Below are 144,179 nucleotides of genomic sequence, written 5' to 3' on the forward strand. Positions count from 1 at the left end.
AAAGACCCCAAAAGTATCTTGGAATGTCTTGAAATTGTACTCAGTCATAGTCAACGACGATCTGAACAAGAATCAATTGAAAATATTTGTATATCTCTTAAGGAATATTTTTAATGAATTTTTGAAAATGAGGAAAGTCTGTGCACTTAGGCAGTGACTTAACTTTTTATTCAAAAAAGACCCCAAAAGTATCTTGGAATGTCTTGAAATTGTACACAGTCATAGTCAAGCATGCCCTGAACAAGAATCCGTTGAATATATTTGCATATCTCTTGAAGAATATTTTTAATGAACTTTTGAAAATCAGGAAAGCGATCCATGTACTTGGACATTCAAAGTATGTTGGAATGTCTTGAAATTGTACTCGGTCATAGTCAACGACGCCCTGAACAAGAATCCGTTGAAAATATTTGCATATCGCTTAAGGAATATTTTAAATGAATTTTTGAAAATCAGGAAAGCGATCCATGCACTTGGACATTCCAAGTATGTTGGAATGTCTTGAAATTGTACTCGGTCATAGTCAACGACGCCCTGAACAAGAATCCATTGAAAATATTTGCATATCTCTTAAGGAATATTTTTAATGAATTTTTGAAAATGATGAAAGTCTGTGCACTTAGGCAGTGACTTAACTTTTTATTCAAAAAAGACCCCAAAGGTATCTTGGAATGTCTTGAAATTGTACACAGTCATAGTCAAGCATGCCCTGAACAAGAATCCGTTGAATATATTTGCATATCTCTTGAAGAATATTTTTAATGAACTTTTGAAAATCAGGAAAGCGATCCATGCACTTGGACATTCCAAGTATGTTGGAATGTCTTGAAATTGTACTCAGTCATAGTCAACGACGCCCTGAACAAGAATCCGTTGAAAATATTTGCATATCGCTTCAGGAATATTTTAAATGAATTTTTGAAAATCAGGAAAGCGATCCATGCACTTAGGCAGTGACTTAACTTTTTTGTCAAAAAAGACCCCAAAAGTATCTTGGAATGTCTTGAAATTGTACACAGTCATAGTCAAGCATGCCCTGAACAAGAATCCGTTGAATATATTTGCATATCTCTTGAAGAATATTTTTAATGAACTTTTGAAAATCAGGAAAGCGATCCATGCACTTGGACATTCTAAGTATGTTGGAATGTCTTGAAATTGTACTCAGTCATAGTCAACGACGCCCTGAACAAGAATCCGTTGAAAATATTTGCATATCGCTTAAGGAATATTTTTAATGAATTTTTGAAAATCAGGAAAGCGATCCATGCACTTAGGCAGTGACTTAACTTTTTCGTCAAAAAAGACCCCAAAAGTATCTTGGAATGTCTTGAAATTGTACACAGTCATAGTCAAGCATGCCCTGAACAAGAATCCGTTGAATATATTTGCATATCTCTTGAAGAATATTTTTAATGAATTTTTGAAAATCCGAAAAGTGATCCATGCACTTGGACATTCCAAGTATGTTGGAATGTCTTGAAATTGTACTCAGTCATAGTCAACGACGCCCTGAACAAGAATCAATTGAAAATATTTGCATATCTCTTAAGGAATATTTTTAATGAATTTTTGAAAATGAGGAAAGTCTGTGCACTTAGGCAGTGACTTAACTTTTTATTCAAAAAAGACCCCAAAAGTATCTTGGAATGTCTTGAAATTGTACACAGTCATAGTCAAGCATGCCCTGAACAAGAATCCGTTGAATATATTTGCATATCTCTTGAAGAATATTTTTAATGAACTTTTGAAAATCAGGAAAGCGATCCATGCACTTGGACATTCCAAGTATGTTGGAATGTCTTGAAATTGTACTCAGTCATAGTCAACGACGCCCTGAACAAGAATCCGTTGAAAATATTTGCATATCGCTTAAGGAATATTTTTAATGAATTTTTGAAAATCAGGAAAGCGATCCATGCACTTAGGCAGTGACTTAACTTTTTATTCAAAAAAGACCCCAAAAGTATCTTGGAATGTCTTGAAATTGTACACAGTCATAGTCAAGCATGCCCTGAACAAGAATCCGTTGAATATATTTGCATATCTCTTGAAGAATATTTTTAATGAATTTTTGAAAATCCGAAAAGCGATCCATGCACTTGGACATTCCAAGTATGTTGGAATGTCTTGAAATTGTACTCAGTCATAGTCAACGACGCCCTGAACAAGAATCAATTGAAAATATTTGCATATCTCTTAAGGAATATTTTTAATGAATTTTTGAAAATGAGGAAAGTCTGTGCACTTCGGCAGTGACTTAACTTTTTATTCAAAAAAGACCCCAAAAGTATCTTGGAATATCTTGAAATTGTACACAGTCATAGTCAAGCATGCCCTGAACAAGAATCCGTTGAATATATTTGCATATCTCTTGAAGAATATTTTTAATGAACTTTTGAAAATCAGGAAAGCGATCCATGCACTTGGACATTCCAAGTATGTTGGAATGTCTTGAAATTGTACTCAGTCATAGTCAATGACGCCCTGAACAAGAATCCGTTGAAAATATTTGCATATCGCTTAAGGAATATTTTAAATGAATTTTTGAAAATCAGGAAAGCGATCCATGCACTTGGACATTCCAAGTATGTTGGAATGTCTTGAAATTGTACTCAGTCATAGTCAACGACGCCCTGAACAAGAATCCGTTGAAAATATTTGCATATCGCTTAAGGAATATTTTTAATGAATTTTTGAAAATCAGGAAAGCGATCCATGCACTTAGGCAGTGACTTAACTTTTTATTCAAAAAAGACCCCAAAAGTATCTTGGAATGTCTTGAAATTGTACACAGTCATAGTCAAGCATGCCCTGAACAAGAATCCGTTGAATATATTTGCATATCTCTTGAAGAATATTTCTAAAGAATTTTTGAAAATCCGGAAAGCGATCCATGCACTTGGACATTCCAAGTATGTTGGAATGTCTTGAAATTGTACTCAGTCATAGTCAACGACGCCCTGAACAAGAATCCGTTGAAAATATTTGCATATCGCTTAAGGAATATTTTTAATGAATTTTTGAAAATCAGGAAAGCGATCCATGCACTTGGACATTCCAAGTATGTTGGAATGTCTTGAAATTGTACTCAGTCATAGTCAACGACGCCCTGAACAAGAATCCGTTGAAAATATTTGCATATCGCTTAAGGAATATTTTAAATGAATTTTTGAAAATCAGGAAAGCGATCCATGCACTTAGGCAGTGACTTAACTTTTTCGTCAAAAACGACCCCAAAAGTATCTTGGAATGTCTTGAAATTGTACACAGTCATAGTCAAGCATGCCCTGAACAAGAATCCGTTGAATATATTTGCATATCTCTTGAAGAATATTTTAAATGAATTTTTGAAAATCCGAAAAGCGATCCATGCACTTGGACATTCCAAGTATGTTGGAATGTCTTGAAATTGTACTCAGTCATAGTCAACGACGCCCTGAACAAGAATCAATTGAAAATATTTGCATATCTCTTAAGGAATATTTTTAATGAATTTTTGAAAATGAGGAAAGTCTGTGCACTCAGGCAGTGACTTAACTTTTTATTAAAAAAAGACCCCAAAAGTATCTTGGAATGTCTTGAAATTGTACACAGTCATAGTCAAGCATGCCCTGAACAAGAATCCGTTGAATATATTTGCATATCTCTTGAAGAATATTTTTAATGAACTTTTGAAAATCAGGAAAGCGATCCATGCACTTGGACATTCCAAGTATGTTGGAATGTCTTGAAATTGTACTCAGTCATAGTCAACGACGCCCTGAACAAGAATCCGTTGAAAATATTTGCATATCGTTTAAGGAATATTTTTAAAGAATTTCTGAAAATCAGGAAAGCGATCCATGCACTTAGGCAGTGACTTAACTTTTTCGTCAAAAAAGACCCCAAAAGTATCTTGGAATGTCTTGAAATTGTACACAGTCATAGTCAAGCATGCCCTGAACAAGAATCCGTTGAATATATTTGCATATCTCTTGAAGAATATTTTTAATGAATTTTTGAAAATCCGAAAAGCGATCCATGCACTTGGACATTCCAAGTATGTTGGAATGTCTTTAAATTGTACTCAGTCATAGTCAACGACGCCCTGAACAAGAATCAATTGAAAATATTTGCATATCTCTTAAGGAATATTTTTAATGAATTTTTGAAAATGAGGAAAGTCTGTGCACTTAGGCAGTGACTTAACTTTTTATTCAAAAAAGACCCCAAAAGTATCTTGGAATGTCTTGAAATTGTACACAGTCATAGTCAAGCATGCCCTGAACAAGAATCCGTTGAATATATTTGCATATCTCTTGAAGAATATTTTAATGAACTTTTGAAAATCAGGAAAGCGATCCATGCACTTGGACATTCCAAGTATGTTGGAATGTTTTGAAATTGTACTCAGTCATAGTCAACGACGCCCTGAACAAGAATCCGTTGAAAATATTTGCATATCGCTTAAGGAATATTTTTAATGAATTTTTGAAAATCAGGAAAGCGATCCATGCACTTAGGCAGTGACTTAACTTTTTATTCAAAAAAGACCCCAAAAGTATCTTGGAATGTCTTGAAATTGTACACAGTCATAGTCAAGCATGCCCTGAACAAGAATCCGTTGAATATATTTGCATATCTCTTGAAGAATATTTTTAATGAATTTTTGAAAATCCGAAAAGTGATCCATGCACTTGGACATTCCAAGTATGTTGGAATGTCTTGAAATTGTACTCAGTCATAGTCAACGATGCCCTGAACAAGAATCAATTGAAAATATTTGCATATCTCTTAAGGAATATTTTTAATGAATTTTTGAAAATTAGGAAAGCGATCCATGCACTGAGGCAGTGACTTAACTTTTGATGTTTTTGGTTTGTTTTTAAAGCATTAAAGCTGCAGGAGTTCATCCATGTCGCCCAGTCGCTGGAAACAAACGTTTGGACACCATGGATCACACAGCAGGAAATAAGGTGAGACGGAGGAAACGATCCATTTGCCCTGATGCACTTAGTGACTTGACTTTTTTTTCAAAAAAGACCCCAAAAGTATCTTGGAATGTCTTGAAATTGTACACAGTCATAGTCAAGCATGCCCTGAACAAGAATCCGTTGAATATATTTGCATATCTCTTGAGGAATATTTTTAATGAATTTTTGAAAATCAGGAAAGCGATCCATGCACTTAGGCAGTGACTTAACTTTTGATGTTTTTGGGTTGTTTTTAAAGAATTAAAGCTGCAGGAGTTCATCCATGTCATCCAGTCGCTGGAAACAAACGTTTGGACACCGTGGATCACACAGCAGGATATCAGGTGAGACGAAGGAAACGATCCATTTGCCCTGATGCACTTAGTGACTTGACTTTTTTTTCAAAAAAACCCCCAAAAGTAAATTGGAATGTCTTGAAATTGTACACAGTCATAGTCAAGCATGCCCTGAACAAGAATCCGTTGAATATATTTGCATATCTCTTGAAGAATATTTTTAATGAATTTTTGAAAATCCGGAAAGCGATCCATGCACTTGGACATTCCAAGTATGTTGGAATGTCTTGAAATTGTACTCAGTCATAGTCAACGACGCCCTGAACGAGAATCCGTTGAAAATATTTGCATATCGCTTAAGGAATATTTTTAATGAATTTTTGAAAATCAGGAAAGCGATCCATGCACTTAGGCAGTGACTTAACTTTTTCGTCAAAAAAGACCCCAAAAGTATCTTGGAATGTCTTGAAATTGTACACAGTCATAGTCAAGCATGCCCTGAACAAGAATCCGTTGAATATATTTGCATATCTCTTGAAGAATATTTTTAATGAATTTTTGAAAATCCGGAAAGCGATCCATGCACTTGGACATTCCAAGTATGTTGGAATGTCTTGAAATTGTACTCAGTCATAGTCAACGACGCCCTGAACAAGAATCCGTTGAAAATATTTGCATATCGCTTAAGGAATATTTTTAATGAATTTTTGAAAATCAGGAAAGCAATCCATGCACTTAGGCAGTGACTTAACTTTTTTGTCAAAAAAGACCCCAAAAGTATCTTGGAATGTCTTGAAATTGTACACAGTAATAGTCAAGCATGCCCTGAACAAGAAACCGTTGAATATATTTGCATATCTCTTGAAGAATATTTTTAATGAATTTTTGAAAATCCGAAAAGCGATCCATGCACTTGGACATTCCAAGTATGTTGGAATGTCTTGAAATTGTACTCAGTCATAGTCAACGACGCCCTGAACAAGAATCAATTGAAAATATTTGCATATCTCTTAAGGAATATTTTTAATGAATTTTTGAAAATGAGGAAAGTCTGTGCACTTAGGCAGTGACTTAACTTTTTATTCAAAAAAGATCCCAAAAGTATCTTGGAATGTCTTGAAATTGTACACAGTCATAGTCAAGCATGCCCTGAACAAGAATCCGTTGAATATATTTGCATATCTCTTGAAGAATATTTTTAATGAACTTTTGAAAATCAGGAAAGCGATCCATGCACTTGGACATTCCAAGTATGTTGGAATGTCTTGAAATTGTACTCAGTCATAGTCAACGACGCCCTGAACAAGAATCCGTTGAAAATATTTGCATATCGTTTAAGGAATATTTTTAAAGAATTTCTGAAAATCAGGAAAGCGATCCATGCACTTAGGCAGTGACTTAACTTTTTCGTCAAAAAAGACCCCAAAAGTATCTTGGAATGTCTTGAAATTGTACACAGTCATAGTCAAGCATGCCCTGAACAAGAATCCGTTGAATATATTTGCATATCTCTTGAAGAATATTTTTAATGAACTTTTGAAAATCAGGAAAGCGATCCATGCACTTGGACATTCAAAGTATGTTGGAATGTCTTGAAATTGTACTCAGTCATAGTCAACGACGCCCTGAACAAGAATCCGTTGAAAATATTTGCATATCGCTTAAGGAATATTTTTAATGAATTTTTGAAAATCAGGAAAGCGATCCATGCACTAAGGCAGTGACTTAACTTTTTCGTCAAAAAAGACCCCAAAAGTATCTTGGAATGTCTTGAAATTGTACACAGTCATAGTCAAGAATGCCCTGAACAAGAATCCGTTGAATATATTTCCATATCTCTTGAAGAATATTTTTAATGAATTTTTGAAAATCCTGAAAGCGATCCATGCACTTGGACATTCCAAGTATGTTGGAATGTCTTGAAATTGTACTCGGTCATAGTCAACGACGCCCTGAACAAGAATCCATTGAAAATATTTGCATATCTCTTAAGGAATATTTTTAATGAATTTTTGAAAATGATGAAAGTCTGTGCACTTAGGCAGGGACTTAACTTTTTATTCAAAAAAGACCCCAAGGGTATCTTGGAATGTCTTGAAATTGTACACAGTCATAGTCAAGCATGCCCTGAACAAGAATCCGTTGAATATATTTGCATATCTCTTGAAGAATATTTTTAATGAACTTTTGAAAATCAGGAAAGCGATCCATGCACTTGGACATTCCAAGTATGTTGGAATGTCTTGAAATTGTACTCAGTCATAGTCAACGACGCCCTGAACAAGAATCCGTTGAAAATATTTGCATATCGCTTAAGGAATATTTCTAATGAATTTTTGAAAATCAGGAAAGCGATCCATGCACTTAGGCAGTGACTTAACTTTTTCGTCAAAAAAGACCCCAAAAGTATCTTGGAATGTCTTGAAATTGTACACAGTCATAGTCAAGCATGCCCTGAACAAGAATCCGTTGAATATATTTGCATATCTCTTGAAGAATATTTTTAATGAATTTTTGAAAATCCGGAAAGCGATCCATGCACTTGGACATTCCAAGTATGTTGGAATGTCTTGAAATTGTACTCGGTCATAGTCAACGACGCCCTGAACAAGAATCCATTGAAAATATTTGCATATCTCTTAAGGAATATTTTTAATGAATTTTTGAAAATGATGAAAGTCTGTGCACTTCGGCAGTGACTTAACTTTTTATCCAAAAAAGACCCCAAAGGTATCTTGGAATGTCTTGAAATTGTACACAGTCATAGTCAAGCATGCCCTGAACAAGAATCCGTTGAATATATTTGCATATCTCTTGAAGAATATTTTTAATGAACTTTTGAAAATCAGGAAAGCGATCCATGCACTTGGACATTCCAAGTATGTTGGAATGTCTTGAAATTGTACTCAGTCATAGTCAACGACGCCCTGAACAAGAATCCGTTGAAAATATTTGCATATCGCTTAAGGAATATTTTTAATGAATTTTTTAAAATCAGGAAAGCGATCCATGCACTTAGGCAGTGACTTAACTTTTTATTCAAAAAAGACCCCAAAAGTATCTTGGAATGTCTTGAAATTGTACACAGTCATAGTCAAGCATGCCCTGAACAAGAATCCGTTGAATATATTTGCATATCTCTTTAAGAATATTTTTAATGCACTTTTGAAAATCAGGAAAGCGATCCATGTACTTGGACATTCAAAGTATGTTGGAATGTCTTGAAATTGTACTCGGTCATAGTCAACGACGCCCTGAACAAGAATCCGTTGAAAATATTTGCATATCGCTTAAGTATTATTTTTAATGAATTTTTGAAAATCAGGAAAGCGATCCATGCACTTAGGCAGTGACTTAACTTTTTCGTCAAAAAAGACCCCAAAAGTATCTTGGAATGTCTTGAAATTGTACACAGTCATAGTCAAGCATGCCCTGAACAAGAATCCGTTGAATATATTTGCATATCTCTTTAAGAATATTTTTAATGCACTTTTGAAAATCAGGAAAGCGATCCATGTACTTGGACATTCAAAGTATGTTGGAATGTCTTGAAATTGTACTCGGTCATAGTCAACGACGCCCTGAACAAGAATCCGTTGAAAATATTTGCATATCGCTTAAGTATTATTTTTAATGAATTTTTGAAAATCAGGAAAGCGATCCATGCACTTAGGCAGTGACTTAACTTTTTCGTCAAAAAAGACCCCAAAAGTATCTTGGAATGTCTTGAAATTGTACACAGTCATAGTCAAGCATGCGCTGAACAAGAATCCGTTGAATATATTTGCATATCTCTTGAAGAATATTTTTAATGAATTTTTGAAAATCCGGAAAGCGATCCATGCACTTGGACATTCCAAGTATGTTGGAATGTCTTGAAATTGTACTCGGTCATAGTCAACGACGCCCTGAACAAGAATCCATTGAAAATATTTGCATATCTCTTAAGGAATATTTTAAATGAATTTTTGGAAATGAGGAAAGTCTGTGCACTTAGGCAGTGACTTAACTTTTTATTCAAAAAAGACCCCAAAAGTATCTTGGAATGTCTTGAAATTGTACACAGTCATAGTCAAGCATGCCCTGAACAAGAATCCGTTGAATATATTTGCATATCTCTTGAAGAATATTTTTAATGAATTTTTGAAAATCCGGAAAGCGATCCATGCACTTGGACATTCCAAGTATGTTGGAATGTCTTGAAATTGTACTCAGTCATAGTCAACGACGCCCTGAACGAGAATCCGTTGAAAATATTTGCATATCGCTTAAGGAATATTTTTAATGAATTTTTGAAAATCAGGAAAGCGATCCATGCACTTAGGCAGTGACTTAACTTTTTCGTCAAAAAAGACCCCAAAAGTATCTTGGAATGTCTTGAAATTGTACACAGTCATAGTCAAGCATGCCCTGAACAAGAATCCGTTGAATATATTTGCATATCTCTTGAAGAATATTTTTAATGAATTTTTGAAAATCCGGAAAGCGATCCATGCACTTGGACATTCCAAGTATGTTGGAATGTCTTGAAATTGTACTCAGTCATAGTCAACGACGCCCTGAACAAGAATCCGTTGAAAATATTTGCATATCGCTTAAGGAATATTTTTAATGAATTTTTGAAAATCAGGAAAGCAATCCATGCACTTAGGCAGTGACTTAACTTTTTTGTCAAAAAAGACCCCAAAAGTATCTTGGAATGTCTTGAAATTGTACACAGTCATAGTCAAGCATGCCCTGAACAAGAAACCGTTGAATATATTTGCATATCTCTTGAAGAATATTTTTAATGAATTTTTGAAAATCCGAAAAGCGATCCATGCACTTGGACATTCCAAGTATGTTGGAATGTCTTGAAATTGTACTCAGTCATAGTCAACGACGCCCTGAACAAGAATCAATTGAAAATATTTGCATATCTCTTAAGGAATATTTTTAATGAATTTTTGAAAATGAGGAAAGTCTGTGCACTTAGGCAGTGACTTAACTTTTTATTCAAAAAAGACCCCAAAAGTATCTTGGAATGTCTTGAAATTGTACACAGTCATAGTCAAGCATGCCCTGAACAAGAATCCGTTGAATATATTTGCATATCTCTTGAAGAATATTTTTAATGAACTTTTGAAAATCAGGAAAGCGATCCATGCACTTGGACATTCCAAGTATGTTGGAATGTCTTGAAATTGTACTCAGTCATAGTCAACGACGCCCTGAACAAGAATCCGTTGAAAATATTTGCATATCGTTTAAGGAATATTTTTAAAGAATTTCTGAAAATCAGGAAAGCGATCCATGCACTTAGGCAGTGACTTAACTTTTTCGTCAAAAAAGACCCCAAAAGTATCTTGGAATGTCTTGAAATTGTACACAGTCATAGTCAAGCATGCCCTGAACAAGAATCCGTTGAATATATTTGCATATCTCTTGAAGAATATTTTTAATGAACTTTTGAAAATCAGGAAAGCGATCCATGCACTTGGACATTCAAAGTATGTTGGAATGTCTTGAAATTGTACTCAGTCATAGTCAACGACGCCCTGAACAAGAATCCGTTGAAAATATTTGCATATCGCTTAAGGAATATTTTTAATGAATTTTTGAAAATCAGGAAAGCGATCCATGCACTTAGGCAGTGACTTAACTTTTTCGTCAAAAAAGACCCCAAAAGTATCTTGGAATGTCTTGAAATTGTACACAGTCATAGTCAAGCATGCCCTGAACAAGAATCCGTTGAATATATTTGCATATCTCTTGAAGAATATTTTTAATGAATTTTTGAAAATCAGGAAAGCGATCCATGCACTTGGACATTCCAAGTATGTTGGAATGTCTTGAAATTGTACTCAGTCATAGTCAACGACGCCCTGAACAAGAATCCGTTGAAAATATTTGCATATCGTTTAAGGAATATTTTTAAAGAATTTCTGAAAATCAGGAAAGCGATCCATGCACTTAGGCAGTGACTTAACTTTTTCGTCAAAAAAGACCCCAAAAGTATCTTGGAATGTCTTGAAATTGTACACAGTCATAGTCAAGCATGCCCTGAACAAGAATCCGTTGAATATATTTGCATATCTCTTGAAGAATATTTTTAATGAACTTTTGAAAATCAGGAAAGCGATCCATGCACTTGGACATTCAAAGTATGTTGGAATGTCTTGAAATTGTACTCAGTCATAGTCAACGACGCCCTGAACAAGAATCCGTTGAAAATATTTGCATATCGCTTAAGGAATATTTTTAATGAATTTTTGAAAATCAGGAAAGCGATCCATGCACTAAGGCAGTGACTTAACTTTTTCGTCAAAAAAGACCCCAAAAGTATCTTGGAATGTCTTGAAATTGTACACAGTCATAGTCAAGAATGCCCTGAACAAGAATCCGTTGAATATATTTCCATATCTCTTGAAGAATATTTTAAATGAATTTTTGAAAATCCGGAAAGCGATCCATGCACTTGGACATTCCAAGTATGTTGGAATGTCTTGAAATTGTACTCGGTCATAGTCAACGACGCCCTGAACAAGAATCCATTGAAAATATTTGCATATCTCTTAAGGAATATTTTTAATGAATTTTTGAAAATGATGAAAGTCTGTGCACTTAGGCAGGGACTTAACTTTTTATTCAAAAAAGACCCCAAGGGTATCTTGGAATGTCTTGAAATTGTACACAGTCATAGTCAAGCATGCCCTGAACAAGAATCCGTTGAATATATTTGCATATCTCTTGAAGAATATTTTTAATGAACTTTTGAAAATCAGGAAAGCGATCCATGCACTTGGACATTCCAAGTATGTTGGAATGTCTTGAAATTGTACTCAGTCATAGTCAACGACGCCCTGAACAAGAATCCGTTGAAAATATTTGCATATCACTTAAGGAATATTTCTAATGAATTTTTGAAAATCAGGAAAGCGATCCATGCACTTAGGCAGTGACTTAACTTTTTCGTCAAAAAAGACCCCAAAAGTATCTTGGAATGTCTTGAAATTGTACACAGTCATAGTCAAGCATGCCCTGAACAAGAATCCGTTGAATATATTTGCATATCTCTTGAAGAATATTTTTAATGAATTTTTGAAAATCCGGAAAGCGATCCATGCACTTGGACATTCCAAGTATGTTGGAATGTCTTGAAATTGTACTCGGTCATAGTCAACGACGCCCTGAACAAGAATCCATTGAAAATATTTGCATATCTCTTAAGGAATATTTTTAATGAATTTTTGAAAATGATGAAAGTCTGTGCACTTCGGCAGTGACTTAACTTTTTATCCAAAAAAGACCCCAAAGGTATCTTGGAATGTCTTGAAATTGTACACAGTCATAGTCAAGCATGCCCTGAACAAGAATCCGTTGAATATATTTGCATATCTCTTGAAGAATATTTTTAATGAACTTTTGAAAATCAGGAAAGCGATCCATGCACTTGGACATTCCAAGTATGTTGGAATGTCTTGAAATTGTACTCAGTCATAGTCAACGACGCCCTGAACAAGAATCCGTTGAAAATATTTGCATATCGCTTAAGGAATATTTTTAATGAATTTTTTAAAATCAGGAAAGCGATCCATGCACTTAGGCAGTGACTTAACTTTTTATTCAAAAAAGACCCCAAAAGTATCTTGGAATGTCTTGAAATTGTACACAGTCATAGTCAAGCATGCCCTGAACAAGAATCCGTTGAATATATTTGCATATCTCTTGAAGAATATTTCTAATGAATTTTTGAAAATCCGAAAAGCGATCCATGCACTTGGACATTCCAAGTATGTTGGAATGTCTTGAAATTGTACTCAGTCATAGTCAACGACGCCCTGAACAAGAATCAATTGAAAATATTTGCATATCTCTTAAGGAATATTTTTAATGAATTTTTGAAAATCAGGAAAGCAATCCATCCACTTAGGCAGTGACTTAACTTTTTTGTCAAAAAAGACCCCAAAAGTATCTTGGAATGTCTTGAAATTGTACACAGTCATAGTCAAGCATGCCCTGAACAAGAATCCGTTGAATATATTTGCATATCTCTTGAAGAATATTTTTAATGAACTTTTGAAAATCAGGAAAGCGATCCATGTACTTGGACATTCAAAGTATGTTGGAATGTCTTGAAATTGTACTCGGTCATAGTCAACGACGCCCTGAACAAGAATCAATTGAAAATATTCGCATATCTCTTAAGGAATATTTTTAATGAATTTTTGAAAATCAGGAAAGCAATCCATCCACTTAGGCAGTGACTTAACTTTTTTGTCAAAAAAGACCCCAAAAGTATCTTGGAATGTCTTGAAATTGTACACAGTCATAGTCAAGCATGCCCTGAACAAGAATCCGTTGAATATATTTGCATATCTCTTTAAGAATATTTTTAATGCACTTTTGAAAATCAGGAAAGCGATCCATGTACTTGGACATTCAAAGTATGTTGGAATGTCTTGAAATTGTACTCGGTCATAGTCAACGACGCCCTGAACAAGAATCCGTTGAAAATATTTGCATATCGCTTAAGTATTATTTTTAATGAATTTTTGAAAATCAGGAAAGCGATCCATGCACTTAGGCAGTGACTTAACTTTTTCGTCAAAAAAGACCCCAAAAGTATCTTGGAATGTCTTGAAATTGTACACAGTCATAGTCAAGCATGCCCTGAACAAGAATCCGTTGAATATATTTGCATATCTCTTGAAGAATATTTTTAATGAATTTTTGAAAATCCGGAAAGCGATCCATGCACTTGGACATTCCAAGTATGTTGGAATGTCTTGAAATTGTACTCGGTCATAGTCAACGACGCCCTGAACAAGAATCCATTGAAAATATTTGCATATCTCTTAAGGAATATTTTAAATGAATTTTTGGAAATGAGGAAAGTCTGTGCACTTAGGCAGTGACTTAACTTTTTATTCAAAAAAGACCCCAAAAGTATCTTGGAATGTCTTGAAATTGTACACAGTCATAGTCAAGCATGCCCTGAACAAGAATCCGTTGAATATATTTGCATATCTCTTGAAGAATATTTTTAATGAATTTTTGAAAATCCGGAAAGCGATCCATGCACTTGGACATTCCAAGTATGTTGGAATGTCTTGAAATTGTACTCAGTCATAGTCAACGACGCCCTGAACGAGAATCCGTTGAAAATATTTGCATATCGCTTAAGGAATATTTTTAATGAATTTTTGAAAATCAGGAAAGCGATCCATGCACTTAGGCAGTGACTTAACTTTTTCGTCAAAAAAGACCCCAAAAGTATCTTGGAATGTCTTGAAATTGTACACAGTCATAGTCAAGCATGCCCTGAACAAGAATCCGTTGAATATATTTGCATATCTCTTGAAGAATATTTTTAATGAATTTTTGAAAATCAGGAAAGCGATCCATGCACTTGGACATTCCAAGTATGTTGGAATGTCTTGAAATTGTACTCAGTCATAGTCAACGACGCCCTGAACAAGAATCCGTTGAAAATATTTGCATATCGCTTAAGGAATATTTTTAATGAATTTTTGAAAATCAGGAAAGCAATCCATGCACTTAGGCAGTGACTTAACTTTTTTGTCAAAAAAGACCCCAAAAGTATCTTGGAATGTCTTGAAATTGTACACAGTCATAGTCAAGCATGCCCTGAACAAGAAACCGTTGAATATATTTGCATATCTCTTGAAGAATATTTTTAATGAATTTTTGAAAATCCGAAAAGCGATCCATGCACTTGGACATTCCAAGTATGTTGGAATGTCTTGAAATTGTACTCAGTCATAGTCAACGACGCCCTGAACAAGAATCAATTGAAAATATTTGCATATCTCTTAAGGAATATTTTTAATGAATTTTTGAAAATGAGGAAAGTCTGTGCACTTAGGCAGTGACTTAACTTTTTATTCAAAAAAGACCCCAAAAGTATCTTGGAATGTCTTGAAATTGTACACAGTCATAGTCAAGCATGCCCTGAACAAGAATCCGTTGAATATATTTGCATATCTCTTGAAGAATATTTTTAATGAACTTTTGAAAATCAGGAAAGCGATCCATGCACTTGGACATTCCAAGTATGTTGGAATGTCTTGAAATTGTACTCAGTCATAGTCAACGACGCCCTGAACAAGAATCCGTTGAAAATATTTGCATATCGTTTAAGGAATATTTTTAAAGAATTTCTGAAAATCAGGAAAGCGATCCATGCACTTAGGCAGTGACTTAACTTTTTCGTCAAAAAAGACCCCAAAAGTATCTTGGAATGTCTTGAAATTGTACACAGTCATAGTCAAGCATGCCCTGAACAAGAATCCGTTGAATATATTTGCATATCTCTTGAAGAATATTTTTAATGAACTTTTGAAAATCAGGAAAGCGATCCATGCACTTGGACATTCAAAGTATGTTGGAATGTCTTGAAATTGTACTCAGTCATAGTCAACGACGCCCTGAACAAGAATCCGTTGAAAATATTTGCATATCGCTTAAGGAATATTTTTAATGAATTTTTGAAAATCAGGAAAGTGATCCATGCACTTAGGCAGTGACTTAACTTTTTCGTCAAAAAAGACCCCAAAAGTATCTTGGAATGTCTTGAAATTGTACACAGTCATAGTCAAGCATGCCCTGAACAAGAATCCGTTGAATATATTTGCATATCTCTTGAAGAATATTTTTAATGAATTTTTGAAAATCCGGAAAGCTATCCATGCACTTGGACATTCCAAGTAAGTTGGAATGTCTTGAAATTGTACTCAGTCATAGTCAACGACGCCCTGAACAAGAATCTATTGAAAATATTTGCATATCTCTTAAGGAATATTTTTAATGAATTTTTGAAAATGAGGAATTTCTGTGCACTTAGGCAGTGACTTAACTTTTTATTCAAAAAAGACCCCAAAAGTATCTTGGAATGTCTTGAAATTGTACACAGTCATAGTCAAGCATGCCCTGAACAAGAATCCGTTGAATATATTTGCATATCTCTTGAAGAATATTTTTAATGAACTTTTGAAAATCCGAAAAGCGATCCATGCACTTGGACATTCCAAGTATGTTGGAATGTCTTGAAATTGTACTCAGTCATAGTCAACGACGCCCTGAACAAGAATCCGTTGAAAATATTTGCATATCGTTTAAGGAATATTTTTAAAGAATTTCTGAAAATCAGGAAAGCGATCCATGCACTTAGGCAGTGACTAAACTTTTTTGTCAAAAAAGACCCCAAAAGTATCTTGGAATGTCTTGAAATTGTACACAGTCATAGTCAAGCATGCCCTGAACAAGAATATGTTGAATATATTTGCATATCTCTTGAAGAATATTTTTAATGAATTTTTGAAAATCCGAAAAGCGATCCATGCACTTGGACATTCCAAGTATGTTGGAATGTCTTGAAATTGTACTCAGTCATAGTCAACGACGCCCTGAACAAGAATCCATTGAAAATATTTGCATATCTCTTAAGGAATATTTTTAATGAATTTTTAAAAATGATGAAAGTCTGTGCACTTAGGCAGTGACTTAACTTTTTATTCAAAAAAGACCCCAAAGGTATCTTGGAATGTCTTGAAATTGTACACAGTCATAGTCAAGCATGCCCTGAACAAGAATCCGTTGAATATATTTGCATATCTCTTGAAGAATATTTTTAATGAACTTTTGAAAATCAGGAAAGCGATCCATGCACTTGGACATTCCAAGTATGTTGGAATGTCTTGAAATTGTACTCGGTCATAGTCAACGACGCCCTGAACAAGAATCCATTGAAAATATTTGCATATATCTTAAGGAATATTTTTAATGAATTTTTGAAAATGATGAAAATCTGTGCACTTAGGCAGTGACTTAACTTTTTATTCAAAAAAGACCCCAAAGGTATCTTGGAATGTCTTGAAATTGTACACAGTCATAGTCAAGCATGCCCTGAACAAGAATCCGTTGAATATATTTGCATATCTCTTGAAGAATATTTTTAATGAACTTTTGAAAATCAGGAAAGCGATCCATGCACTTGGACATTCCAAGTATGTTGGAATGTCTTGAAATTGTACTCAGTCATAGTCAACGACGCCCTGAACAAGAATCCGTTGAAAATATTTGCATATCGTTTAAGGAATATTTTTAAAGAATTTCTGAAAATCAGGAAAGCGATCCATGCACTTAGGCAGTGACTTAACTTTTTCGTCAAAAAAGACCCCAAAAGTATCTTGGAATGTCTTGAAATTGTACACAGTCATAGTCAAGAATGCCCTGAACAAGAATCCGTTGAATATATTTGCATATCTCTTGAAGAATATTTTTAATGAATTTTTGAAAATCCGGAAAGCGATCCATGCACTTGGACATTCCAAGTATGTTGGAATGTCTTGAAATTGTACTCGGTCATAGTCAACGACGCCCTGAACAAGAATCCATTGAAAATATTTGCATATCTCTTAAGGAATATTTTTAATGAATTTTTGAAAATGATGAAAGTCTGTGCACTTAGGCAGTGACTTAACTTTTTATTCAAAAAAGACCCCAAAGGTATCTTGGAATGTCTTGAAATTGTACACAGTCATAGTCAAGCATGCCCTGAACAAGAATCCGTTGAATATATTTGCATATCTCTTAAAGAATATTTTTAATGAACTTTTGAAAATCAGGAAAGCGATCCATGCACTTGGACATTCCAAGTATGTTGGAATGTCTTGAAATTGTACTCAGTCATAGTCAACGACGCCCTGAACAAGAATCTGTTGAAAATATTTGCATATCGCTTAAGGAATATTTCTAATGAATTTTTGAAAATCAGGAAAGCGATCCATGCACTTAGGCAGTGACTTAACTTTTTTGTCAAAAAAGACCCCAAAAGTATCTTGGAATGTCTTGAAATTGTACACAGTCATAGTCAAGCATGCCCTGAACAAGAAACCGTTGAATATATTTGCATATCTCTTGAAGAATATTTTTAATGAATTTTTGAAAATCCGAAAAGCGATCCATGCACTTGGACATTCCAAGTATGTTGGAATGTCTTGAAATTGTACTCAGTCATAGTCAACGACGCCCTGAACAAGAATCAATTGAAAATATTTGCATATCTCTTAAGGAATATTTTTAATGAATTTTTGAAAATGAGGAAAGTCTGTGCACTTAGGCAGTGACTTAACTTTTTATTCAAAAAAGACCCCAAAAGTATCTTGGAATGTCTTGAAATTGTACACAGTCATAGTCAAGCATGCCCTGAACAAGAATCCGTTGAATATATTTGCATATCTCTTGAAGAATATTTTTAATGAACTTTTGAAAATCAGGAAAGCGATCCATGCACTTGGACATTCCAAGTATGTTGGAATGTCTTGAAATTGTACTCAGTCATAGTCAACGACGCCCTGAACAAGAATCCGTTGAAAATATTTGCATATCGTTTAAGGAATATTTTTAAAGAATTTCTGAAAATCAGGAAAGCGATCCATGCACTTAGGCAGTGACTTAACTTTTTCGTCAAAAAAGACCCCAAAAGTATCTTGGAATGTCTTGAAATTGTACACAGTCATAGTCAAGCATGCCCTGAACAAGAATCCGTTGAATATATTTGCATATCTCTTGAAGAATATTTTTAATGAACTTTTGAAAATCAGGAAAGCGATCCATGCACTTGGACATTCAAAGTATGTTGGAATGTCTTGAAATTGTACTCAGTCATAGTCAACGACGCCCTGAACAAGAATCCGTTGAAAATATTTGCATATCGCTTAAGGAATATTTTTAATGAATTTTTGAAAATCAGGAAAGCGATCCATGCACTTAGGCAGTGACTTAACTTTTTCGTCAAAAAAGACCCCAAAAGTATCTTGGAATGTCTTGAAATTGTACACAGTCATAGTCAAGCATGCCCTGAACAAGAATCCGTTGAATATATTTGCATATCTCTTGAAGAATATTTTTAATGAATTTTTGAAAATCCGGAAAGCTATCCATGCACTTGGACATTCCAAGTAAGTTGGAATGTCTTGAAATTGTACTCAGTCATAGTCAACGACGCCCTGAACAAGAATCTATTGAAAATATTTGCATATCTCTTAAGGAATATTTTTAATGAATTTTTGAAAATGAGGAATTTCTGTGCACTTAGGCAGTGACTTAACTTTTTATTCAAAAAAGACCCCAAAAGTATCTTGGAATGTCTTGAAATTGTACACAGTCATAGTCAAGCATGCCCTGAACAAGAATCCGTTGAATATATTTGCATATCTCTTGAAGAATATTTTTAATGAACTTTTGAAAATCAGGAAAGCGATCCATGCACTTGGACATTCCAAGTATGTTGGAATGTCTTGAAATTGTACTCAGTCATAGTCAACGACGCCCTGAACAAGAATCCGTTGAAAATATTTGCATATCGTTTAAGGAATATTTTTAATGAATTTCTGAAAATCAGGAAAGCGATCCATGCACTTAGGCAGTGACTAAACTTTTTTGTCAAAAAAGACCCCAAAAGTATCTTGGAATGTCTTGAAATTGTACACAGTCATAGTCAAGCATGCCCTGAACAAGAATATGTTGAATATATTTGCATATCTCTTGAAGAATATTTTTAATGAATTTTTGAAAATCCGAAAAGCGATCCATGCACTTGGACATTCCAAGTATGTTGGAATGTCTTGAAATTGTACTCAGTCATAGTCAACGACGCCCTGAACAAGAATCCATTGAAAATATTTGCATATCTCTTAAGGAATATTTTTAATGAATTTTTAAAAATGATGAAAGTCTGTGCACTTAGGCAGTGACTTAACTTTTTATTCAAAAAAGACCCCAAAGGTATCTTGGAATGTCTTGAAATTGTACACAGTCATAGTCAAGCATGCCCTGAACAAGAATCCGTTGAATATATTTGCATATCTCTTGAAGAATATTTTTAATTAACTTTTGAAAATCCGGAAAGCGATCCATGCACTTGGACATTCCAAGTATGTTGGAATGTCTTGAAATTGTACTCAGTCATAGTCAACGACGCCCTGAACAAGAATCCGTTGAAAATATTTGCATATCGCTTAAGGAATATTTTTAATGAATTTTTGAAAATCAGGAAAGCGATCCATGCACTTAGGCAGTGACTTAACTTTTTTGTCAAAAAAGACCCCAAAAGTATCTTGGAATGTCTTGAAATTGTACACAGTCATAGTCAAGCATGCCCTGAACAAGAATCCGTTGAATATATTTGCATATCTCTTGAAGAATATTTTTAATGAACTTTTGAAAATCGGGAAAGCGATCCATGCACTTGGACATTCCAAGTATGTTGGAATGTCTTGAAATTGTACTCAGTCATAGTCAACGACGCCCTGAACAAGAATCCGTTGAAAATATTTGCATATCGCTTAAGGAATATTTTTAATGAATTTTTGAAAATCAGGAAAGCGATCCATGCACTTAGGCAGTGACTTAACTTTTTCGTCAAAAAAGACCCCAAAAGTATCTTGGAATGTCTTGAAATTGTACACAGTCATAGTCAAGCATGCCCTGAACAAGAATCCGTTGAATATATTTGCATATCTCTTGAAGAATATTTTTAATGAATTTTTGAAAATCCGAAAAGCGATCCATGCACTTGGACATTCCAAGTATGTTGGAATGTCTTGAAATTGTACTCAGTCATAGTCAACGACGCCCTGAACAAGAATCAATTGAAAATATTTGCATATCTCTTAAGGAATATTTTTAATGAATTTTTGAAAATGAGGAAAGTCTGTGCACTTAGGCAGTGACTTAACTTTTTATTCAAAAAAGACCCCAAAAGTATCTTGGAATGTCTTGAAATTGTACACAGTCATAGTCAAGCATGCCCTGAACAAGAATCCGTTGAATATATTTGCATATCTCTTGAAGAATATTTTTAATGAACTTTTGAAAATCAGGAAAGCGATCCATGCACTTGGACATTCCAAGTATGTTGGAATGTCTTGAAATTGTACTCAGTCATAGTCAACGACGCCCTGAACAAGAATCCGTTGAAAATATTTGCATATCGTTTAAGGAATATTTTTAAAGAATTTCTGAAAATCAGGAAAGCGATCCATGCACTTAGGCAGTGACTTAACTTTTTCGTCAAAAAAGACCCCAAAAGTATCTTGGAATGTCTTGAAATTGTACACAGTCATAGTCAAGCATGCCCTGAACAAGAATCCGTTGAATATATTTGCATATCTCTTGAAGAATATTTTTAATGAATTTTTGAAAATCCGGAAAGCGATCCATGCACTTGGACATTCCAAGTATGTTGGAATGTCTTGAAATTGTACTCGGTCATAGTCAACGACGCCCTGAACAAGAATCCATTGAAAATATTTGCATATCTCTTAAGGAATATTTTTAATGAATTTTTGAAAATGATGAAAGTCTGTGCACTTAGGCAGTGACTTAACTTTTTATTCAAAAAAGACCCCAAAGGTATCTTGGAATGTCTTGAAATTGTACACAGTCATAGTCAAGCATGCCCTGAACAAGAATCCGTTGAATATATTTGCATATCTCTTGAAGAATATTTTTAATTAACTTTTGAAAATCAGGAAAGCGATCCATGCACTTGGACATTCCAAGTATGTTGGAATGTCTTGAAATTGTACTCAGTCATAGTCAACGACGCCCTGAACAAGAATCCGTTGAAAATATTTGCATATCGCTTAAGGAATATTTTTAATGAATTTTTGAAAATCAGGAAAGCGATCCATGCACTTAGGCAGTGACTTAACTTTTTTGTCAAAAAAGACCCCAAAAGTATCTTGGAATGTCTTGAAATTGTACACAGTCATAGTCAAGCATGCCCTGAACAAGAATCCGTTGAATATATTTGCATATCTCTTGAAGAATATTTTTAATGAATTTTTGAAAATCCGAAAAGCGATCCATGCACTTGGACATTCCAAGTATGTTGGAATGTCTTGAAATTGTACTCAGTCATAGTCAACGACGCCCTGAACAAGAATCAATTGAAAAAATTTGCATATCTCTTAAGGAATATTTTTAATGAATTTTTGAAAATGAGGAAAGTCTGTGCACTTAGGCAGTGACTTAACTTTTTATTCAAAAAAGACCCCAAAAGTATCTTGGAATGTCTTGAAATTGTACACAGTCATAGTCAAGCATGCCCTGAACAAGAATCCGTTGAATATATTTGCATATCTCTTGAAGAATATTTTTAATGAACTTTTGAAAATCAGGAAAGCGATCCATGCACTTGGACATTCCAAGTATGTTGGAATGTCTTGAAATTGTACTCAGTCATAGTCAACGACGCCCTGAACAAGAATCCGTTGAAAATATTTGCATATCGCTTAAGGAACATTTTTAATGAATTTTTGAAAATCAGGAAAGCGATCCATGCACTTAGGCAGTGACTTAACTTTTTCGTCAAAAAAGACCCCAAAAGTATCTTGGAATGTCTTGAAATTGTACACAGTCATAGTCAAGCATGCCCTGAACAAGAATCCGTTGAATATATTTGCATATCTCTTGAGGAATATTTTTAATGAATTTTTGAAAATCAGGAAAGCGATCCATGCACTTAGGCAGTGACTTAACTTTTGATGTTTTTGGGTTGTTTTTAAAGAATTAAAGCTGCAGGAGTTCATCCATGTCGCCCAGTCGCTGGAAACAAACGTTTGGACACCGTGGATCACACAGCAGGATATCAGGTGAGACGAAGGAAACGATCCATTTGCCCTGATGCACTTAGTGACTTGACTTTTTTTTCAAAAAAAACCCCAAAAGTAAATTGGAATGTCTTGAAATTGTACACAGTCATAGTCAAGCATGCCCTGAATAAGAATCCGTTGAATATATTTGCATATCTCTTGAAGAATATTTTTAATGAATTTTTGAAAATCCGGAAAGCGTTCCATGCACTTGGACATTCCAAGTATGTTGGAATGTCTTGAAATTGTACTCAGTCATAGTCAACGACGCCCTGAACAAGAATCCGTTGAAAATATTTGCATATCGTTTAAGGAATATTTTTAAAGAATTTCTGAAAATCAGGAAAGCGATCCATGCACTTAGGCAGTGACTTAACTTTTTCGTCAAAAAAGACCCCAAAAGTATCTTGGAATGTCTTGAAATTGTACACAGTCATAGTCAAGAATGCCCTGAACAAGAATCCGTTGAATATATTTGCATATCTCTTGAAGAATATTTTTAATGAATTTTTGAAAATCCGGAAAGCGATCCATGCACTTGGACATTCCAAGTATGTTGGAATGTCTTGAAATTGTACTCGGTCATAGTCAACGACGCCCTGAACAAGAATCCATTGAAAATATTTGCATATCTCTTAAGGAATATTTTTAATGAATTTTTGAAAATGATGAAAGTCTGTGCACTTAGGCAGTGACTTAACTTTTTATTCAAAAAAGACCCCAAAGGTATCTTGGAATGTCTTGAAATTGTACACAGTCATAGTCAAGCATGCCCTGAACAAGAATCCGTTGAATATATTTGCATATCTCTTGAAGAATATTTTTAATGAACTTTTGAAAATCAGGAAAGCGATCCATGCACTTGGACATTCCAAGTATGTTGGAATGTCTTGAAATTGTACTCAGTCATAGTCAACGACGCCCTGAACAAGAATCCGTTGAAAATATTTGCATATCGCTTAAGGAATATTTTTAATGAATTTCTGAAAATGAGGAAAGCGATCCATGCACTTAGGCAGTGACTTAACTTTTTTGTCAAAAAAGACCCCAAAAGTATCTTGGAATGTCTTGAAATTGTACACAGTCATAGTCAAGCATGCCCTGAACAAGAATCCGTTGAATATATTTGCATATCTCTTGAAGAATATTTTTAATGAATTTTTGAAAATCCGGAAAGCGATCCATGCACTTGGACATTCCAAGTATGTTGGAATGTCTTGAAATTGTACTCGGTCATAGTCAACGACGCCCTGAACAAGAATCCATTGAAAATATTTGCATATCTCTTAAGGAATATTTTTAATGAATTTTTGAAAATGATGAAAGTCTGTGCACTTAGGCAGTGACTTAACTTTTTATTCAAAAAAGACCCCAAAGGTATCTTGGAATGTCTTGAAATTGTACACAGTCATAGTCAAGCATGCCCTGAACAAGAATCCGTTGAATATATTTGCATATCTCTTGAAGAATATTTTTAATGAATTTTTGAAAATCAGGAAAGCGATCCATGCACTTGGACATTCCAAGTATGTTGGAATGTCTTGAAATTGTACTCAGTCATAGTCAACGACGCCCTGAACAAGAATCCGTTGAAAATATTTGCATATCGCTTAAGGAATATTTTTAAAGAATTTCTGAAAATCAGGAAAGCGATCCATGCACTTAGGCAGTGACTTAACTTTTTCGTCAAAAAAGACCCCAAAAGTATCTTGGAATGTCTTGAAATTGTACACAGTCATAGTCAAGCCTGCCCTGAACAAGAATCCGTTGAATATATTTGCATATCTCTTGAAGAATATTTTTAATGAATTTTTGAAAATCCGAAAAGCGATCCATGCACTTGGACATTCCAAGTATGTTGGAATGTCTTGAAATTGTACTCAGTCATAGTCAACGACGCCCTGAACAAGAATCAATTGAAAATATTTGCATATCTCTTAAGGAATATTTTTAATGAATTTTTGAAAATGAGGAAAGTCTGTGCACTTAGGCAGTGACTTAACTTTTTATTCAAAAAAGACCCCAAAAGTATCTTGGAATGTCTTGAAATTGTACACAGTCATAGTCAAGCATGCCCTGAACAAGAATCCGTTGAATATATTTGCATATCTCTTGAAGAATATTTTTAATGAACTTTTGAAAATCAGGAAAGCGATCCATGCACTTGGACATTCCAAGTATGTTGGAATGTCTTGAAATTGTACTCAGTCATAGTCAACGACGCCCTGAACAAGAATCCGTTGAAAATATTTGCATATCGTTTAAGGAATATTTTTAAAGAATTTCTGAAAATCAGGAAAGCGATCCATGCACTTAGGCAGTGACTTAACTTTTTTGTCAAAAAAGACCCCAAAAGTATCTTGGAATGTCTTGAAATTGTACACAGTCATAGTCAAGCATGCCCTGAACAAGAATCCGTTGAATATATTTGCATATCTCTTGAAGAATATTTTTAATGAATTTTTGAAAATCCGAAAAGCGATCCATGCACTTGGACATTCCAAGTATGTTGGAATGTCTTGAAATTGTACTCAGTCATAGTCAACGACGCCCTGAACAAGAATCAATTGAAAATATTTGCATATCTCTTAAGGAATATTTTTAATGAATTTTTGAAAATGATGAAAGTCTGTGCACTTAGGCAGTGACTTAACTTTTTATTCAAAAAAGACCCCAAAAGTATCTTGGAATGTCTTGAAATTGTACACAGTCATAGTCAAGCATGCCCTGAACAAGAATCCGTTGAATATATTTGCATATCTCTTGAAGAATATTTTTAATGAACTTTTGAAAATCAGGAAAGCGATCCATGCACTTGGACATTCCAAGTATGTTGGAATGTCTTGAAATTGTACTCAGTCATAGTCAACGACGCCCTGAACAAGAATCCGTTGAAAATATTTGCATATCGTTTAAGGAATATTTTTAAAGAATTTCTGAAAATCAGGAAAGCGATCCATGCACTTAGGCAGTGACTTAACTTTTTTGTCAAAAAAGACCCCAAAAGTATCTTGGAATGTCTTGAAATTGTACACAGTCATAGTCAAGCATGCCCTGAACAAGAATCCGTTGAATATATTTGCATATCTCTTGAAGAATATTTTTAATGAATTTTTGAAAATCCGGAAAGCGATCCATGCACTTGGACATTCCAAGTATGTTGGAATGTCTTGAAATTGTACTCAGTCATAGTCAACAACGCCCTGAACAAGAATCAATTGAAAATATTTGCATATCTCTTAAGGAATATTTTTAATGAATTTTTGAAAATGAGGAAAGTCTGTGCACTTAGGCAGTGACTTAACTTTTTATTCAAAAAAGACCCCAAAAGTATCTTGGAATGTCTTGAAATTGTACACAGTCATAGTCAAGCATGCCCTGAACAAGAATCCGTTGAATATATTTGCATATCTCTTGAAGAATATTTTTAATGAACTTTTGAAAATCAGGAAAGCGATCCATGCACTTGGACATTCCAAGTATGTTGGAATGTTTTGAAATTGTACTCAGTCATAGTCAACGACGCCCTGAACAAGAATCCGTTGAAAATATTTACATATCGCTTAAGGAACATTTTTAATGAATTTTTGAAAATCAGGAAAGCGATCCATGCACTTAGGCAGTGACTTAACTTTTTATTCAAAAAAGACCCCAAAAGTATCTTGGAATGTCTTGAAATTGTACACAGTCATAGTCAAGCATGCCCTGAACAAGAATCCGTTGAATATATTTGCATATCTCTTGAAGAATATTTTTAATGAATTTTTGAAAATCCGAAAAGCGATCCATGCACTTGGACATTCCAAGTATGTTGGAATGTCTTGAAATTGTACTCAGTCATAGTCAACGACGCCCTGAACAAGAATCAATTGAAAATATTTGCATATCTCTTAAGGAATATTTTTAATGATTTTTTGAAAATTAGGAAAGCGATCCATGCACTTAGGCAGTGACTTAACTTTTGATGTTTTTGGTTTGTTTTTAAAGCATTAAAGCTGCAGGAGTTCATCCATGTCGCCCAGTCGCTGGAAACAAACGTTTGGACACCGTGGATCACACAGCAGGATATCAGGTGAGACGAAGGAAACGATCCATTTGCCCTGATGCACTTAGTGACTTGACTTTTTTTTCAAAAAAAAACCCAAAAGTAAATTGGAATGTCTTGAAATTGTACACAGTCATAGTCAAGCATGCCCTGAATAAGAATCCGTTGAATATATTTGCATATCTCTTGAAGAATATTTTTAATGAATTTTTGAAAATCCGGAAAGCGATCCATGCACTTGGACATTCCAAGTATGTTGGAATGTCTTGAAATTGTACTCAGTCATAGTCAACGACGCCCTGAACAAGAATCCGTTGAAAATATTTGCATATCGTTTAAGGAATATTTTTAAAGAATTTCTGAAAATCAGGAAAGCGATCCATGCACTTAGGCAGTGACTTAACTTTTTCGTCAAAAAAGACCCCAAAAGTATCTTGGAATGTCTTGAAATTGTACACAGTCATAGTCAAGAATGCCCTGAACAAGAATCCGTTGAATATATTTGCATATCTCTTGAAGAATATTTTTAATGAATTTTTGAAAATCCGGAAAGCGATCCATGCACTTGGACATTCCAAGTATGTTGGAATGTCTTGAAATTGTACTCGGTCATAGTCAACGACGCCCTGAACAAGAATCCATTGAAAATATTTGCATATCTCTTAAGGAATATTTTTAATGAATTTTTGAAAATGAGGAAAGTCTGTGCACTTAGGCAGTGACTTAACTTTTTATTCAAAAAAAACCCCAAAAGTAAATTGGAATGTCTTGAAATTGTACACAGTCATAGTGAAGCATGCCCTGAATAAGAATCCGTTGAATATATTTGCATATCTCTTGAAGAATATTTTTAATGAATTTTTGAAAATCCGGAAAGCGATCCATGCACTTGGACATTCCAAGTATGTTGGAATGTCTTGAAATTGTACTCAGTCATAGTCAACGACGCCCTGAACAAGAATCCGTTGAAAATATTTGCATATCGCTTAAGGAATATTTTTAATGAATTTTTGAAAATCAGGAAAGCGATCCATGCACTTAGGCAGTGACTTAACTTTTTCGTCAAAAAAGACCCCAAAAGTATCTTGGAATGTCTTGAAATTGTACACAGTCATAGTCAAGCATGCCCTGAACAAGAATCCGTTGAATATATTTGCATATCTCTTGAAGAATATTTTTAATGAATTTTTGAAAATCCGGAAAGCGATCCATGCACTTGGACATTCCAAGTATGTTGGAATGTCTTGAAATTGTACTCGGTCATAGTCAACGACGCCCTGAACAAGAATCCATTGAAAATATTTGCATATCTCTTAAGGAATATTTTTAATGAATTTTTGGAAATGAGGAAAGTCTGTGCACTTAGGCAGTGACTTAACTTTTTATTCAAAAAAGACCCCAAAAGTATCTTGGAATGTCTTGAAATTGTACACAGTCATAGTCAAGCATGCCCTGAACAAGAATCCGTTGAATATATTTGCATATCTCTTGAAGAATATTTTTAATGAATTTTTGAAAATCCGGAAAGCGATCCATGCACTTGGACATTCCAAGTATGTTGGAATGTCTTGAAATTGTACTCAGTCTTAGTCAACGACGCCCTGAACAAGAATCCGTTGAAAATATTTGCATATCGCTTAAGGAATATTTTTAATGAATTTTTGAAAATCAGGAAAGCAATCCATGCACTTAGGCAGTGACTTAACTTTTTTGTCAAAAAAGACCCCAAAAGTATCTTGGAATGTCTTGAAATTGTACACAGTCATAGTCAAGCATGCCCTGAACAAGAAACCGTTGAATATATTTGCATATCTCTTGAAGAATATTTTTAATGAATTTTTGAAAATCCGAAAAGCGATCCATGCACTTGGACATTCCAAGTATGTTGGAATGTCTTGAAATTGTACTCAGTCATAGTCAACGACGCCCTGAACAAGAATCAATTGAAAATATTTGCATATCTCTTAAGGAATATTTTAAATGAATTTTTGAAAATGAGGAAAGTCTGTGCACTTAGGCAGTGACTTAACTTTTTATTCAAAAAAGACCCCAAAAGTATCTTGATATGTCTTGAAATTGTACACAGTCATAGTCAAGCATGCCCTGAACAAGAATCCGTTGAATATATTTGCATATCTCTTGAAGAATATTTTTAATGAACTTTTGAAAATCAGGAAAGCGATCCATGCACTTGGACATTCCAAGTATGTTGGAATGTCTTGAAATTGTACTCAGTCATAGTCAACGACGCCCTGAACAAGAATCCGTTGAAAATATTTGCATATCGTTTAAGGAATATTTTTAAAGAATTTCTGAAAATCAGGAAAGCGATCCATGCACTTAGGCAGTGACTTAACTTTTTCGTCAAAAAAGACCCCAAAAGTATCTTGGAATGTCTTGAAATTGTACACAGTCATAGTCAAGCATGCCCTGAACAAGAATCCGTTGAATATGTTTGCATATCTCTTGTAGAATATTTTTAATGAATTTTTGAAAATCCGAAAAGCGATCCATGCACTTGGACATTCCAAGTATGTTGGAATGTCTTGAAATTGTACTCAGTCATAGTCAACGACGCTCTGAACAAGAATCAATTGAAAATATTTGCATATCTCTTAAGGAATATTTTTAATGAATTTTTGAAAATGAGGAAAGTCTGTGCACTAAGCCAGTGACTTAACTTTTCATTCAAAAAAGACCCCAAAAGTATCTTGGAATGTCTTGAAATTGTACACAGTCATAGTCAAGCATGCCCTGAACAAGAATCCGTTGAATATATTTGCATATCTCTTGAAGAATATTTTTAATGAACTTTTGAAAATCAGGAAAGCGATCCATGTACTTGGACATTCAAAGTATGTTGGAATGTCTTGAAATTGTACTCGGTCATAGTCAACGACGCCCTGAACAAGAATCCGTTGAAAATATTTGCATATCGCTTAAGGAATATTTTTAATGAATTTTTGAAAATCAGGAAAGCGATCCATGCACTTAGGCAGTGACTTAACTTTTTATTCAAAAAAGACCCCAAAGGTATCTTGGAATGTCTTGAAATTGTACACAGTCATAGTCAAGCATGCCCTGAACAAGAATCCGTTGAATATATTTGCATTTCTCTTGAAGAATATTTTTAATGAACTTTTGAAAATCAGGAAAGCGATCCATGCACTTGGACATTGCAAGTATGTTGGAATGTCTTGAAATTGTACTCAGTCATAGTCAACGACGCCCTGAACAAGAATCCGTTGAAAATATTTGCATATCGTTTAAGGAATATTTTTAAAGAATTTCTGAAAATCAGGAAAGCGATCCATGCACTTAGGCAGTGAATAAACTTTTTTGTCAAAAAAGACTCCAAAAGTATCTTGGAATGTCTTGAAATTGTACACAGTCATAGTCAAGCATGCCCTGAACAAGAATATGTTGAATATATTTGCATATCTCTTGAATAATATTTTTAATGAATTTTTGAAAATCCGAAAAGCGATCCATGCACTTGGACATTCCAAGTATGTTGGAATGTCTTGAAATTGTACTCAGTCATAGTCAACGACGCCCTGAACAAGAATCAATTGAAAATATTTGCATATCTCTTAAGGAATATTTTTAATGAATTTTTGAAAATGAGGAAAGTCTGTGCACTTAGGCAGTGACTTAACTTTTTATTCAAAAAAGACCCCAAAAGTATCTTGGAATGTCTTGAAATTGTACACAGTCATAGTCAAGCATGCCCTGAACAAGAATCCGTTGAATATATTTGCATATCTCTTGAAGAATATTTTTAATGAACTTTTGAAAATCAGGAAAGCGATCCATGCACTTGGACATTCCAAGTATGTTGGAATGTCTTGAAATTGTACTCGGTCATAGTCAACGACGCCCTGAACAAGAATCCATTTAAATTATTTGCATATCTCTTAAGGAATATTTTTAATGAATTTTTGAAAATGATGAAAGTCTGTGCACTTAGGCAGTGACTTAACTTTTTATTCAAAAAAGACCCCAAAGGTATCTTGGAATGTCTTGAAATTGTACACAGTCATAGTCAAGCATGCCCTGAACAAGAATCCGTTGAATATATTTGCATATCTCTTGAAGAATATTTTTAATGAACTTTTGAAAATCAGGAAAGCGATCCATGCACTTGGACATTCCAAGTATGTTGGAATGTCTTGAAATTGTACTCAGTCATAGTCAACGACGCCCTGAACAAGAATCCGTTGAAAATATTTGCATATCGTTTAAGGAATATTTTTAAAGAATTTCTGAAAATCAGGAAAGCGATCCATGCACTTAGGCAGTGACTTAACTTTTTCGTCAAAAAAGACCCCAAAAGTATCTTGGAATGTCTTGAAATTGTACACAGTCATAGTCAAGAATGCCCTGAACAAGAATCCGTTGAATATATTGGCATATCTCTTGAAGAATATTTTTAATGAATTTTTGAAAATCCGGAAAGCGATCCATGCACTTGGACATTCCAAGTATGTTGGAATGTCTTGAAATTGTACTCAGTCATAGTCAACGACGCCCTGAACAAGAATCCATTGAAAATATTTGCATATCTCTTAAGGAATATTTTTAATGAATTTTTGAAAATGATGAAAGTCTGTGCACTTAGGCAGTGACTTAACTTTTTATTCAAAAAAGACCCCAAAGGTATCTTGCAATGTCTTGAAATTGTACACAGTCATAGTCAAGCATGCCCTGAACAAGAATCCGTTGAATATATTTGCATATCTCTTGAAGAATATTTTTAATGAACTTTTGAAAATCAGGAAAGCGATCCATGCATTTGGACATTCCAAGTATGTTGGAATGTCTTGAAATTGTACTCAGTCATAGTCAACAACGCCCTGAACAAGAATCCGTTGAAAATATTTGCATATCGCTTAAGGAATATTTCTAATGAATTTCTGAAAATCAGGAAAGCGATCCATGCACTTAGGCAGTGACTTAACTTTTTTGTCAAAAAAGACCCCAAAAGTATCTTGGAATGTCTTGAAATTGTACACAGTCATAGTCAAGCATGCCCTGAACAAGAATCCGTTGAATATATTTGCATATCTCTTGAAGAATATTTTTAATGAACTTTTGAAAATCAGGAAAGCGATCCATGCACTTGGACATTCCAAGTATGTTGGAATGTCTTGAAATTGTACTCAGTCATAGTCAACGACGCCCTGAACAAGAATCCATTGAAAATATTTGCGTACAGTTTAAGGAATATTTTTAAAGAATTTCTGAAAATCAGGAAAGCGATCAATGCACTTAGGCAGTGACTTAACTTTTTCGTCAAAAAAGACCCCAAAAGTATCTTGGAATGTCTTGAAATTGTACACAGTCATAGTCAAGAATGCCCTGAACAAGAATCCGTTGAATATATTTGCATATCTCTTGAAGAATATTTTTAATGAATTTTTGAAAATCCGGAAAGCGATCCATGCACTTGGACATTCCAAGTATGTTCGAATGTCTTGAAATTGTACTCAGTCATAGTCAACGACGCCCTGAACAAGAATCCGTTGAAAATATTTGCATATCGCTTAAGGAATATTTTTAATGAATTTTTGAAAATCAGGAAAGTGATCCATGCACTTAGGCAGTGACTTAACTTTTTTGTCAAAAAAGACCCCAAAAGTATCTTGGAATGTCTTGAAATTGTACACAGTCATAGTCAAGCATGCCCTGAACAAGAATCCATTGAATATATTTGCATATCTCTTGAAGAATATTTTTAATGAATTTTTGAAAATCCGAAAAGCGATCCATGCACTTGGACATTCAAAGTATGTTGGAATGTCTTGAAATTGTACTCAGTCATAGTCAACGACGCCCTGAACAAGAATCAATTGAAAATATTTGCATATCGCTTAAGGAATATTTTTAATGAATTTTTGAAAATCAGGAAAGCGATCCATGCACTTAGGCAGTGACTTAACTTTTTCGTCAAAAAAGACCCCAAAAGTATCTTGGAATGTCTTGAAATTGTACACAGTCATAGTCAAGCATGCCCTGAACAAGAATCCGTTGAATATATTTGCATATCTCTTGAAGAATATTTTTAATGAACTTTTGAAAATCAGGAAAGCGATCCATGCACTTGGACATTCCAAGTATGTTGGAATGTCTTGAAATTGTACTCAGTCATAGTCAACGACGCCCTGAACAAGAATCCGTTGAAAATATTTGCATATCGTTTAAGGAATATTTTTAAAGAATTTCTGAAAATCAGGAAAGCGATCCATGCACTTAGGCAGTGACTTAACTTTTTCGTCAAAAAAGACCCCAAAAGTATCTTGGAATGTCTTGAAATTGTACACAGTCATAGTCAAGAATGCCCTGAACAAGAATCCGTTGAATATATTTGCATATCTCTTGAAGAATATTTTTAATGAATTTTTGAAAATCCGGAAAGCGATCCATGCATTTGGACATTCCAAGTATGTTGGAATGTCTTGAAATTGTACTCGGTCATAGTCAACGACGCCCTGAACAAGAATCCATTGAAAATATTTGCATATCTCTTAAGGAATATTTTTAATGAATTTTTGAAAATGAGGAAAGTCTGTGCACTTAGGCAGTGACTTAACTTTTTATTCAAAAAAGACCCCAAAAGTATCTTGGAATGTCTTGAAATTGTACACAGTCATAGTCAAGCATGCCCTGAACAAGAATCCGTTGAATATATTTGCATATCTCTTGAAGAATATTTTTAATGAACTTTTGAAAATCAGGAAAGCGATCCATGCACTTGGACATTCCAAGTATGTTGGAATGTCTTGAAATTGTACTCAGTCATAGTCAACGACGCCCTGAACAAGAATCCGTTGAAAATATTTGCATATCGTTTAAGGAATATTTTTAAAGAATTTCTGAAAATCAGGAAAGCGATCCATGCACTTAGGCAGTGACTTAACTTTTTTGTCAAAAAAGACCCCAAAAGTATCTTGGAATGTCTTGAAATTGTACACAGTCATAGTCAAGCATGCCCTGAACAAGAATCCGTTGAATATATTTGCATATCTCTTGAAGAATATTTTTAATGAATTTTTGAAAATCCGAAAAGCGATCCATGCACTTGGACATTCCAAGTATGTTGGAATGTCTTGAAATTGTACTCAGTCATAGTCAACGACGCCCTGAACAAGAATCAATTGAAAATATTTGCATATCTCTTAAGGAATATTTTTAATGAATTTTTGAAAATGAGGAAAGTCTGTGCACTTAGGCAGTGACTTAACTTTTTATTCAAAAAAGACCCCAAAAGTATCTTGGAATGTCTTGAAATTGTACACAGTCATAGTCAAGCATGCCCTGAACAAGAATCCGTTGAATATATTTGCATATCTCTTGAAGAATATTTTTAATGAACTTTTGAAAATCAGGAAAGCGATCCATGCACTTGGACATTCCAAGTATGTTGGAATGTCTTGAAATTGTACTCAGTCATAGTCAACGACGCCCTGAACAAGAATCCGTTGAAAATATTTGCATATCGTTAAAGGAATATTTTTAAAGAATTTCTGAAAATCAGGAAAGCGATCCATGCACTTAGGCAGTGACTTAACTTTTTCGTCAAAAAAGACCCCAAAAGTATCTTGGAATGTCTTGAAATTGTACACAGTCATAGTCAAGCATGCCCTGAACAAGAATCCGTTGAATATATTTGCATATCTCTTGAAGAATATTTTTAATGAATTTTTGAAAATCCGGAAAGCGATCCATGCACTTGGACATTCCAAGTATGTTGGAATGTCTTGAAATTGTACTCGGTCATAGTCAACGACGCCCTGAACAAGAATCCATTGAAAATATTTGCATATCTCTTAAGGAATATTTTTAATGAATTTTTGAAAATGATGAAAGTCTGTGCACTTAGGCAGTGACTTAACTTTTTATTCAAAAAAGACCCCAAAGGTATCTTGGAATGTCTTGAAATTGTACACAGTCATAGTCAAGCATGCCCTGAACAAGAATCCGTTGAATATATTTGCATATCTCTTGAAGAATATTTTTAATGAACTTTTGAAAATCAGGAAAGCGATCCATGCACTTGGACATTCCAAGTATGTTGGAATGTCTTGAAATTGTACTCAGTCATAGTCAACGACGCCCTGAACAAGAATCCATTGAAAATATTTGCGTATAGTTTAAGGAATATTTTTAAAGAATTTCTGAAAATCAGGAAAGCGATCAATGCACTTAGGCAGTGACTTAACTTTTTCGTCAAAAAAGACCCCTAAAGTATCTTGGAATGTCTTGAAATTGTACACAGTCATAGTCAAGAATGCCCTGAACAAGAATCCGTTGAATATATTTGCATATCTCTTGAAGAATATTTTTAATGAATTTTTGAAAATCCGGAAAGCGATCCATGCACTTGGACATTCCAAGTATGTTGGAATGTCTTGAAATTGTACTCGGTCATAGTCAACGACGCCCTGAACAAGAATCCATTGAAAATATTTGCATATCTCTTAAGGAATATTTTTAATGAATTTTTGAAAATGATGAAAGTCTGTGCACTTAGGCAGTGACTTAACTTTTTATTCAAAAAAGACCCCAAAGGTATCTTGGAATGTCTTGAAATTGTACACAGTCATAGTCAAGCATGCCCTGAACAAGAATCCGTTGAATATATTTGCATATCTCTTGAAGAATATTTTTAATGAACTTTTGAAAATCAGGAAAGCGATCCATGCACTTGGACATTCCAAGTATGTTGGAATGTCTTGAAATTGTACTCAGTCATAGTCAACGACGCCCTGAACAAGAATCCGTTGAAAATATTTGCATATCGCTTAAGGAATATTTTTAATGAATTTTTGAAAATCAGGAAAGTGATCCATGCACTTAGGCAGTGACTTAACTTTTTTGTCAAAAAAGACCCCAAAAGTATCTTGGAATGTCTTGAAATTGTACACAGTCATAGTCAAGCATGCCCTGAACAAGAATCCGTTGAATATATTTGCATATCTCTTGAAGAATATTTTTAATGAATTTTTGAAAATCCGAAAAGCGATCCATGCACTTGGACATTCCAAGTATGTTGGAATGTCTTGAAATTGTACTCAGTCATAGTCAACGACGCCCTGAACAAGAATCAATTGAAAATATTTGCATATCTCTTAAGGAATATTTTTAATGAATTTTTGAAAATGAGGAAAATCTGTGCACTTAGGCAGTGACTTAACTTTTTATTCAAAAAAGACCCCAAAAGTATCTTGGAATGTCTTGAAATTGTACACAGTCATAGTCAACGACGCCCTGAACAAGAATCCATTGAAAATATTTGCGTATAGTTTAAGGAATATTTTTAAAGAATTTCTGAAAATCAGGAAAGCGATCAATGCACTTAGGCAGTGACTTAACTTTTTCGTCAAAAAAGACCCCTAAAGTATCTTGGAATGTCTTGAAATTGTACACAGTCATAGTCAAGAATGCCCTGAACAAGAATCCGTTGAATATATTTGCATATCTCTTGAAGAATATTTTTAATGAATTTTTGAAAATCCGGAAAGCGATCCATGCACTTGGACATTCCAAGTATGTTGGAATGTCTTGAAATTGTACTCGGTCATAGTCAACGACGCCCTGAACAAGAATCCATTGAAAATATTTGCATATCTCTTAAGGAATATTTTTAATGAATTTTTGAAAATGATGAAAGTCTGTGCACTTAGGCAGTGACTTAACTTTTTCGTCAAAAAAGACCCCAAAGGTATCTTGGAATGTCTTGAAATTGTACACAGTCATAGTCAAGCATGCCCTGAACAAGAATCCGTTGAATATATTTGCATATCTCTTGAAGAATATTTTTAATGAACTTTTGAAAATCAGGAAAGCGATCCATGCACTTGGACATTCCAAGTATGTTGGAATGTCTTGAAATTGTACTCAGTCATAGTAAACGACGCCCTGAACAAGAATCCATTGAAAATATTTGCGTACAGTTTAAGGAATATTTTTAAAGAATTTCTGAAAATCAGGAAAGCGATCAATGCACTTAGGCAGTGACTTAACTTTTTCGTCAAAAAAGACCCCAAAAGTATCTTGGAATGTCTTGAAATTGTACACAGTCATAGTCAAGAATGCCCTGAACAAGAATCCGTTGAATATATTTGCATATCTCTTGAAGAATATTTTTAATGAATTTTTGAAAATCCGGAAAGCGATCCATGCACTTGGACATTCCAAGTATGTTCGAATGTCTTGAAATTGTACTCAGTCATAGTCAACGACGCCCTGAACAAGAATCCGTTGAAAATATTTGCATATCGCTTAAGGAATATTTTTAATGAATTTTTGAAAATCAGGAAAGTGATCCATGCACTTAGGCAGTGACTTAACTTTTTTGTCAAAAAAGACCCCAAAAGTATCTTGGAATGTCTTGAAATTGTACACAGTCATAGTCAAGCATGCCCTGAACAAGAATCCATTGAATATATTTGCATATCTCTTGAAGAATATTTTTAATGAATTTTTGAAAATCCGAAAAGCGATCCATGCACTTGGACATTCAAAGTATGTTGGAATGTCTTGAAATTGTACTCAGTCATAGTCAACGACGCCCTGAACAAGAATCAATTGAAAATATTTGCATATCGCTTAAGGAATATTTTTAATGAATTTTTGAAAATCAGGAAAGCGATCCATGCACTTAGGCAGTGACTTAACTTTTTCGTCAAAAAAGACCCCAAAAGTATCTTGGAATGTCTTGAAATTGTACACAGTCATAGTCAAGCATGCCCTGAACAAGAATCCGTTGAATATATTTGCATATCTCTTGAAGAATATTTTTAATGAACTTTTGAAAATCAGGAAAGCGATCCATGCACTTGGACATTCCAAGTATGTTGGAATGTCTTGAAATTGTACTCAGTCATAGTCAACGACGCCCTGAACAAGAATCCGTTGAAAATATTTGCATATCGTTTAAGGAATATTTTTAAAGAATTTCTGAAAATCAGGAAAGCGATCCATGCACTTAGGCAGTGACTTAACTTTTTCGTCAAAAAAGACCCCAAAAGTATCTTGGAATGTCTTGAAATTGTACACAGTCATAGTCAAGAATGCCCTGAACAAGAATCCGTTGAATATATTTGCATATCTCTTGAAGAATATTTTTAATGAATTTTTGAAAATCCGGAAAGCGATCCATGCATTTGGACATTCCAAGTATGTTGGAATGTCTTGAAATTGTACTCGGTCATAGTCAACGACGCCCTGAACAAGAATCCATTGAAAATATTTGCATATCTCTTAAGGAATATTTTTAATGAATTTTTGAAAATGAGGAAAGTCTGTGCACTTAGGCAGTGACTTAACTTTTTATTCAAAAAAGACCCCAAAAGTATCTTGGAATGTCTTGAAATTGTACACAGTCATAGTCAAGCATGCCCTGAACAAGAATCCGTTGAATATATTTGCATATCTCTTGAAGAATATTTTTAATGAACTTTTGAAAATCAGGAAAGCGATCCATGCACTTGGACATTCCAAGTATGTTGGAATGTCTTGAAATTGTACTCAGTCATAGTCAACGACGCCCTGAACAAGAATCCGTTGAAAATATTTGCATATCGTTTAAGGAATATTTTTAAAGAATTTCTGAAAATCAGGAAAGCGATCCATGCACTTAGGCAGTGACTTAACTTTTTTGTCAAAAAAGACCCCAAAAGTATCTTGGAATGTCTTGAAATTGTACACAGTCATAGTCAAGCATGCCCTGAACAAGAATCCGTTGAATATATTTGCATATCTCTTGAAGAATATTTTTAATGAATTTTTGAAAATCCGAAAAGCGATCCATGCACTTGGACATTCCAAGTATGTTGGAATGTCTTGAAATTGTACTCGGTCATAGTCAACGACGCCCTGAACAAGAATCCGTTGAAAATATTTGCATATCTCTTAAGGAATATTTTTAATGAATTTTTGAAAATGATGAAAGTCTGTGCACTTAGGCAGTGACTTAACTTTTTATTCAAAAAAGACCCCAAAAGTATCTTGGAATGTCTTGAAATTGTACACAGTCATAGTCAAGCATGCCCTGAACAAGAATCCGTTGAATATATTTGCATATCTCTTGAAGAATATTTTTAATGAACTTTTGAAAATCAGGAAAGCGATCCATGCACTTGGACATTCCAAGTATGTTGGAATGTCTTGAAATTGTACTCAGTCATAGTCAACGACGCCCTGAACAAGAATCCGTTGAAAATATTTGCATATCGTTAAAGGAATATTTTTAAAGAATTTCTGAAAATCAGGAAAGCGATCCATGCACTTAGGCAGTGACTTAACTTTTTCGTCAAAAAAGACCCCAAAAGTATCTTGGAATGTCTTGAAATTGTACACAGTCATAGTCAAGCATGCCCTGAACAAGAATCCGTTGAATATATTTGCATATCTCTTGAAGAATATTTTTAATGAATTTTTGAAAATCCGGAAAGCGATCCATGCACTTGGACATTCCAAGTATGTTGGAATGTCTTGAAATTGTACTCGGTCATAGTCAACGACGCCCTGAACAAGAATCCATTGAAAATATTTGCATATCTCTTAAGGAATATTTTTAATGAATTTTTGAAAATGATGAAAGTCTGTGCACTTAGGCAGTGACTTAACTTTTTATTCAAAAAAGACCCCAAAGGTATCTTGGAATGTCTTGAAATTGTACACAGTCATAGTCAAGCATGCCCTGAACAAGAATCCGTTGAATATATTTGCATATCTCTTGAAGAATATTTTTAATGAACTTTTGAAAATCAGGAAAGCGATCCATGCACTTGGACATTCCAAGTATGTTGGAATGTCTTGAAATTGTACTCAGTCATAGTCAACGACGCCCTGAACAAGAATCCATTGAAAATATTTGCGTATAGTTTAAGGAATATTTTTAAAGAATTTCTGAAAATCAGGAAAGCGATCAATGCACTTAGGCAGTGACTTAACTTTTTCGTCAAAAAAGACCCCTAAAGTATCTTGGAATGTCTTGAAATTGTACACAGTCATAGTCAAGAATGCCCTGAACAAGAATCCGTTGAATATATTTGCATATCTCTTGAAGAATATTTTTAATGAATTTTTGAAAATCCGGAAAGCGATCCATGCACTTGGACATTCCAAGTATGTTGGAATGTCTTGAAATTGTACTCGGTCATAGTCAACGACGCCCTGAACAAGAATCCATTGAAAATATTTGCATATCTCTTAAGGAATATTTTTAATGAATTTTTGAAAATGATGAAAGTCTGTGCACTTAGGCAGTGACTTAACTTTTTATTCAAAAAAGACCCCAAAGGTATCTTGGAATGTCTTGAAATTGTACACAGTCATAGTCAAGCATGCCCTGAACAAGAATCCGTTGAATATATTTGCATATCTCTTGAAGAATATTTTTAATGAACTTTTGAAAATCAGGAAAGCGATCCATGCACTTGGACATTCCAAGTATGTTGGAATGTCTTGAAATTGTACTCAGTCATAGTCAACGACGCCCTGAACAAGAATCCGTTGAAAATATTTGCATATCGCTTAAGGAATATTTTTAATGAATTTTTGAAAATCAGGAAAGTGATCCATGCACTTAGGCAGTGACTTAACTTTTTTGTCAAAAAAGACCCCAAAAGTATCTTGGAATGTCTTGAAATTGTACACAGTCATAGTCAAGCATGCCCTGAACAAGAATCCGTTGAATATATTTGCATATCTCTTGAAGAATATTTTTAATGAATTTTTGAAAATCCGAAAAGCGATCCATGCACTTGGACATTCCAAGTATGTTGGAATGTCTTGAAATTGTACTCAGTCATAGTCAACGACGCCCTGAACAAGAATCAATTGAAAATATTTGCATATCTCTTAAGGAATATTTTTAATGAATTTTTGAAAATGAGGAAAATCTGTGCACTTAGGCAGTGACTTAACTTTTTATTCAAAAAAGACCCCAAAAGTATCTTGGAATGTCTTGAAATTGTACACAGTCATAGTCAACGACGCCCTGAACAAGAATCCATTGAAAATATTTGCGTATAGTTTAAGGAATATTTTTAAAGAATTTCTGAAAATCAGGAAAGCGATCAATGCACTTAGGCAGTGACTTAACTTTTTCGTCAAAAAAGACCCCTAAAGTATCTTGGAATGTCTTGAAATTGTACACAGTCATAGTCAAGAATGCCCTGAACAAGAATCCGTTGAATATATTTGCATATCTCTTGAAGAATATTTTTAATGAATTTTTGAAAATCCGGAAAGCGATCCATGCACTTGGACATTCCAAGTATGTTGGAATGTCTTGAAATTGTACTCGGTCATAGTCAACGACGCCCTGAACAAGAATCCATTGAAAATATTTGCATATCTCTTAAGGAATATTTTTAATGAATTTTTGAAAATGATGAAAGTCTGTGCACTTAGGCAGTGACTTAACTTTTTCGTCAAAAAAGACCCCAAAGGTATCTTGGAATGTCTTGAAATTGTACACAGTCATAGTCAAGCATGCCCTGAACAAGAATCCGTTGAATATATTTGCATATCTCTTGAAGAATATTTTTAATGAACTTTTGAAAATCAGGAAAGCGATCCATGCACTTGGACATTCCAAGTATGTTGGAATGTCTTGAAATTGTACTCAGTCATAGTCAACGACGCCCTGAACAAGAATCCGTTGAAAATATTTGCATATCGCTTAAGGAATATTTTTAATGAATTTTTGAAAATCAGGAAAGTGATCCATGCACTTAGGCAGTGACTTAACTTTTTTGTCAAAAAAGACCCCAAAAGTATCTTGGAATGTCTTGAAATTGTACACAGTCATAGTCAAGCATGCCCTGAACAAGAATCCGTTGAATATATTTGCATATCTCTTGAAGAATATTTTTAATGAATTTTTGAAAATCCGAAAAGCGATCCATGCACTTGGACATTCCAAGTATGTTGGAATGTCTTGAAATTGTACTCAGTCATAGTCAACGACGCCCTGAACAAGAATCAATTGAAAATATTTGCATATCTCTTAAGGAATATTTTTAATGAATTTTTGAAAATGATGAAAGTCTGTGCACTTAGGCAGTGACTTAACTTTTTCGTCAAAAAAGACCCCAAAGGTATCTTGGAATGTCTTGAAATTGTACACAGTCATAGTCAAGCATGCCCTGAACAAGAATCCGTTGAATATATTTGCATATCTCTTGAAGAATATTTTTAATGAACTTTTGAAAATCAGGAAAGCGATCCATGCACTTGGACATTCCAAGTATGTTGGAATGTCTTGAAATTGTACTCAGTCATAGTCAACGACGCCCTGAACAAGAATCCGTTGAAAATATTTGCATATCGCTTAAGGAATATTTTTAATGAATTTTTGAAAATCAGGAAAGTGATCCATGCACTTAGGCAGTGACTTAACTTTTTTGTCAAAAAAGACCCCAAAAGTATCTTGGAATGTCTTGAAATTGTACACAGTCATAGTCAAGCATGCCCTGAACAAGAATCCGTTGAATATATTTGCATATCTCTTGAAGAATATTTTTAATGAATTTTTGAAAATCCGAAAAGCGATCCATGCACTTGGACATTCCAAGTATGTTGGAATGTCTTGAAATTGTACTCAGTCATAGTCAACGACGCCCTGAACAAGAATCAATTGAAAATATTTGCATATCTCTTAAGGAATATTTTTAATGAATTTTTGAAAATGAGGAAAATCTGTGCACTTAGGCAGTGACTTAACTTTTTATTCAAAAAAGACCCCAAAAGTATCTTGGAATGTCTTGAAATTGTACACAGTCATAGTCAAGCATGCCCTGAACAAGAATCCGTTGAATATATTTGCATATCTCTTGAAGAATATTTTTAATGAATTTTTGAAAATCCGGAAAGCGATCCATGCACTTGGACATTCCAAGTATGTTGGAATGTCTTGAAATTGTACTCGGTCATAGTCAACGACGCCCTGAACAAGAATCCATTGAAAATATTTGCATATCTCTTAAGGAATATTTTTAATGAATTTTTGAAAATGAGGAAAGTCTGTGCACTTAGGCAGTGACTTAACTTTTTATTCAAAAAAGACCCCAAAAGTATCTTGGAATGTCTTGAAATTGTACACAGTCATAGTCAAGCATGCCCTGAACAAGAATCCGTTGAATATATTTGCATATCTCTTGAAGAATATTTTTAATGAACTTTTGAAAATCAGGAAAGCGATCCATGCACTTGGACATTCCAAGTATGTTGGAATGTTTTGAAATTGTACTCAGTCATAGTCAACGACGCCCTGAACAAGAATCCGTTGAAAATATTTGCATATCGCTTAAGGAATATTTTTAATGAATTTTTGAAAATCAGGAAAGCGATCCATGCACTTAGGCAGTGACTTAACTTTTTATTCAAAAAAGACCCCAAAAGTATCTTGGAATGTCTTGAAATTGTACACAGTCATAGTCAAGCATGCCCTGAACAAGAATCCGTTGAATATATTTGCATATCTCTTGAAGAATATTTTTAATGAACTTTTGAAAATCAGGAAAGCGATCCATGCACTTGGACATTCCAAGTATGTTGGAATGTCTTGAAATTGTACTCAGTCATAGTCAACGACGCCCTGAACAAGAATCCGTTGAAAATATTTGCATATCGTTAAAGGAATATTTTTAAAGAATTTCTGAAAATCAGGAAAGCGATCCATGCACTTAGGCAGTGACTTAACTTTTTCGTCAAAAAAGACCCCAAAAGTATCTTGGAATGTCTTGAAATTGTACACAGTCATAGTCAAGCATGCCCTGAACAAGAATCCGTTGAATATATTTGCATATCTCTTGAAGAATATTTTTAATGAATTTTTGAAAATCCGGAAAGCGATCCATGCACTTGGACATTCCAAGTATGTTGGAATGTCTTGAAATTGTACTCGGTCATAGTCAACGACGCCCTGAACAAGAATCCATTGAAAATATTTGCATATCTCTTAAGGAATATTTTTAATGAATTTTTGAAAATGATGAAAGTCTGTGCACTTAGGCAGTGACTTAACTTTTTATTCAAAAAAGACCCCAAAGGTATCTTGGAATGTCTTGAAATTGTACACAGTCATAGTCAAGCATGCCCTGAACAAGAATCCGTTGAATATATTTGCATATCTCTTGAAGAATATTTTTAATGAACTTTTGAAAATCAGGAAAGCGATCCATGCACTTGGACATTCCAAGTATGTTGGAATGTCTTGAAATTGTACTCAGTCATAGTCAACGACGCCCTGAACAAGAATCCATTGAAAATATTTGCGTATAGTTTAAGGAATATTTTTAAAGAATTTCTGAAAATCAGGAAAGCGATCAATGCACTTAGGCAGTGACTTAACTTTTTCGTCAAAAAAGACCCCTAAAGTATCTTGGAATGTCTTGAAATTGTACACAGTCATAGTCAAGAATGCCCTGAACAAGAATCCGTTGAATATATTTGCATATCTCTTGAAGAATATTTTTAATGAATTTTTGAAAATCCGGAAAGCGATCCATGCACTTGGACATTCCAAGTATGTTGGAATGTCTTGAAATTGTACTCGGTCATAGTCAACGACGCCCTGAACAAGAATCCATTGAAAATATTTGCATATCTCTTAAGGAATATTTTTAATGAATTTTTGAAAATGATGAAAGTCTGTGCACTTAGGCAGTGACTTAACTTTTTATTCAAAAAAGACCCCAAAGGTATCTTGGAATGTCTTGAAATTGTACACAGTCATAGTCAAGCATGCCCTGAACAAGAATCCGTTGAATATATTTGCATATCTCTTGAAGAATATTTTTAATGAACTTTTGAAAATCAGGAAAGCGATCCATGCACTTGGACATTCCAAGTATGTTGGAATGTCTTGAAATTGTACTCAGTCATAGTCAACGACGCCCTGAACAAGAATCCGTTGAAAATATTTGCATATCGCTTAAGGAATATTTTTAATGAATTTTTGAAAATCAGGAAAGTGATCCATGCACTTAGGCAGTGACTTAACTTTTTTGTCAAAAAAGACCCCAAAAGTATCTTGGAATGTCTTGAAATTGTACACAGTCATAGTCAAGCATGCCCTGAACAAGAATCCGTTGAATATATTTGCATATCTCTTGAAGAATATTTTTAATGAATTTTTGAAAATCCGAAAAGCGATCCATGCACTTGGACATTCCAAGTATGTTGGAATGTCTTGAAATTGTACTCAGTCATAGTCAACGACGCCCTGAACAAGAATCAATTGAAAATATTTGCATATCTCTTAAGGAATATTTTTAATGAATTTTTGAAAATGAGGAAAATCTGTGCACTTAGGCAGTGACTTAACTTTTTATTCAAAAAAGACCCCAAAAGTATCTTGGAATGTCTTGAAATTGTACACAGTCATAGTCAACGACGCCCTGAACAAGAATCCATTGAAAATATTTGCGTATAGTTTAAGGAATATTTTTAAAGAATTTCTGAAAATCAGGAAAGCGATCAATGCACTTAGGCAGTGACTTAACTTTTTCGTCAAAAAAGACCCCTAAAGTATCTTGGAATGTCTTGAAATTGTACACAGTCATAGTCAAGAATGCCCTGAACAAGAATCCGTTGAATATATTTGCATATCTCTTGAAGAATATTTTTAATGAATTTTTGAAAATCCGGAAAGCGATCCATGCACTTGGACATTCCAAGTATGTTGGAATGTCTTGAAATTGTACTCGGTCATAGTCAACGACGCCCTGAACAAGAATCCATTGAAAATATTTGCATATCTCTTAAGGAATATTTTTAATGAATTTTTGAAAATGATGAAAGTCTGTGCACTTAGGCAGTGACTTAACTTTTTCGTCAAAAAAGACCCCAAAGGTATCTTGGAATGTCTTGAAATTGTACACAGTCATAGTCAAGCATGCCCTGAACAAGAATCCGTTGAATATATTTGCATATCTCTTGAAGAATATTTTTAATGAACTTTTGAAAATCAGGAAAGCGATCCATGCACTTGGACATTCCAAGTATGTTGGAATGTCTTGAAATTGTACTCAGTCATAGTCAACGACGCCCTGAACAAGAATCCGTTGAAAATATTTGCATATCGCTTAAGGAATATTTTTAATGAATTTTTGAAAATCAGGAAAGTGATCCATGCACTTAGGCAGTGACTTAACTTTTTTGTCAAAAAAGACCCCAAAAGTATCTTGGAATGTCTTGAAATTGTACACAGTCATAGTCAAGCATGCCCTGAACAAGAATCCGTTGAATATATTTGCATATCTCTTGAAGAATATTTTTAATGAATTTTTGAAAATCCGAAAAGCGATCCATGCACTTGGACATTCCAAGTATGTTGGAATGTCTTGAAATTGTACTCAGTCATAGTCAACGACGCCCTGAACAAGAATCAATTGAAAATATTTGCATATCTCTTAAGGAATATTTTTAATGAATTTTTGAAAATGATGAAAGTCTGTGCACTTAGGCAGTGACTTAACTTTTTCGTCAAAAAAGACCCCAAAGGTATCTTGGAATGTCTTGAAATTGTACACAGTCATAGTCAAGCATGCCCTGAACAAGAATCCGTTGAATATATTTGCATATCTCTTGAAGAATATTTTTAATGAACTTTTGAAAATCAGGAAAGCGATCCATGCACTTGGACATTCCAAGTATGTTGGAATGTCTTGAAATTGTACTCAGTCATAGTCAACGACGCCCTGAACAAGAATCCGTTGAAAATATTTGCATATCGCTTAAGGAATATTTTTAATGAATTTTTGAAAATCAGGAAAGTGATCCATGCACTTAGGCAGTGACTTAACTTTTTTGTCAAAAAAGACCCCAAAAGTATCTTGGAATGTCTTGAAATTGTACACAGTCATAGTCAAGCATGCCCTGAACAAGAATCCGTTGAATATATTTGCATATCTCTTGAAGAATATTTTTAATGAATTTTTGAAAATCCGAAAAGCGATCCATGCACTTGGACATTCCAAGTATGTTGGAATGTCTTGAAATTGTACTCAGTCATAGTCAACGACGCCCTGAACAAGAATCAATTGAAAATATTTGCATATCTCTTAAGGAATATTTTTAATGAATTTTTGAAAATGAGGAAAATCTGTGCACTTAGGCAGTGACTTAACTTTTTATTCAAAAAAGACCCCAAAAGTATCTTGGAATGTCTTGAAATTGTACACAGTCATAGTCAAGCATGCCCTGAACAAGAATCCGTTGAATATATTTGCATATCTCTTGAAGAATATTTTTAATGAATTTTTGAAAATCCGGAAAGCGATCCATGCACTTGGACATTCCAAGTATGTTGGAATGTCTTGAAATTGTACTCGGTCATAGTCAACGACGCCCTGAACAAGAATCCATTGAAAATATTTGCATATCTCTTAAGGAATATTTTTAATGAATTTTTGAAAATGAGGAAAGTCTGTGCACTTAGGCAGTGACTTAACTTTTTATTCAAAAAAGACCCCAAAAGTATCTTGGAATGTCTTGAAATTGTACACAGTCATAGTCAAGCATGCCCTGAACAAGAATCCGTTGAATATATTTGCATATCTCTTGAAGAATATTTTTAATGAACTTTTGAAAATCAGGAAAGCGATCCATGCACTTGGACATTCCAAGTATGTTGGAATGTCTTGAAATTGTACTCAGTCATAGTCAACGACGCCCTGAACAAGAATCCGTTGAAAATATTTGCATATCGTTTAAGGAATATTTTTAAAGAATTTCTGAAAATCAGGAAAGCGATCCATGCACTTAGGCAGTGACTTAACTTTTTCGTCAAAAAAGACCCCAAAAGTATCTTGGAATGTCTTGAAATTGTACACAGTCATAGTCAAGCATGCCCTGAACAAGAATCCGTTGAATATATTTGCATATCTCTTGAAGAATATTTTTAATGAATTTTTGAAAATCCGGAAAGCGATCCATGCACTTGGACATTCCAAGTATGTTGGAATGTCTTGAAATTGTACTCGGTCATAGTCAACGACGCCCTGAACAAGAATCCGTTGAAAATATTTGCATATCGCTTAAGGAATATTTTTAATGAATTTTTGAAAATGATGAAAGTCTGTGCACTTAGGCAGTGACTTAACTTTTTATTCAAAAAAGACCCCAAAGGTATCTTGGAATGTCTTGAAATTGTACACAGTCATAGTCAAGCATGCCCTGAACAAGAATCCGTTGAATATATTTGCATATCTCTTGAAGAATATTTTTAATGAACTTTTGAAAATCAGGAAAGCGATCCATGCACTTGGACATTCCAAGTATGTTGGAATGTCTTGAAATTGTACTCAGTCATAGTCAACGACGCCCTGAACAAGAATCCGTTGAAAATATTTGCATATCGCTTAAGGAATATTTTTAATGAATTTTTGAAAATCAGGAAAGCGATCCATGCACTTAGGCAGTGACTTAACTTTTTTGTCAAAAAAGACCCCAAAAGTATCTTGGAATGTCTTGAAATTGTACACAGTCATAGTCAAGCATGCCCTGAACAAGAATCCGTTGAATATATTTGCATATCTCTTGAAGAATATTTTTAATGAATTTTTGAAAATCCGAAAAGCGATCCATGCACTTGGACATTCCAAGTATGTTGGAATGTTTTGAAATTGTACTCAGTCATAGTCAACGACGCCCTGAACAAGAATCCGTTGAAAATATTTGCATATCGCTTAAGGAATATTTTTAATGAATTTTTGAAAATCAGGAAAGCGATCCATGCACTTAGGCAGTGACTTAACTTTTTATTCAAAAAAGACCCCAAAAGTATCTTGGAATGTCTTGAAATTGTACACAGTCATAGTCAAGCATGCCCTGAACAAGAATCCGTTGAATATATTTGCATATCTCTTGAAGAATATTTTTAATGAACTTTTGAAAATCAGGAAAGCGATCCATGCACTTGGACATTCCAAGTATGTTGGAATGTCTTGAAATTGTACTCAGTCATAGTCAACGACGCCCTGAACAAGAATCAATTGAAAATATTTGCATATCGTTTAAGGAATATTTTTAAAGAATTTCTGAAAATCAGGAAAGCGATTCATGCACTTAGGCAGTGACTTAACTTTTTCGTCAAAAAAGACCCCAAAAGTATCTTGGAATGTCTTGAAATTGTACACAGTCATAGTCAAGCATGCCCTGAACAAGAATCCGTTGAATATATTTGCATATCTCTTGAAGAATATTTTTAATGAATTTTTGAAAATCCGGAAAGCGATCCATGCACTTGGACATTCCAAGTATGTTGGAATGTCTTGAAATTGTACTCGGTCATAGTCAACGACGCCCTGAACAAGAATCCATTGAAAATATTTGCATATCTCTTAAGGAATATTTTTAATGAATTTTTGAAAATGATGAAAGTCTGTGCACTTAGGCAGTGACTTAACTTTTTATTCAAAAAAGACCCCAAAGGTATCTTGGAATGTCTTGAAATTGTACACAGTCATAGTCAAGCATGCCCTGAACAAGAATCCGTTGAATATATTTGCATATCTCTTGAAGAATATTTTTAATGAACTTTTGAAAATCAGGAAAGCGATCCATGCACTTGGACATTCCAAGTATGTTGGAATGTCTTGAAATTGTACTCAGTCATAGTCAACGACGCCCTGAACAAGAATCCGTTGAAAATATTTGCATATCGCTTAAGGAATATTTTTAATGAATTTTTGAAAATCAGGAAAGCGATCCATGCACTTTGGCAGTGACTTAACTTTTTTGTCAAAAAAGACCCCAAAAGTATCTTGGAATGTCTTGAAATTGTACACAGTCATAGTCAAGCATGCCCTGAACAAGAATCCGTTGAATATATTTGCATATCTCTTGAAGAATATTTTTAATGAATTTTTGAAAATCCGAAAAGCGATCCATGCACTTGGACATTCCAAGTATGTTGGAATGTCTTGAAATTGTACTCAGTCATAGTCAACGACGCCCTGAACAAGAATCAATTGAAAATATTTGCATATCTCTTAAGGAATATTTTTAATGAATTTTTGAAAATGAGGAAAGTCTGTGCACTTAGGCAGTGACTTAACTTTTTATCCAAAAAAGACCCCAAAGGTATCTTGGAATGTCTTGAAATTGTACACAGTCAAAGTCAAGCATGCCCTGAACAAGAATCCGTTGAATATATTTGCATATCTCTTGAAGAATATTTTTAATGAACTTTTGAAAATCAGGAAAGCGATCCATGCACTTGGACATTCCAAGTATGTTGGAATGTCTTGAAATTGTACTCAGTCATAGTCAACGACGCCCTGAACAAGAATCCGTTGAAAATATTTGCATATCGCTTAAGGAATATTTTTAACGAATTTTTGAAAATCAGGAAAGCGATCCATGCACTTAGGCAGTGCCTTAACTTTTTTGTCAAAAAAGACCCCAAAAGTATCTTGGAATGTCTTGAAATTGTACACAGTCATAGTCAAGCATGCCCTGAACAAGAATCCGTTGAATATATTTGCATATCTCTTGAAGAATATTTTTAATGAATTTTTGAAAATCCGAAAAGCGATCCATGCACTTGGACATTCCAAGTATGTTGGAATGTCTTTAAATTGTACTCAGTCATAGTCAACGACGCCCTGAACAAGAATCAATTGAAAATATTTGCATATCGTTTAAAGAATATTTTTAATGAATTTTTGAAAATGAGGAAAGTCTGTGCACTTAGGCAGTGACTTAACTTTTTATTCAAAAAAGACCCCAAAAGTATCTTGGAATGTCTTGAAATTGTACACAGTCATAGTCAAGCATGCCCTGAACAAGAATCCGTTGAATATATTTGCATATCTCTTGAAGAATATTTTTAATGAACTTTTGAAAATCAGGTAAGCGATCCATGCACTTGGACATTCCAAGTATGTTGGAATGTCTTGAAATTGTACTCAGTCATAGTCAACGACGCCCTGAACAAGAATCCGTTGAAAATATTTGCATATCGCTTAAGGAATATTTTTAATGAATTTTTGAAAATCAGGAAAGCGATCCATGCACTTAGGCAGTGACTTAACTTTTTCGTCAAAAAAGACCCCAAAAGTATCTTGGAATGTCTTGAAATTGTACACAGTCATAGTCAAGCATGCCCTGAACAAGAATCCGTTGAATATATTTGCATATCTCTTGAAGAATATTTTTAATGAATTTTTGAAAATCCGAAAAGCGATCCATGCACTTGGACATTCCAAGTATGTTGGAATGTCTTGAAATTGTACTCAGTCATAGTCAACGACGCCCTGAACAAGAATCAATTGAAAATATTTGCATATCTCTTAAGGAATATTTTTAATGAATTTTTGAAAATTAGGAAAGCGATCCATGCACTTAGGCAGTGACTTAACTTTTGATGTTTTTGGTTTGTTTTTAAAGCATTAAAGCTGCAGGAGTTCATCCATGTCGCCCAGTCGCTGGAAACAAACGTTTGGACACCATGGATCACACAGCAGGAAATAAGGTGAGACGGAGGAAACGATCCATTTGCCCTGATGCACTTAGTGACTTGACTTTTTTTTCAAAAAAGACCCCAAAAGTATCTTGGAATGTCTTGAAATTGTACACAGTCATAGTCAAGCATGCCCTGAACAAGAATCAGTTGAATATATTTGCATATCTCTTGAGGAATATTTTTAATGAATTTTTGAAAATCAGGAAAGCGATCCATGCACTTAGGCAGTGACTTAACTTTTGATGTTTTTGGGTTGTTTTTAAAGAATTAAAGCTGCAGGAGTTCATCCATGTCGTCCAGTCGCTGGAAACAAACGTTTGGACACCGTGGATCACACAGCAGGATATCAGGTGAGACGAAGGAAACGATCCATTTGCCCTGATGCACTTAGTGACTTGACTTTTTTTTCAAAAAAAACCCCAAAAGTAAATTGGAATGTCTTGAAATTGTACACAGTCATAGTCAAGCATGCCCTGAATAAGAATCCGTTGAATATATTTGCATATCTCTTGAAGAATATTTTTAATGAATTTTTGAAAATCTGGAAAGCGATCCATGCACTTGGACATTCCAAGTATGTTGGAATGTCTTGAAATTGTACTCAGTCATAGTCAACGACGCCCTGAACAAGAATCCGTTGAAAATATTTGCATATCGCTTAAGGAATATTTTTAATGAATTTTTGAAAATCAGGAAAGCGATCCATGCACTTAGGCAGTGACTTAACTTTTTCGTCAAAAAAGACCCCAAAAGTATCTTGGAATGTCTTGAAATTGTACACAGTCATAGTCAAGCATGCCCTGAACAAGAATCCGTTGAATATATTTGTATATCTCTTGAGGAATATTTTTAATGAATTTTTGAAAATCCGGAAAGCGATCCATGCACTTGGACATTCCAAGTATGTTGGAATGTCTTGAAATTGTACTCGGTCATAGTCAACGACGCCCTGAACAAGAATCCATTGAAAATATTTGCATATCTCTTAAGGAATATTTTTAATGAATTTTTGGAAATGAGGAAAGTCTGTGCACTTAGGCAGTGACTTAACTTTTTATTCAAAAAAGACCCCAAAAGTATCTTGGAATGTCTTGAAATTGTACACAGTCATAGTCAAGCATGCCCTGAACAAGAATCCGTTGAATATATTTGCATATCTCTTGAAGAATATTTTTAATGAATTTTTGAAAATCCGGAAAGCGATCCATGCACTTGGACATTCCAAGTATGTTGGAATGTCTTGAAATTGTACTCAGTCATAGTCAACGACGCCCTGAACAAGAATCCGTTGAAAATATTTGCATATCGCTTAAGGAATATTTTTAATGAATTTTTGAAAATCAGGAAAGCAATCCATGCACTTAGGCAGTGACTTAACTTTTTTGTCAAAAAAGACCCCAAAAGCATCTTGGAATGTCTTGAAATTGTACACAGTCATAGTCAAGCATGCCCTGAACAAGAAACCGTTGAATATATTTGCATATCTCTTGAAGAATATTTTTAATGAATTTTTGAAAATCCGAAAAGCGATCCATGCACTTGGACATTCCAAGTATGTTGGAATGTCTTGAAATTGTACTCAGTCATAGTCAACGACGCCCTGAACAAGAATCAATTGAAAATATTTGCATATCTCTTAAGGATTATTTTTAATGAATTTTTGAAAATGAGGAAAGTCTGTGCACTTAGGCAGTGACTTAACTTTTTATTCAAAAAAGACCCCAAAAGTATCTTGATTTGTCTTGAAATTGTACACAGTCATAGTCAAGCATGCCCTGAACAAGAATCCGTTGAATATATTTGCATATCTCTTGAAGAATATTTTTAATGAACTTTTGAAAATCAGGAAAGCGATCCATGCACTTGGACATTCCAAGTATGTTGGAATGTCTTGAAATTGTACTCAGTCATAGTCAACGACGCCCTGAACAAGAATCCGTTGAAAATATTTGCATATCGTTTAAGGAATATTTTTAAAGAATTTCTGAAAATCAGGAAAGCGATCCATGCACTTAGGCAGTGACTTAACTTTTTCGTCAAAAAAGACCCCAAAAGTATCTTGGAATGTCTTGAAATTGTACACAGTCATAGTCAAGCATGCCCTGAACAAGAATCCGTTGAATATATTTGCATATCTCTTGAAGAATATTTTTAATGAACTTTTGAAAATCAGGAAAGCGATCCATGCACTTGGACATTCAAAGTATGTTGGAATGTCTTGAAATTGTACTCAGTCATAGTCAACGACGCCCTGAACAAGAATCCGTTGAAAATATTTGCATATCGCTTAAGGAATATTTTTAAAGAATTTTTGAAAATCAGGAAAGCGATCCATGCACTTCGGCAGTGACTTAACTTTTTCGTCAAAAAAGACCCCAAAAGTATCTTGGAATGTCTTGAAATTGTGCACAGTCATAGTCAAGCATGCCCTGAACAAGAATCCGTTGAATATATTTGCATATCTCTTGAAGAATATTTTAAATGAATTTTTGAAAATCCGGAAAGCTATCCATGCACTTGGACATTCCACTTAAGTTGGAATGTCTTGAAATTGTACTCAGTCATAGTCAACGACGCCCTGAACAAGAATCAATTGAAAATATTTGCATATCTCTTAAGGATTATTTTTAATGAATTTTTGAAAATGAGGAAAGTCTGTGCACTTAGGCAGTGACTTAACTTTTTATTCAAAAAAGACCCCAAAAGTATCTTGATTTGTCTTGAAATTGTACACAGTCATAGTCAAGCATGCCCTGAACAAGAATCCGTTGAATATATTTGCATATCTCTTGAAGAATATTTTTAATGAACTTTTGAAAATCAGGAAAGCGATCCATGCACTTGGACATTCCAAGTATGTTGGAATGTCTTGAAATTGTACTCAGTCATAGTCAACGACGCCCTGAACAAGAATCCGTTGAAAATATTTGCATATCGTTTAAGGAATATTTTTAAAGAATTTCTGAAAATCAGGAAAGCGATCCATGCACTTAGGCAGTGACTTAACTTTTTCGTCAAAAAAGACCCCAAAAGTATCTTGGAATGTCTTGAAATTGTACACAGTCATAGTCAAGCATGCCCTGAACAAGAATCCGTTGAATATATTTGCATATCTCTTGAAGAATATTTTTAATGAACTTTTGAAAATCAGGAAAGCGATCCATGCACTTGGACATTCAAAGTATGTTGGAATGTCTTGAAATTGTACTCAGTCATAGTCAACGACGCCCTGAACAAGAATCCGTTGAAAATATTTGCATATCGCTTAAGGAATATTTTTAATGAATTTTTGAAAATCAGGAAAGCGATCCATGCACTTCGGCAGTGACTTAACTTTTTCGTCAAAAAAGACCCCAAAAGTATCTTGGAATGTCTTGAAATTGTGCACAGTCATAGTCAAGCATGCCCTGAACAAGAATCCGTTGAATATATTTGCATACCTCTTGAAGAATATTTTAAATGAATTTTTGAAAATCCGGAAAGCTATCCATGCACTTGGACATTCCACTTAAGTTGGAATGTCTTGAAATTGTACTCAGTCATAGTCAACGACGCCCTGAACAAGAATCTATTGAAAATATTTGCATATCTCTTAAGGAATATTTTTAATGAATTTTTGAAAATGAGGAATTTCTGAGCACTTAGGCAGTGACTTAACTTTTTATTCAAAAAAGACCCCAAAAGTATCTTGGAATGTCTTGAAATTGTACACAGTCATAGTCAAGCATGCCCTGAACAAGAATCCGTTGAATATATTTGCATACCTCTTGAAGAATATTTTTAATGAACTTTTGAAAATCAGGAAAGCGATCCATGCACTTGGACATTCCAAGTATGTTGGAATGTCTTGAAATTGTACTCGGTCATAGTCAACGACGCCCTGAACAAGAATCCGTTGAAAATATTTGCATATCGCTTAAGGAATATTTTTAATGAATTTTTGAAAATCAGGAAAGCGATCCATGCACTTAGGCAGTGACTTAATTTTTTCGTCAAAAAAGACCCCAAAAGTATCTTGGAATGTCTTGAAATTGTACACAGTCATAGTCAAGCATGCCCTGAACAAGAATCCGTTGAATATATTTGCATATCTCTTGAAGAATATTTTTAATGAATTTTTGAAAATCCGGAAAGCGATCCATGCACTTGGACATTCCAAGTATGTTGGAATGTCTTGAAATTGTACTCGGTCATAGTCAACGACGCCCTGAACAAGAATCCATTGAAAATATTTGCATATCTCTTAAGGAATATTTTTAATGAATTTTTGGAAATGAGGAAAGTCTGTGCACTTAGGCAGTGACTTAACTTTTTATTCAAAAAAGACCCCAAAAGTATCTTGGAATGTCTTGAAATTGTACACAGTCATAGTCAAGCATGCCCTGAACAAGAATCCGTTGAATATATTTGCATATCTCTTGAAGAATATTTTTTAATGAATTTTTGAAAATCCGGAAAGCGATCCATGCACTTGGACATTCCAAGTATGTTGGAATGTCTTGAAATTGTACTCAGTCATAGTCAACGACGCCCTGAACAAGAATCCGTTGAAAATATTTGCATATCGCTTAAGGAATATTTTTAATGAATTTTTGAAAATCAGGAAAGCAATCCATGCACTTAGGCAGTGACTTAACTTTTTTGTCAAAAAAGACCCCAAAAGTATCTTGGAATGTCTTGAAATTGTACACAGTCATAGTCAAGCATGCCCTGAACAAGAAACCGTTGAATATATTTGCATATCTCCTGAAGAATATTTTTAATGAATTTTTGAAAATCCGAAAAGCGATCCATGCACTTGGACATTCCAAGTATGTTGGAATGTCTTGAAATTGTACTCAGTCATAGTCAACGACGCCCTGAACAAGAATCAATTGAAAATATTTGCATATCTCTTAAGGATTATTTTTAATGAATTTTTGAAAATGAGGAAAGTCTGTGCACTTAGGCAGTGACTTAACTTTTTATTCAAAAAAGACCCCAAAAGTATCTTGATTTGTCTTGAAATTGTACACAGTCATAGTCAAGCATGCCCTGAACAAGAATCCGTTGAATATATTTGCATATCTCTTGAAGAATATTTTTAATGAACTTTTGAAAATCAGGAAAGCGATCCATGCACTTGGACATTCCAAGTATGTTGGAATGTCTTGAAATTGTACTCAGTCATAGTCAACGACGCCCTGAACAAGAATCCGTTGAAAATATTTGCATATCGTTTAAGGAATATTTTTAAAGAATTTCTGAAAATCAGGAAAGCGATCCATGCACTTAGGCAGTGACTTAACTTTTTCGTCAAAAAAGACCCCAAAAGTATCTTGGAATGTCTTGAAATTGTACACAGTCATAGTCAAGCATGCCCTGAACAAGAATCCGTTGAATATATTTGCATATCTCTTGAAGAATATTTTTAATGAACTTTTGAAAATCAGGAAAGCGATCCATGCACTTGGACATTCAAAGTATGTTGGAATGTCTTGAAATTGTACTCAGTCATAGTCAACGACGCCCTGAACAAGAATCCGTTGAAAATATTTGCATATCGCTTAAGGAATATTTTTAATGAATTTTTGAAAATCAGGAAAGCGATCCATGCACTTCGGCAGTGACTTAACTTCTTCGTCAAAAAAGACCCCAAAAGTATCTTGGAATGTCTTGAAATTGTGCACAGTCATAGTCAAGCATGCCCTGAACAAGAATCCGTTGAATATATTTGCATATCTCTTGAAGAATATTTTAAATGAATTTTTGAAAATCCGGAAAGCTATCCATGCACTTGGACATTCCACTTAAGTTGGAATGTCTTGAAATTGTACTCAGTCATGGTCAACGACGCCCTGAACAAGAATCAATTGAAAATATTTGCATATCTCTTAAGGATTATTTTTAATGAATTTTTGAAAATGAGGAAAGTCTGTGCACTTAGGCAGTGACTTAACTTTTTATTCAAAAAAGACCCCAAAAGTATCTTGATTTGTCTTGAAATTGTACACAGTCATAGTCAAGCATGCCCTGAACAAGAATCCGTTGAATATATTTGCATATCTCTTGAAGAATATTTTTAATGAACTTTTGAAAATCAGGAAAGCGATCCATGCACTTGGACATTCCAAGTATGTTGGAATGTCTTGAAATTGTACTCAGTCATAGTCAACGACGCCCTGAACAAGAATCCGTTGAAAATATTTGCATATCGTTTAAGGAATATTTTTAAAGAATTTCTGAAAATCAGGAAAGCGATCCATGCACTTAGGCAGTGACTTAACTTTTTCGTCCAAAAAGACCCCAAAAGTATCTTGGAATGTCTTGAAATTGTACACAGTAATAGTCAAGCATGCCCTGAACAAGAATCCGTTGAATATATTTGCATATCTCTTGAAGAATATTTTTAATGAACTTTTGAAAATCAGGAAAGCGATCCATGCACTTGGACATTCAAAGTATGTTGGAATGTCTTGAAATTGTACTCAGTCATAGTCAACGACGCCCTGAACAAGAATCCGTTGAAAATATTTGCATATCGCTTAAGGAATATTTTTAATGAATTTTTGAAAATCAGGAAAGCGATCCATGCACTTGGACATTCCAAGTATGTTGGAATGTCTTGAAATTGTACTCAGTCATAGTCAACGACGCCCTGAACAAGAATCCGTTGAAAATATTTGCATATCGTTTAAGGAATATTTTTAAAGAATTTCTGAAAATCAGGAAAGCGATCCATGCACTTAGGCAGTGACTTAACTTTTTCGTCAAAAAAGACCCCAAAAGTATCTTGGAATGTCTTGAAATTGTACACAGTCATAGTCAAGCATGCCCTGAACAAGAATCCGTTGAATATATTTGCATATCTCTTGAAGAATATTTTTAATGAACTTTTGAAAATCAGGAAAGCGATCCATGCACTTGGACATTCAAAGTATGTTGGAATGTCTTGAAATTGTACTCAGTCATAGTCAACGACGCCCTGAACAAGAATCCGTTGAAAATATTTGCATATCGCTTAAGGAATATTTTTTATGAATTTTTGAAAATCAGGAAAGCGATCCATGCACTTCGGCAGTGACTTAACTTTTTCGTCAAAAAAGACCCCAAAAGTATCTTGGAATGTCTTGAAATTGTGCACAGTCATAGTCAAGCATGCCCTGAACAAGAATCCGTTGAATATATTTGCATATCTCTTGAAGAATATTTTAAATGAATTTTTGAAAATCCGGAAAGCTATCCATGCACTTGGACATTCCACTTAAGTTGGAATGTCTTGAAATTGTACTCAGTCATAGTCAACGACGCCCTGAACAAGAATCTATTGAAAATATTTGCATATCTCTTAAGGAATATTTTTAATGAATTTTTGAAAATGAGGAATTTCTGTGCACTTAGGCAGTGACTTAACTTTTTATTCAAAAAAGACCCCAAAAGTATCTTGGAATGTCTTGAAATTGTACACAGTCATAGTCAAGCATGCCCTGAACAAGAATCCGTTGAATATATTTGCATATCTCTTGAAGAATATTTTTAATGAACTTTTGAAAATCAGGAAAGCGATCCATGCACTTGGACATTCCAAGTATGTTGGAATGTCTTGAAATTGTACTCAGTCATAGTCAACGACGCCCTGAACAAGAATCCGTTGAAAATATTTGCATATCGCTTAAGGAATATTTTTAATGAATTTTTGAAAATCAGGAAAGCGATCCATGCACTTAGGCAGTGACTTAACTTTTTCATCAAAAAAGACCCCAAAAGTATCTTGGAATGTCTTGAAATTGTACACAGTCATAGTCAAGCATGCCCTGAACAAGAATCCGTTGAATATATTTGCATATCTCTTGAAGAATATTTTTAATGAATTTTTGAAAATCCGAAAAGCGATCCATGCACTTGGACATTCCAAGTATGTTGGAATGTCTTGAAATTGTACTCAGTCATAGTCAACGACGCTCTGAACAAGAATCAATTGAAAATATTTGCATATCTCTTAAGGAATATTTTTAATGAATTTTTGAAAATGAGGAAAGTCTGTGCACTTAGGCAGTGACTTAACTTTTTATTCAAAAAAGACCCCAAAAGTATCTTGGAATGTCTTGAAATTGTACACAGTCATAGTCAAGCATGCCCTGAACAAGAATCCGTTGAATATATTTGCATATCTCTTGAAGAATATTTTTAATGAACTTTTGAAAATCAGGAAAGCGATCCATGTACTTGGACATTCCAAGTATGTTGGAATGTCTTGAAATTGTACTCGGTCATAGTCAACGACGCCCTGAACAAGAATCCGTTGAGAATATTTGCATATCGCTTAAGGAATATTTTTAATGAATTTTTGAAAATCAGGAAAGCGATCCATGCACTTAGGCAGTGACTTAACTTTTTATTCAAAAAAGACCCCAAAAGTATCTTGGAATGTCTTGAAATTGTACACAGTCATAGTCAAGCATGCCCTGAACAAGAATCCGTTGAATATATTTGCATATCTCTTGAAGAATATTTTTAATGAATTTTTGAAAATCCGGAAAGCGATCCATGCACTTGGACATTCCAAGTATGTTGGAATGTCTTGAAATTGTACTCAGTCATAGTCAACGACGCCCTGAACAAGAATCCATTGAAAATATTTGCATATCTCTTAAGGAATATTTTTAATGAATTTTTGAAAATGATGAAAGTCTGTGCACTTAGGCAGTGACTTAACTTTTTATTCAAAAAAGACCCCAAAGGTATCTTGGAATGTCTTGAAATTGTACACAGTCATAGTCAAGCATGCCCTGAACAAGAATCCGTTGAATATATTTGCATATCTCTTGAAGAATATTTTTAATGAACTTTTGAAAATCAGGAAAGCGATCCATGCACTTGGACATTCCAAGTATGTTGGAATGTCTTGAAATTGTACTCAGTCATAGTCAACGACGCCCTGAACAAGAATCCGTTGAAAATATTTGCATATCGCTTAAGGAATATTTCTAATGAATTTTTGAAAATCAGGAAAGCGATCCATGCACTTAGGCAGTGACTTAACTTTTTTGTCAAAAAAGACCCCAAAAGTATCTTGGAATGTCTTGAAATTGTACACAGTCATAGTCAAGCATGCCCTGAACAAGAATCCGTTGAATATATTTGCATATCTCTTGAAGAATATTTTTAATGAACTTTTGAAAATCAGGAAAGCGATCCATGCACTTGGATATTCCAAGTATGTTGGAATGTCTTGAAATTGTACTCAGTCATAGTCAACGACGCCCTGAACAAGAATCCGTTGAAAATATTTGCGTATCGTTTAAGGAATATTTTTAAAGAATTTCTGAAAATCAGGAAAGTGATCCATGCACTTAGGCAGTGACTTAACTTTTTCGTCAAAAAAGACCCCAAAAGTATCTTGGAATGTCTTGAAATTGTACACAGTCATAGTCAAGAATGCCCTGAACAAGAATCCGTTGAATATATTTGCATATCTCTTGAAGAATATTTTTAATGAATTTTTGAAAATCCGGAAAGCGATCCATGCACTTGGACATTCCAAGTATGTTGGAATGTCTTGAAATTGTACTCGGTCATAGTCAACGACGCCCTGAACAAGAATCCATTGAAAATATTTGCATATCTCTTAAGGAATATTTTTAATGAATTTTTGAAAATGATGAAAGTCTGTGCACTTAGGCAGTGACTTAACTTTTTATTCAAAAAAGACCCCAAAAGTATCTTGGAATGTCTTGAAATTGTACACAGTCATAGTCAAGCATGCCCTGAACAAGAATCCGTTGAATATATTTGCATATCTCTTGAAGAATATTTTTAATGAACTTTTGAAAATCAGGAAAGCGATCCATGCACTTGGACATTCCAAGTATGTTGGAATGTCTTGAAATTGTACTCAGTCATAGTCAACGACGCCCTGAACAAGAATCCGTTGAAAATATTTGCATATCGTTTAAGGAATATTTTTAAAGAATTTCTGAAAATCAGGAAAGCGATCCATGCAATTAGGCAGTGACTTAACTTTTTCGTCAAAAAGACCCCAAAAGTATCTTGGAATGTCTTGAAATTGTACACAGTCATAGTCAAGCATGCCCTGAACAAGAATCCGTTGAATATATTTGCATATCTCTTGAAGAATATTTTTAATGAATTTTTGAAAATCCGAAAAGCGATCCATGCACTTGGACATTCCAAGTATGTTGGAATGTCTTGAAATTGTACTCAGTCATAGTCAACGACGCCCTGAACAAGAATCAATTGAAAATATTTGCATATCTCTTAAGGAATATTTTGAATGAATTTTTGAAAATGAGGAAAGTCTGTGCACTTAGGCAGTGACTTAACTTTTTATTCAAAAAAGACCCCAAAAGTATCTTGGAATGTCTTGAAATTGTACACAGTCATAGTCAAGCATGCCCTGAACAAGAATCCGTTGAATATATTTGCATATCTCTTGAAGAATATTTTTAATGAACTTTTGAAAATCAGGAAAGCGATCCATGCACTTGGACATTCCAAGTATGTTGGAATGTTTTGAAATTGTACTCAGTCATAGTCAACGACGCCCTGAACAAGAATCCGTTGAAAATATTTGCATATCGCTTAAGGAATATTTTTAATGAATTTTTGAAAATCAGGAAAGCGATCCATGCACTTAGGCAGTGACTTAACTTTTTATTCAAAAAAGACCCCAAAAGTATCTTGGAATGTCTTGAAATTGTACACAGTCATAGTCAAGCATGCCCTGAACAAGAATCCGTTGAATATATTTGCATATCTCTTGAAGAATATTTTTAATGAATTTTTGAAAATCCGAAAAGCTATCCATGCACTTGGACATTCCAAGTATGTTGGAATGTCTTGAAATTGTACTCAGTCATAGTCAACGACGCCCTGAACAAGAATCAATTGAAAATATTTGCATATCTCTTAAGGAATATTTTTAATGAATTTTTGAAAATTAGGAAAGCGATCCATGCACTTAGGCAGTGACTTAACTTTTGATGTTTTTGGTTTGTTTTCAAAGCATTAAAGCTGCAGGAGTTCATCCATGTCGCCCAGTCGCTGGAAACAAACGTTTGGACACCGTGGATCACACAGCAGGATATCAGGTGAGACGAAGGAAACGATCCATTTGCCCTGATGCACTTAGTGACTTGACTTTTTTTTCAAAAAAAACCCCAAAAGTAAATTGGAATGTCTTGAAATTGTACACAGTCATAGTCAAGCATGCCCTGAATAAGAATCCGTTGAATATATTTGCATATCTCTTGAAGAATATTTTTAATGAATTTTTGAAAATCCGGAAAGCGATCCATGCACTTGGACATTCCAAGTATGTTGGAATGTCTTGAAATTGTACTCAGTCATAGTCAAGCATGCCCTGAACAAGAATCCGTTGAATATATTTGCATATCTCTTGAGGAATATTTTTAATGAATTTTTGAAAATCAGGAAAGCGATCCATGCACTTAGGCAGTGACTTAACTTTTGATGTTTTTGGGTTGTTTTTAAAGAATTAAAGCTGCAGGAGTTCATCCATGTCGTCCAGTCGCTGGAAACAAACGTTTGGACACCGTGGATCACACAGCAGGATATCAGGTGAGACGAAGGAAACGATCCATTTGCCCTGATGCACTGAGTGACTTGACTTTTTTTTCAAAAAAACCCCCAAAAGTAAATTGGAATGTCTTGAAATTGTACACAGTCATAGTCAAGCATGCCCTGAACAAGAATCCGTTGAATATATTTGCATATCTCTTGAAGAATATTTTTAATGAATTTATGAAAATCCGAAAAGCGATCCATGCACTTGGACATTCCAAGTATGTTGGAATGTCTTGAAATTGTACTCAGTCATAGTCAACGACGCCCTGAACAAGAATCAATTGAAAATATTTGCATATCTCTTAAGGAATATTTTGAATGAATTTTTGAAAATGAGGAAAGTCTGTGCACTTAGGCAGTGACTTAACTTTTTATTCAAAAAAGACCCCAAAAGTATCTTGGAATGTCTTGAAATTGTACACAGTCATAGTCAAGCATGCCCTGAACAAGAATCCGTTGAATATATTTGCATATCTCTTGAAGAATATTTTTGATGAACTTTTGAAAATCAGGAAAGCGATCCATGCACTTGGACATTCCAAGTATGTTGGAATGTCTTGAAATTGTACTCAGTCATAGTCAACGACGCCCTGAACAAGAATCAATTGAAAATATTTGCATATCTCTTAAGGAATATTTTTAATGAATTTTTGAAAATGAGGAAAGTCTGTGCACTTAGGCAGTGACTTAACTTTTTATTCAAAAAAGACCCCAAAAGTATCTTGGAATGTCTTGAAATTGTACACAGTCATAGTCAGGCATGCCCTGAACAAGAATCCGTTGAATATATTTGCATATCTCTTGAAGAATATTTTTAATGAACTTTTGAAAATCAGGAAAGCGATCCATGCACTTGGACATTCCAAGTATGTTGGAATGTCTTGAAATTGTACTCAGTCATAGTCAACGACGCCCTGAACAAGAATCCGTTGAAAATATTTGCATATCGCTTAAGGAATATTTTTAATGAATTTTTGAAAATCAGGAAAGCGATCCATGCACTTAGGCAGTGACTTAACTTTTTCGTCAAAAAAGACCCCAAAAGTATCTTGGAATGTCTTGAAATTGTACACAGTCATAGTCAAGCATGCCCTGAACAAGAATCCGTTGAATATATTTGCATATCTCTTGAAGAATATTTTTAATGAACTTTTGAAAATCCGAAAAGCGATCCATGCACTTGGACATTCCAAGTATGTTGGAATGTCTTGAAATTGTACTCAGTCATAGTCAACGACGCCCTGAACAAGAATCAATTGAAAATATTTGCATATCTCTTAAGGAATATTTTTAATGAATTTTTGAAAATGAGGAAAGTCTGTGCACTTAGGCAGTGACTTAACTTTTTATTCAAAAAAGACCCCAAAAGTATCTTGGAATGTCTTGAAATTGTACACAGTCATAGTCAAGCATGCCCTGAACAAGAATCCGTTGAATACATTTGCATATCTCTTGAAGAATATTTTTAATGAACTTTTGAAAATCAGGAAAGCGATCCATGCACTTGGACATTCCAAGTATGTTGGAATGTCTTGAAATTGTACTCAGTCATAGTCAACGACGCCCTGAACAAGAATCCGTTGAAAATATTTGCATATCGTTTAAGGAATATTTTAAAAGAATTTCTGAAATTCAGGAAAGCGATCCATGCACTTAGGCAGTGACTTAACTTTTTCGTCAAAAAAGACCCCAAAAGTATCTTGGAATGTCTTGAAATTGTACACAGTCATAGTCAAGCATGCCCTGAACAAGAATCCGTTGAATATATTTGCATATCTCTTGAAGAATATTTTTAATGAATTTTTGAAAATCCGAAAAGCGATCCATGCACTTGGACATTCCAAGTATGTTGGAATGTCTTGAAATTGTACTCAGTCATAGTCAACGACGCCCTGAACAAGAATCAATTGAAAATATTTGCATATCTCTTAAGGAATATTTTTAATGAATTTTTGAAAATGATGAAAGTCTGTGCACTTAGGCAGTGACTTAACTTTTTATTCAAAAAAGACCCCAAAAGTATCTTGGAATGTCTTGAAATTGTACACAGTCATAGTCAAGCATGCCCTGAATAAGAATCCGTTGAATATATTTGCATATCTCTTGAAGAATATTTTTAATGAATTTTTGAAAATCCGGAAAGCGATCCATGCACTTGGACATTCCAAGTATGTTGGAATGTCTTGAAATTGTACTCAGTCATAGTCAAGCATGCCCTGAACAAGAATCCGTTGAATATATTTGCATATCTCTTGAGGAATATTTTTAATGAATTTTTGAAAATCAGGAAAGCGATCCATGCACTTAGGCAGTGACTTAACTTTTGATGTTTTTGGGTTGTTTTTAAAGAATTAAAGCTGCAGGAGTTCATCCATGTCGTCCAGTCGCTGGAAACAAACGTTTGGACACCGTGGATCACACAGCAGGATATCAGGTGAGACGAAGGAAACGATCCATTTGCCCTGATGCACTGAGTGACTTGACTTTTTTTTCAAAAAAAACCCCAAAAGTAAATTGGAATGTCTTGAAATTGTACACAGTCATAGTCAAGCATGCCCTGAACAAGAATCCGTTGAATATATTTGCATATCTCTTGAAGAATATTTTTAATGAACTTTTGAAAATCAGGAAAGCGATCCATGCACTTGGACATTCCAAGTATGTTGGAATGTCTTTAAATTGTACTCAGTCATAGTCAACTACGCCCTGAACAAGAATCCATTGAAAATATTTGCATATCTCTTAAGGAATATTTTGAATGAATTTTTGAAAATGAGGAAAGTCTGTGCACTTAGGCAGTGACTTAACTTTTTATTCAAAAAAGACCCCAAAAGTATCTTGGAATGTCTTGAAATTGTACACAGTCATAGTCAAGCATGCCCTGAACAAGAATCCGTTGAATATATTTGCATAACTCTTGAAGAATATTTTTAATGAACTTTTGAAAATCAGGATAGCGATCCATGCACTTGGACATTCCAAGTATGTTGGAATGTCTTGAAATTGTACTCAGTCATAGTCAACGACGCCCTGAACAAGAATCCGTTGAAAATATTTGCATATCGTTTAAGGAATATTTTTAATGAATTTTTGAAAATCAGAAAAGCGATCCATGCACTTAGGCAGTGACTTAACTTTTTTGTCAAAAAAGACCCCAAAAGTATCTTGGAATGTCTTGAAATTGTACACAGTCATAGTCAAGCATGCCCTGAACAAGAATCCGTTGAATATATTTGCATATCTCTTGAAGAATATTTTTAATGAATTTTTGAAAATCCGAAAAGCGATCCATGCACTTGGACATTCCAAGTATGTTGGAATGTCTTGAAATTGTACTCAGTCATAGTCAACGACGCCCTGAACAAGAATCAATTGAAAATATTTGCATATCTCTTAAGGAATATTTTTAATGAATTTTTGAAAATGAGGAAAGTCTGTGCACTTAGGCAGTGACTTAACTTTTTATTCAAAAAAGACCCCAAAAGTATCCTGGAATGTCTTGAAATTGTACACAGTCATAGTCAAGCATGCCCTGAACAAGAATCCGTTGAATATATTTGCATATCTCTTGAAGAATATTTTTAATGAACTTTTGAAAATCAGGAAAGCGATCCATGCACTTGGAAATTCCAAGTATGTTGGAATGTCTTGAAATTGTACTCAGTCATAGTCAACGACGCCCTGAACAAGAATCCGTTGAAAATATTTGCATATCGTTTAAGGAATATTTTTAAAGAATTTCTGAAAATCAGGAAAGCGATCCATGCACTTAGGCAGTGACTTAACTTTTTCGTCAAAAAAGACCCCAAAAGTATCTTGGAATGTCTTGAAATTGTACACAGTCATAGTCAAGCATGCCCTGAACAAGAATCCGTTGAATATATTTGCATATCTCTTGAAGAATATTTTTAATGAATTTTTGAAAATCCGAAAAGCGATCCATGCACTTGGACATTCCAAGTATGTTGGAATGTCTTGAAATTGTACTCGGTCATAGTCAACGACGCCCTGAACAAGAATCCATTGAAAATATTTGCATATCTCTTAAGGAATATTTTTAATGAATTTTTGAAAATGAGGAAAGTCTGTGCACTTAGGCAGTGACTTAACTTTTTATCCAAAAAAGACCCCAAAGGTATCTTGGAATGTCTTGAAATTGTACACAGTCATAGTCAAGCATGCCCTGAACAAGAATCCGTTGAATATATTTGCATATCTCTTGAAGAATATTTTTAATGAACTTTTGAAAATCAGGAAAGCGATCCATGCACTTGGACATTCCAAGTATGTTGGAATGTCTTGAAATTGTACTCAGTCATAGTCAACGACGCCCTGAACAAGAATCCCTTGAAAATATTTGCATATCGCTTAAGGAATATTTTTAATGAATTTTTGAAAATCAGGAAAGCGATCCATGCACTTAGGCAGTGACTTAACTTTTTTGTCAAAAAAGACCCCAAAAGTATCTTGGAATGTCTTGAAATTGTACACAGTCATAGTCAAGCATGCCCTGAACAAGAATCCGTTGAATATATTTGCATATCTCTTGAAGAATATTTTTAATGAATTTTTGAAAATCCGAAAAGCGATCCATGCACTTGGACATTCCAAGTATGTTGGAATGTCTTTAAATTGTACTCAGTCATAGTCAACGACGCCCTGAACAAGAATCAATTGAAAATATTTGCATATCTCTTAAGGAATATTTTTAATGAATTTTTGAAAATGAGGAAAGTCTGTGCACTTAGGCAGTGACTTAACTTTTTATTCAAAAAAGACCCCAAAAGTATCTTGGAATGTCTTGAAATTGTACACAGTCATAGTCAAGCATGCCCTGAACAAGAATCCGTTGAATATATTTGCATATCTCTTGAAGAATATTTTTAATGAACTTTTGAAAATCAGGAAAGCGATCCATGCACTTGGACATTCCAAGTATGTTGGAATGTCTTGAAATTGTACTCAGTCATAGTCAACGACGCCCTGAACAAGAATCCGTTGAAAATATTTGCATATCGTTTAAGGAATATTTTTAAAGAATTTCTGAAAATCAGGAAAGCGATCCATGCACTTAGGCAGTGACTTAACTTTTTCGTCAAAAAAGACCCCAAAAGTATCTTGGAATGTCTTGAAATTGCACACAGTCATAGTCAAGCATGCCCTGAACAAGAATCCGTTGAATATATTTGCATATCTCTTGAAGAATATTTTTAATGAATTTTTGAAAATCCGGAAAGCGATCCATGCACTTGGACATTCCAAGTATGTTGGAATGTCTTGAAATTGTACTCAGTCATAGTCAACAACGCCCTGAACAAGAATCCATTGAAAATATTTGCATATCTCTTAAGGAATATTTTTAATGAATTTTTGAAAATGAGGAAAGTCTGTGCACTTAGGCAGTGACTTAACTTTTTATTCAAAAAAGACCCCAAAAGTATCTTGGAATGTCTTGAAATTGTACACAGTCATAGTCAAGCATGCCCTGAACAAGAATCCGTTGAATATATTTGCATATCTCTTGAAGAATATTTTTAATGAACTTTTGAAAATCAGGAAAGCGATCCATGCACTTGGACATTCCAAGTATGTTGGAATGTCTTGAAATTGTACTCAGTCATAGTCAACGACGCCCTGAACAAGAATCCCTTGAAAATATTTGCATATCGCTTAAGGAATATTTTTAATGAATTTTTGAAAATCAGGAAAGCGATCCATGCACTTAGGCAGTGACTTAACTTTTTTGTCAAAAAAGACCCCAAAAGTATCTTGGAATGTCTTGAAATTGTACACAGTCATAGTCAAGCATGCCCTGAACAAGAATCCGTTGAATATATTTGCATATCTCTTGAAGAATATTTTTAATGAATTTTTGAAAATCCGAAAAGCGATCCATGCACTTGGACATTCCAAGTATGTTGGAATGTCTTGAAATTGTACTCAGTCATAGTCAACGACGCCCTGAACAAGAATCCGTTGAAAATATTTGCATATCGCTTAAGGAATATTTTTAATGAATTTTTGAAAATCAGGAAAGCGATCCATGCACTTAGGCAGTGACTTAACTTTTTTGTCAAAAAAGACCCCAAAAGTATCTTGGAATGTCTTGAAATTGTACACAGTCATAGTCAAGCATGCCCTGAACAAGAATCCGTTGAATATATTTGCATATCTCTTGAAGAATATTTTAAATGAATTTTTGAAAATCCGAAAAGCGATCCATGCACTTGGACATTCCAAGTATGTTGGAATGTCTTGAAATTGTACTCAGTCATAGTCAACGACGCCCTGAACAAGAATCAATTGAAAATATTTGCATATGGCTTAAGGAATATTTTTAATGAATTTTTGAAAATCAGGAAAGCGATCCATGCACTTAGGCAGTGACTTAACTTTTTTGTCAAAAAAGACCCCAAAAGTATCTTGGAATGTCTTGAAATTGTACACAGTCATAGTCAAGCATGCCCTGAACAAGAATCCGTTGAATATATTTGCATATCTCTTGAAGAATATTTTTAATGAATTTTTGAAAATCCGAAAAGCGATCCATGCACTTGGACATTCCAAGTATGTTGGAATGTCTTGAAATTGTACTCAGTCATAGTCAACGACGCCCTGAACAAGAATCAATTGAAAATATTTGCATATCTCTTAAGGAATATTTTTAATGAATTTTTGAAAATGATGAAAGTCTGTGCACTTAGGCAGTGACTTAACTTTTTATTCAAAAAAGACCCCAAAAGTATCTTGGAATGTCTTGAAATTGTACACAGTCATAGTCAAGCATGCCCTGAACAAGAATCCGTTGAATATATTTGCATATCTCTTGAAGAATATTTTTAATGAACTTTTGAAAATCAGGATAGCGATCCATGCACTTGGACATTCCAAGTATGTTGGAATGTCTTGAAATTGTACTCAGTCATAGTCAACGACGCCCTGAACAAGAATCCGTTGAAAATATTTGCATATCGTTTAAGGAATATTTTTAATGAATTTTTGAAAATCAGAAAAGCGATCCATGCACTTAGGCAGTGACTTAACTTTTTTGTCAAAAAAGACCCCAAAAGTATCTTGGAATGTCTTGAAATTGTACACAGTCATAGTCAAGCATGCCCTGAACAAGAATCCGTTGAATATATTTGCATATCTCTTGAAGAATATTTTTAATGAATTTTTGAAAATCCGAAAAGCGATCCATGCACTTGGACATTCCAAGTATGTTGGAATGTCTTGAAATTGTACTCAGTCATAGTCAACGACGCCCTGAACAAGAATCAATTGAAAATATTTGCATATCTCTTAAGGAATATTTTTAATGAATTTTTGAAAATGAGGAAAGTCTGTGCACTTAGGCAGTGACTTAACTTTTTATTCAAAAAAGACCCCAAAAGTATCCTGGAATGTCTTGAAATTGTACACAGTCATAGTCAAGCATGCCCTGAACAAGAATCCGTTGAATATATTTGCATATCTCTTGAAGAATATTTTTAATGAACTTTTGAAAATCAGGAAAGCGATCCATGCACTTGGAAATTCCAAGTATGTTGGAATGTCTTGAAATTGTACTCAGTCATAGTCAACGACGCCCTGAACAAGAATCCGTTGAAAATATTTGCATATCGTTTAAGGAATATTTTTAAAGAATTTCTGAAAATCAGGAAAGCGATCCATGCACTTAGGCAGTGACTTAACCTTTTTCGTCAAAAAAGACCCCAAAAGTATCTTGGAATGTCTTGAAATTGTACACAGTCATAGTCAAGCATGCCCTGAACAAGAATCCGTTGAATATATTTGCATATCTCTTGAAGAATATTTTTAATGAATTTTTGAAAATCCGAAAAGCGATCCATGCACTTGGACATTCCAAGTATGTTGGAATGTCTTGAAATTGTACTCGGTCATAGTCAACGACGCCCTGAACAAGAATCCATTGAAAATATTTGCATATCTCTTAAGGAATATTTTTAATGAATTTTTGAAAATGATGAAAGTCTGTGCACTTAGGCAGTGACTTAACTTTTTATCCAAAAAAGACCCCAAAGGTATCTTGGAATGTCTTGAAATTGTACACAGTCATAGTCAAGCATGCCCTGAACAAGAATCCGTTGAATATATTTGCATATCTCTTGAAGAATATTTTTAATGAACTTTTGAAAATCAGGAAAGCGATCCATGCACTTGGACATTCCAAGTATGTTGGAATGTCTTGAAATTGTACTCAGTCATAGTCAACGACGCCCTGAACAAGAATCCGTTGAAAATATTTGCATATCGCTTAAGGAATATTTTTAATGAATTTTTGAAAATCAGGAAAGCGATCCATGCACTTAGGCAGTGACTTAACTTTTTTGTCAAAAAAGACCCCAAAAGTATCTTGGAATGTCTTGAAATTGTACACAGTCATAGTCAAGCATGCCCTGAACAAGAATCCGTTGAATATATTTGCATATCTCTTGAAGAATATTTTTAATGAATTTTTGAAAATCCGAAAAGCGATCCATGCACTTGGACATTCCAAGTATGTTGGAATGTCTTTAAATTGTACTCAGTCATAGTCAACGACGCCCTGAACAAGAATCAATTGAAAATATTTGCATATCTCTTAAGGAATATTTTTAATGAATTTTTGAAAATGAGGAAAGTCTGTGCACTTAGGCAGTGACTTAACTTTTTATTCAAAAAAGACCCCAAAAGTATCTTGGAATGTCTTGAAATTGTACACAGTCATAGTCAAGCATGCCCTGAACAAGAATCCGTTGAATATATTTGCATATCTCTTGAAGAATATTTTTAATGAACTTTTGAAAATCAGGAAAGCGATCCATGCACTTGGACATTCCAAGTATGTTGGAATGTCTTGAAATTGTACTCAGTCATAGTCAACGACGCCCTGAACAAGAATCCGTTGAAAATATTTGCATATCGTTTAAGGAATATTTTTAAAGAATTTCTGAAAATCAGGAAAGCGATCCATGCACTTAGGCAGTGACTTAACTTTTTCGTCAAAAAAGACCCCAAAAGTATCTTGGAATGTCTTGAAATTGCACACAGTCATAGTCAAGCATGCCCTGAACAAGAATCCGTTGAATATATTTGCATATCTCTTGAAGAATATTTTTAATGAATTTTTGAAAATCCGGAAAGCGATCCATGCACTTGGACATTCCAAGTATGTTGGAATGTCTTGAAATTGTACTCAGTCATAGTCAACAACGCCCTGAACAAGAATCCATTGAAAATATTTGCATATCTCTTAAGGAATATTTTTAATGAATTTTTGAAAATGAGGAAAGTCTGTGCACTTAGGCAGTGACTTAACTTTTTATTCAAAAAAGACCCCAAAAGTATCTTGGAATGTCTTGAAATTGTACACAGTCATAGTCAAGCATGCCCTGAACAAGAATCCGTTGAATATATTTGCATATCTCTTGAAGAATATTTTTAATGAACTTTTGAAAATCAGGAAAGCGATCCATGCACTTGGACATTCCAAGTATGTTGGAATGTCTTGAAATTGTACTCAGTCATAGTCAACGACGCCCTGAACAAGAATCCCTTGAAAATATTTGCATATCGCTTAAGGAATATTTTTAATGAATTTTTGAAAATCAGGAAAGCGATCCATGCACTTAGGCAGTGACTTAACTTTTTTGTCAAAAAAGACCCCAAAAGTATCTTGGAATGTCTTGAAATTGTACACAGTCATAGTCAAGCATGCCCTGAACAAGAATCCGTTGAATATATTTGCATATCTCTTGAAGAATATTTTTAATGAATTTTTGAAAATCCGAAAAGCGATCCATGCACTTGGACATTCCAAGTATGTTGGAATGTCTTTAAATTGTACTCAGTCATAGTCAACGACGCCCTGAACAAGAATCAATTGAAAATATTTGCATATCTCTTAAGGAATATTTTTAATGAATTTTTGAAAATGAGGAAAGTCTGTGCACTTAGGCAGTGACTTAACTTTTTATTCAAAAAAGACCCCAAAAGTATCTTGGAATGTCTTGAAATTGTACACAGTCATAGTCAAGCATGCCCTGAACAAGAATCCGTTGAATATATTTGCATATCTCTTGAAGAATATTTTTAATGAATTTTTGAAAATCCGAAAAGCGATCCATGCACTTGGACATTCCAAGTATGTTGGAATGTCTTTAAATTGTACTCAGTCATAGTCAACGACGCCCTGAACAAGAATCAATTGAAAATATTTGCATATCTCTTAAGGAATATTTTTAATGAATTTTTGAAAATGAGGAAAGTCTGTGCACTTAGGCAGTGACTTAACTTTTTATTCAAAAAAGACCCCAAAAGTATCTTGGAATGTCTTGAAATTGTACACAGTCATAGTCAAGCATGCCCTGAACAAGAATCCGTTGAATATATTTGCATATCTCTTGAAGAATATTTTTAATGAACTTTTGAAAATCAGGAAAGCGATCCATGCACTTGGACATTCCAAGTATGTTGGAATGTCTTGAAATTGTACTCAGTCATAGTCAACGACGCCCTGAACAAGAATCCGTTGAAAATATTTGCATATCGTTTAAGGAATATTTTTAAAGAATTTCTGAAAATCAGGAAAGCGATCCATGCACTTAGGCAGTGACTTAACTTTTTCGTCAAAAAAGACCCCAAAAGTATCTTGGAATGTCTTGAAATTGCACACAGTCATAGTCAAGCATGCCCTGAACAAGAATCCGTTGAATATATTTGCATATCTCTTGAAGAATATTTTTAATGAATTTTTGAAAATCCGGAAAGCGATCCATGCACTTGGACATTCCAAGTATGTTGGAATGTCTTGAAATTGTACTCAGTCATAGTCAACGACGCCCTGAACAAGAATCCGTTGAAAATATTTGCATATCGTTTAAGGAATATTTTTAATGAATTTTTGAAAATCAGAAAAGCGATCCATGCACTTAGGCAGTGACTTAACTTTTTTGTCAAAAAAGACCCCAAAAGTATCTTGGAATGTCTTGAAATTGTACACAGTCATAGTCAAGCATGCCCTGAACAAGAATCCGTTGAATATATTTGCATATCTCTTGAAGAATATTTTTAATGAATTTTTGAAAATCCGAAAAGCGATCCATGCACTTGGACATTCCAAGTATGTTGGAATGTCTTGAAATTGTACTCAGTCATAGTCAACGACGCCCTGAACAAGAATCAATTGAAAATATTTGCATATCTCTTAAGGAATATTTTTAATGAATTTTTGAAAATGAGGAAAGTCTGTGCACTTAGGCAGTGACTTAACTTTTTATTCAAAAAAGACCCCAAAAGTATCCTGGAATGTCTTGAAATTGTACACAGTCATAGTCAAGCATGCCCTGAACAAGAATCCGTTGAATATATTTGCATATCTCTTGAAGAATATTTTTAATGAACTTTTGAAAATCAGGAAAGCGATCCATGCACTTGGAAATTCCAAGTATGTTGGAATGTCTTGAAATTGTACTCAGTCATAGTCAACGACGCCCTGAACAAGAATCCGTTGAAAATATTTGCATATCGTTTAAGGAATATTTTTAAAGAATTTCTGAAAATCAGGAAAGCGATCCATGCACTTAGGCAGTGACTTAACTTTTTCGTCAAAAAAGACCCCAAAAGTATCTTGGAATGTCTTGAAATTGTACACAGTCATAGTCAAGCATGCCCTGAACAAGAATCCGTTGAATATATTTGCATATCTCTTGAAGAATATTTTTAATGAATTTTTGAAAATCCGAAAAGCGATCCATGCACTTGGACATTCCAAGTATGTTGGAATGTCTTGAAATTGTACTCGGTCATAGTCAACGACGCCCTGAACAAGAATCCATTGAAAATATTTGCATATCTCTTAAGGAATATTTTTAATGAATTTTTGAAAATGATGAAAGTCTGTGCACTTAGGCAGTGACTTAACTTTTTATCCAAAAAAGACCCCAAAGGTATCTTGGAATGTCTTGAAATTGTACACAGTCATAGTCAAGCATGCCCTGAACAAGAATCCGTTGAATATATTTGCATATCTCTTGAAGAATATTTTTAATGAACTTTTGAAAATCAGGAAAGCGATCCATGCACTTGGACATTCCAAGTATGTTGGAATGTCTTGAAATTGTACTCAGTCATAGTCAACGACGCCCTGAACAAGAATCCCTTGAAAATATTTGCATATCGCTTAAGGAATATTTTTAATGAATTTTTGAAAATCAGGAAAGCGATCCATGCACTTAGGCAGTGACTTAACTTTTTTGTCAAAAAAGACCCCAAAAGTATCTTGGAATGTCTTGAAATTGTACACAGTCATAGTCAAGCATGCCCTGAACAAGAATCCGTTGAATATATTTGCATATCTCTTGAAGAATATTTTTAATGAATTTTTGAAAATCCGAAAAGCGATCCATGCACTTGGACATTCCAAGTATGTTGGAATGTCTTTAAATTGTACTCAGTCATAGTCAACGACGCCCTGAACAAGAATCAATTGAAAATATTTGCATATCTCTTAAGGAATATTTTTAATGAATTTTTGAAAATGAGGAAAGTCTGTGCACTTAGGCAGTGACTTAACTTTTTATTCAAAAAAGACCCCAAAAGTATCTTGGAATGTCTTGAAATTGTACACAGTCATAGTCAAGCATGCCCTGAACAAGAATCCGTTGAATATATTTGCATATCTCTTGAAGAATATTTTTAATGAACTTTTGAAAATCAGGAAAGCGATCCATGCACTTGGACATTCCAAGTATGTTGGAATGTCTTGAAATTGTACTCAGTCATAGTCAACGACGCCCTGAACAAGAATCCGTTGAAAATATTTGCATATCGTTTAAGGAATATTTTTAAAGAATTTCTGAAAATCAGGAAAGCGATCCATGCACTTAGGCAGTGACTTAACTTTTTCGTCAAAAAAGACCCCAAAAGTATCTTGGAATGTCTTGAAATTGCACACAGTCATAGTCAAGCATGCCCTGAACAAGAATCCGTTGAATATATTTGCATATCTCTTGAAGAATATTTTTAATGAATTTTTGAAAATCCGGAAAGCGATCCATGCACTTGGACATTCCAAGTATGTTGGAATGTCTTGAAATTGTACTCAGTCATAGTCAACAACGCCCTGAACAAGAATCCATTGAAAATATTTGCATATCTCTTAAGGAATATTTTTAATGAATTTTTGAAAATGAGGAAAGTATGTGCACTTAGGCAGTGACTTAACTTTTTATTCAAAAAAGACCCCAAAAGTATCTTGGAATGTCTTGAAATTGTACACAGTCATAGTCAAGCATGCCCTGAACAAGAATCCGTTGAATATATTTGCATATCTCTTGAAGAATATTTTTAATGAACTTTTGAAAATCAGGAAAGCGATCCATGCACTTGGACATTCCAAGTATGTTGGAATGTCTTGAAATTGTACTCAGTCATAGTCAACGACGCCCTGAACAAGAATCCCTTGAAAATATTTGCATATCGCTTAAGGAATATTTTTAATGAATTTTTGAAAATCAGGAAAGCGATCCATGCACTTAGGCAGTGACTTAACTTTTTTGTCAAAAAAGACCCCAAAAGTATCTTGGAATGTCTTGAAATTGTACACAGTCATAGTCAAGCATGCCCTGAACAAGAATCCGTTGAATATATTTGCATATCTCTTGAAGAATATTTTTAATGAATTTTTGAAAATCGGAAAAGCGATCCATGCACTTGGACATTCCAAGTATGTTGGAATGTCTTGAAATTGTACTCAGTCATAGTCAACGACGCCCTGAACAAGAATCAATTGAAAATATTTGCATATCTCTTAAGGAATATTTTTAATGAATTTTTGAAAATGAGGAAAGTCTGTGCACTTAGGCAGTGACTTAACTTTTTATTCAAAAAAGACCCCAAAAGTATCTTGGAATGTCTTGAAATTGTACACAGTCATAGTCAAGCATGCCCTGAACAAGAATCCGTTGAATATATTTGCATATCTCTTGAAGAATATTTTTAATGAACTTTTGAAAATCAGGATAGCGATCCATGCACTTGGACATTCCAAGTATGTTGGAATGTCTTGAAATTGTACTCAGTCATAGTCAACGACGCCCTGAACAAGAATCCGTTGAAAATATTTGCATATCGTTTAAGGAATATTTTTAATGAATTTTTGAAAATCAGAAAAGCGATCCATGCACTTAGGCAGTGACTTAACTTTTTTGTCAAAAAAGACCCCAAAAGTATCTTGGAATGTCTTGAAATTGTACACAGTCATAGTCAAGCATGCCCTGAACAAGAATCCGTTGAATATATTTGCATATCTCTTGAAGAATATTTTTAATGAATTTTTGAAAATCCGAAAAGCGATCCATGCACTTGGACATTCCAAGTATGTTGGAATGTCTTGAAATTGTACTCAGTCATAGTCAACGACGCCCTGAACAAGAATCAATTGAAAATATTTGCATATCTCTTAAGGAATATTTTTAATGAATTTTTGAAAATGAGGAAAGTCTGTGCACTTAGGCAGTGACTTAACTTTTTATTCAAAAAAGACCCCAAAAGTATCCTGGAATGTCTTGAAATTGTACACAGTCATAGTCAAGCATGCCCTGAACAAGAATCCGTTGAATATATTTGCATATCTCTTGAAGAATATTTTTAATGAACTTTTGAAAATCAGGAAAGCGATCCATGCACTTGGAAATTCCAAGTATGTTGGAATGTCTTGAAATTGTACTCAGTCATAGTCAACGACGCCCTGAACAAGAATCCGTTGAAAATATTTGCATATCGTTTAAGGAATATTTTTAAAGAATTTCTGAAAATCAGGAAAGCGATCCATGCACTTAGGCAGTGACTTAACTTTTTCGTCAAAAAAGACCCCAAAAGTATCTTGGAATGTCTTGAAATTGTACACAGTCATAGTCAAGCATGCCCTGAACAAGAATCCGTTGAATATATTTGCATATCTCTTGAAGAATATTTTTAATGAATTTTTGAAAATCCGAAAAGCGATCCATGCACTTGGACATTCCAAGTATGTTGGAATGTCTTGAAATTGTACTCGGTCATAGTCAACGACGCCCTGAACAAGAATCCATTGAAAATATTTGCATATCTCTTAAGGAATATTTTTAATGAATTTTTGAAAATGATGAAAGTCTGTGCACTTAGGCAGTGACTTAACTTTTTATCCAAAAAAGACCCCAAAGGTATCTTGGAATGTCTTGAAATTGTACACAGTCATAGTCAAGCATGCCCTGAACAAGAATCCGTTGAATATATTTGCATATCTCTTGAAGAATATTTTTAATGAACTTTTGAAAATCAGGAAAGCGATCCATGCACTTGGACATTCCAAGTATGTTGGAATGTCTTGAAATTGTACTCAGTCATAGTCAACGACGCCCTGAACAAGAATCCCTTGAAAATATTTGCATATCGCTTAAGGAATATTTTTAATGAATTTTTGAAAATCAGGAAAGCGATCCATGCACTTAGGCAGTGACTTAACTTTTTATTCAAAAAAGACCCCAAAAGTATCTTGGAATGTCTTGAAATTGTACACAGTCATAGTCAAGCATGCCCTGAACAAGAATCCGTTGAATATATTTGCATATCTCTTGAAGAATATTTTTAATGAATTTTTGAAAATCCGAAAAGCGATCCATGCACTTGGACATTCCAAGTATGTTGGAATGTCTTTAAATTGTACTCAGTCATAGTCAACGACGCCCTGAACAAGAATCAATTGAAAATATTTGCATATCTCTTAAGGAATATTTTTAATGAATTTTTGAAAATGAGGAAAGTCTGTGCACTTAGGCAGTGACTTAACTTTTTATTCAAAAAAGACCCCAAAAGTATCTTGGAATGTCTTGAAATTGTACACAGTCATAGTCAAGCATGCCCTGAACAAGAATCCGTTGAATATATTTGCATATCTCTTGAAGAATATTTTTAATGAACTTTTGAAAATCAGGAAAGCGATCCATGCACTTGGACATTCCAAGTATGTTGGAATGTCTTGAAATTGTACTCAGTCATAGTCAACGACGCCCTGAACAAGAATCCGTTGAAAATATTTGCATATCGTTTAAGGAATATTTTTAAAGAATTTCTGAAAATCAGGAAAGCGATCCATGCACTTAGGCAGTGACTTAACTTTTTCGTCAAAAAAGACCCCAAAAGTATCTTGGAATGTCTTGAAATTGCACACAGTCATAGTCAAGCATGCCCTGAACAAGAATCCGTTGAATATATTTGCATATCTCTTGAAGAATATTTTTAATGAATTTTTGAAAATCCGGAAAGCGATCCATGCACTTGGACATTCCAAGTATGTTGGAATGTCTTGAAATTGTACTCAATCATAGTCAACAACGCCCTGAACAAGAATCCATTGAAAATATTTGCATATCTCTTAAGGAATATTTTTAATGAATTTTTGAAAATGAGGAAAGTCTGTGCACTTAGGCAGTGACTTAACTTTTTATTCAAAATAGACCCCAAAAGTATCTTGGAATGTCTTGAAATTGTACACAGTCATAGTCAAGCATGCCCTGAACAAGAATCCGTTGAATATATTTGCATATCTCTTGAAGAATATTTTTAATGAACTTTTGAAAATCAGGAAAGCGATCCATGCACTTGGACATTCCAAGTATGTTGGAATGTCTTGAAATTGTACTCAGTCATAGTCAACGACGCCCTGAACAAGAATCCCTTGAAAATATTTGCATATCGCTTAAGGAATATTTTTAATGAATTTTTGAAAATCAGGAAAGCGATCCATGCACTTAGGCAGTGACTTAACTTTTTTGTCAAAAAAGACCCCAAAAGTATCTTGGAATGTCTTGAAATTGTACACAGTCATAGTCAAGCATGCCCTGAACAAGAATCCGTTGAATATATTTGCATATCTCTTGAAGAATATTTTTAATGAATTTTTGAAAATCCGAAAAGCGATCCATGCACTTGGACATTCCAAGTATGTTGGAATGTCTTTAAATTGTACTCAGTCATAGTCAACGACGCCCTGAACAAGAATCAATTGAAAATATTTGCATATCTCTTAAGGAATATTTTTAATGAATTTTTGAAAATGAGGAAAGTCTGTGCACTTAGGCAGTGACTTAACTTTTTATTCAAAAAAGACCCCAAAAGTATCTTGGAATGTCTTGAAATTGTACACAGTCATAGTCAAGCATGCCCTGAACAAGAATCCGTTGAATATATTTGCATATCTCTTGAAGAATATTTTTAATGAACTTTTGAAAATCAGGAAAGCGATCCATGCACTTGGACATTCCAAGTATGTTGGAATGTCTTGAAATTGTACTCAGTCATAGTCAACGACGCCCTGAACAAGAATCCGTTGAAAATATTTGCATATCGTTTAAGGAATATTTTTAAAGAATTTCTGAAAATCAGGAAAGCGATCCATGCACTTAGGCAGTGACTTAACTTTTTCGTCAAAAAAGACCCCAAAAGTATCTTGGAATGTCTTGAAATTGCACACAGTCATAGTCAAGCATGCCCTGAACAAGAATCCGTTGAATATATTTGCATATCTCTTGAAGAATATTTTTAATGAATTTTTGAAAATCCGGAAAGCGATCCATGCACTTGGACATTCCAAGTATGTTGGAATGTCTTGAAATTGTACTCAGTCATAGTCAACAACGCCCTGAACAAGAATCCATTGAAAATATTTGCATATCTCTTAAGGAATATTTTTAATGAATTTTTGAAAATGAGGAAAGTCTGTGCACTTAGGCAGTGACTTAACTTTTTATTCAAAAAAGACCCCAAAAGTATCTTGGAATGTCTTGAAATTGTACACAGTCATAGTCAAGCATGCCCTGAACAAGAATCCGTTGAATATATTTGCATATCTCTTGAAGAATATTTTTAATGAACTTTTGAAAATCAGGAAAGCGATCCATGCACTTGGACATTCCAAGTATGTTGGAATGTCTTTAAATTGTACTCAGTCATAGTCAACGACGCCCTGAACAAGAATCAATTGAAAATATTTGCATATCTCTTAAGGAATATTTTTAATGAATTTTTGAAAATGAGGAAAGTCTGTGCACTTAGGCAGTGACTTAACTTTTTATTCAAAAAAGACCCCAAAAGTATCTTGGAATTTCTTGAAATTGTACACAGTCATAGTCAAGCATGCCCTGAACAAGAATCCGTTGAATATATTTGCATATCTCTTGAAGAATATTTTTAATGAACTTTTGAAAATCAGGAAAGCGATCCATGCACTTGGACATTCCAAGTATGTTGGAATGTCTTGAAATTGTACTCAGTCATAGTCAACGACGCCCTGAACAAGAATCCGTTGAAAATATTTGCATATCGTTTAAGGAATATTTTTAAAGAATTTCTGAAAATCAGGAAAGCGATCCATGCACTTAGGCAGTGACTTAACTTTTTCGTCAAAAAAGACCCCAAAAGTATCTTGGAATGTCTTGAAATTGCACACAGTCATAGTCAAGCATGCCCTGAACAAGAATCCGTTGAATATATTTGCATATCTCTTGAAGAATATTTTTAATGAATTTTTGAAAATCCGGAAAGCGATCCATGCACTTGGACATTCCAAGTATGTTGGAATGTCTTGAAATTGTACTCAGTCATAGTCAACAACGCCCTGAACAAGAATCCATTGAAAATATTTGCATATCTCTTAAGGAATATTTTTAATGAATTTTTGAAAATGAGGAAAGTCTGTGCACTTAGGCAGTGACTTAACTTTTTATTCAAAAAAGACCCCAAAAGTATCTTGGAATGTCTTGAAATTGTACACAGTCATAGTCAAGCATGCCCTGAACAAGAATCCGTTGAATATATTTGCATATCTCTTGAAGAATATTTTTAATGAACTTTTGAAAATCAGGAAAGCGATCCATGCACTTGGACATTCCAAGTATGTTGGAATGTTTTGAAATTGAACTCAGTCATAGTCAACGACGCCCTGAACAAGAATCCGTTGAAAATATTTGCATATCGCTTAAGGAATATTTTTAATGAATTTTTGAAAATCAGAAAAGCGATCCATGCACTTAGGCAGTGACTTAACTTTTTTGTCAAAAAAGACCCCAAAAGTATCTTGGAATGTCTTGAAATTGTACACAGTCATAGTCAAGCATGCCCTGAACAAGAATCCGTTGAATATATTTGCATATCTCTTGAAGAATATTTTTAATGAATTTTTGAAAATCCGAAAAGCGATCCATGCACTTGGACATTCCAAGTATGTTGGAATGTCTTGAAATTGTACTCAGTCATAGTCAACGACGCCCTGAACAAGAATCAATTGAAAATATTTGCATATCTCTTAAGGAATATTTTTAATGAATTTTTGAAAATGGGGAAAGTCTGTGCACTTAGGCAGTGACTTAACTTTTTATTCAAAAAAGACCCCAAAGGTATCTTGGAATGTCTTGAAATTGTACACAGTCATAGTCAAGCATGCCCTGAACAAGAATCCGTTGAATATATTTGCATATCTCTTGAAGAATATTTTTAATGAACTTTTGAAAATCAGGAAAGCGATCCATGCACTTGGACATTCCAAGTATGTTGGAATGTCTTGAAATTGTACTCAGTCATAGTCAACGACGCCCTGAACAAGAATCCGTTGAAAATATTTGCATATCGTTTAAGGAATATTTTTAAAGAATTTCTGAAAATCAGGAAAGCGATCCATGCACTTAGGCAGTGACTTAACTTTTTCGTCAAAAAAGACCCCAAAAGTATCTTGGAATGTCTTGAAATTGTACACAGTCATAGTCAACGACGCCCTGAACAAGAATCCATTGAAAATATTTGCATATCTCTTAAGGAATATTTTTAATGAATTTTTGAAAATGATGAAAGTCTGTGCACTTAGGCAGTGACTTAACTTTTTATTCAAAAAAGACCCCAAAGGTATCTTGGAATGTCTTGAAATTGTACACAGTCATAGTCAAGCATGCCCTGAACAAGAATCCGTTGAATATATTTGCATATCTCTTGAAGAATATTTTTAATGAATTTTTGAAAATCCGAAAAGCGATCCATGCACTTGGACATTCCAAGTATGTTGGAATGTCTTGAAATTGTACTCGGTCATAGTCAACGACGCCCTGAACAAGAATCCATTGAAAATATTTGCATATCTCTTAAGGAATATTTTTAATGAATTTTTGAAAATGATGAAAGTCTGTGCACTTAGGCAGTGACTTAACTTTTTATCCAAAAAAGACCCCAAAGGTATCTTGGAATGTCTTGAAATTGTACACAGTCATAGTCAAGCATGCCCTGAACAAGAATCCGTTGAATATATTTGCATATCTCTTGAAGAATATTTTTAATGAACTTTTGAAAATCAGGAAAGCGATCCATGCACTTGGACATTCCAAGTATGTTGGAATGTCTTGAAATTGTACTCAGTCATAGTCAACGACGCCCTGAACAAGAATCCGTTGAAAATATTTGCATATCTCTTAAGGAATATTTTTAATGAATTTTTGAAAATCAGGAAAGCGATCCATGCACTTAGGCAGTGACTTAACTTTTGATGTTTTTGGTTTGTTTTTAAAGCATTAAAGCTGCAGGAGTTCATCCATGTCGCCCAGTCGCTGGAAACAAACGTTTGGACACCGTGGATCACACAGCAGGATATCAGGTGAGACGAAGGAAACGATCCATTTGCCCTGATGCACTTAGTGACTTGACTTTTTTTTCAAAAAAAACCCCAAAAGTAAATTGGAATGTCTTGAAATTGTACACAGTCATAGTCAAGCATGCCCTGAATAAGAATCCGTTGAATATATTTGCATATCTCTTGAAGAATATTTTTAATGAATTTTTGAAAATCCGGAAAGCGATCCATGCACTTGGACATTCCAAGTATGTTGGAATGTCTTGAAATTGTACTCAGTCATAGTCAACGACGCCCTGAACAAGAATCCGTTGAAAATATTTGCATATCGCTTAAGGAATATTTTTAATGAATTTTTGAAAATCAGGAAAGCGATCCATGCACTTAGGCAGTGACTTAACTTTTTCGTCAAAAAAGACCCCAAAAGTATCTTGGAATGTCTTGAAATTGTACACAGTCATAGTCAAGCATGCCCTGAACAAGAATCCGTTGAATATATTTGCATATCTCTTGAGGAATATTTTTAATGAATTTTTGAAAATGAGGAAAGTCTGTGCACTTAGGCAGTGACTTAACTTTTTATTCAAAAAAGACCCCAAAAGTATCTTGGAATGTCTTGAAATTGTACACAGTCATAGTCAAGCATGCCCTGAACAAGAATCCGTTGAATATATTTGCATATCGCTTAAGGAATATTTTTAATGAATTTTTGAAAATCAGGAAAGCGATCCATGCACTTCGGCAGTGACTTAACTTTTTTGTCAAAAAAGACCCCAAAAGTATCTTGGAATGTCTTGAAATTGTACACAGTCATAGTCAAGCATGCCCTGAACAAGAATCCGTTGAATATATTTGCATATCTCTTGAAGAATATTTTTAATGAATTTTTGAAAATCCGAAAAGCAATCCATGCACTTGGACATTCCAAGTATGTTGGAATGTCTTGAAATTGTACTCAGTCATAGTCAACGACGCCCTGAACAAGAATCAATTGAAAATATTTGCATATCTCTTAAGGAATATTTTTAATGAATTTTTGAAAATGAGGAAAGTCTGTGCACTTAGGCAGTGACTTTACTTTTTATTCAAAAAAGACCCCAAAAGTATCTTGGAATGTCTTGAAATTGTACACAGTCATAGTCAAGCATGCCCTGAACAAGAATCCGTTGAATATATTTGCATATCTCTTGAAGAATATTTTTAATGAACTTTTGAAAATCAGGAAAGCGATCCATGCACTTGGACATTCCAAGTATGTTGGAATGTCTTGAAATTGTACTCAGTCATAGTCAACGACGCCCTGAACAAGAATCCGTTGAAAATATTTGCATATCGCTTAAGGAATATTTTTAATGAATTTTTGAAAATCAGGAAAGCGATCCATGCAATTAGGCAGTGACTTAACTTTTTTGTCAAAAAAGACCCCAAAAGTATCTTGGAATGTCTTGAAATTGTACACAGACATAGTCAAGCATGCCCTGAACAAGAATCCGTTGAATATATTTGCATATCTCTTGAAGAATATTTTCAATGAATTTTTGAAAATCCGAAAAGCGATCCATGCACTTGGACATTCCAAGTATGTTGGAATGTCTTGAAATTGTACTCAGTCATAGTCAACGACGCCCTGAACAAGAATCAATTGAAAATATTTGCATATCTCTTAAGGAATATTTTTAATGAATTTTTGAAAATGATGAAAGTCTGTGCACTTAGGCAGTGACTTAACTTTTTATTCAAAAAAGACCCCAAAAGTATCTTGGAATGTCTTGAAATTGTACACAGTCATAGTCAAGCATGCCCTGAACAAGAATCCGTTGAATATATTTGCATATCTCTTGAAGAATATTTTTAATGAACTTTTGAAAATCAAGAAAGCGATCCATGCACTTGGACATTCCAAGTATGTTGGAATGTCTTGAAATTGTACTCAGTCATAGTCAACGACGCCCTGAACAAGAATCCGTTGAAAATATTTGCATATCGCTTAAGGAATATTTTATATGAATTTTTGAAAATCAGGAAAGCGATCCATGCACTTAGGCAGTGACTTAACTTTTTCGTCAAAAAAGACCCCAAAAGTATCTTGGAATGTCTTGAAATTGTACACAGTCATAGTCAAGCATGCCCTGAACAAGAATCCGTTGAATATATTTGCATATCTCTTGAAGAATATTTTTAATGAATTTTTGAAAATCCGAAAAGCGATCCATGCACTTGGACATTCCAAGTATGTTGGAATGTCTTGAAATTGTACTCAGTCATAGTCAACGACGCCCTGAACAAGAATCCGTTGAAAATATTTGCATATCGCTTAAGGAATATTTTTAATGAATTTTTGAAAATAGGGAAAGCGATCCATGCACTTAGGCAGTGACTTAACTTTTTTGTCAAAAAAGACCCCAAAAGTATCTTGGAATGTCTTGAAATTGTACACAGTCATAGTCAAGCATGCCCTGAACAAGAATCCGTTGAATATATTTGCATATCTCTTGAAGAATATTTTTAATGAATTTTTGAAAATCCGAAAAGCGATCCATGCACTTGGACATTCCAAGTATGTTGGAATGTCTTGAAATTGTACTCAGTCATAGTCAACGACGCCCTGAACAAGAATCAATTGAAAATATTTGCATATCTCTTAAGGAATATTTTTAATGAATTTTTGAAAATGATGAAAGTCTGTGCACTTAGGCAGTGACTTAACTTTTTATTCAAAAAAGACCCCAAAAGTATCTTGGAATGTCTTGAAATTGTACACAGTCATAGTCAAGCATGCCCTGAACAAGAATCCGTTGAATATATTTGCATATCTCTTGAAGAATATTTTTAATGAACTTTTGAAAATCGGGAAAGCGATCCATGCACTTGGACATTCCAAGTATGTTGGAATGTCTTGAAATTGTACTCAGTCATAGTCAACGACGCCCTGAACAAGAATCCGTTGAAAATATTTGCATATCGCTTAAGGAATATTTTTAATGAATTTTTGAAAATCAGGAAAGCGATCCATGCACTTAGGCAGTGACTTAACTTTTTCGTCAAAAAAGACCCCAAAAGTATCTTGGAATGTCTTGAAATTGTACACAGTCATAGTCAAGCATGCCCTGAACAAGAATCCGTTGAATATATTTGCATATCTCTTGAAGAATATTTTTAATGAATTTTTGAAAATCCGAAAAGCGATCCATGCACTTGGACATTCCAAGTATGTTGGAATGTCTTGAAATTGTACTCAGTCATAGTCAACGACGCCCTGAACAAGAATCAATTGAAAATATTTGCATATCTCTTAAGGAATATTTTTAATGAATTTTTGAAAATGAGGAAAGTCTGTGCACTTAGGCAGTAACTTAACTTTTTATTCAAAAAAGACCCCAAAAGTATCTTGGAATGTCTTGTAATTGTACACAGTCATAGTCAAGCATGCCCTGAACAAGAATCCGTTGAATATATTTGCATATCTCTTGAAGAATATTTTTAATGAACTTTTGAAAATCAGGAAAGCGATCCATGCACTTGGACATTCCAAGTATGTTGGAATGTCTTGAAATTGTACTCAGTCATAGTCAACGACGCCCTGAACAAGAATCCGTTGAAAATATTTGCATATCGCTTAAGGAATATTTTTAATGAATTTTTGAAAATCAGGAAAGCGATCCATGCACTTAGGCAGTGACTTAACTTTTTTGTCAAAAAAGACCCCAAAAGTATCTTGGAATGTCTTGAAATTGTACACAGTCATAGTCAAGCATGCCCTGAAAAAGAATCCGTTGAATATATTTGCATATCTCTTGAAGAATATTTTTAATGAATTTTTGAAAATCCGAAAAGCGATCCATGCACTTGGACATTCCAAGTATGTTGGAATGTCTTGAAATTGTACTCAGTCATAGTCAACGACGCCCTGAACAAGAATCAATTGAAAATATTTGCATATCTCTTAAGGAATATTTTTAATGAATTTTTGAAAATGAGGAAAGTCTGTGCACTTAGGCAGTGACTTAACTTTTTATTAAAAAAAGACCCCAAAGGTATCTTGGAATGTCTTGAAATTGTACACAGTCATAGTCAAGCATGCCCTGAACAAGAATCCGTTGAATATATTTGCATATCTCTTGAAGAATATTTTTAATGAACTTTTGAAAATCAGGAAAGCGATCCATGCACTTGGACATTCCAAGTATGTTGGAATGTCTTGAAATTGTACTCAGTCATAGTCAACGACGCCCTGAACAAGAATCAATTGAAAATATTTGCATATCTCTTAAGGAATATTTTTAATGAATTTTTGAAAATGAGGAAAGTCTGTGCACTGAGGCAGTGACTTAACTTTTTATTCAAAAAAGACCCCAAAAGTATCTTGGAATGTCTTGAAATTGTACACAGTCATAGTCAAGCATGCCCTGAACAAGAATCCGTTGAATATATTTGCATATCTCTTGAAGAATATTTTTAATGAACTTTTGAAAATCAGGAAAGCGATCCATGCACTTGGACATTCCAAGTATGTTGGAATGTCTTGAAATTGTACTCAGTCATAGTCAACGACGCCCTGAACAAGAATCCGTTGAAAATATTTGCATATCGTTTAAGGAATATTTTTAAAGAATTTCTGAAAATCAGGAAAGCGATCCATGCACTTAGGCAGTGACTTAACTTTTTCGTCAAAAAAGACCCCAAAAGTATCTTGGAATGTCTTGAAATTGTACACAGTCATAGTCAAGAATGCCCTGAACAAGAATCCGTTGAATATATTTGCATATCTCTTGAAGAATATTTTTAATGAATTTTGAAAATCCGGAAAGCGATCCATGCACTTGGACATTCCAAGTATGTTGGAATGTCTTGAAATTGTACTCGGTCATAGTCAACGACGCCCTGAACAAGAATCCATTGAAAATATTTGCATATCTCTTAAGGAATATTTTTAATGAATTTTTGAAAATGATGAAAGTCTGTGCACTTCGGCAGTGACTTAACTTTTTATTCAAAAAAGACCCCAAAGGTATCTTGGAATGTCTTGAAATTGTACACAGTCATAGTCAAGCATGCCCTGAACAAGAATCCGTTGAATATATTTGCATATCTCTTGAAGAATATTTTTAATGAACTTTTGAAAATCAGGAAAGCGATCCATGCACTTGGACATTCCAAGTATGTTGGAATGTCTTGAAATTGTACTCAGTCATAGTCAACGACGCCCTGAACAAGAATCCGTTGAAAATATTTGCATATCGCGTAAGGAATATTTTTAATGAATTTCTGAAAATGAGGAAAGCGATCCATGCACTTAGGCAGTGACTTAACTTTTTTGTCAAAAAAGACCCCAAAAGTATCTTGGAATGTCTTGAAATTGTACACAGTCATAGTCAAGCATGCCCTGAACAAGAATCCGTTGAATATATTTGCATATCTCTTGAAGAATATTTTTAATGAATTTTTGAAAATCCGGAAAGCGATCCATGCACTTGGACATTCCAAGTATGTTGGAATGTCTTGAAATTGTACTCGGTCATAGTCAACGACGCCCTGAACAAGAATCCATTGAAAATATTTGCATATCTCTTAAGGAATATTTTTAATGAATTTTTGAAAATGATGAAAGTCTGTGCACTTAGGCAGTGACTTAACTTTTTATTCAAAAAAGACCCCAAAGGTATCTTGGAATGTCTTGAAATTGTACACAGTCATAGTCAAGCATGCCCTGAACAAGAATCCGTTGAATATATTTGCATATCTCTTGAAGAATATTTTTAATGAATTTTTGAAAATCAGGAAAGCGATCCATGCACTTGGACATTCCAAGTATGTTGGAATGTCTTGAAATTGTACTCAGTCATAGTCAACGACGCCCTGAACAAGAATCCGTTGAAAATATTTGCATATCGCTTAAGGAATATTTTTAAAGAATTTCTGAAAATCAGGAAAGCGATCCATGCACTTCCAAGTATGTTGGAATGTCTTGAAATTGTACTCAGTCATAGTCAACGACGCCCTGAACAAGAATCAATTGAAAATATTTGCATATCTCTTAAGGAATATTTTTAATGAATTTTTGAAAATGAGGAAAGTCTGTGCACTTAGGCAGTGACTTAACTTTTTATTCAAAAAAGACCCCAAAAGTATCTTGGAATGTCTTGAAATTGTACACAGTCATAGTCAAGCATGCCCTGAACAAGAATCCGTTGAATATATTTGCATATCTCTTGAAGAATATTTTTAATGAACTTTTGAAAATCAGGAAAGCGATCCATGCACTTGGACATTCCAAGTATGTTGGAATGTCTTGAAATTGTACTCAGTCATAGTCAACGACGCCCTGAACAAGAATCAATTGAAAATATTTGCATATCTCTTAAGGAATATTTTTAATGAATTTTTGAAAATGAGGAAAGTCTGTGCACTTAGGCAGTGACTTAACTTTTTATTCAAAAAAGACCCCAAAAGTATCTTGGAATGTCTTGAAATTGTACACAGTCATAGTCAAGCATGCCCTGAACAAGAATCCGTTGAATATATTTGCATATCTCTTGAAGAATATTTTTAATGAATTTCTGAAAATGAGGAAAGCGATCCATGCACTTAGGCAGTGACTTAACTTTTTTGTCAAAAAAGACCCCAAAAGTATCTTGGAATGTCTTGAAATTGTACACAGTCATAGTCAAGCATGCCCTGAACAAGAATCCGTTGAATATATTTGCATATCTCTTGAAGAATATTTTTAATGAATTTTTGAAAATCCGGAAAGCGATCCATGCACTTGGACATTCCAAGTATGTTGGAATGTCTTGAAATTGTACTCGGTCATAGTCAACGACGCCCTGAACAAGAATCCATTGAAAATATTTGCATATCTCTTAAGGAATATTTTTAATGAATTTTTGAAAATGATGAAAGTCTGTGCACTTAGGCAGTGACTTAACTTTTTATTCAAAAAAGACCCCAAAAGTATCTTGGAATGTCTTGAAATTGTACACAGTCATAGTCAAGCATGCCCTGAACAAGAATCCGTTGAATATATTTGCATATCTCTTGAAGAATATTTTTAATGAACTTTTGAAAATCAGGAAAGCGATCCATGCACTTGGACATTCCAAGTATGTTGGAATGTCTTGAAATTGTACTCAGTCATAGTCAACGACGCCCTGAACAAGAATCCGTTGAAAATATTTGCATATCGTTTAAGGAATATTTTTAAAGAATTTCTGAAAATCAGGAAAGCGATCCATGCACTTAGGCAGTGACTTAACTTTTTCGTCAAAAAAGACCCCAAAAGTATCTTGGAATGTCTTGAAATTGTACACAGTCATAGTCAAGCATGCCCTGAACAAGAATCCGTTGAATATATTTGCATATCTCTTGAAGAATATTTTTAATGAATTTTTGAAAATCCGAAAAGCGATCCATGCACTTGGACATTCCAAGTATGTTGGAATGTCTTGAAATTGTACTCAGTCATAGTCAACGACGCCCTGAACAAGAATCAATTGAAAATATTTGCATATCTCTTAAGGAATATTTTTAATGAATTTTTGAAAATGAGGAAAGTCTGTGCACTTAGGCAGTGACTTAACTTTTTATTCAAAAAAGACCCCAAAAGTATCTTGGAATGTCTTGAAATTGTACACAGTCATAGTCAAGCATGCCCTGAACAAGAATCCGTTGAATATATTTGCATATCTCTTGAAGAATATTTTTAATGAACTTTTGAAAATCAGGAAAGCGATCCATGCACTTGGACATTCCAAGTATGTTGGAATGTCTTGAAATTGTACTCAGTCAGTCAACGACGCCCTGAACAAGAATCCGTTGAAAATATTTGCATATCGTTTAAGGAATATTTTTAAAGAATTTCTGAAAATCAGGAAAGCGATCCATGCACTTAGGCAGTGACTTAACTTTTTTGTCAAAAAAGACCCCAAAAGTATCTTGGAATGTCTTGAAATTGTACACAGTCATAGTCAAGCATGCCCTGAACAAGAATCCGTTGAATATATTTGCATATCTCTTGAAGAATATTTTTAATGAATTTTTGAAAATCCGAAAAGCGATCCATGCACTTGGACATTCCAAGTATGTTGGAATGTCTTGAAATTGTACTCAGTCATAGTCAACGACGCCCTGAACAAGAATCAATTGAAAATATTTGCATATCTCTTAAGGAATATTTTTAATGAATTTTTGAAAATGAGGAAAGTCTGTGCACTTAGGCAGTGACTTAACTTTTTATTCAAAAAAGACCCCAAAAGTATCTTGGAATGTCTTGAAATTGTACACAGTCATAGTCAAGCATGCCCTGAACAAGAATCCGTTGAATATATTTGCATATCTCTTGAAGAATATTTTTAATGAACTTTTGAAAATCAGGAAAGCGATCCATGCACTTGGACATTCCAAGTATGTTGGAATGTCTTGAAATTGTACTCAGTCAGTCAACGACGCCCTGAACAAGAATCCGTTGAAAATATTTGCATATCGTTTAAGGAATATTTTTAAAGAATTTCTGAAAATCAGGAAAGCGATCCATGCACTTAGGCAGTGACTTAACTTTTTCGTCAAAAAAGACCCCAAAAGTATCTTGGAATGTCTTGAAATTGTACACAGTCATAGTCAAGCATGCCCTGAACAAGAATCCGTTGAATATATTTGCATATCTCTTGAAGAATATTTTTAATGAATTTATGAAAATCCGGAAAGCGATCCATGCACTTGGACATTCCAAGTATGTTGGAATGTCTTGAAATTGTACTCAGTCATAGTCAACAACGCCCTGAACAAGAATCCATTGAAAATATTTGCATATCTCTTAAGGAATATTTTTAATGAATTTTTGAAAATGAGGAAAGTCTGTGCACTTAGGCAGTGACTTAACTTTTTATTCAAAAAAGACCCCAAAAGTATCTTGGAATGTCTTGAAATTGTACACAGTCATAGTCAAGCATGCCCTGAACAAGAATCCGTTGAATATATTTGCATATCTCTTGAAGAATATTTTTAATGAACTTTTGAAAATCAGGAAAGCGATCCATGCACTTGGACATTCCAAGTATGTTGGAATGTTTTGAAATTGTACTCAGTCATAGTCAACGACGCCCTGAACAAGAATCCGTTGAAAATATTGGCATATCGCTTAAGGAATATTTTTAATGAATTTTTGAAAATCAGAAAAGCGATCCATGCACTTAGGCAGTGACTTAACTTTTTTGTCAAAAAAGACCCCAAAAGTATCTTGGAATGTCTTGAAATTGTACACAGTCATAGTCAAGCATGCCCTGAACAAGAATCCGTTGAATATATTTGCATATCTCTTGAAGAATATTTTTAATGAATTTTTGAAAATCCGAAAAGCGATCCATGCACTTGGACATTCCAAGTATGTTGGAATGTCTTGAAATTGTACTCAGTCATAGTCAACGACGCCCTGAACAAGAATCAATTGAAAATATTTGCATATCTCTTAAGGAATATTTTTAATGAATTTTTGAAAATGAGGAAAGTCTGTGCACTTAGGCAGTGACTTAACTTTTTATTCAAAAAAGACCCCAAAAGTATCCTGGAATGTCTTGAAATTGTACACAGTCATAGTCAAGCATGCCCTGAACAAGAATCCGTTGAATATATTTGCATATCTCTTGAAGAATATTTTTAATGAACTTTTGAAAATCAGGAAAGCGATCCATTCACTTGGACATTCCAAGTATGTTGGAATGTCTTGAAATTGTACTCAGTCATAGTCAACGACGCCCTGAACAAGAATCCGTTGAAAATATTTGCATATCGCTTAAGGAATATTTTTAATGAATTTTTGAAAATCCGAAAAGCGATCCATGCACTTGGACATTCCAAGTATGTTGGAATGTCTTGAAATTGTACTCAGTCATAGTCAACGACGCTCTGAACAAGAATCAATTGAAAATATTTGCATATCTCTTAAGGAATATTTTTAATGAATTTTTGAAAATGAGGAAAGTCTGTGCACTAAGCCAGTGACTTAACTTTTCATTCAAAAAAGACCCCAAAAGTATCTTGGAATGTCTTGAAATTGTACACAGTCATAGTCAAGCATGCCCTGAACAAGAATCCGTTGAATATATTTGCATATCTCTTGAAGAATATTTTTAATGAACTTTTGAAAATCAGGAAAGCGATCCATGTACTTGGACATTCAAAGTATGTTGGAATGTCTTGAAATTGTACTCGGTCATAGTCAACGACGCCCTGAACAAAAATCCGTTGAAAATATTTGCATATCGCTTAAGGAATATTTTTAATGAATTTTTGAAAATCAGGAAAGCGATCCATGCACTTAGGCAGTGACTTAACTTTTTCGTCAAAAAAGACCCCAAAAGTATCTTGGAATGTCTTGAAATTGTACACAGTCATAGTCAAGCATGCCCTGAACAAGAATCCGTTGAATATATTTGCATATCTCTTGTAGAATATTTTTAATGAATTTTTGAAAATCCGGAAAGCGATCCATGCACTTGGACATTCCAAGTATGTTGGAATGTCTTGAAATTGTACTCGGTCATAGTCAACGACGCCCTGAACAAGAATCTATTGAAAATATTTGCATATCTCTTAAGGAATATTTTTAATGAATTTTTGAAAATGATGAAAGTCTGTGCACTTAGGCAGTGACTTAACTTTTTATTCAAAAAAGACCCCAAAGGTATCTTGGAATGTCTTGAAATTGTACACAGTCATAGTCAAGCATGCCCTGAACAAGAATCCGTTGAATATATTTGCATATCTCTTGAAGAATATTTTTAATGAACTTTTGAAAATCAGGAAAGCGATCCATGCACTTGGACATTCCAAGTATGTTGGAATGTCTTGAAATTGTACTCAGTCATAGTCAACGACGCCCTGAACAAGAATCCGTTGAAAATATTTGCATATCGTTTAAGGAATATTTTTAAAGAATTTCTGAAAATCAGGAAAGCGATCCATGCACTTAGGCAGTGACTAAACTTTTTTGTCAAAAAAGACCCCAAAAGTATCTTGGAATGTCTTGAAATTGTACACAGTCATAGTCAAGCATGCCCTGAACAAGAATCCGTTGAATATATTTGCATATCTCTTGAAGAATATTTTTAATGAACTTTTGAAAATCAGGAAAGCGATCCATGCACTTGGACATTCCAAGTATGTTGGAATGTCTTGAAATTGTACTCGGTCATAGTCAACGACGCCCTGAACAAGAATCCATTGAAAATATTTGCATATCTCTTAAGGAATATTTTTAATGAATTTTTGAAAATGATGAAAGTCTGTGCACTGAGGCAGTGACTTAACTTTTTATTCAAAAAAGACCCCAAAGGTATCTTGGAATGTCTTGAAATTGTACACAGTCATAGTCAAGCATGCCCTGAACAAGAATCCGTTGAATATATTTGCATATCTCTTGAAGAATATTTTTAATGAACTTTTGAAAATCAGGAAAGCGATCCATGCACTTGGACATTCCAAGTATGTTGGAATGTCTTGAAATTGTACTCAGTCATAGTCAACGACGCCCTGAACAAGAATCCGTTGAAAATATTTGCATATCGCTTAAGGAATATTTCTAATGAATTTTTGAAAATCAGGAAAGCGATCCATGCACTTAGGCAGTGACTTAACTTTTTTGTCAAAAAAGACCCCAAAAGTATCTTGGAATGTCTTGAAATTGTACACAGTCATAGTCAAGCATGCCCTGAACAAGAATCCGTTGAATATATTTGCATATCTCTTGAAGAATATTTTTAATGAACTTTTGAAAATCAGGAAAGCGATCCATGCACTTGGACATTCCAAGTATGTTGGAATGTCTTGAAATTGTACTCAGTCATAGTCAACGACGCCCTGAACAAGAATCCGTTGAAAATATTTGCGTATAGTTTAAGGAATATTTTTAAAGAATTTCTGAAAATCAGGAAAGCGATCCATGCACTTAGGCAGTGACTTAACTTTTTCGTCAAAAAAGACCCCAAAAGTATCTTGGAATGTCTTGAAATTGTACACAGTCATAGTCAAGAATGCCCTGAACAAGAATCCGTTGAATATATTTGCATATCTCTTGAAGAATATTTTTAATGAATTTTTGAAAATCCGAAAAGCGATCCATGCACTTGGACATTCCAAGTATGTTGGAATGTCTTGAAATTGTACTCAGTCATAGTCAACGACGCTCTGAACAAGAATTAATTGAAAATATTTGCATATCTCTTAAGGAATATTTTTAATGAATTTTTGAAAATGAGGAATTTCTGTGCACTTAGGCAGTGACTTAACTTTTTATTCAAAAAAGACCCCAAAAGTATCTTGGAATGTCTTGAAATTGTACACAGTCATAGTCAAGCATGCCCTGAACAAGAATCCGTTGAATATATTTGCATATCTCTTGAAGAATATTTTTAATGAACTTTTGAAAATCAGGAAAGCGATCCATGTACCTGGACATTCAAAGTATGTTGGAATGTCTTGAAATTGTACTCGGTCATAGTCAACGACGCCCTGAACAAGAATCCGTTGAAAATATTTGCATATCGCTTAAGGAATATTTTTAATGAATTTTTGAAAATCCGAAAAGCGATCCATGCACTTGGACATTCCAAGTATGTTGGAATGTCTTGAAATTGTACTCAGTCATAGTCAACGACGCCCTGAACAAGAATCAATTGAAAATATTTGCATATCTCTTAAGGAATATTTTTAATGAATTTTTGAAAATGAGGAAAGTCTGTGCACTTAGGCAGTGACTTAACTTTTTATTCAAAAAAGACCCCAAAAGTATCTTGGAATGACTTGAAATTGTACACAGTCATAGTCAAGCATGCCCTGAACAAGAATCCGTTGAATATATTTGCATATCTCTTGAAGAATATTTTTAATGAACTTTTGAAAATCAGGAAAGCGATCCATGCACTTGGACATTCCAAGTATGTTGGAATGTCTTGAAATTGTACTCAGTCATAGTCAACGACGCCCTGAACAAGAATCCGTTGAAAATATTTGCATATCGTTTAAGGAATATTTTTAAAGAATTTCTGAAAATCAGGAAAGCGATCCATGCACTTAGGCAGTGACTTAACTTTTTCGTCAAAAAAGACCCCAAAAGTATCTTGGAATGTCTTGAAATTGTACACAGTCATAGTCAAGCATGCCCTGAACAAGAATCCGTTGAATATATTTGCATATCTCTTGAAGAATATTTTTAATGAATTTTTGAAAATCCGGAAAGCGATCCATGCACTTGGACATTCCAAGTATGTTGGAATGTCTTGAAATTGTACTCGGTCATAGTCAACGACGCCCTGAACAAGAATCCATTGAAAATATTTGCATATCTCTTAAGGAATATTTTTAATGAATTTTTGAAAATGATGAAAGTCTGTGCACTTAGGCAGTGACTTAACTTTTTATTCAAAAAAGACCCCAAAGGTATCTTGGAATGTCTCGAAATTGTACACAGTCATAGTCAAGCATGCCCTGAACAAGAATCCGTTGAATATATTTGCATATCTCTTGAAGAATATTTTTAATGAACTTTTGAAAATCAGGAAAGCGATCCATGCACTTGGACATTCCAAGTATGTTGGAATGTCTTGAAATTGTACTCAGTCATAGTCAACGACGCCCTGAACAAGAATCCGTTGAAAATATTTGCATATCGCTTAAGGAATATTTTTAATGAATTTTTGAAAATCAGGAAAGCGATCCATGCACTTAGGCAGTGACTTAACTTTTTCGTCAAAAAAGACCCCAAAAGTATCTTGGAATGTCTTGAAATTGTACACAGTCATAGTCAAGCATGCCCTGAACAAGAATCCGTTGAATATATTTGCATATCTCTTGAAGAATATTTTTAATGAATTTTTGAAAATCCGAAAAGCGATCCATGCACTTGGACATTCCAATTATGTTGGAATGTCTTGAAATTGTACTCAGTCATAGTCAACGACGCCCTGAACAAGAATCAATTGAAAATATTTGCATATCTCTTAAGGAATATTTTTAATGAATTTTTGAAAATGAGGAAAGTCTGTGCACTTAGGCAGTGACTTAACTTTTTATTCAAAAAAGACCCCAAAAGTATCTTGGAATGTCTTGAAATTGTACACAGTCATAGTCAAGCATGCCCTGAACAAGAATCCGTTGAATATATTTGCATATCTCTTGAAGAATATTTTTAATGAACTTTTGAAAATCAGGAAAGCGATCCATGCACTTGGACATTCCAAGTATGTTGGAATGTCTTGAAATTGTACTCAGTCATAGTCAACGACGCCCTGAACAAGAATCCGTTGAAAATATTTGCATATCGTTTAAGGAATATTTTTTAAAGAATTTCTGAAAATCAGGAAAGCGATCCATGCACTTAGGCAGTGACTTAACTTTTTCGTCAAAAAAGACCCCAAAAGTATCTTGGAATGTCTTGAAATTGTACACAGTCATAGTCAAGCATGCCCTGAACAAGAATCCGTTGAATATATTTGCATATCTCTTAAAGAATATTTTTAATGAATTTTTGAAAATCAGGAAAGCGATCCATGCACTTGGACATTCCAAGTATGTTGGAATGTCTTGAAATTGTACTCAGTCATAGTCAACAACGCCCTGAACAAGAATCCATTGAAAATATTTGCATATCTCTTAAGGAATATTTTTAATGAATTTTTGAAAATGAGGAAAGTCTGTGCACTTAGGCAGTGACTTAACTTTTTATTCAAAAAAGACCCCAAAAGTATCTTGGAATGTCTTGAAATTGTACACAGTCATAGTCAAGCATGCCCTGAACAAGAATCCGTTGAATATATTTGCATATCTCTTGAAGAATATTTTTAATGAACTTTTGAAAATCAGGAAAGCGATCCATGCACTTGGACATTCCAAGTATGTTGGAATGTCTTGAAATTGTACTCAGTCATAGTCAACGACGCCCTGAACAAGAATCCGTTGAAAATATTTGCATATCGTTTAAGGAATATTTTTAAAGAATTTCTGAAAATCAGGAAAGCGATCCATGCACTTAGGCAGTGACTTAACTTTTTCGTCAAAAAAGACCCCAAAAGTATCTTGGAATGTCTTGAAATTGTACACAGTCATAGTCAAGAGTGCCCTGAACAAGAATCCGTTGAATATATTTGCATATCTCTTGAAGAATATTTTTAATGAATTTTTGAAAATCCGGAAAGCGATCCATGCACTTGGACATTCCAAGTATGTTGGAATGTCTTGAAATTGTACTCGGTCATAGTCAACGACGCTTTGAACAAGAATCCATTGAAAATATTTGCATATCTCTTAAGGAATATTTTTAATGAATTTTTGAAAATGATGAAAGTCTGTGCACTTAGGCAGTGACTTAACTTTTTATCCAAAAAAGACCCCAAAGGTATCTTGGAATGTCTTGAAATTGTACACAGTCATAGTCAAGCATGCCCTGAACAAGAATCCGTTGAATATATTTGCATATCTCTTGAAGAATATTTTTAATGAACTTTTGAAAATCAGGAAAGCGATCCATGCACTTGGACATTCCAAGTATGTTGGAATGTCTTGAAATTGTACTCAGTCATAGTCAACGACGCCCTGAACAGGAATCCGTTGAAAATATTTGCATATCGCTTAAGGAATATTTTTAATGAATTTTTGAAAATCAGGAAAGCGATCCATGCACTTAGGCAGTGACTTAACTTTTTTGTCAAAAAAGACCCCAAAAGTATCTTGGAATGTCTTGAAATTGTACACAGTCATAGTCAAGCATGCCCTGAACAAGAATCCGTTGAATATATTTGCATATCTCTTGAAGAATATTTTTAATGAATTTTTGAAAATCCGAAAAGCGATCCATGCACTTGGACATTCCAAGTATGTTGGAATGTCTTTAAATTGTACTCAGTCATAGTCAACGACGCCCTGAACAAGAATTAATTGAAAATATTTGCATATCTCTTAAGGAATATTTTTAATGAATTTTTGAAAATGAGGAAAGTCTGTGCACTTTGGCAGTGACTTAACTTTTTATTCAAAAAAGACCCCAAAAGTATCTTGGAATGTCTTGAAATTGTACACAGTCATAGTCAAGCATGCCCTGAACAAGAATCCGTTGAATATATTTGCATATCTCTTGAAGAATATTTTTAATGAACTTTTGAAAATCAGGAAAGCGATCCATGCACTTGGACATTCCAAGTATGTTGGAATGTCTTGAAATTGTACTCAGTCATAGTCAACGACGCCCTGAACAAGAATCCGTTGAAAATATTTGCATATCGTTTAAGGAATATTTTTAAAGAATTTCTGAAAATCAGGAAAGCGATCCATGCACTTATGCAGTGACTTAACTTTTTCGTCAAAAAAGACCCCAAAAGTATCTTGGAATGTCTTGAAATTGTACACAGTCATGGTCAAGCATGCCCTGAACAAGAATCCGTTGAATATATTTGCATATCTCTTGAAGAATATTTTTAATGAATTTTTGAAAATCCGGAAAGCGATCCATGCACTTGGACATTCCAAGTATGTTGGAATGTCTTGAAATTGTACTCGGTCATAGTCAACGACGCCCTGAACAAGAATCCATTGAAAATATTTGCATATCTCTTAAGGAATATTTTTAATGAATTTTTGAAAATGATGAAAGTCTGTGCACTTAGGCAGTGACTTAACTTTTTATCCAAAAAAGACCCCAAAGGTATCTTGGAATGTCTTGAAATTGTACACAGTCATAGTCAAGCATGCCCTGAACAAGAATCCGTTGAATATATTTGCATATCTCTTGAAGAATATTTTTAATGAACTTTTGAAAATCAGGAAAGCGATCCATGCACTTGGACATTCCAAGTATGTTGGAATGTCTTGAAATTGTACTCAGTCATAGTCAACGACGCCCTGAACAAGAATCCGTTGAAAATATTTGCATATCGCTTAAGGAATATTTTTAATGAATTTTTGAAAATCAGGAAAGCGATCCATGCACTTAGGCAGTGACTTAACTTTTTTGTCAAAAAAGACCCCAAAAGTATCTTGGAATGTCTTGAAATTGTACACAGTCATAGTCAAGCATGCCCTGAACAAGAATCCGTTGAATATATTTGCATATCTCTTGAAGAATATTTTTAATGAACTTTTGAAAATCAGGAAAGCGATCCATGCACATGGACATTCCAAGTATGTTGGAATGTCTTGAAATTGTACTCAGTCATAGTCAACGACGCCCTGAACAAGAATCAATTGAAAATATTTGCATATCTCTTAAGGAATATTTTTAATGAATTTTTGAAAATGAGGAAAGTCTGTGCACTTTGGCAGTGACTTAACTTTTTATTCAAAAAAGACCCCAAAAGTATCTTGGAATGTCTTGAAATTGTACACAGTCATAGTCAAGCATGCCCTGAACAAGAATCCGTTGAATATATTTGCATATCTCTTGAAGAATATTTTTAATGAACTTTTGAAAATCAGGAAAGCGATCCATGCACTTGGACATTCCAAGTATGTTGGAATGTCTTGAAATTGTACTCAGTCATAGTCAACGACGCCCTGAACAAGAATCCGTTGAAAATATTTGCATATCGTTTAAGGAATATTTTTAAAGAATTTCTGAAAATCAGGAAAGCGATCCATGCACTTAGGCAGTGACTTAACTTTTTCGTCAAAAAAGACCCCAAAAGTATCTTGGAATGTCTTGAAATTGTACACAGTCATGGTCAAGCATGCCCTGAACAAGAATCCGTTGAATATATTTGCATATCTCTTGAAGAATATTTTTAATGAATTTTTGAAAATCCGGAAAGCGATCCATGCACTTGGACATTCCAAGTATGTTGGAATGTCTTGAAATTGTACTCGGTCATAGTCAACGACGCCCTGAACAAGAATCCATTGAAAATATTTGCATATCTCTTAAGGAATATTTTTAATGAATTTTTGAAAATGATGAAAGTCTGTGCACTTAGGCAGTGACTTAACTTTTTATCCAAAAAAGACCCCAAAGGTATCTTGGAATGTCTTGAAATTGTACACAGTCATAGTCAAGCATGCCCTGAACAAGAATCCGTTGAATATATTTGCATATCTCTTGAAGAATATTTTTAATGAACTTTTGAAAATCAGGAAAGCGATCCATGCACTTGGACATTCCAAGTATGTTGGAATGTCTTGAAATTGTACTCAGTCATAGTCAACGACGCCCTGAACAAGAATCCGTTGAAAATATTTGCATATCGCTTAAGGAATATTTTTAATGAATTTTTGAAAATCAGGAAAGCGATCCATGCACTTCGGCAGTGACTTAACTTTTTTGTCAAAAAAGACCCCAAAAGTATCTTGGAATGTCTTGAAATTGTTCACAGTCATAGTCAAGCATGCCCTGAACAAGAATCCGTTGAATATATTTGCATATCTCTTGAAGAATATTTTTAATGAATTTTAGAAAATCCGAAAATCGATCCATGCACTTGGACATTCCAAGTATGTTGGAATGTCTTTAAATTGTACTCAGTCATAGTCAACGACGCCCTGAACAAGAATCCGTTGAAAATATTTGCATATCGTTTAAGGAATATTTTTAAAGAATTTCTGAAAATCAGGAAAGCGATCCATGCACTTAGGCAGTGACTTAACTTTTTCGTCAAAAAAGACCCCAAAAGTATCTTGGAATGTCTTGAAATTGTACACAGTCATAGTCAAGCATGCCCTGAACAAGAATCCGTTGAATATATTTGCATATCTCTTGAAGAATATTTTTAATGAATTTTTGAAAATCCGGAAAGCGATCCATGCACTTGGACATTCCAAGTATGTTGGAATGTCTTGAAATTGTACTCAGTCATAGTCAACAACGCCCTGAACAAGAATCCATTGAAAATATTTGCATATCTCTTAAGGAATATTTTTAATGAATTTTTGAAAATGAGGAAAGTCTGTGCACTTAGGCAGTGACTTAACTTTTTATTCAAAAAAGACCCCAAAAGTATCTTGGAATGTCTTGAAATTGTACACAGTCATAGTCAAGCATGCCCTGAACAAGAATCCGTTGAATATATTTGCATATCTCTTGAAGAATATTTTAAATGAATTTTTGAAAATCCGGAAAGCGATCCATGCACTTGGACATTCCAAGTATGTTGGAATGTCTTGAAATTGTACTCAGTCATAGTCAACGACGCCCTGAACAAGAATCTATTGAAAATATTTGCATATCTCTTAAGGAATATTTTTAATGAATTTTTGAAAATGAGGAATTTCTGTGCACTTAGGCAGTGACTTAACTTTTTATTCAAAAAAGACCCCAAAAGTATCTTGGAATGTCTTGAAATTGTACACAGTCATAGTCAAGCATGCCCTGAACAAGAATCCGTTGAATATATTTGCATATCTCTTAAGGAATATTTTTAATGAATTTTTGAAAATGAGGAAAGTCTGTGCACTTAGGCAGTGACTTAACTTTTTATTCAAAAAAGACCCCAAAAGTATCTTGGAATGTCTTGAAATTGTACACAGTCATAGTCAAGCATGCCCTGAACAAGAATCCGTTGAATATATTTGCATATCTCTTGAAGAATATTTTTAATGAACTTTTGAAAATCAGGAAAGCGATCCATGCACTTGGACATTCCAAGTATGTTGGAATGTCTTGAAATTGTACTCAGTCATAGTCAACGACGCCCTGAACAAGAATCCGTTGAAAATATTTGCATATCTCTTGAAGAATATTTTTAATGAACTTTTGAAAATCAGGAAAGCGATCCATGCACTTGGACATTCCAAGTATGTTGGAATGTCTTGAAATTGTACTCAGTCATAGTCAACGACGCCCTGAACAAGAATCCGTTGAAAATATTTGCATATCGTTTAAGGAATATTTTTAAAGAATTTCTGAAAATCAGGAAAGCGATCCATGCACTTAGGCAGTGACTTAACTTTTTCGTCAAAAAAGACCCCAAAAGTATCTTGGAATGTCTTGAAATTGTACACAGTCATAGTCAAGAGTGCCCTGAACAAGAATCCGTTGAATATATTTGCATATCTCTTGAAGAATATTTTTAATGAATTTTTGAAAATCCGGAAAGCGATCCATGCACTTGGACATTCCAAGTATGTTGGAATGTCTTGAAATTGTACTCAGTCATAGTCAACGACGCTTTGAACAAGAATCCATTGAAAATATTTGCATATCTCTTAAGGAATATTTTTAATGAATTTTTGAAAATGATGAAAGTCTGTGCACTTAGGCAGTGACTTAACTTTTTATCCAAAAAAGACCCCAAAGGTATCTTGGAATGTCTTGAAATTGTACACAGTCATAGTCAAGCATGCCCTGAACAAGAATCCGTTGAATATATTTGCATATCTCTTGAAGAATATTTTTAATGAACTTTTGAAAATCAGGAAAGCGATCCATGCACTTGGACATTCCAAGTATGTTGGAATGTCTTGAAATTGTACTCAGTCATAGTCAACGACGCCCTGAACAGGAATCCGTTGAAAATATTTGCATATCGCTTAAGGAATATTTTTAATGAATTTTTGAAAATCAGGAAAGCGATCCATGCACTTAGGCAGTGACTTAACTTTTTTGTCAAAAAAGACCCCAAAAGTATCTTGGAATGTCTTGAAATTGTACACAGTCATAGTCAAGCATGCCCTGAACAAGAATCCGTTGAATATATTTGCATATCTCTTGAAGAATATTTTTAATGAATTTTTGAAAATCCGAAAAGCGATCCATGCACTTGGACATTCCAAGTATGTTGGAATGTCTTTAAATTGTACTCAGTCATAGTCAACGACGCCCTGAACAAGAATCAATTGAAAATATTTGCATATCTCTTAAGGAATATTTTTAATGAATTTTTGAAAATGAGGAAAGTCTGTGCACTTTGGCAGTGACTTAACTTTTTATTCAAAAAAGACCCCAAAAGTATCTTGGAATGTCTTGAAATTGTACACAGTCATAGTCAAGCATGCCCTGAACAAGAATCCGTTGAATATATTTGCATATCTCTTGAAGAATATTTTTAATGAACTTTTGAAAATCAGGAAAGCGATCCATGCACTTGGACATTCCAAGTATGTTGGAATGTCTTGAAATTGTACTCAGTCATAGTCAACGACGCCCTGAACAAGAATCCGTTGAAAATATTTGCATATCGTTTAAGGAATATTTTTAAAGAATTTCTGAAAATCAGGAAAGCGATCCATGCACTTAGGCAGTGACTTAACTTTTTCGTCAAAAAAGACCCCAAAAGTATCTTGGAATGTCTTGAAATTGTACACAGTCATGGTCAAGCATGCCCTGAACAAGAATCCGTTGAATATATTTGCATATCTCTTGAAGAATATTTTTAATGAATTTTTGAAAATCCGGAAAGCGATCCATGCACTTGGACATTCCAAGTATGTTGGAATGTCTTGAAATTGTACTCGGTCATAGTCAACGACGCCCTGAACAAGAATCCATTGAAAATATTTGCATATCTCTTAAGGAATATTTTTAATGAATTTTTGAAAATGATGAAAGTCTGTGCACTTAGGCAGTGACTTAACTTTTTATCCAAAAAAGACCCCAAAGGTATCTTGGAATGTCTTGAAATTGTACACAGTCATAGTCAAGCATGCCCTGAACAAGAATCCGTTGAATATATTTGCATATCTCTTGAAGAATATTTTTAATGAACTTTTGAAAATCAGGAAAGCGATCCATGCACTTGGACATTCCAAGTATGTTGGAATGTCTTGAAATTGTACTCAGTCATAGTCAACGACGCCCTGAACAAGAATCCGTTGAAAATATTTGCATATCGCTTAAGGAATATTTTTAATGAATTTTTGAAAATCAGGAAAGCGATCCATGCACTTAGGCAGTGACTTAACTTTTTTGTCAAAAAAGACCCCAAAAGTATCTTGGAATGTCTTGAAATTGTACACAGTCATAGTCAAGCATGCCCTGAACAAGAATCCGTTGAATATATTTGCATATCTCTTGAAGAATATTTTTAATGAACTTTTGAAAATCAGGAAAGCGATCCATGCACATGGACATTCCAAGTATGTTGGAATGTCTTGAAATTGTACTCAGTCATAGTCAACGACGCCCTGAACAAGAATCAATTGAAAATATTTGCATATCTCTTAAGGAATATTTTTAATGAATTTTTGAAAATGAGGAAAGTCTGTGCACTTTGGCAGTGACTTAACTTTTTATTCAAAAAAGACCCCAAAAGTATCTTGGAATGTCTTGAAATTGTACACAGTCATAGTCAAGCATGCCCTGAACAAGAATCCGTTGAATATATTTGCATATCTCTTGAAGAATATTTTTAATGAACTTTTGAAAATCAGGAAAGCGATCCATGCACTTGGACATTCCAAGTATGTTGGAATGTCTTGAAATTGTACTCAGTCATAGTCAACGACGCCCTGAACAAGAATCCGTTGAAAATATTTGCATATCGTTTAAGGAATATTTTTAAAGAATTTCTGAAAATCAGGAAAGCGATCCATGCACTTAGGCAGTGACTTAACTTTTTCGTCAAAAAAGACCCCAAAAGTATCTTGGAATGTCTTGAAATTGTACACAGTCATGGTCAAGCATGCCCTGAACAAGAATCCGTTGAATATATTTGCATATCTCTAGAAGAATATTTTTAATGAATTTTTGAAAATCCGGAAAGCGATCCATGCACTTGGACATTCCAAGTATGTTGGAATGTCTTGAAATTGTACTCGGTCATAGTCAACGACGCCCTGAACAAGAATCCATTGAAAATATTTGCATATCTCTTAAGGAATATTTTTAATGAATTTTTGAAAATGATGAAAGTCTGTGCACTTAGGCAGTGACTTAACTTTTTATCCAAAAAAGACCCCAAAGGTATCTTGGAATGTCTTGAAATTGTACACAGTCATAGTCAAGCATGCCCTGAACAAGAATCCGTTGAATATATTTGCATATCTCTTGAAGAATATTTTTAATGAATTTTAGAAAATCCGAAAAGCGATCCATGCACTTGGACATTCCAAGTATGTTGGAATGTCTTTAAATTGTACTCAGTCATAGTCAACGACGCCCTGAACAAGAATCCGTTGAAAATATTTGCATATCGTTTAAGGAATATTTTTAAAGAATTTCTGAAAATCAGGAAAGCGATCCATGCACTTAGGCAGTGACTTAACTTTTTCGTCAAAAAAGACCCCAAAAGTATCTTGGAATGTCTTGAAATTGTACACAGTCATAGTCAAGCATGCCCTGAACAAGAATCCGTTGAATATATTTGCATATCTCTTGAAGAATATTTTTAATGAATTTTTGAAAATCCGGAAAGCGATCCATGCACTTGGACATTCCAAGTATGTTGGAATGTCTTGAAATTGTACTCAGTCATAGTCAACAACGCCCTGAACAAGAATCCATTGAAAATATTTGCATATCTCTTAAGGAATATTTTTAATGAATTTTTGAAAATGAGGAAAGTCTGTGCACTTAGGCAGTGACTTAACTTTTTATTCAAAAAAGACCCCAAAAGTATCTTGGAATGTCTTGAAATTGTACACAGTCATAGTCAAGCATGCCCTGAACAAGAATCCGTTGAATATATTTGCATATCTCTTGAAGAATATTTTAAATGAATTTTTGAAAATCCGGAAAGCGATCCATGCACTTGGACATTCCAAGTATGTTGGAATGTCTTGAAATTGTACTCAGTCATAGTCAACGACGCCCTGAACAAGAATCTATTGAAAATATTTGCATATCTCTTAAGGAATATTTTTAATGAATTTTTGAAAATGAGGAATTTCTGTGCACTTAGGCAGTGACTTAACTTTTTATTCAAAAAAGACCCCAAAAGTATCTTGGAATGTCTTGAAATTGTACACAGTCATAGTCAAGCATGCCCTGAACAAGAATCCGTTGAATATATTTGCATATCGCTTAAGGAATATTTTTAATGAATTTTTGAAAATCAGGAAAGCGATCCATGCACTTGGACATTCCAAGTATGTTGGAATGTCTTGAAATTGTACTCAGTCATAGTCAACGACGCCCTGAACAAGAATCCGTTGAAAATATTTGCATATCGCTTCAGGAATATTTTAAATGAATTTTTGAAAATCAGGAAAGCGATCCATGCACTTAGGCAGTGACTTAACTTTTTTGTCAAAAAAGACCCCAAAAGTATCTTGGAATGTCTTGAAATTGTACACAGTCATAGTCAAGCATGCCTTGAACAAGAATCCGTTGAATATATTTGCATATCTCTTGAAGAATATTTTTAATGAATTTTTGAAAATCCGAAAAGCGATCCATGCACTTGGACATTCCAAGTATGTTGGAATGTCTTTAAATTGTACTCAGTCATAGTCAACGACGCCCTGAACAAGAATCCGTTGAAAATATTTGCATATCGTTTAAGGAATTTTTTTTAAGAATTTCTGAAAATCAGGAAAGCGATCCATGCACTTAGGCAGTGACTTAACTTTTTCGTCAAAAAAGACCCCAAAAGTATCTTGGAATGTCTTGAAATTGTACACAGTCATAGTCAAGCATGCCCTGAACAAGAATCCGTTGAATATATTTGCATATCTCTTGAAGAATATTTTTAATGAATTTTTGAAAATCAGGAAAGCGATCCATGCACTTGGACATTCCAAGTATGTTGGAATGTCTTGAAATTGTACTCAGTCATAGTCAACAACGCCCTGAACAAGAATCCATTGAAAATATTTGCATATCGCTTAAGGAATATTTTTAAAGAATTTCTGAAAATCAGGAAAGCGATCCATGCACTTAGGCAGTGACTTAACTTTTTATTCAAAAAAGACCCCAAAAGTATCTTGGAATGTCTTGAAATTGTACACAGTCATAGTCAAGCATGCCCTGAACAAGAATCCGTTGAATATATTTGCATATCTCTTGAAGAATATTTTTAATGAATTTTTGAAAATCCGAAAAGCGATCCATGCACTTGGACATTCCAAGTATGTTGGAATGTCTTGAAATTGTACTCAGTCATAGTCAACGACGCCCTGAACAAGAATCAATTGAAAATATTTGCATATCTCTTAAGTAATATTTTTAATGAATTTTTGAAAATGAGGAAAGTCTGTGCACTTCGGCAGTGACTTAACTTTTTATTCAAAAAAGACCCCAAAAGTATCTTGGAATGTCTTGAAATTGTACACAGTCATAGTCAAGCATGCCCTGAACAAGAATCCGTTGAATATATTTGCATATCTCTTGAAGAATATTTTTAATGAACTTTTGAAAATCAGGAAAGCGATCCATGCACTTGGACATTCCAAGTATGTTGGAATGTCTTGAAATTGTGCTCAGTCATAGTCAACGACGCCCTGAACAAGAATCCGTTGAAAATATTTGCATATCGCTTAAGGAATATTTTTAATGAATTTTTGAAAATCAGGAAAGCGATCCATGCACTTGGACATTCCAAGTATGTTGGAATGTCTTGAAATTGTACTCAGTCATAGTCAACGACGCCCTGAACAAGAATCCGTTGAAAATATTTGCATATCGCTTAAGGAATATTTTTAATGAATTTTTGAAAATGAGGAAAGTCTGTGCACTTAGGCAGTGACTTAACTTTTTATTAAAAAAAGACCCCAAAAGTATCTTGGAATGTCTTGAAATTGTACACAGTCATAGTCAAGCATGCCCTGAACAAGAATCCGTTGAATATATTTGCATATCTCTTGAAGAATATTTTTAATGAACTTTTGAAAATCAGGAAAGCGATCCATGCACTTGGACATTCCAAGTATGTTGGAATGTCTTGAAATTGTACTCAGTTATAGTCAACGAAGCCCTGAACAAGAATCCGTTGAAAATATTTGCATATCGTTTAAGGAATATTTTTAAAGAATTTCTGAAAATCAGGAAAGCGATCCATGCACTTAGGCAGTGACTTAACTTTTTCGTCAAAAAAGACCCCAAAAGTATCTTGGAATGTCTTGAAATTGTACACAGTCATAGTCAAGAATGCCCTGAACAAGAATCCGTTGAATATATTTGCATATCTCTTGAAGAATATTTTTAATGAATTTTTGAAAATCCGGAAAGCGATCCATGCACTTGGACATTCCAAGTATGTTGGAATGTCTTGAAATTGTACTCGGTCATAGTCAACGACTACCCTGAACAAGAATCCATTGAAAATATTTGCATATCTCTTAAGGAATATTTTTAATGAATTTTTGAAAATGATGAAAGTCTGTGCACTTAGGCAGTGACTTAACTTTTTATTCAAAAAAGACCCCAAAAGTATCTTGGAATGTCTTGAAATTGTACACAGTCATAGTCAAGCATGCCCTGAACAAGAATCCGTTGAATATATTTGCATATCTCTTGAAGAATATTTTTAATGAACTTTTGAAAATCAGGAAAGCGATCCATGCACTTGGACATTCCAAGTATGTTGGAATGTCTTGAAATTGTACTCAGTCATAGTCAACGACGCCCTGAACAAGAATCCGTTGAAAATATTTGCATATCGTTTAAGGAATATTTTTAAAGAATTTCTGAAAATCAGGAAAGCGATCCATGCACTTAGGCAGTGACTTAACTTTTTCGTCAAAAAAGACCCCAAAAGTATCTTGGAATGTCTTGAAATTGTACACAGTCATGGTCAAGCATGCCCTGAACAAGAATCCGTTGAATATATTTGCATATCTCTTGAAGAATATTTTTAATGAATTTTTGAAAATCCGGAAAGCGATCCATGCACTTGGACATTCCAAGTATGTTGGAATGTCTTGAAATTGTACTCGGTCATAGTCAACGACGCCCTGAACAAGAATCCATTGAAAATATTTGCATATCTCTTAAGGAATATTTTTAATGAATTTTTGAAAATGATGAAAGTCTGTGCACTTAGGCAGTGACTTAACTTTTTATCCAAAAAAGACCCCAAAGGTATCTTGGAATGTCTTGAAATTGTACACAGTCATAGTCAAGCATGCCCTGAACAAGAATCCGTTGAATATATTTGCATATCTCTTGAAGAATATTTTTAATGAACTTTTGAAAATCAGGAAAGCGATCCATGCACTTGGACATTCCAAGTATGTTGGAATGTCTTGAAATTGTACTCAGTTATAGTCAACGAAGCCCTGAACAAGAATCCGTTGAAAATATTTGCATATCGTTTAAGGAATATTTTTAAAGAATTTCTGAAAATCAGGAAAGCGATCCATGCACTTAGGCAGTGACTTAACTTTTTCGTCAAAAAAGACCCCAAAAGTATCTTGGAATGTCTTGAAATTGTACACAGTCATAGTCAAGAATGCCCTGAACAAGAATCCGTTGAATATATTTGCATATCTCTTGAAGAATATTTTTAATGAATTTTTGAAAATCCGGAAAGCGATCCATGCACTTGGACATTCCAAGTATGTTGGAATGTCTTGAAATTGTACTCGGTCATAGTCAACGACTACCCTGAACAAGAATCCATTGAAAATATTTGCATATCTCTTAAGGAATATTTTTAATGAATTTTTGAAAATGATGAAAGTCTGTGCACTTAGGCAGTGACTTAACTTTTTATTCAAAAAAGACCCCAAAAGTATCTTGGAATGTCTTGAAATTGTACACAGTCATAGTCAAGCATGCCCTGAACAAGAATCCGTTGAATATATTTGCATATCTCTTGAAGAATATTTTTAATGAACTTTTGAAAATCAGGAAAGCGATCCATGCACTTGGACATTCCAAGTATGTTGGAATGTCTTGAAATTGTACTCAGTCATAGTCAACGACGCCCTGAACAAGAATCCGTTGAAAATATTTGCATATCGTTTAAGGAATATTTTTAAAGAATTTCTGAAAATCAGGAAAGCGATCCATGCACTTAGGCAGTGACTTAACTTTTTCGTCAAAAAAGACCCCAAAAGTATCTTGGAATGTCTTGAAATTGTACACAGTCATGGTCAAGCATGCCCTGAACAAGAATCCGTTGAATATATTTGCATATCTCTTGAAGAATATTTTTAATGAATTTTTGAAAATCCGGAAAGCGATCCATGCACTTGGACATTCCAAGTATGTTGGAATGTCTTGAAATTGTACTCGGTCATAGTCAACGACGCCCTGAACAAGAATCCATTGAAAATATTTGCATATCTCTTAAGGAATATTTTTAATGAATTTTTGAAAATGATGAAAGTCTGTGCACTTAGGCAGTGACTTAACTTTTTATCCAAAAAAGACCCCAAAGGTATCTTGGAATGTCTTGAAATTGTACACAGTCATAGTCAAGCATGCCCTGAACAAGAATCCGTTGAATATATTTGCATATCTCTTGAAGAATATTTTAAATGAATTTTTGAAAATCCGGAAAGCGATCCATGCACTTGGACATTCCAAGTATGTTGGAATGTCTTGAAATTGTACTCAGTCATAGTCAACGACGCCCTGAACAAGAATCTATTGAAAATATTTGCATATCTCTTAAGGAATATTTTTAATGAATTTTTGAAAATGAGGAATTTCTGTGCACTTAAGCAGTGACTTAACTTTTTATTCAAAAAAGACCCCAAAAGTATCTTGGAATGTCTTGAAATTGTACACAGTCATAGTCAAGCATGCCCTGAACAAGAATCCGTTGAATATATTTGCATATCGCTTAAGGAATATTTTTAATGAATTTTTGAAAATCAGGAAAGCGATCCATGCACTTGGACATTCCAAGTATGTTGGAATGTCTTGAAATTGTACTCAGTCATAGTCAACGACGCCCTGAACAAGAATCCGTTGAAAATATTTGCATATCGCTTCAGGAATATTTTAAATGAATTTTTGAAAATCAGGAAAGCGATCCATGCACTTAGGCAGTGACTTAACTTTTTTGTCAAAAAAGACCCCAAAAGTATCTTGGAATGTCTTGAAATTGTACACAGTCATAGTCAAGCATGCCTTGAACAAGAATCCGTTGAATATATTTGCATATCTCTTGAAGAATATTTTTAATGAATTTTTGAAAATCCGAAAAGCGATCCATGCACTTGGACATTCCAAGTATGTTGGAATGTCTTTAAATTGTACTCAGTCATAGTCAACGACGCCCTGAACAAGAATCAATTGAAAATATTTGCATATCTCTTAAGGAATATTTTTAATGAATTTTTGAAAATGAGGAAAGTCTGTGCACTTAGGCAGTGACTTAACTTTTTATTCAAAAAAGACCCCAAAAGTATCTTGGAATGTCTTGAAATTGTACACAGTCATAGTCAAGCATGCCCTGAACAAGAATCCGTTGAATATATTTGCATATCTCTTGAAGAATATTTTTAATGAACTTTTGAAAATCAGGAAAGCGATCCATGCACTTGGACATTCCAAGTATGTTGGAATGTCTTGAAATTGTACTCAGTCATAGTCAACGACGCCCTGAACAAGAATCCGTTGAAAATATTTGCATATCGTTTAAGGAATATTTTTAAAGAATTTCTGAAAATCAGGAAAGCGATCCATGCACTTAGGCAGTGACTTAACTTTTTAGTCAAAAAAGACCCCAAAAGTATCTTGGAATGTCTTGAAATTGTACACAGTCATAGTCAAGCATGCCCTGAACAAGAATCCGTTGAATATATTTGCATATCTCTTGAAGAATATTTTTAATGAACTTTTGAAAATCAGGAAAGCGATCCATGCACTTGGACATTCCAAGTATGTTGGAATGTCTTGAAATTGTACTCAGTCATAGTCAACAACGCCCTGAACAAGAATCCATTGAAAATATTTGCATATCTCTTAAGGAATATTTTTAATGAATTTTTGAAAATGAGGAAAGTCTGTGCACTTAGGCAGTGACTTAACTTTTTATTCAAAAAAGACCCCAAAAGTATCTTGGAATGTCTTGAAATTGTACACAGTCATAGTCAAGCATGCCCTGAACAAGAATCCGTTGAATATATTTGCATATCTCTTGAAGAATATTTTTAATGAACTTTTGAAAATCAGGAAAGCGATCCATGCACTTGGACATTCCAAGTATGTTGGAATGTCTTGAAATTGTACTCAGTCATAGTCAACAACGCCCTGAACAAGAATCCATTGAAAATATTTGCATATCTCTTAAGGAATATTTTTAATGAATTTTTGAAAATGAGGAAAGTCTGTGCACTTAGGCAGTGACTTAACTTTTTATTCAAAAAAGACCCCAAAAGTATCTTGGAATGTCTTGAAATTGTACACAGTCATAGTCAAGCATGCCCTGAACAAGAATCCGTTGAATATATTTGCATATCTCTTGAAGAATATTTTTAATGAACTTTTGAAAATCAGGAAAGCGATCCATGCACTTGGACATTCCAAGTATGTTGGAATGTTTTGAAATTGTACTCAGTCATAGTCAACGACGCCCTGAACAAGAATCCGTTGAAAATATTTGCATATCGCTTAAGGAATATTTTTAATGAATTTTTGAAAATCAGGAAAGCGATCCATGCACTTAGGCAGTGACTTAACTTTTTATTCAAAAAAGACCCCAAAAGTATCTTGGAATGTCTTGAAATTGTACACAGTCATAGTCAAGCATGCCCTGAACAAGAATCCGTTGAATATATTTGCATATCTCTTGAAGAATATTTTTAATGAACTTTTGAAAATCAGGAAAGCGATCCATGCACTTGGACATTCCAAGTATGTTGGAATGTCTTGAAATTGTACTCAGTTATAGTCAACGACGCCCTGAACAAGAATCCGTTGAAAATATTTGCATATCGTTTAAGGAATATTTTTAAAGAATTTCTGAAAATCAGGAAAGCGATCCATGCACTTAGGCAGTGACTTAACTTTTTCGTCAAAAAAGACCCCAAAAGTATCTTGGAATGTCTTGAAATTGTACACAGTCATAGTCAAGAATGCCCTGAACAAGAATCCGTTGAATATATTTGCATATCTCTTGAAGAATATTTTTAATGAATTTTTGAAAATCCGGAAAGCGATCCATGCACTTGGACATTCCAAGTATGTTGGAATGTCTTGAAATTGTACTCGGTCATAGTCAACGACTACCCTGAACAAGAATCCATTGAAAATATTTGCATATCTCTTAAGGAATATTTTTAATGAATTTTTGAAAATGATGAAAGTCTGTGCACTTAGGCAGTGACTTAACTTTTTATTCAAAAAAGACCCCAAAAGTATCTTGGAATGTCTTGAAATTGTACACAGTCATAGTCAAGCATGCCCTGAACAAGAATCCGTTGAATATATTTGCATATCTCTTGAAGAATATTTTTAATGAACTTTTGAAAATCAGGAAAGCGATCCATGCACTTGGACATTCCAAGTATGTTGGAATGTCTTGAAATTGTACTCAGTCATAGTCAACGACGCCCTGAACAAGAATCCGTTGAAAATATTTGCATATCGTTTAAGGAATATTTTTAAAGAATTTCTGAAAATCAGGAAAGCGATCCATGCACTTAGGCAGTGACTTAACTTTTTCGTCAAAAAAGACCCCAAAAGTATCTTGGAATGTCTTGAAATTGTACACAGTCATGGTCAAGCATGCCCTGAACAAGAATCCGTTGAATATATTTGCATATCTCTTGAAGAATATTTTTAATGAATTTTTGAAAATCCGGAAAGCGATCCATGCACTTGGACATTCCAAGTATGTTGGAATGTCTTGAAATTGTACTCGGTCATAGTCAACGACGCCCTGAACAAGAATCCATTGAAAATATTTGCATATCTCTTAAGGAATATTTTTAATGAATTTTTGAAAATGATGAAAGTCTGTGCACTTAGGCAGTGACTTAACTTTTTATCCAAAAAAGACCCCAAAGGTATCTTGGAATGTCTTGAAATTGTACACAGTCATAGTCAAGCATGCCCTGAACAAGAATCCGTTGAATATATTTGCATATCTCTTGAAGAATATTTTTAATGAACTTTTGAAAATCAGGAAAGCGATCCATGCACTTGGACATTCCAAGTATGTTGGAATGTCTTGAAATTGTACTCAGTCATAGTCAACGACGCCCTGAACAAGAATCCGTTGAAAATATTTGCATATCGCTTAAGGAATATTTTTAATGAATTTTTGAAAATCAGGAAAGCGATCCATGCACTTCGGCAGTGACTTAACTTTTTTGTCAAAAAAGACCCCAAAAGTATCTTGGAATGTCTTGAAATTGTTCACAGTCATAGTCAAGCATGCCCTGAACAAGAATCCGTTGAATATATTTGCATATCTCTTGAAGAATATTTTTAATGAATTTTAGAAAATCCGAAAAGCGATCCATGCACTTGGACATTCCAAGTATGTTGGAATGTCTTTAAATTGTACTCAGTCATAGTCAACGACGCCCTGAACAAGAATCCGTTGAAAATATTTGCATATCGTTTAAGGAATATTTTTAAAGAATTTCTGAAAATCAGGAAAGCGATCCATGCACTTAGGCAGTGACTTAACTTTTTCGTCAAAAAAGACCCCAAAAGTATCTTGGAATGTCTTGAAATTGTACACAGTCATAGTCAAGCATGCCCTGAACAAGAATCCGTTGAATATATTTGCATATCTCTTGAAGAATATTTTTAATGAATTTTTGAAAATCCGGAAAGCGATCCATGCACTTGGACATTCCAAGTATGTTGGAATGTCTTGAAATTGTACTCGGTCATAGTCAACGACGCCCTGAACAAGAATCCATTGAAAATATTTGCATATCTCTTAAGGAATATTTTTAATGAATTTTTGAAAATGATGAAAGTCTGTGCACTTAGGCAGTGACTTAACTTTTTATTCAAAAAAGACCCCAAAGGTATCTTGGAATGTCTTGAAATTGTACACAGTCATAGTCAAGCATGCCCTGAACAAGAATCCGTTGAATATATTTGCATATCTCTTGAAGAATATTTTTAATGAACTTTTGAAAATCAGGAAAGCGATCCATGCACTTGGACATTCCAAGTATGTTGGAATGTCTTGAAATTGTACTCAGTCATAGTCAACGACGCCCTGAACAAGAATCCGTTGAAAATATTTGCATATCGTTTAAGGAATATTTTTTAAGAATTTCTGAAAATCAGGAAAGCGATCCATGCACTTAGGCAGTGACTTAACTTTTTCGTCAAAAAAGACCCCAAAAGTATCTTGGAATGTCTTGAAATTGTACACAGTCATAGTCAAGAATGCCCTGAACAAGAATCCGTTGAATATATTTGCATATCTCTTGAAGAATATTTTAAATGAATTTTTGAAAATCCGGAAAGCGATCCATGCACTTGGACATTCCAAGTATGTTGGAATGTCTTTAAATTGTACTCGGTCATAGTCAACGACGCCCTGAACAAGAATCCATTGAAAATATTTGCATATCTCTTAAGGAATATTTTTAATGAATTTTTGAAAATGATGAAAGTCTGTGCACTTAGGCAGTGACTTAACTTTTTATTCAAAAAAGACCCCAAAGGTATCTTGGAATGTCTTGAAATTGTACACAGTCATAGTCAAGCATGCCCTGAACAAGAATCCGTTGAATATATTTGCATATCTCTTGAAGAATATTTTTAATGAACTTTTGAAAATCAGGAAAGCGATCCATGCACTTGGACATTCCAAGTATGTTGGAATGTCTTGAAATTGTACTCAGTCATAGTCAACGACGCCCTGAACAAGAATCCGTTGAAAATATTTGCATATCGTTTAAGGAATTTTTTTTAAGAATTTCTGAAAATCAGGAAAGCGATCCATGCACTTAGGCAGTGACTTAACTTTTTTGTCAAAAAAGACCCCAAAAGTATCTTGGAATGTCTTGAAATTGTACACAGTCATAGTCAAGCATGCCCTGAACAAGAATCCGTTGAATATATTTGCATATCTCTTGAAGAATATTTTTAATGAATTTTTGAAAATCCGAAAAGCGATCCATGCACTTGGACATTCCAAGTATGTTGGAATGTCTTGAAATTGTACTCAGTCATAGTCAACGACGCCCTGAACAAGAATCAATTGAAAATATTTGCATATCTCTTAAGGAATATTTTTAATGAATTTTTGAAAATGAGGAAAGTCTGTGCACTTCGGCAGTGACTTAACTTTTTATTCAAAAAAGACCCCAAAAGTATCTTGGAATGTCTTGAAATTGTACACAGTCATAGTCAAGCATGCCCTGAACAAGAATCCGTTGAATATATTTGCATATCTCTTGAAGAATATTTTTAATGAACTTTTGAAAATCAGGAAAGCGATCCATGCACTTGGACATTCCAAGTATGTTGGAATGTCTTGAAATTGTACTCAGTCATAGTCAACGACGCCCTGAACAAGAATCCGTTGAAAATATTTGCATATCGTTTAAGGAATATTTTTAAAGAATTTTTGAAAATGAGGAATTTCTGTGCACTTAGGCAGTGACTTAACTTTTTATTCAAAAAAGACCCCAAAAGTATCTTGGAATGTCTTGAAATTGTACACAGTCATAGTCAAGCATGCCCTGAACAAGAATCCGTTGAATATATTTGCCATTCTCTTGAAGAATATTTTTAATGAATTTTTGAAAATCCGAAAAGCGATCCATGCACTTGGACATTCCAAGTATGTTGGAATGTCTTGAAATTGTACTCAGTCATAGTCAACGACGCCCTGAACAAGAATCCGTTGAAAATATTTGCATATCGTTTAAGGAATTTTTTTTAAGAATTTCTGAAAATCAGGAAAGCGATCCATGCACTTAGGCAGTGACTTAACTTTTTCGTCAAAAAAGACCCCAAAAGTATCTTGGAATGTCTTGAAATTGTACACAGTCATAGTCAAGCATGCCCTGAACAAGAATCCGTTGAATATATTTGCATATCTCTTGGAGAATATTTTTAATGAATTTTTGAAAATCAGGAAAGCGATCCATGCACTTGGACATTCCAAGTATGTTGGAATGTCTTGAAATTGTACTCAGTCATAGTCAACAACGCCCTGAACAAGAATCCATTGAAAATATTTGCATATCGCTTAAGGAATATTTTTAATGAATTTTTGAAAATCAGGAAAGCGATCCATGCACTTAGGCAGTGACTTAACTTTTTATTCAAAAAAGACCCCAAAAGTATCTTGGAATGTCTTGAAATTGTACACAGTCATAGTCAAGCATGCCCTGAACAAGAATCCGTTGAATATATTTGCATATCTCTTGAAGAATATTTTTAATGAACTTTTGAAAATCAGGAAAGCGATCCATGCACTTGGACATTCCAAGTATGTTGGAATGTCTTGAAATTGTACTCAGTCATAGTCAACGACGCCCTGAACAAGAATCCATTGAAAATATTTGCATATCGCTTAAGGAATATTTTTAATGAATTTTTGAAAATCAGGAAAGCGATCCATGCACTTAGGCAGTGACTTAACTTTTTATTCAAAAAAGACCCCAAAAGTATCTTGGAATGTCTTGAAATTGTACACAGTCATAGTCAACCATGCCCTGAACAAGAATCCGTTGAATATATTTGCATATCTCTTGAAGAATATTTTTAATGAATTTTTGAAAATCCGAAAAGCGATCCATGCACTTGGACATTCCAAGTATGTTGGAATGTCTTGAAATTGTACTCAGTCATAGTCAACGACGCCCTGAACAAGAATCAATTGAAAATATTTGCATATCTCTTAAGGAATATTTTTAATGAATTTTTGAAAATGAGGAAAGTCTGTGCACTTCGGCAGTGACTTAACTTTTTATTCAAAAAAGACCCCAAAAGTATCTTGGAATGTCTTGAAATTGTACACAGTCATAGTCAAGCATGCCCTGAACAAGAATCCGTTGAATATATTTGCATATCTCTTGAAGAATATTTTTAATGAACTTTTGAAAATCAGGAAAGCGATCCATGCACTTGGACATTCCAAGTATGTTGGAATGTCTTGAAATTGTACTCAGTCATAGTCAACGACGCCCTGAACAAGAATCAGTTGAAAATATTTGCATATCGTTTAAGGAATATTTTTAAAGAATTTTTGAAAATGAGGAATTTCTGTGCACTTAGGCAGTGACTTAACTTTTTATTCAAAAAAGACCCCAAAAGTATCTTGGAATGTCTTGAAATTGTACACAGTCATAGTCAAGCATGCCCTGAACAAGAATCCGTTGAATATATTTGCCATTCTCTTGAAGAATATTTTTAATGAATTTTTGAAAATCCGAAAAGCGATCCATGCACTTGGACATTCCAAGTATGTTGGAATGTCTTGAAATTGTACTCAGTCATAGTCAACGACGCCCTGAACAAGAATCCGTTGAAAATATTTGCATATCGTTTAAGGAATTTTTTTTAAGAATTTCTGAAAATCAGGAAAGCGATCCATGCACTTAGGCAGTGACTTAACTTTTTCGTCAAAAAAGACCCCAAAAGTATCTTGGAATGTCTTGAAATTGTACACAGTCATAGTCAAGCATGCCCTGAACAAGAATCCGTTGAATATATTTGCATATCTCTTGGAGAATATTTTTAATGAATTTTTGAAAATCAGGAAAGCGATCCATGCACTTGGACATTCCAAGTATGTTGGAATGTCTTGAAATTGTACTCAGTCATAGTCAACAACGCCCTGAACAAGAATCCATTGAAAATATTTGCATATCGCTTAAGGAATATTTTTAATGAATTTTTGAAAATCAGGAAAGCGATCCATGCACTTAGGCAGTGACTTAACTTTTTATTCAAAAAAGACCCCAAAAGTATCTTGGAATGTCTTGAAATTGTACACAGTCATAGTCAAGCATGCCCTGAACAAGAATCCGTTGAATATATTTGCATATCTCTTGAATAATATTTTTAATGAACTTTTGAAAATCAGGAAAGCGATCCATGCACTTGGACATTCCAAGTATGTTGGAATGTCTTGAAATTGTACTCAGTCATAGTCAACGACGCCCTGAACAAGAATCCATTGAAAATATTTGCATATCGCTTAAGGAATATTTTTAATGAATTTTTGAAAATCAGGAAAGCGATCCATGCACTTAGGCAGTGACTTAACTTTTTATTCAAAAAAGACCCCAAAAGTATCTTGGAATGTCTTGAAATTGTACACAGTCATAGTCAACCATGCCCTGAACAAGAATCCGTTGAATATATTTGCATATCTCTTGAAGAATATTTTTAATGAACTTTTGAAAATCAGGAAATTGATCCATGCACTTGGACATTCCAAGTATGTTGGAATGTCTTGAAATTGTACTCGGTCATAGTCAACGACGCCCTGAACAAGAATCCATTGAAAATATTTGCATATCTCTAAAGGAATATTTTTAATGAATTTTTGAAAATGATGAAAGTCTGTGCACTTAGGCAGTGACTTAACTTTTTATTCAAAAAAGACCCCAAAAGTATCTTGGAATGTCTTGAAATTGTACTCAGTCATAGTCAACGACGATCTGAACAAGAATCAATTGAAAATATTTGCATATCTCTTAAGGAATATTTTTAATGAATTTTTGAAAATGAGGAAAGTCTGTGCACTTAGGCAGTGACTTAACTTTTTATTCAAAAAAGACCCCAAAAGTATCTTGGAATGTCTTGAAATTGTACACAGTCATAGTCAAGCATGCCCTGAACAAGAATCCGTTGAATATATTTGCATATCTCTTGAAGAATATTTTTAATGAACTTTTGAAAATCAGGAAAGCGATCCATGTACTTGGACATTCAAAGTATGTTGGAATGTCTTGAAATTGTACTCGGTCATAGTCAACGACGCCCTGAACAAGAATCCGTTGAAAATATTTGCATATCGCTTAAGGAATATTTTAAATGAATTTTTGAAAATCAGGAAAGCGATCCATGCACTTAGGCAGTGACTTAACTTTTTCGTCAAAAAAGACCCCAAAAGTATCTTGGAATGTCTTGAAATTGTACACAGTCATAGTCAAGCATGCCCTGAACAAGAATCCGTTGAATATATTTGCATATCTCTTGAAGAATATTTTTAATGAATTTTTGAAAATCCGGAAAGTGATCCATGCACTTGGACTTTCCAAGTATGTTGGAATGTCTTGAAATTGTACTCGGTCATAGTCAACGACGCCCTGAACAAGAATCCATTGAAAATATTTGCATATCTCTTAAGGAATATTTTTAATGAATTTTTGAAAATGATGAAAGTCTGTGCACTTAGGCAGTGACTTAACTTTTTATTCAAAAAAGACCCCAAAGGTATCTTGGAATGTCTTGAAATTGTACACAGTCATAGACAAGCATGCCCTGAACAAGAATCCGTTGAATATATTTGCATATCTCTTGAAGAATATTTTTAATGAACTTTTGAAAATCAGGAAAGCGATCCATGCACTTGGACATTCCAAGTATGTTGGAATGTCTTGAAATTGTACTCAGTCATAGTCAACGACGCCCTGAACAAGAATCCGTTGAAAATATTTGCATATCGCTTAAGGAATATTTTTAATGAATTTTTGAAAATCAGGAAAGCCATCCATGCACTTAGGCAGTGACTTAACTTTTTTGTCAAAAAAGACCCCAAAAGTATCTTGGAATGTCTTGAAATTGTACACAGTCATAGTCAAACATGCCCTGAACAAGAATCCGTTGAATATATTTGCATATCTCTTGAAGAATATTTTTAATGAATTTTTGAAAATCCGAAAAGCGATCCATGCACTTGGACATTCCAAGTATGTTGGAATGTCTTGAAATTGTACTCAGTCATAGTCAACGACGCCCTGAACAAGAATCAATTGAAAATATTTGCATATCTCTTAAGGAATATTTTTAATGAATTTTTGAAAATGAGGAAAGTCTGTGCACTTAGGCAGTGACTTAACTTTTTATTCAAAAAAGACCCCAAAAGTATCTTGGAATGTCTTGAAATTGTACACAGTCATAGTCAAGCATGCCCTGAACAAGAATCCGTTGAATATATTTGCATATCTCTTGAAGAATCTTTTGAATGAACTTTTGAAAATCAGGAAAGCGATCCATGCACTTGGACATTCCAAGTATGTTGGAATGTCTTGAAATTGTACTCCGTCATAGTCAACGACGCCCTGAACAAGAATCCGTTGAAAATATTTGCATATCGCTTAAGGAATATTTTTAATGAATTTTTGAAAATCAGGAAAGCGATCCATGCACTTAGGCAGTGACTTAACTTTTTTTCAAAAAAGACCCCAAAAGTATCTTGGAATGTCTTGAAATTGTACACAGTCATAGTCAAGCATGCCCTGAACAAGAATCCGTTGAATATATTTGCATATCTCTTGAAGAATATTTTTAATGAATTTTTGAAAATCCAAAAAGCGATCCATGCACTTGGACATTCCAAGTATGTTGGAATGTCTTGAAATTGTACTCAGTCATAGTCAACGACGCCCTGAACAAGAATCAATTGAAAATATTTGCATATCTCTTAAGGAATATTTTTTAATGAATTTTTGAAAATGAGGAAAGTCTGTGCACTTCGGCAGTGACTTAACTTTTTATTCAAAAAAGACCCCAAAAGTATCTTGGAATGTCTTGAAATTGTACACAGTCATAGTCAAGCATGCCCTGAACAAGAATCCGTTGAATATATTTGCATATCTCTTGAAGAATATTTTTAATGAACTTTTGAAAATCAGGAAAGCGATCCATGCACTTGGACATTCCAAGTATGTTGGAATGTCTTGAAATTGTACTCAGTCATAGTCAACGACGCCCTGAACAAGAATCCGTTGAAAATATTTGCATATCTCTTAAGGAATTTTTTTTAAGAATTTCTGAAAATCAGGAAAGCGATCCATGCACTTAGGCAGTGACTTAACTTTTTTGTCAAAAAAGACCCCAAAAGTATCTTGGAATGTCTTGAAATTGTACACAGTCATAGTCAAGCATGCCCTGAACAAGAATCCGTTGAATATATTTGCATATCTCTTGAAGAATATTTTTAATGAATTTTTGAAAATCCGAAAAGCGATCCATGCACTTGGACATTCCAAGTATGTTGGAATGTCTTGAAATTGTACTCAGTCATAGTCAACGACGCCCTGAACAAGAATCAATTGAAAATATTTGCATATCTCTTAAGGAATATTTTTAATGAATTTTTGAAAATGAGGAAAGTCTGTGCACTTCGGCAGTGACTTAACTTTTTATTCAAAAAAGACCCCAAAAGTATCTTGGAATGTCTTGAAATTGTACACAGTCATAGTCAAGCATGCCCTGAACAAGAATCCGTTGAATATATTTGCATATCTCTTGAAGAATATTTTTAATGAACTTTTGAAAATCAGGAAAGCGATCCATGCACTTGGACATTCCAAGTATGTTGGAATGTCTTGAAATTGTACTCAGTCATAGTCAACGACGCCCTGAACAAGAATCCGTTGAAAATATTTGCATATCGTTTAAGGAATATTTTTAAAGAATTTTTGAAAATGAGGAATTTCTGTGCACTTAGGCAGTGACTTAACTTTTTATTCAAAAAAGACCCCAAAAGTATCTTGGAATGTCTTGAAATTGTACACAGTCATAGTCAAGCATGCCCTGAACAAGAATCCGTTGAATATATTTGCATATCTCTTGAAGAATATTTTTAATGAACTTTTGAAAATCAGGAAAGCGATCCATGCACTTGGACATTCCAAGTATGTTGGAATGTCTTGAAATTGTACTCAGTCATAGTCAACGACGCCCTGAACAAGAATCCATTGAAAATATTTGCATATCGCTTAAGGAATATTTTTAATGAATTTTTGAAAATCAGGAAAGCGATCCATGCACTTAGGCAGTGACTTAACTTTTTATTCAAAAAAGACCCCAAAAGTATCTTGGAATGTCTTGAAATTGTACACAGTCATAGTCAACCATGCCCTGAACAAGAATCCGTTGAATATATTTGCATATCTCTTGAAGAATATTTTTAATGAACTTTTGAAAATCAGGAAATTGATCCATGCACTTGGACATTCCAAGTATGTTGGAATGTCTTGAAATTGTACTCGGTCATAGTCAACAACGCCCTGAACAAGATTCCATTGAAAATATTTGCATATCTCTTAAGGAATATTTTTAATGAATTTTTGAAAATGATGAAAGTCTGTGCACTTAGGCAGTGACTTAACTTTTTATTCAAAAAAGACCCCAAAAGTATCTTGGAATGTCTTGAAATTGTACTCAGTCATAGTCAACGACGATCTGAACAAGAATCAATTGAAAATATTTGCATATCTCTTAAGGAATATTTTTAATGAATTTTTGAAAATGAGGAAAGTCTGTGCACTTAGGCAGTGACTTAACTTTTTATTCAAAAAAGACCCCAAAAGTATCTTGGAATGTCTTGAAATTGTACACAGTCATAGTCAAGCATGCCCTGAACAAGAATCCGTTGAATATATTTGCATATCTCTTGAAGAATATTTTTAATGAACTTTTGAAAATCAGGAAAGCGATCCATGTACTTGGACATTCAAAGTATGTTGGAATGTCTTGAAATTGTACTCGGTCATAGTCAACGACGCCCTGAACAAGAATCCGTTGAAAATATTTGCATATCGCTTAAGGAATATTTTTAATGAATTTTTGAAAATCAGGAAAGCGATCCATGCACTTAGGCAGTGACTTAACTTTTTCGTCAAAAAAGACCCCAAAAGTATCTTGGAATGTCTTGAAATTGTACACAGTCATAGTCAAGCATGCCCTGAACAAGAATCCGTTGAATATATTTGCATATCTCTTGAAGAATATTTTTAATGAATTTTTGAAAATCCGGAAAGTGATCCATGCACTTGGACTTTCCAAGTATGTTGGAATGTCTTGAAATTGTACTCGGTCATAGTCAACGACGCCCTGAACAAGAATCCATTGAAAATATTTGCATATCTCTTAAGGAATATTTTTAATGAGTTTTTGAAAATGATGAAAGTCTGTGCACTTAGGCAGTGACTTAACTTTTTATTCAAAAAAGACCCCAAAGCTATCTTGGAATGTCTTGAAATTGTACACAGTCATAGACAAGCATGCCCTGAACAAGAATCCGTTGAATATATTTGCATATCTCTTGAAGAATATTTTTAATGAACTTTTGAAAATCAGGAAAGCGATCCATGCACTTGGACATTCCAAGTATGTTGGAATGTCTTGAAATTGTACTCAGTCATAGTCAACGACGCCCTGAACAAGAATCCGTTGAAAATATTTGCATATCGCTTAAGGAATATTTTTAATGAATTTTTGAAAATCAGGAAAGCCATCCATGCACTTAGGCAGTGACTTAACTTTTTTGTCAAAAAAGACCCCAAAAGTATCTTGGAATGTCTTGAAATTGTACACAGTCATAGTCAAGCATGCCCTGAACAAGAATCCGTTGAATATATTTGCATATCTCTTGAAGAATATTTTTAATGAATTTTTGAAAATCCGAAAAGCGATCCATGCACTTAGACATTCCAAGTATGTTGGAATGTCTTGAAATTGTACTCAGTCATAGTCAACAACGCCCTGAACAAGAATCAATTGAAAATATTTGCATATCTCTTAAGGAATATTTTTTAATGAATTTTTGAAAATGAGGAAAGTCTGTGCACTTCGGCAGTGACTTAACTTTTTATTCAAAAAAGACCCCAAAAGTATCTTGGAATGTCTTGAAATTGTACACAGTCATAGTCAAGCATGCCCTGAACAAGAATCCGTTGAATATATTTGCATATCTCTTGAAGAATATTTTTAATGAACTTTTGAAAATCAGGAAAGCGATCCATGCACTTGGACATTCCAAGTATGTTGGAATGTCTTGAAATTGTACTCAGTCATAGTCAACGACGCCCTGAACAAGAATCCGTTGAAAATATTTGCATATCGTTTAAGGAATATTTTTAAAGAATTTCTGAAAATCAGGAAAGCGATCCATGCACTTAGGCAGTGACTTAACTTTTTATTCAAAAAAGACCCCAAAAGTATCTTGGAATGTCTTGAAATTGTACACAGTCATAGTCAAGCATGCCCTGAACAAGAATCCGTTGAATATATTTGCATATCTCTTGAAGAATATTTTTAATGAACTTTTGAAAATCAGGAAATTGATCCATGCACTTGGACATTCCAAGTATGTTGGAATGTCTTGAAATTGTACTCAGTCATAGTCAACGACGCCCTGAACAAGAATCCGTTGAAAATATTTGCATATCGTTTAAGGAATATTTTTAAAGAATTTCTGAAAATCAGGAAAGCGATCCATGCACTTAGGCAGTGACTTAACTTTTTCGTCAAAAAAGACCCCAAAAGTATCTTGGAATGTCTTGAAATTGTACACAGTCATAGTCAAGCATGCCCTGAACAAGAACCTGTTGAATATATTTGCATATCTCTTGAAGAATATTTTTAATGAATTTTTGAAAATCCGGAAAGCTATCCATGCACTTGGACATTCCAAGTAAGTTGGAATGTCTTGAAATTGTACTCAGTCATAGTCAACGACGCCCTGAACAAGAATCTATTGAAAATATTTGCATATCTCTTAAGGAATATTTTTAATGAATTTTTGAAAATGAGGAATGTCTGTGCACTTAGGCAGTGACTTAACTTTTTATTCAAAAAAGACCCCAAAAGTATCTTGGAATGTCTTGAAATTGTACACAGTCATAGTCAAGCATGCCCTGAACAAGAATCCGTTGAATATATTTGCATATATCTTGAAGAATATTTTTAATGAATTTTTGAAAATCCGAAAAGCGATCCATGCACTTGGACATTCCAAGTATGTTGGAATGTCTTGAAATTGTACTCAGTCATAGTCAACGACGCCCTGAACAAGAATCCTTTGAAAATATTTGCATATCTCTTAAGGAATATTTTTAATGAATTTTTGAAAATTAGGAAAGCGATCCATGCACTTAGGCAGTGACTTAACTTTTGATGTTTTTGGTTTGTTTTTAAAGCATTAAAGCTGCAGGAGTTCATCCATGTCGCCCAGTCGCTGGAAACAAACGTTTGGACACCATGGATCACACAGCAGGAAATAAGGTGAGACGGAGGAAACGATCCATTTGCCCTGATGCACTTAGTGACTTGACTTTTTTTTCAAAAAAGACCCCAAAAGTATCTTGGAATGTCTTGAAATTGTACACAGTCATAGTCAAGCATGCCCTGAACAAGAATCCGTTGAATATATTTGCATATCTCTTGAGGAATATTTTTAATGAATTTTTGAAAATCAGGAAAGCGATCCATGCACTTAGGCAGTGACTTAACTTTTGATGTTTTTGGGTTGTTTTTAAAGAATTAAAGCTGCAGGAGTTCATCCATGTCGTCCAGTCGCTGGAAACAAACGTTTGGACACTGTGGATCACACAGCAGGATATCAGGTGAGACGAAGGAAACGATCCATTTGCCCTGATGCACTTAGTGACTTGACTTTTTTTTCAAAAAAAACCCCAAAAGTAAATTGGAATGTCTTGAAATTGTACACAGTCATAGTCAAGCATGCCCTGAACAAGAATCCGTTGAATATATTTGCATATCTCTTGAAGAATATTTTTAATGAATTTTTGAAAATCAGGAAAGCGATCCATGCACTTAGGCAGTGACTTAACTTTTTCGTCAAAAAAGACCCCAAAAGTATCTTGGAATGTCTTGAAATTGTACACAGTCATAGTCAAGCATGCCCTGAACAAGAATCCGTTGAATATATTTGCATATCTCTTGAAGAATATTTTTATTGAATTTTTGAAAATCCGGAAAGCGATCCATGCACTTGGACATTCCAAGTATGTTGGAATGTCTTGAAATTGTACTCAGTCATAGTCAACGACGCCCTGAACAAGAATCCGTTGAAAATATTTGCATATCGCTTAAGGAATATTTTTAATGAATTTTTGAAAATCAGGAAAGCAATCCATGCACTTAGGCAGTGACTTAACTTTTTTGTCAAAAAAGACCCCAAAAGTATCTTGGAATGTCTTGAAATTGTACACAGTCATAGTCAAGCATGCCCTGAACAAGAAACCGTTGAATATATTTGCATATCTCTTGAAGAATATTTTTAATTAATTTTTGAAAATCCGAAAAGCGATCCATGCACTTGGACATTCCAAGTATGTTGGAATGTCTTGAAATTGTACTCAGTCATAGTCAACAACGCCCTGAACAAGAATCCATTGAAAATATTTGCATATCGCTTAAGGAATATTTTTAATGAATTTTTGAAATCAGGAAAGCGATCCATGCACTTAGGCAGTGACTTAACTTTTTCGTCAAAAAAGACCCCAAAAGTATCTTGGAATGTCTTGAAATTGTACACAGTCATAGTCAAGCATGCCCTGAACAAGAATCCGTTGAATATATTTGCATATCTCTTGAAGAATATTTTTAATGAATTTTTGAAAATCCGGAAAGCGATCCATGCACTTGGACATTCCAAGTATGTTGGAATGTCTTGAAATTGTACTCGGTCATAGTCAACGACGCCCTGAACAAGAATCCATTGAAAATATTTGCATATCTCTTAAGGAATATTTTTAATGAATTTTTGGAAATGAGGAAAGTCTGTGCACTTAGGCAGTGACTTAACTTTTTATTCAAAAAAGACCCCAAAAGTATCTTGGAATGTCTTGAAATTGTACACAGTCATAGTCAAGCATGCCCTGAACAAGAATCCGTTGAATATATTTGCATATCTCTTGAAGAATATTTTTAATGAATTTTTGAAAATCCGGAAAGCGATCCATGCACTTGGATATTCCAAGTATGTTGGAATGTCTTGAAATTGTACTCAGTCATAGTCAACGACGCCCTGAACAAGAATCCGTTGAAAATATTTGCATATCGCTTAAGGAATATTTTTAATGAATTTTTGAAAATCAGGAAAGCAATCCATGCACTTAGGCAGTGACTTAACTTTTTTGTCAAAAAAGACCCCAAAAGTATCTTGGAATGTCTTGAAATTGTACACAGTCATAGTCAAGCATGCCCTGAACAAGAAACCGTTGAATATATTTGCATATCTCTTGAAGAATATTTTTAATGAATTTTTGAAAATCCGAAAAGCGATCCATGCACTTGGACATTCCAAGTATGTTGGAATGTCTTGAAATTGTACTCAGTCATAGTCAACGACGCCCTGAACAAGAATCAATTGAAAATATTTGCATATCTCTTAAGGAATATTTTTAATGAATTTTTGAAAATGAGGAAAGTCTGTGCACTTAGGCAGTGACTTAACTTTTTATTCAAAAAAGACCCCAAAAGTATCTTGGAATGTCTTGAAATTGTACACAGTCATAGTCAAGCATGCCCTGAACAAGAATCCGTTGAATATATTTGCATATCTCTTGAAGAATATTTTTAATGAACTTTTGAAAATCAGGAAAGCGATCCATGCACTTGGACATTCCAAGTATGTTGGAATGTCTTGAAATTGTACTCAGTCATAATCAACAACGCCCTGAACAAGAATCCGTTGAAAATATTTGCATATCGCTTAAGGAATATTTTTAATGAATTTTTGAAAATCAGGAAAGCGATCCATGCACTTAGGCAGTGACTTAACTTTTTCGTCAAAAAAGACCCCAAAAGTATCTTGGAATGTCTTGAAACCGACACAGTCATAGTCAAGCATGCCCTGAACAAGAATCCGTTGAATATATTTGCATATCTCTTGAAGAATATTTTTAATGAACTTTTGAAAATCAGGAAAGCGATCCATGCACTTGGACATTCCAAGTATGTTGGAATGTCTTGAAATTGTACTCAGTCATAGTCAACGACGCCCTGAACAAGAATCCGTTGAAAATATTTGCATATCGCTTAAGGAATATTTTTAATGAATTTTTGAAAATCAGGAAAGCGATCCATGCACTTAGGCAGTGACTTAACTTTTTTGTCAAAAAAGACCCCAAAAGTATCTTGGAATGTCTTGAAATTGTACACAGTCATAGTCAAGCATGCCCTGAACAAGAATCCGTTGAATATATTTGCATATCTCTTGAAGAATATTTTTAATGAATTTTTGAAAATCCGAAAAGCGATCCATGCACTTGGACATTCCAAGTATGTTGGAATGTCTTGAAATTGTACTCAGTCATAGTCAACGACGCCCTGAACAAGAATCAATTGAAAATATTTGCATATCTCTTAAGGAATATTTTTAATGAATTTTTGAAAATGAGGAAAGTCTGTGCACTTAGGCAGTGACTTAACTTTTTATTCAAAAAAGACCCCAAAAGTATCTTGGAATGTCTTGAAATTGTACACAGTCATAGTCAAGCATGCCCTGAACAAGAATCCGTTGAATATATTTGCATATCTCTTGAAGAATATTTTTAATGAACTTTTGAAAATCAGGAAAGCGATCCATGCACTTGGACATTCCAAGTATGTTGGAATGTCTTGAAATTGTACTCAGTCATAATCAACAACGCCCTGAACAAGAATCCGTTGAAAATATTTGCATATCGCTTAAGGAATATTTTTAATGAATTTTTGAAAATCAGGAAAGCGATCCATGCACTTAGGCAGTGACTTAACTTTTTCGTCAAAAAAGACCCCAAAAGTATCTTGGAATGTCTTGAAACCGACACAGTCATAGTCAAGCATGCCCTGAACAAGAATCCGTTGAATATATTTGCATATCTCTTGAAGAATATTTTTAATGAACTTTTGAAAATCAGGAAAGCGATCCATGCACTTGGACATTCCAAGTATGTTGGAATGTCTTGAAATTGTACTCAGTCATAGTCAACGACGCCCTGAACAAGAATCCGTTGAAAATATTTGCATATCGCTTAAGGAATATTTTTAATGAATTTTTGAAAATCAGGAAAGCGATCCATGCACTTAGGCAGTGACTTAACTTTTTTGTCAAAAAAGACCCCAAAAGTATCTTGGAATGTCTTGAAATTGTACACAGTCATAGTCAAGCATGCCCTGAACAAGAATCCGTTGAATATATTTGCATATCTCTTGAAGAATATTTTTAATGAATTTTTGAAAATCCGAAAAGCGATCCATGCACTTGGACATTCCAAGTATGTTGGAATGTCTTGAAATTGTACTCAGTCATAGTCAACGACGCCCTGAACAAGAATCAATTGAAAATATTTGCATATCTCTTAAGGAATATATTTAATGAATATTTGAAAATTAGGAAAGCGATCCATGCACTTAGGCAGTGACTTAACTTTTGATGTTTTTGGTTTGTTTTTAAAGCATTAAAGCTGCAGGAGTTCATCCATGTCGCCCAGTCGCTGGAAACAAACGTTTGGACACCATGGATCACACAGCAGGAAATAAGGTGAGACGGAGGAAACGATCCATTTGCCCTGATGCACTTAGTGACTTGACTTTTTTTTCAAAAAAGACCCCAAAAGTATCTTGGAATGTCTTGAAATTGTACACAGTCATAGTCAAGCATGCCCTGAACAAGAATCCGTTGAATATATTTGCATATCTCTTGAGGAATATTTTTAATGAATTTTTGAAAATCAGGAAAGCGATCCATGCACTTAGGCAGTGACTTAACTTTTGATGTTTTTGGGTTGTTTTTAAATAATTAAAGCTGCAGGAGTTCATCCATGTCGTCCAGTCGCTGGAAACAAACGTTTGGACACCGTGGATCACACAGCAGGATATCAGGTGAGACGAAGGAAACGATCCATTTGCCCTGATGCACTTAGTGACTTGACTTTTTTTTCAAAAAAAAACCCAAAAGTAAATTGGAATGTCTTGAAATTGTACACAGTCATAGTCAAGCATGCCCTGAACAAGAATCTGTTGAATATATTTGCATATCTCTTGAAGAATATTTTTAATGAATTTTTGAAAATCCGGAAAGCGATCCATGCACTTGGACATTCCAAGTATGTTGGAATGTCTTGAAATTGTACTCAGTCATAGTCAACGACGCCCTGAACGAGAATCCGTTGAAAATATTTGCATATCGCTTAAGGAATATTTTTAATGAATTTTTGAAAATCAGGAAAGCGATCCATGCACTTAGGCAGTGACTTAACTTTTTCGTCAAAAAAGACCCCAAAAGTATCTTGGAATGTCTTGAAATTGTACACAGTCATAGTCAAGCATGCCCTGAACAAGAATCCGTTGAATATATTTGCATATCTCTTGAAGAATATTTTTATTGAATTTTTGAAAATCCGGAAAGCGATCCATGCACTTGGACATTCCAAGTATGTTGGAATGTCTTGAAATTGTACTCAGTCATAGTCAACGACGCCCTGAACAAGAATCCGTTGAAAATATTTGCATATCGCTTAAGGAATATTTTTAATGAATTTTTGAAAATCAGGAAAGCAATCCATGCACTTAGGCAGTGACTTAACTTTTTTGTCAAAAAAGACCCCAAAAGTATCTTGGAATGTCTTGAAATTGTACACAGTCATAGTCAAGCATGCCCTGAACAAGAAACCGTTGAATATATTTGCATATCTCTTGAAGAATATTTTTAATTAATTTTTGAAAATCCGAAAAGCGATCCATGCACTTGGACATTCCAAGTATGTTGGAATGTCTTGAAATTGTACTCAGTCATAGTCAACAACGCCCTGAACAAGAATCCATTGAAAATATTTGCATATCGCTTAAGGAATATTTTTAATGAATTTTTGAAATCAGGAAAGCGATCCATGCACTTAGGCAGTGACTTAACTTTTTCGTCAAAAAAGACCCCAAAAGTATCTTGGAATGTCTTGAAATTGTACACAGTCATAGTCAAGCATGCCCTGAACAAGAATCCGTTGAATATATTTGCATATCTCTTGAAGAATATTTTTAATGAATTTTTGAAAATCCGGAAAGCGATCCATGCACTTGGACATTCCAAGTATGTTGGAATGTCTTGAAATTGTACTCGGTCATAGTCAACGACGCCCTGAACAAGAATCCATTGAAAATATTTGCATATCTCTTAAGGAATATTTTTAATGAATTTTTGGAAATGAGGAAAGTCTGTGCACTTAGGCAGTGACTTAACTTTTTATTCAAAAAAGACCCCAAAAGTATCTTGGAATGTCTTGAAATTGTACACAGTCATAGTCAAGCATGCCCTGAACAAGAATCCGTTGAATATATTTGCATATCTCTTGAAGAATATTTTTAATGAATTTTTGAAAATCCGGAAAGCGATCCATGCACTTGGATATTCCAAGTATGTTGGAATGTCTTGAAATTGTACTCAGTCATAGTCAACGACGCCCTGAACAAGAATCCGTTGAAAATATTTGCATATCGCTTAAGGAATATTTTTAATGAATTTTTGAAAATCAGGAAAGCAATCCATGCACTTAGGCAGTGACTTAACTTTTTTGTCAAAAAAGACCCCAAAAGTATCTTGGAATGTCTTGAAATTGTACACAGTCATAGTCAAGCATGCCCTGAACAAGAAACCGTTGAATATATTTGCATATCTCTTGAAGAATATTTTTAATGAATTTTTGAAAATCCGAAAAGCGATCCATGCACTTGGACATTCCAAGTATGTTGGAATGTCTTGAAATTGTACTCAGTCATAGTCAACGACGCCCTGAACAAGAATCAATTGAAAATATTTGCATATCTCTTAAGGAATATTTTTAATGAATTTTTGAAAATGAGGAAAGTCTGTGCACTTAGGCAGTGACTTAACTTTTTATTCAAAAAAGACCCCAAAAGTATCTTGGAATGTCTTGAAATTGTACACAGTCATAGTCAAGCATGCCCTGAACAAGAATCCGTTGAATATATTTGCATATCTCTTGAAGAATATTTTTAATGAACTTTTGAAAATCAGGAAAGCGATCCATGCACTTGGACATTCCAAGTATGTTGGAATGTCTTGAAATTGTACTCAGTCATAGTCAACAACGCCCTGAACAAGAATCCGTTGAAAATATTTGCATATCGCTTAAGGAATATTTTGAATGAATTTTTGAAAATCAGGAAAGCGATCCATGCACTTAGGCAGTGACTTAACTTTTTCGTCAAAAAAGACCCCAAAAGTATCTTGGAATGTCTTGAAATTGTACACAGTCATAGTCAAGCATGCCCTGAACAAGAATCCGTTGAATATATTTGCATATCTCTTGAAGAATATTTTTAATGAACTTTTGAAAATCAGGAAAGCGATCCATGTACTTGGACATTCAAAGTATGTTGGAATGTCTTGAAATTGTACTCGGTCATAGTCAACGACGCCCTGAACAAGAATCCGTTGAAAATATTTGCATATCTCTTGAAGAATATTTTTAATGAACTTTTGAAAATCAGGAAAGCGATCCATGCACTTGGACATTCCAAGTATGTTGGAATGTCTTGAAATTGTACTCAGTCATAGTCAACGACGCCCTGAACAAGAATCAATTGAAAATATTTGCATATCTCTTAAGGAATATTTTAAATGAATTTTTGAAAATGAGGAAAGTCTGTGCACTTCGGCAGTGACTTAACTTTTTATTCAAAAAAGACCCCAAAAGTATCTTGGAATGTCTTGAAATTGTACACAGTCATAGTCAAGCATGCCCTGAACAAGAATCCGTTGAATATATTTGCATATCTCTTGAAGAATATTTTTAATGAACTTTTGAAAATCAGGAAAGCGATCCATGCACTTGGACATTCCAAGTATGTTGGAATGTCTTGAAATTGTACTCAGTCATAGTCAACGACGTCCTGAACAAGAATCCGTTGAAAATATTTGCATATCGTTTAAGGAATATTTTTAAAGAATTTCTGAAAATCAGGAAAGCGATCCATGCACTTAGGCAGTGACTTAACTTTTTATTCAAAAAAGACCCCAAAAGTATCTTGGAATGTCTTGAAATTGTACACAGTCATAGTCAAGCATGCCCTGAACAAGAATCCGTTGAATATATTTGCATATCTCTTGAAGAATATTTTTAATGAACTTTTGAAAATCAGGAAATTGATCCATGCACTTGGACATTCCAAGTATGTTGGAATGTCTTGAAATTGTACTCAGTCATAGTCAACGACGCCCTGAACAAGAATCCGTTGAAAATATTTGCATATCGTTTAAGGAATATTTTTAAAGAATTTCTGAAAATCAGGAAAGCGATCCATGCACTTAGGCAGTGACTTAACTTTTTCGTCAAAAAAGACCCCAAAAGTATCTTGGAATGTCTTGAAATTGTACACAGTCATAGTCAAGCATGCCCTGAACAAGAACCTGTTGAATATATTTGCATATCTCTTGAAGAATATTTTGAATGAATTTTTGAAAATCCGGAAAGCTATCCATGCACTTGGACATTCCAAGTAAGTTGGAATGTCTTGAAATTGTACTCAGTCATAGTCAACGACGCCCTGAACAAGAACCTATTGAAAATATTTGCATATCTCTTAAGGAATATTTTTAATGAATTTTTGAAAATGAGGAATTTCTGTGCACTTAGGCAGTGACTTAACTTTTTATTCAAAAAAGACCCCAAAAGTATCTTGGAATGTCTTGAAATTGTACACAGTCATAGTCAAGCATGCCCTGAACAAGAATCCGTTGAATATATTTGCATATCTCTTGAAGAATATTTTTAATGAATTTTTGAAAATCCGAAAAGCGATCCATGCACTTGGACATTCCAAGTATGTTGGAATGTCTTGAAATTGTACTCAGTCATAGTCAACGACGCCCTGAACAAGAATCAATTGAAAATATTTGCATATCTCTTAAGGAATATATTTAATGAATATTTGAAAATTAGGAAAGCGATCCATGCACTTAGGCAGTGACTTAACTTTTGATGTTTTTGGTTTGTTTTTAAAGCATTAAAGCTGCAGGAGTTCATCCATGTCGCCCAGTCGCTGGAAACAAACGTTTGGACACCATGGATCACACAGCAGGAAATAAGGTGAGACGGAGGAAACGATCCATTTGCCCTGATGCACTTAGTGACTTGACTTTTTTTTCAAAAAAGACCCCAAAAGTATCTTGGAATGTCTTGAAATTGTACACAGTCATAGTCAAGCATGCCCTGAACAAGAATCCGTTGAATATATTTGCATATCTCTTGAGGAATATTTTTAATGAATTTTTGAAAATCAGGAAAGCGATCCATGCACTTAGGCAGTGACTAAACTTTTGATGTTTTTGGGTTGTTTTTAAATAATTAAAGCTGCAGGAGTTCATCCATGTCGTCCAGTCGCTGGAAACAAACGTTTGGACACCGTGGATCACACAGCAGGATATCAGGTGAGACGAAGGAAACGATCCATTTGCCCTGATGCACTTAGTGACTTGACTTTTTTTTCAAAAAAAAACCCAAAAGTAAATTGGAATGTCTTGAAATTGTACACAGTCATAGTCAAGCATGCCCTGAACAAGAATCTGTTGAATATATTTGCATATCTCTTGAAGAATATTTTTAATGAATTTTTGAAAATCCGGAAAGCGATCCATGCACTTGGACATTCCAAGTATGTTGGAATGTCTTGAAATTGTACTCAGTCATAGTCAACGACGCCCTGAACGAGAATCCGTTGAAAATATTTGCATATCGCTTAAGGAATATTTTTAATGAATTTTTGAAAATCAGGAAAGCGATCCATGCACTTAGGCAGTGACTTAACTTTTTCGTCAAAAAAGACCCCAAAAGTATCTTGGAATGTCTTGAAATTGTACACAGTCATAGTCAAGCATGCCCTGAACAAGAATCCGTTGAATATATTTGCATATCTCTTGAAGAATATTTTTATTGAATTTTTGAAAATCCGGAAAGCGATCCATGCACTTGGACATTCCAAGTATGTTGGAATGTCTTGAAATTGTACTCAGTCATAGTCAACGACGCCCTGAACAAGAATCCGTTGAAAATATTTGCATATCGCTTAAGGAATATTTTTAATGAATTTTTGAAAATCAGGAAAGCAATCCATGCACTTAGGCAGTGACTTAACTTTTTTGTCAAAAAAGACCCCAAAAGTATCTTGGAATGTCTTGAAATTGTACACAGTCATAGTCAAGCATGCCCTGAACAAGAAACCGTTGAATATATTTGCATATCTCTTGAAGAATATTTTTAATTAATTTTTGAAAATCCGAAAAGCGATCCATGCACTTGGACATTCCAAGTATGTTGGAATGTCTTGAAATTGTACTCAGTCATAGTCAACAACGCCCTGAACAAGAATCCATTGAAAATATTTGCATATCGCTTAAGGAATATTTTTAATGAATTTTTGAAATCAGGAAAGCGATCCATGCACTTAGGCAGTGACTTAACTTTTCCGTCAAAAAAGACCCCAAAAGTATCTTGGAATGTCTTGAAATTGTACACAGTCATAGTCAAGCATGCCCTGAACAAGAATCCGTTGAATATATTTGCATATCTCTTGAAGAATATTTTTAATGAATTTTTGAAAATCCGGAAAGCGATCCATGCACTTGGACATTCCAAGTATGTTGGAATGTCTTGAAATTGTACTCGGTCATAGTCAACGACGCCCTGAACAAGAATCCATTGAAAATATTTGCATATCTCTTAAGGAATATTTTTAATGAATTTTTGGAAATGAGGAAAGTCTGTGCACTTAGGCAGTGACTTAACTTTTTATTCAAAAAAGACCCCAAAAGTATCTTGGAATGTCTTGAAATTGTACACAGTCATAGTCAAGCATGCCCTGAACAAGAATCCGTTGAATATATTTGCATATCTCTTGAAGAATATTTTTAATGAATTTTTGAAAATCCAGAAAGCGATCCATGCACTTGGATATTCCAAGTATGTTGGAATGTCTTGAAATTGTACTCAGTCATAGTCAACGACGCCCTGAACAAGAATCCGTTGAAAATATTTGCATATCGCTTAAGGAATATTTTTAATGAATTTTTGGAAATCAGGAAAGCAATCCATGCACTTAGGCAGTGACTTAACTTTTTTGTCAAAAAAGACCCCAAAAGTATCTTGGAATGTCTTGAAATTGTACACAGTCATAGTCAAGCATGCCCTGAACAAGAAACCGTTGAATATATTTGCATATCTCTTGAAGAATATTTTTAATGAATTTTTGAAAATCCGAAAAGCGATCCATGCACTTGGACATTCCAAGTATGTTGGAATGTCTTGAAATTGTACTCAGTCATAGTCAACGACGCCCTGAACAAGAATCAATTGAAAATATTTGCATATCTCTTAAGGAATATTTTTAATGAATTTTTGAAAATGAGGAAAGTCTGTGCACTTAGGCAGTGACTTAACTTTTTCGTCAAAAAAGACCCCAAAAGTATCTTGGAATGTCTTGAAATTGTACACAGTCATAGTCAAGCATGCCCTGAACAAGAATCCGTTGAATATATTTGCATATCTCTTGAAGAATATTTTTAATGAACTTTTGAAAATCAGGAAAGCGATCCATGTACTTGGACATTCAAAGTATGTTGGAATGTCTTGAAATTGTACTCGGTCATAGTCAACGACGCCCTGAACAAGAATCCGTTGAAAATATTTGCATATCGCTTAAGGAATATTTTTAATGAATTTTTGAAAATCAGGAAAGCCATCCATGCACTTAGGCAGTGACTTAACTTTTTCGTCAAAAAAGACCCCAAAAGTATCTTGGAATGTCTTGAAATTGTACACAGTCATAGTCAAGCATGCCCTGAACAAGAATCCGTTGAATATATTTGCATATCTCTTGAAGAATATTTTTAATGAACTTTTGAAAATCAGGAAAGCGATCCATGCACTTGGACATTCCAAGTATGTTGGAATGTCTTGAAATTGTACTCAGTCATAGTCAACGACGCCCTGAACAAGAATCCGTTGAAAATATTTGCATATCGCTTAAGGAATATTTTTAATGAATTTTTGAAAATCAGGAAAGCGATCCATGCACTTAGGCAGTGACTTAACTTTTTCGTCAAAAAAGACCCCAAAAGTATCTTGGAATGTCTTGAAATTGTACACAGTCATAGTCAAGCATGCCCTGAACAAGAATCCGTTGAATATATTTGCATATCTCTTGAAGAATATTTTTAATGAATTTTTGAAAATCCGAAAAGCACCATGCACTTGGACATTCCAAGTATGTTGGAATGTCTTGAAATTGTACTCAGTCATAGTCAACGACGCTCTGAACAAGAATCAATTGAAAATATTTGCATATCTCTTAAGGAATATTTTTAATGAATTTTTGAAAATGAGGAAAGTCTGTGCACTTAGGCAGTGACTTAACTTTTTATTCAAAAAAGACCCCAAAAGTATCTTGGAATGTCTTGAAATTGTACACAGTCATAGTCAAGCATGCCCTGAACAAGAATCCGTTGAATATATTTGCATATCTCTTGAAGAATATTTTTAATGAACTTTTGAAAATCCGGAAAGCGATCCATGTACTTGGACATTCAAAGTATGTTGGAATGTCTTGAAATTGTACTCGGTCATAGTCAACGACGCCCTGAACAAGAATCCGTTGAAAATATTTGCATATCGCTTAAGGAATATTTTTAATGAATTTTTGGAAATCATGAAAGTGATCCATGCACTTAGGCAGTGACTTAACTTTTTCGTCAAAAAAGACCCCAAAAGTATCTTGGAATGTCTTGAAATTGTACACAGTCATAGTCAAGCATGCCCTGAACAAGAATCCGTTGAATATATTTGCATATCTCTTGAAGAATATTTTTAATGAATTTTTGAAAATCCGGAAAGCGATCCATGCACTTGGACATTCCAAGTATGTTGGAATGTCTTGAAATTGTACTCGGTCATAGTCAACGACGCCCTGAACAAGAATCCATTGAAAATATTTGCATATCTCTTAAGGAATATTTTTAATGAATTTTTGAAAATGATGAAAGTCTGTGCACTTAGGCAGTGACTTAACTTTTTATTCAAAAAAGACCCCAAAGGTATCTTGGAATGTCTTGAAATTGTACACAGTCATAGTCAAGCATGCCCTGAACAAGAATCCGTTGAATATATTTGCATATCTCTTGAAGAATATTTTTAATGAACTTTTGAAAATCAGGAAAGCGATCCATGCACTTGGACATTCCAAGTATGTTGGAATGTCTTGAAATTGTACTCAGTCATAGTCAACGAAGCCCTGAACAAGAATCCGTTGAAAATATTTGCATATCGTTTAAGGAATATTTTTAAAGAATTTCTGAAAATCAGGAAAGCGATCCATGCACTTAGGCAGTGACTAAACTTTTTTGTCAAAAAAGACCCCAAAAGTATCTTGGAATGTCTTGAAATTGTACACAGTCATAGTCAAGCATGCCCTGAACAAGAATATGTTGAATATATTTGCATATCTCTTGAAGAATATTTTTAATTAATTTTTGAAAATCCGAAAAGCGATCCATGCACTTGGACATTCCAAGTATGTTGGAATGTCTTGAAATTGTACTCAGTCATAGTCAACGACGCCCTGAACAAGAATCAATTGAAAATATTTGCATATCTCTTAAGGAATATTTTTAATGAATTTTTGAAAATGAGGAAAGTCTGTGCACTTAGGCAGTGACTTAACTTTTTATTCAAAAAAGACCCCAAAAGTATCTTGGAATGTCTTGAAATTGTACACAGTCATAGTCAAGCATGCCCTGAACAAGAATCCGTTGAATATATTTGCATATCTCTTGAAGAATATTTTTAATGAACTTTTGAAAATCAGGAAAGCGATCCATGCACTTGGACATTCCAAGTATGTTGGAATGTCTTGAAATTGTACTCAGTCATAGTCAACGACGCCCTGAACAAGAATCCGTTGAAAATATTTGCATATCGTTTAAGGAATATTTTTAAAGAATTTCTGAAAATCAGGAAAGCGATCCATGCACTTAGGCAGTGACTTAACTTTTTCGTCAAAAAAGACCCCAAAAGTATCTTGGAATGTCTTGAAATTGTACACAGTCATAGTCAAGAATGCCCTGAACAAGAATCCGTTGAATATATTTGCATATCTCTTGAAGAATATTTTTAATGAATTTTTGAAAATCCGGAAAGCGATCCATGCACTTGGACATTCCAAGTATGTTGGAATGTCTTGAAATTGTACTCGGTCATAGTCAACGACGCCCTGAACAAGAATCAATTGAAAATATTTGCATATCTCTTAAGGAATATTTTTAATGAATTTTTGAAAATGAGGAAAGTCTGTGCACTTAGGCAGTGACTTAACTTTTTCGTCAAAAAAGACCCCAAAAGTATCTTGGAATGTCTTGAAATTGTACACAGTCATAGTCAAGCATGCCCTGAACAAGAATCCGTTGAATATATTTGCATATCTCTTGAAGAATATTTTTAATGAACTTTTGAAAATCAGGAAAGCGATCCATGCACTTGGACATTCCAAGTATGTTGGAATGTCTTGAAATTGTACTCAGTCATAGTCAACGACGCCCTGAACAAGAATCCGTTGAAAATATTTGCATATCGTTTAAGGAATATTTTTAAAGAATTTCTGAAAATCAGGAAAGCGATCCATGCACTTAGGCAGTGACTAAACTTTTTTGTCAAAAAAAACCCCAAAAGTATCTTGGAATGTCTTGAAATTGTACACAGTCATAGTCAAGCATGCCCTGAACAAGAATATGTTGAATATATTTGCATATCTCTTGAAGAATATTTTTAATTAATTTTTGAAAATCCGAAAAGCGATCCATGCACTTGGACATTCCAAGTATGTTGGAATGTCTTGAAATTGTACTCAGTCATAGTCAACGACGCCCTGAACAAGAATCAATTGAAAATATTTGCATATCTCTTAAGGAATATTTTTAATGAATTTTTGAAAATGAGGAAAGTCTGTGCACTTAGGCAGTGACTTAACTTTTTATTCAAAAAAGACCCCAAAAGTATCTTGGAATGTCTTGAAATTGTACACAGTCATAGTCAAGCATGCCCTGAACAAGAATCCGTTGAATATATTTGCATATCTCTTGAAGAATATTTTTAATGAACTTTTGAAAATCAGGAAAGCGATCCATGCACTTGGACATTCCAAGTATGTTGGAATGTCTTGAAATTGTACTCAGTCATAGTCAACGACGCCCTGAACAAGAATCCGTTGAAAATATTTGCATATCGTTTAAGGAATATTTTTAAAGAATTTCTGAAAATCAGGAAAGCGATCCATGCACTTAGGCAGTGACTTAACTTTTTCGTCAAAAAAGACCCCAAAAGTATCTTGGAATGTCTTGAAATTGTACACAGTCATAGTCAAGCATGCCCTGAACAAGAATCCGTTGAATATATTTGCATATCTCTTGAAGAATATTTTTAATGAACTTTTGAAAATCAGGAAAGCGATCCATGCACTTGGACATTCCAAGTATGTTGGAATGTCTTGGAATTGTACTCAGTCATAGTCAACGACGCCCTGAACATGAATCTGTTGCAAATATTTGCATATCGTTTAAGGAATATTTTTAAAGAATTTCTGAAAATCAGGAAAGCGATCCATGCACTTAGGCAGTGACTTAACTTTTTCGTCAAAAAAGACCCCAAAAGTATCTTGGAATGTCTTGAAATTGTACACAGTCATAGTCAAGAATGCCCTGAACAAGAATCCGTTGAATATATTTGCATATCTCTTGAAGAATATTTTTAATGAATTTTTGAAAATCCGGAAAGCGATCCATGCACTTGGACATTCCAAGTATGTTGGAATGTCTTGAAATTGTACTCGGTCATAGTCAACGACGCCCTGAACAAGAATCCATTGAAAATATTTGCATATCTCTTAAGGAATATTTTTAATGAATTTTTGAAAATGATGAAAGTCTGTGCACTGAGGCAGTGACTTAACTTTTTATTCAAAAAAGACCCCAAAGGTATCTTGGAATGTCTTGAAATTGTACACAGTCATAGTCAAGCATGCCCTGAACAAGAATCCGTTGAATATATTTGCATATCTCTTGAAGAATATTTTTAATGAACTTTTGAAAATCAGGAAAGCGATCCATGCACTTGGACATTCCAAGTATGTTGGAATGTCTTGAAATTGTACTCAGTCATAGCCAACAACGCCCTGAACAAGAATCCGTTGAAAATATTTGCATATCGTTTAAGGAATATTTTTAAAGAATTTCTGAAAATCAGGAAAGCGATCCATGCACTTAGGCAGTGACTTAACTTTTTCGTCAAAAAAGACCCCAAAAGTATCTTGGAATGTCTTGAAATTGTACACAGTCATAGTCAAGAATGCCCTGAACAAGAATCCGTTGAATATATTTGCATATCTCTTGAAGAATATTTTTAATGAATTTTTGAAAATCCGGAAAGCGATCCATGCCCTTGGACATTCCAAGTATGTTGGAATATCTTGAAATTGTACTCGGTCATAGTCAACGACGCCCTGAACAAGAATCCATTGAAAATATTTGCATATCTCTTAAGGAATATTTTTAATGAATTTTTGAAAATGATGAAAGTCTGTGCACTTAGGCAGTGACTTAACTTTTTATTCAAAAAAGACCCCAAAGGTATCTTGGAATGTCTTGAAATTGTACACAGTCATAGTCAAGCATGCCCTGAACAAGAATCCGTTGAATATATTTGCATATCTCTTGAAGAATATTTTTAATGAACTTTTGAAA

This window comes from Microchirus variegatus, assembly GCF_963457635.1.
Source record: "Microchirus variegatus genome assembly, chromosome: 15".
Taxonomy (NCBI): domain Eukaryota; kingdom Metazoa; phylum Chordata; class Actinopteri; order Pleuronectiformes; family Soleidae; genus Microchirus; species Microchirus variegatus.